The 144179-nt window shown below is 37.7% G+C and overlaps 8 protein-coding genes and 1 long non-coding RNA gene across 19 annotated transcripts in view; 7 read left to right on the plus strand and 2 right to left on the minus strand.

Annotated features, from left to right (window-relative positions):
* Nucleotides 1-3547: 3547 nt before the first annotated feature.
* polr2j (RNA polymerase II subunit J) lies at nt 3548-6011 on the plus strand. The gene is made up of 4 exons (XM_079607002.1): nt 3548-3667; nt 4299-4388; nt 4474-4648; nt 5309-6011. The coding sequence occupies exons 1-4, from the start codon at nt 3615-3617 to the stop codon at nt 5342-5344; spliced, it is 354 nt and encodes a 117-aa protein (XP_079463128.1). The 5' UTR covers nt 3548-3614; the 3' UTR covers nt 5345-6011.
* A 3-nt stretch (nt 6012-6014) lies between these two features.
* alkbh4 (alkB homolog 4, lysine demthylase) lies at nt 6015-13210 on the plus strand. Its single transcript, XM_079607001.1, has 3 exons — nt 6015-6269; nt 9682-9876; nt 11692-13210. The coding sequence occupies exons 1-3, from the start codon at nt 6141-6143 to the stop codon at nt 12208-12210; spliced, it is 843 nt and encodes a 280-aa protein (XP_079463127.1). The 5' UTR covers nt 6015-6140; the 3' UTR covers nt 12211-13210.
* Nucleotides 13211-13445: 235 nt separating this feature from the next.
* lrwd1 (leucine-rich repeats and WD repeat domain containing 1) lies at nt 13446-25553 on the plus strand. 4 transcript variants are annotated; one of them, XM_079606988.1, is made up of 16 exons: nt 13446-13556; nt 14177-14258; nt 15101-15335; nt 15436-15555; nt 16364-16510; nt 16639-16731; nt 18190-18672; nt 19639-19762; nt 19858-19964; nt 20877-21084; nt 22234-22306; nt 22423-22563; nt 22669-22772; nt 23554-23712; nt 23885-23994; nt 24394-25553. In XM_079606988.1, the coding sequence occupies exons 2-16, from the start codon at nt 14179-14181 to the stop codon at nt 24541-24543; spliced, it is 2334 nt and encodes a 777-aa protein (XP_079463114.1). In that variant the 5' UTR covers nt 13446-13556; nt 14177-14178; the 3' UTR covers nt 24544-25553. The 4 variants fall into 4 exon arrangements, with proteins under 4 accessions (XP_079463114.1, XP_079463113.1, XP_079463116.1 ...); XM_079606987.1 differs by having other exon boundaries at nt 13467-13556; nt 14123-14258; XM_079606990.1 differs by having other exon boundaries at nt 13552-13814.
* A 1825-nt stretch (nt 25554-27378) lies between these two features.
* bckdk (branched chain ketoacid dehydrogenase kinase) lies at nt 27379-51421 on the plus strand. The gene is made up of 11 exons (XM_079607841.1): nt 27379-27844; nt 29673-29741; nt 30050-30160; nt 34133-34180; nt 34970-35089; nt 35241-35339; nt 36801-36874; nt 39398-39526; nt 44522-44611; nt 47399-47554; nt 49969-51421. The coding sequence occupies exons 1-11, from the start codon at nt 27590-27592 to the stop codon at nt 50111-50113; spliced, it is 1296 nt and encodes a 431-aa protein (XP_079463967.1). The 5' UTR covers nt 27379-27589; the 3' UTR covers nt 50114-51421.
* A 1044-nt stretch (nt 51422-52465) lies between these two features.
* On the plus strand, nt 52466-59427 carry orai2 (ORAI calcium release-activated calcium modulator 2). Its single transcript, XM_079607347.1, has 4 exons — nt 52466-52684; nt 54288-54333; nt 54914-55149; nt 57037-59427. The coding sequence occupies exons 2-4, from the start codon at nt 54297-54299 to the stop codon at nt 57610-57612; spliced, it is 849 nt and encodes a 282-aa protein (XP_079463473.1). The 5' UTR covers nt 52466-52684; nt 54288-54296; the 3' UTR covers nt 57613-59427.
* A 3433-nt stretch (nt 59428-62860) lies between these two features.
* Nucleotides 62861-68119, plus strand: LOC306995622 (uncharacterized protein; the record flags this gene model as incomplete). The annotated part of the gene is made up of 13 exons (XM_079607378.1): nt 62861-62915; nt 63053-63157; nt 63910-64677; nt 64780-64874; nt 65125-65172; nt 65290-65668; nt 65887-66063; nt 66251-66376; nt 66497-66591; nt 66876-66923; nt 67041-67419; nt 67631-67807; nt 67985-68119. 13 exons carry the CDS (start codon nt 62861-62863, stop codon nt 68086-68088), a joined length of 2556 nt encoding a protein of 851 aa, XP_079463504.1. The 3' UTR covers nt 68089-68119.
* An 11833-nt stretch (nt 68120-79952) lies between these two features.
* Nucleotides 79953-101272, minus strand: LOC306996227 (peroxisome assembly protein 12-like). 4 transcript variants are annotated; one of them, XM_079608523.1, is made up of 6 exons: nt 101193-101272; nt 100944-101055; nt 98587-98694; nt 84040-84173; nt 82576-83111; nt 79953-80775 (listed from the first exon to the last, which is right to left on the minus strand). In XM_079608523.1, exons 3-6 carry the CDS (start codon nt 98639-98641, stop codon nt 80385-80387), a joined length of 1116 nt encoding a protein of 371 aa, XP_079464649.1. In that variant the 5' UTR covers nt 98642-98694; nt 100944-101055; nt 101193-101272; the 3' UTR covers nt 79953-80384. The 4 variants fall into 4 exon arrangements, with proteins under 4 accessions (XP_079464649.1, XP_079464650.1, XP_079464647.1 ...); XM_079608524.1 differs by lacking the exons at nt 98587-98694; nt 100944-101055; nt 101193-101272 and adding an exon at nt 84338-84412; XM_079608522.1 differs by lacking the exons at nt 79953-80775; nt 82576-83111; nt 84040-84173 and adding an exon at nt 85815-88043.
* Nucleotides 101273-101770: 498 nt separating this feature from the next.
* LOC306995086 lies at nt 101771-104868 on the minus strand. Of its 3 annotated transcripts, none has more exons than XR_013796798.1 (7): nt 104467-104868; nt 104289-104362; nt 104112-104184; nt 103879-103990; nt 103711-103758; nt 103107-103243; nt 101771-102252 (listed from the first exon to the last, which is right to left on the minus strand). It is a non-coding gene; the product is annotated as an uncharacterized lncRNA (long non-coding RNA). The 3 variants fall into 3 exon arrangements; XR_013796799.1 differs by having other exon boundaries at nt 101774-102252; nt 103134-103243; nt 103669-103758; XR_013796800.1 differs by having other exon boundaries at nt 101778-102252; nt 103134-103243; nt 104467-104866.
* A 12983-nt stretch (nt 104869-117851) lies between these two features.
* ap2b1 (adaptor related protein complex 2 subunit beta 1) overlaps nt 117852-144179 on the plus strand; it is a 56783-nt gene continuing 30455 nt past the window's right edge. Inside the window, exons 1-15 of one of the 3 annotated variants that reach the window (XM_079608529.1) lie at nt 117852-117993; nt 120042-120142; nt 120641-120695; nt 122502-122607; nt 122703-122838; nt 122919-123164; nt 131257-131447; nt 136466-136687; nt 136882-137002; nt 137994-138089; nt 138330-138445; nt 139005-139170; nt 139919-140017; nt 140749-141008; nt 142817-143009. In XM_079608529.1, the coding sequence (XP_079464655.1) occupies nt 120659-120695; nt 122502-122607; nt 122703-122838; nt 122919-123164; nt 131257-131447; nt 136466-136687; nt 136882-137002; nt 137994-138089; nt 138330-138445; nt 139005-139170; nt 139919-140017; nt 140749-141008; nt 142817-143009 (1989 nt within the window). In that variant the 5' untranslated portion in view covers nt 117852-117993; nt 120042-120142; nt 120641-120658. Of the gene's footprint in view, nt 117994-119935; nt 120143-120640; nt 120696-122501; nt 122608-122702; nt 122839-122918; nt 123165-131256; nt 131448-136465; nt 136688-136881; nt 137003-137993; nt 138090-138329; nt 138446-139004; nt 139171-139918; nt 140018-140748; nt 141009-142816; nt 143010-144179 lie in introns of those variants that run through there. The other 2 variants (XM_079608530.1, XM_079608528.1) reach the window with 2 other exon arrangements.

The following is a 144179-nucleotide window of genomic DNA, read 5'->3' on the forward strand; positions in this document are numbered from 1 at the left end:
TGCATTTTCATGAAGAATGACTAATAACATCGAAGAACTGTTTTAACTGAGGGCTATTTATTGTGCTTTAATGACATAAAAGTCTGTTACCTCGCTTCAAGGACACTTTCCGAATTGCCAAATCACTGTCTATTTTTTACTCACCACCAGGGGTGGACAAAGTACACAACTTCCTTACTTGAGTAAAAGTACATACTACTGGTCAAATATTACTCCGTTACAAGTAAAAGTTGTAAAGACAGATTTTTACTTAAGTAAAAGTACAGAAGTACTCATTTTTAAAAGTACTTAAGTATAAAAGTAAATGTCAATGCATTGTTTTATTATTGTTGCATGTAATAGCCAATTTACAGTATCTTATGCCTCTGAATCTCTGCCTGCCTGCCTACCCTCATATCAATATCACATTTATCTCTATAACACAGTTCCAGTGGGATTGAATATGTCAATTTCGGACCACTGATCTATATATAATGACATCTAATGTCATTATATAGATCAGTGTTTCGGACACACAAATGGCTTTTCCCAGTTTTTTGGCTTTTAGTATGAATATGTTAGCCTTGTTATCTATAAGCTAGTGTGCTCCAAAACAATGACAATATTCGCATTTAGAAGACCAAAACCAACGTTGAAAATTAAAATCATGTTGATGTCAGAATCCAATGTCAGATTGACGTTAATCTCCAACGTTGGACAGACGTTGTATTGTGGTGGAAAATCAGTTAACGTCAGAAACCAACATCAGTCGAGTTCTGACGTCAACCAGACTTTCATTTACAACCAAAATCATCCCTGACGTTACTAATCTCTACTCAAGGACCTTGACAGAAATGTAGTGGAGTAAAAAGTACGACATTTGTCTCTTAAATGTAGTGAAGTTAAAGTAAAAGTTTCCAGAAAAAATAATACTCAAGTAAAGTACAGATACTCAAAAAGTGTACTTAAGTACAGTACTCAAGTAAATGTACTTTGTTACTGTCCACCTCTGCTCACCACCATGGCGAAACAAGTTGTAAAATGTTTGAGTCATATGTTGAGATTAAGCTCAGTAGGTCATGAGGAACTAGAGTGCATTTCATGTCACGACTGAACAATAAGGTTTAGGCTTCACAGGTTCACACTTTCTCTATTATATATATGTTTATGTTATGATTCCTTATGTTCCCCTTGTCTTGTGTGGACTTTTGTCATGTCCTGTACCATGTTTTGTAGTCCCTTGTAGTTGTTATTGTTTATTATTAGGCTCCCCAGGTGTTTCTGATTAGCCACGCCCCCTTGGTATCTTGTTAGTCTCTGTATTTAAACCCTGTTTTGTTTCAGTGTTTGTGGATTCTTGACTTTGTAATGTTGTTTGTGCTGTTCCTCAATCATGTTCCCTAGTCTAAGTCTGTAGTTTTGAGTTTGTCTAATAAAGCTGCTGCACGTGTATTCTGCTTCCTCCTTTGATTCAACCCTGCGTCTTTACAGTTTAATTGAACAAGCATGAAAAACATGTAAACATTTTCCAATAAGGATCTGTAAAGCTTATTTGGATTTATTTTTACAAAATGATCTTTTAAATATCCTGAAAAAGGGGATATTTTTTTGCTTAGTTTATTTATTTTATGTGTACGGTAATATTTGTAATAGAGAAAGTGTGTAGGGACAAACGGGAAATATGTAAATCTGAATATATAAATTAAAATCAGAATATATATTTATAAGCCTGAATATATAAATGTGAATATAATCATAACTATATATTCAGACTTATAAACTAGATTTGCCTTTATATATTCTGACTTATATTTACATATTCAGATTTACATTTATATTCAGATTTACATTCAGACTTACATTTTTATATTCAGGCTTATAAACTATATATTCAGGTTTGCATTTACGTATTCAGGCTTACATTTGTATATTCAGACTTACATTTATTCAGACTTGCATCTATATATTCAGACTTACATCTATATATTCAGACTTATAAACAATATATTCAGACTTGCATTTATTCAGACTTAAAAACTATATATTCAGACTTGCATTTATATATTCAGACTTACATCTATATATTTAGACTTACATCTATATATTCAGACTTATAAACAATATATTCAGACTTGCATTTATTCAGACTTAAAAACTATATATTCAGACTTGCATCTATATATTCAGACTTACATTTATATATTCAGACTAGGGCTGTAAACGATTAATCGCGATTAATCGAATCCAAAATAAAAGTTTGTGTTTACATAATATATGTGTGTGTATTGTGTATAATTATTTTGTATATATAAACACACATGCATGTATTATTTATATATAATATAAAAATATATGCAGTATATAAATGCAAATATTTCTCAAATATATACATGCATGTGTGTGTATTTATATATATACAAAATAATTATAAACTTTTATTTTTGATTCGATTAATCGCGATTAATCATTTACAGCCCTAATTCAGACTTACATTTATATATTCAGGCTTATAAACTATATTCAGATTTGAATATATATATTTAGACTTATTACATTTATATATTCAGACTTGCATTTATATAGTCAGATTTACATTTATACATTTAGATTAACATTTATATTTAGATTTGTATATATATATATTCAAAGCTAGCCTATATGGCCTATTCAGTTATGTATTCGAGATTGACATATTGTCAGTTGGTTGCAGCAGAAATGAAACAGAATCTGTGCAGTCTTTATTTCAAAATAAACTCCAATATTCACAAAACAGAATCTTAAGAACAGGAACAAGGATCAGGAACAGAACAACCACATAAAACGACCTGGAACTGACACTTGAACCAAACACAGGGTTTCAATGACTAATCAAATAAACGAGACAGATGACAAACGAGATAATGAACAGGTGATAGGAATACACACACACACACACACACACACACACACACACACACACACACACACACACACACACACACACACACACACACGCACGCACGCACGCACACACACAACCACACACACACATATGGAAACATGAACGGAACACAGTAAAACTAGAACAGATAAAAACTAACTCTAAACGTGAACAAACACAAAACGCGATACATATAATTATGGTAGGCCTACTGGTACACATAAATAAATATCACTGCAGTAGGGTGTGAAAGATTTATTCATCCATTTAAAATTTGTTTGATTGTTGCACAACCTTGAAATTCAGCATATTGTTTTTAATTACAGGTATGTTAAACAAATTAAAAATATAAAAAGTAGGCTACGAAGAAATGTGCAAAGGAAGTAAAGAAATGCATAAAATTGAAAAAGAAAACATTTAGGTTTTATTTTCAAACCATTTCAACTTGTGATGAAAGAATCTTTAAAAAAAACAAATGTTTAAGAAATTTACTATAAAAAATAAGGTTGACATCTTTATTATTGTGTTTAAAAATAGCCTTTATTGAGTGTAAAAATACTTTTCATCAGTAATTAATCTACGGCTTATCAGTGCCCTCCAGCGGTCTTCACTCAACACTGCGCTCAAGATTGGTCGTGTGTGAAACTGGCGTAGTGCGCATGCGCAGTGCACTGTGCGTCCATTAGCAGGGCATCGCTGCTGGGTTTCAAGCAGGATGAACGCGCCACCAGCATTCGAGTCCTTTTTGCTATTCGAGGGAGAAAAAAAGTAAGTGCAGTGCAACGCAATCTTTACCATTAAGTGATACTATTGGATAGCTGCCTATAATGAAACAAACAGTCAGCTGGAATACAGGAGGTAACGTAAACGTTAAATTGCAAAGTGTTTAGCTTGTTGGCTAACTAGAGATAGTAAGTCCATCTGTAAAATAATAAATAACAATACAAAAAAAACTATATTGCGATTTTAAGTAGACTTGTTCCACTTTTGGGGTGCCATAAAAGGCAAATCTATATAAAATATAAACTGGAAAAAGGGTGTTCATTAATAAGATTCCTTGTGAAACCTTCTAAACGTAGTGACATTTTTATAAATAACCGCATTAACAAAAATTAAAATGTACATATTTTTTGTCCCTGAGCCATTTTCTGAACGACAGGTAGTTTATCTTATAAATGTGTGTATTTATGTACACGTATATGTGAAAGTTTTTGGAAACTCTTTAGAATACCATGGTACATGCATATGGTAATTACCCAGTAATATAGTATTTAGCAAAGTATCACAATTATTACCATAATTTTACCATGGTACCACCACAGTACTGTTTGTAAATGGGTAAGAGAAAGAACAAAATAGAAGCAATTGTCTAATATTCCTGCTCAACTTCCTTTTCCAGGATCACAATAGTCAAAGACACCAAGGTGCCGAATGCATGTCTGTTCACACTGAATAAAGAGGATCACACGCTGGGGAACATCATCCGCTCGTAAGTCTCTGATGGCCATACATATGAGTCATTACTGGGACTCTCTGCTGGTTTGTGTAATTAACCTGTGACATGTTTCCGTAAGGCAACTGCTGAAGGACCCTCAGGTGCTGTTTGCTGGGTATAAGGTTCCTCATCCTCTAGAACACAAGATCGTGATCCGCGTTCAGACGACACCAGACTACAGTCCCCAGGAAGCCTTCACTAATGCCATCACTGATCTGATCAGTGAGCTGTCCCTGCTGGAGGAGCGATTCAGGGTATGTGTCGTATACATAGTATAACAAATTGTTTCGAAGCAGCTTTAAAGCTTTAACAAACAATCAATAATAAGTTATCAAATATACGATACATTTTAATTCTTGTGGCAGTTCAGTTCCCCATGGACATATTATGTACTACTTATTATTATTATTACAAGAGCTGAGTCTGGAACTTTCAGTTGTATTTTTATCTGCTAATTTCTTATTGTATTACTGACTGCATACTTTTATACATTTTTAAATGTATACTAGTTAGTCTAGTTTATTAGTTAGTTCTTTAGGCTGCTGATTTTTGTTCAGAACGTTTTGCAAAAAGACAGAATTAATGTTTGATATCTTAATGTTTTGACTTTTAAAAAAATATATATATTAGAATCGAAACTGGGAATTGATAAGAATCGGAATTGATATAAGACCCCAGACTTCTAGTAGACCACAAAAAACAAAATCAAGACTTTGTAAAAGGGCTTTTTAAGTGTCCCAAACTAAGCAAGCCAAGGGTGACAGTGTCAGGGAACCTACACTCCATCAGGTGACTGAAATGGGGAGGAAAAAAAACATCCCTTGAGAATCCAGTTCTCCTCTGGACAGTGATGTGATTTGATTTCGCTGTGCTGCTTATCTGTCTTGTTTACAAAGTCATCTTTTTAATTTTAGGTTGCCATCAAAGACAAGCAAGAGGGAATAGAATGAAGAACCATCACACTCCACTGGATGACAACAACTTATTCTCAACTAACTGAATTGCTACAATACTCCCATTTATTTATTTTATTTGTTAAATTAGGGCTGTGAAACGATTCGTCACGATTAATCGCATGCAAAGTAAAAAGTTTGTGTTTACATAATGTGTGTGTGTACCGTGTATAGTTATTTTGTATATATAAATACACGCATGCATGCATATATTTAAGAATATAAGATATAAATATATATATATACAGTATATACATCCAAATATCTCTTAAATACATCATGCATGTGTGTGTATTTTTATATGATAAATAATTATACACAGTACACACACGTATATTATGTAAACACAAACTTTTGTTTTGGATGCGATTAATCGTTTCACAGCCCTAATTTACATATGACCGCTGAAAAGCTCTCAGGATAAATAATATGACATCTTTAACAGCCTCTAACTACATTGAGGTTAAGATCTTTGGAGTTCCTCTTCCAATGTTGTTTTTTCTAACAAAGCATGCTGGTATAATAAATCAAATCTTGAACTTTCTTTTTTAAATATTTTATTGGACATCAAGTTTATGTTCAAGGAAATAATGTCCTCTTCAGCGTCCGACTTAATTGTAATGAACTTTATTTTTTGTTATTAATAAATTGACTTTTTTAATTAAATGCATTGATTTGTGATTTATGTGAGTCTTAATATTGTCGCATTGTTTCATGGGTTTGTGATACATGTGGCTTTTCGAGATGGGAACTGATAGGCCTTCAGTTGTTTTTGAGGGGACACATTAAAGTGATGCACAAACGTTGCTCGATGGCTGACGGATATATTCCGAGTTTTAACTGTGGTTGTAAAGGAATAAGAACATGTCTGAGGTGTGAGGCACAGAAGTCTGAACAACATTTACTTCAGGAGAACGACCTGGTGAGTCAACAACATTACGTTCAAAAGCGATTGCCTTGACATCTGTATTTTGCGCACAAATGAGCGTAAGTTGCACTCACTCAGTCACAGTCAGCATTGAGTTGAACCTGGGGTCCGTTCTTCGTACGTCGCTAACTCACTTAGCTGGATTTGATTGTTGGTGATTTGGCATGATCTTGGATTGTTTGGTTCTTCGACGCTCATCCTGGACTTGCTGTCATAGCAACAGGTGCGCAATCTGAAACCTGCTCGCGAGCAGGCTTATTTCATGTTAACAGGATTAGATCCCGGCTTTATAAGCGGAGGTGATCCGGGAAGTCCTTTAGCGCGATAGCGTACTTTTGGAGATATATAGTTTTTCTCGTGACTCGTGACTGTCATTTGTATCATTAATTTGTTGGAACAACACATTTAATGTCGGAGTCGGGCTTTAACAACAGCACAAACTGTGTGCATTTCCTTGAGATTCTTTGCGAGTGATACGGTGAACTTGGAGAAAAGTGCTGCCTGTCGTGCCATTCACAAAGTTTACCTCGCGCTCAAGCTTTTTTTTAGGTTTTTTTTAAGGGTTTTTCCAGACCCAAGGTTGTAAAGCAGTTTTTTTTTTTTTTGCCAATGCAGGTACATTATATTTTTTAATGAAGATCATGCAATCATGACTTAGCCAATAAGTATGATTTACAGTAGCCTTTGTGTCAGGCTTCACTAACGTGATTGGTGCCAGAGACTGTACACACGTTCCCATCAAGGCCTCAATGAAGAGGATTTTGTGAACAGTGTAAATGTGCAGGTAAGTTACTATTACAGTTCTAAATATATCAGATAAGTAATATTATTATATCAAATAAAAAAAAAAGGAATGGAATCAAAAAGTATGCAGTTGACTGACTAAAACATCTTGGCGGTGTGTGACACTATACCATATCAGTCACATAGTCACATGTAGCACATTATTTGAACATGGAAACAGAAAATATAAATATCAAGCACACTGTATTACATAGGCTACACGTATTCTGAGCCTAACATAACTATTTTTTTTCATTATGTAGGTGATTACAATATGCAGTATTTTATGACCCCATTCCCTGGCCCACAACCCGGACAATGGAGCTCTAGTCAGGACAAGGGCACAGTTTTAAATTGACCATGGGCAACTAAAGGGAAAATGTCAGTGTCTGAAAAGTCTGAGGGTTGCACCTGACAGGGACTGTGACATTATTGTTACATGTGCCGTATTACACATCATTACACATCAGAAAGGAGAGGATCCCTGTGGTGGAGGTGCAGCCTGATGATGACCTCCACCAGTGCACTTGGACGGATCTAGCAGAGCGGCACGGGACAGAATTGTGGGACACCATTTTTAAAATTCACTAAATGTTTAATAAAAGACAAGACAAATATGCTTAGTTCCTTTTTTATTTCAATTATTCTTTGTAAAGAAAAGCCAGTGATCAAGCCATCTTTAGCCTGCAATAAGAAATATTATGCAGGTCAGCAATAGTACTCCGTGTGTTCTTTTAGAGAGATATTTTTACATTAGCCTACATGCAGTGTTCACTTTCATAAAGTAAAGCAATTCAGGCTTTAGACCAGCCATTTGGATACTAGGCCTACTTAATTTAATGCAGCAACAAATTATTTTACAGTGTACTAAGATAATTAAAAGCTCATTTACCAGTAATGAAGCTGTTGCTGCTACTGGTCCCTGCCGTGGGTCTAAGGAAGAGATGCCCCCCACAATAGGGTCAATTCACATTCAACCCAAGGGCCAGCCCTTCTGTCGGGGAATAAGTCTGTCGGCAGGACCACCACCTGTTTTTTATTAAACTTTTTATAGCCTTTTTCTTGGTTGCTGCACATGGACAACACATGCACATAATTTAACGGTGTATTTTTAAAAGAGACCAAGAACAGTATAAGTAGCTTAGTAAAGATTACCATTTTCACTTTTACTTGTTCCAATGTTCTAGTGGGTGGTGGCTCTGACATTACAATGAACAAAGTAATTAAATTAAAATACAAAAATGTATATAAGCTACTGTAACAAGTGATGGAAACATTTAACATGGTCCCCACTATTGCATTTAATTTGTTTGCTACTATTTGCCAGCCCCATCTCCTGGCTTTTACAGACTTTGATGTCTTCCCTGGCGTTTTCATTAAACATTAAAATGCCGCATAAACTTCGACTAGGCTACTAGCTTTTGCTCTGCTGCGGAGAAAAACTGTGCGTGCTCTTTGGCCACGGTGAGCAGCCAATAGCAGCGTTGCTGATCAATGTTTCTACTATCGATACATATCCCCTTTTAAACCAGCGCATGCACGCGCAATTATCTCAGATAACTCAATCCAGCTATACTAATCATAACCGGCAGGTGTGTTCGAAGAACCCAATTAGCCAGATCATGATTAGGCCGATTATATCATCTTGGATGTCTCGTTTGATCTCGGATGTTTTAAGCAACGTACGAAGAACGGACCCCTGGTCCTCAATTTAATAACAATATTGTTCTGCCTTGACTCAAAATTGTGCTACTAAGCTTTTCAAACTGTTTAAAGGTTTGAGTTCGGTAAGATTTTTGCTTTGTTTTGTTATTTTGAGCAAAAGTCTCTTATGCTTACCAAGCCTGAATTTGTTTGGATGAAAAATAAAGTAAAGCAATGATACTGCAAAATATTATGTACATTTAAATAAGTCGTCTCTATTTGAATATTTTAAAATGTAAAGCTGAATATTCAACCTTCTAATTTTGGTGCTCAAGAAACATTTATTATATATATGTTAAAAACAGTTGTGCTGTTTAATATTTTTGTCAACCACTTTTTCAAAACACTACAGGCTATAACACTGTTTTTTCATGCATCTTTCAATTTTTGGCTTTTCATTGTGTTTTTTAGACGAGTGGAAAGAAAACATCCAAAATACAAATTGTATTCCTAAAACCAAAATTCCCTCTTTAAAAACCTTTGACTCTAATGTCAACAAAATGAAACAATTGGCTTTGATCCTGGCTTTATTTCATGTTCAGATTTTATTTTATGCAAATTAGTTCATATTTAATTAGATAATGCTTTATTTGCATATTTTTAAACAACATTTCAGAAAACTTGTAATACAAAAAATGTTTGCAATTCTTAATGTAATCAATTAACTGGGGAAGTATGGTGATGTCTATTATTTTATTTTTTTTAAATTTTTTTACCTTATTCACTGAATAGAAAATTTGAAAGAACAGCATTTAATTAATATTTTGTAACATAAATGTCTTGACTGTCACTTTTGATCAATTAAATGCATCCTTGCTGAATAAAATAATTAATTTAACCGATTAGAAAAAAATCGTACTGCCCCAAAACTTTTGAACGGCACTATATATTTTTAAAATGTGTAAATATTCTATTGCAGATCCAATATGATTTCACCTATGATCCAGTGTCAAAGACAGCGGTCCGAGAGGAGGAGAGCGGCTCTCGACAGTCCTATGCGTTTCCTGGAATATTTCTGTGGGAGAATTTTGTGTCAGAAGATGAAGAGAGAGAGCTGATCGCCAGAATGGATCAAGACGTCTGGAGAGAATCTCAGTCAGGCCGACGGAAACAGGTGAATAAGGGAACAAAACTGAGACGGTGTACTAGAAATAAATTCCTTTCACTTTTTATTCATCGGCAGCACGATTAAAAACGTTTATGATTTCATTTTTAAAAATGCACAAATTTATAACAGAATATTTTATAATTTAATTTGTCATAACTGGTCACCATTTTTTGTCTAGTTCAGTTTACTGTAAAACAACAGTGCTGGTGTGTGACATTAATTTTAAAGAGGACCTATTATGCCCTTTCACAGAGTCTTGATTCTGTTTTTAGGGTCTACTAGAATAGGATTTCATGCTTGAATGTTCAAAAACACATTATTTTTCATATATTTTACATTGTTGCAGCACCTCTCTGTCAGTAACGCTCTATTCAGTCCCTGTCTATATGAAGCCCCTCCTTCTGAAAAGCACAATGTGCTCTGATTGGTCAGCTGGACCAGTGTGTTGTTATTGGTCAACCGCTGCAGAGCTTGTTTTGGAAACGTCCCTCCGGAGGGATTGTTTGTTAAACGTCCCATAACCATGAGTTTCTCCATTACTAGAGCAACTCAATCAGGCCTCGACCCCTTTTTTTTTTTGCATATTCCTTGGGCGGTAATTATTTACATGAGGAATATTGTGATGCGTTCGTTCCTTAAAGGGGTCATGACATGGGTTTTTTTATTTTATTATTATGTTCCCTTAGGTGCAATTATAGTATTACTATAGTTTTTTTACAAAAAACTTTTAAAATGTAGTGATTTATGACCTTTTCCCACCCTGTTTCTCATCCTCTGATTCAAACAGTCTGTTTTGGGGGTGTTTCCCCTTTAAGAGTTCAGTGTTAACACCCACTGTTATGATTGGCTAACGTCAGTGCCTATGCATCAATTATTAACGCCCCAGCCAGAACATTTGCGGATTCAGCGTATTTAAAAAGTAGTTTAAAGTTTTATTTACATTACTTACAGTTTGCGTCGTCGTTGTTGAGCCCAGAATAGTCGGCACAGACTTATCTTTGAGCAACAGTTTTCTGGCAAAGCCAGCATAATTTTGGGATTTGTTCTCAAAACAGTCATCCTTCAAATGTATAGAACAAACGCTTAAACTAACACTGCCGTGACTGAGACGTCCGCAAAAAATAAAGTGCATCCATTTTTCCCTGTCGACTGGATCTTTCGCAGCGTATTCAAAGATGTTGTTTGTCCACAGCCAGGAACAGCACATCTGCGTGGCATCGTAATTTCCCTGTACACAGCTGTCCGTCGACTGAACACTTGTGAGGCGCGCAGCGCGCGGGCGCGACAATGATACGAAATGAGCGTAGTTGCCTTGCGCTTTAAGCGTAGTTGTCTTGTGCTGGAGGCGGTCTATATGCAAACGCTGGTACGTCACTTCGTACCGTGATGTCACTTCTTACCATGGATCCAGAACGAGCTGTATTTAGAGCTTGATTAAATAAATGATTCGCTTATAATGGGGAGGAAGTCTTAAGCTATGAAACTTGCAGGACGTTTTAATGGTACAAAGACCTCTTATATACCAAAAGATCAAGGCAAATTTGGTTTCTCATGTCATGACCCCTTTAAAGAAAATTCAAGACTACAATGGAGGCGTTTCAGGGAGTAACAGTGACATTGATATAGAGATTAACTCCCTTTGCTTTGTAAATTTACAGTCCTTTTTCATGCTTGCACACTAATAAAAGTTGAAAATGTTGAATAGGGCCTCCTTAAAAGTACAGAAATTCTATGTAGTTTCTAAATTAATATTAGGTTATAAATGTTGTAAAGCCGTGCTATTGTAATAACTTCCAAATAACAGTATATTTATATCCAAAGGACTTTGGGCCAAAGGTGAACTTCAAGAAACGGCGTGTCCGTGTGGGAGACTTCACTGGCCTGCCTGCCATCAGTCGCCACCTGGTGGACAGGATGTCAAAGGCACCTCGGTTGGCCTCCTTCAAACCAGTAGAGCAGTGCAACCTAGACTATGATCCCGAGAGAGGCTCTGCTATTGACCCTCACCTGGATGACAGCTGGCTGTGGGGAGAGCACCTGGTCACCATTAACCTGCTCTCGGACACTGTCCTCACGATGAGTTTAGATGGAGGCTGGGGAGACGTGGAGCACGGGGAGGTGCGAGTGGCTGTGCGTTTACCACGCAGATCATTGGTTGTACTCTACGGAGAGGCACGTCACCGGTGGAAACATGCCATCCACAGAGAACACATTCGTGGGCGCAGAGTGTGCAGCACCTTCCGGGAACTGTCTGCTGAGTTTCTACAGGGAGGAGAGCAGGAGAAACTGGGCTCAGAGCTGTTAGATTTAGCACTGAGATTCCATGGTGCTCCTCTATAAGCTTAGATACGTGAATGTATCTTCAGTTTTCCTTACACACAACTGTAAAGTGATTATTTTTCATTCTTAATTTTAATAAAGGCATATACTTTTTACATTGTTTTTTTTTGGGGGTCAATGAATAATGGATATGAGCTGCAATAATTTCGGGGTGAATGAATAATGGATATGAGCTGCAATAATTTCTAACTAGCATTTTTTTTTTCTTTAAAAAAATATTCATTTAATGATTTTGATATCTTACAGACATCTTACAGACTGTAAAAATACAAAAGTTAGAAAACATAATCAATTGGGTCCATAGGGGAGGAGTTCCAGTGATTATTTACATTTTTTGGTGTTTATTAATTTGGTGAGTATTTATGCACTATACATCATCTAATCATGACAATCAATTATATCTGTCCTATAATAATATCTTATCTATACCTCATATCTATCAATTCCTTTTGCAAAGACGAAGAGAATAGGTGTAAGAAGGAGGGGAAGTTATTTTGATTTATGATTGTGAGGGCACATGAATTAAAAATGGATAAATAATTTATAATGAACAAATTCTAAATTTTGATTTTATTGTGACTTTAAATGTTTTAGCAAAGCTGCACTATTATTTGTAAGCCTTTTACATTAAATTGATGGCTTTTTTTTAGAAATATTTTTTATTTGGTTATTATATCAGTGGTTCTCAGCCTTTTTTACTCCAAGCCCCTCTGTCTGAGACAATATTTGAAGACCCTCCTATCTAAGCTGATATGTGCCTTTGGTACTACTATTGTAATAAATACAAATAACTCAAAAATATGATGCCAGTTTAATGTTGTACATCTTTACTTTTAGTTTTATCTTTACTATATTATTAATATATTACATTATATTTTTGATTTGGTTGTTATATCAGTGGCTCTCAACCTTTTTTACTCCAAGCCCCTCCGTTTGTATCTAAGCTGATAATTATGTGCATTTGGTACTACTATTGTAATAAATACAAATAACTCGTTGTACATCTTTTAGTTTTATCTTTACTATTACGATTATATTAACTTATTGTTGGAAGTTTGTCTACTGGTTGAGATTCACTGGTTTATATTTATGTTCTAAGTGTGCTTGAAATATGACTCTCTTCTTTTTTTCAGTTATAACTGCCTATGATAACTGCACGTTCAGGTTTTCTGACTACAATGCCACACTCAATATGGCGGAATGATAACTCCAAAACCAACTTGTACGTCACAGCTGGTCAAAGTTCATTTGTATTTTCCCGGGAAAATGATCTGACGTTTTAATCTACATGACCTCGTGTATATTTTATATTTAAATCAGATATCTGGCCCCGCTTGTACTGAGAGGTAAGCTGTGTAAATCGCTTTGAGCAACAATACAATTATTTTTACTCTAACGCATGTGAAACACAACGTTTATTTAACACAAATAAACTCAACCGCACAATAAACATGCACAAAAATGCAGTAAGGAGTTTAGCAGTCGATTGTCATTATCAGTTTACAAATACGCTATAACGGATATACAATATGCAGCATCGTATTTATGATTTCAAAGTTGCCTTTAGCATGATTTCACCAACAATATTGCTTTGTGTGTGATATGTGAGTTTAAACTTCACATTCAAAGTAATGCAAGTTTTGATTAATTTATATATTTTGACATTTCTTTTGGGAAGTATAATGACAATTTTCATTGTTTACTTAGCATTTTCCAGTATTCGCAGAATGTAAATGATGTTGCTCTCTAGTCTCTCTACAAAAGTTTCATTGCAATCTCCTGTGTTCAGAGCCCACATAGGGTGTGAATAGACCACTTGTCCTGTATCATTACATAACAATACAAGTTTCTGACACCTAAATGCCCAATAGCAAGATATTTACAAAGTGTCTGAAACCTGCAATCATTCCAGCCCACCTTTATAAGGTCTGATTAAACACAATACCCACACTTTCACTGTGTGCAGCCATGGAGAAGATAACAGAGAAGATACTGCTGGAGAAAAGCTCTCCAAAGGCAAACAAACTGGACCAGATCAAGACCCTCAAGTAAGAATTTGTGATTTCGAGGCACACTATGATGTGTTTTGGTCTGTCAGCCAAAAGTTATTTTTGAATAATAATTGCAATGTTTTTGTCTAATGCTCACCAAGGCTGCATTTATTTGAGCTAAAATATTGTAAAATGTATTCCTGTGATGACATTACTCCAGTCTTCAGTGTCACATGATCCTTCAGAAATCATTCTAATGTTGATTTGCTGCTCAATAAATATTATTATTATTATTATCAATGTTGAAAACCGTTTTTTTTGGAAACTGCAATATACTACCTTTTAAAAGTTTAGGGTAAATAAAATTATACTTTTATTCAGCAAGTGTGTGTTAAATTGATTCAAGTGACAGTAAAGCCATTTATAATGTTACAAAAGATTTTTATTTCAAATGCTGTTCTTTCTATTAATCAAAGAATCAGGAAAAAACATAGAGTTTCCACAAAAGTATTAAGCAGCAAAACAGTTTTCAACATTGATATCAATAAGAGCCATTATTAATAATTGAGCACAAATAATAATTGATAATAACTGAGCATATTATACTGAGTAATCATGCTGAAAATTCAACTTTGCCATCACAGGAATAAATTACATTTTAAATTATATTAAAATGGAAAACAGATATGTTAAAATGTAATAATATTAAAAAGTATTTTTTGTATCAAATAAATTCAGCCTTGGTGAGCAGAAAAGACTGAGCTATCAAAAAACATGAATAAATCTTAATTTGACTGCCAGTGTATTAAAATAATAAAGACAACTATTTGAATGTCCTTAGGATAAAACGTAATTTTCTGAAATATATGATCTGATATATGTGTGTATTCTCTGCTCAGTCTCTCACGCATGGGTCTGAAGAGCGAGGATCTGCCTGTGCCTCTGCTGTCTCAACTGTGTAGTCTAGAGGAGTTGGATTTGTCTGGGAACATGTTGCTGGAGATTCCCAAAGGCCTCTGTCTACCCCGCCTGAAGACCCTGAACTGCTCAAACAACGAAATGGAGGATGTGACATCACTGAAAGCCCTGAGAAACATCGAAGAACTTAGACTGGAGGACAACCTCTACCTCACAGTGAGAATCACACTTTCAACTCTCATATTTATTTGAAATCTGCGCATAATCAGTGGCGTTTGTTGACACCATCAATCTTGCTCTCTCTGAAAAATTTTAGGTCAATGATGAACACAAAGTGATCTTCCTGTTACCTCGACTGAGGATGTTAAATGGGAAGGATATCAGCTCTACGGCCCATCATATTCGCCATGGCAGCACTGAGATCCTCAGGAAGAGGGTGAGAACTGACTTTTACACGTATTCATATCATTTTCACCCATTGCCCTGTATACACCTGGTACTAAGATGCGTTTCGGTCGATTGGATCATATGTAGAAGAGGGAGACACATTCCCGTTTACACCTGGTGTTTTAATCCGTCTTTTTTGTCCACTTTTAACCACTTCTGTCCTGATTTCTTCAAGGGGAGGGTCTATGAGCGGTAAAATGTATACATTTTTCAGATCTTTCGATTTAATTGACAAAATACTGTAAGCTTGTGCAATTTACATATGAACGTGACCAGAGACGACAGAAACACATACAGAGAGGATCAGCTTTAGTTTCTGCTCTGACAGCCACAAGAGTGTGTGTTAGAAATCAGAAATGCTGAGAGAACATTGTGCTTGGTACGTTTTTCATCTTCAAACCAAACTTGGGTCTCCAGCCGACAGTTTAAATCCAGTCTGGCTCGCGCGCTTCCCATAAGCTTTACACATTAGATCAGTTGGCGGAGAGTAGACGGTCTTTTGTGGCTGTTTGAACACATTCGACAACATGAGCGTTAACACTACGAAAGCAATCCGGTCTAATGCATTTTCGACTACCTCTGGAAGTGGACGAGCTCAAAACATTTTAGACCTCGTTTTACGCCTGTATGTAGTGTTGTGATCCGATTGACCAAAACGCATCTTAATACCAGGTGTAAACCGGGCCTATGTGATATTTCTGTCTGGTTTTTGTCATTGTTAATTTCAGTTAGCGTGTATATTTTTAAAGATCCCATGAAACTGCTATATTATTTCTCTGTTTTTTGACCACCTTCAGGTGATTGGTTTGTGGGAACGAAGCTTCAGTCTCCCTGATCCCGTTACGGCACAGAGTCTGGCTGCTGTCGAGAAGAGTTTCGTCAATGCTGCCTACAGCCAAATCAAATACGGCCCCAGTTCCTTGAGTGATTACACAAAGTTTAGGGTCGGTACTCTTGTGTGTTTATTGCGTTCACTGGGTCCTCCTGACGCAGATGTTTTGCATTAATAGAGCATCTATATTGTTGTGTCTCTGTCGTTGCATTTTAACTCATTTTGTTTTTGCTTTTTAAGCTTGAAATGATTGCAAAGGAATATTTGAAGTCACTGACCTGCAGTGAAGAAGGAAGCGAAGTGCAAGACGTTACTCCAACAAAGGAGAACGAGGTAAATATTTTTTTTCCATTTAAAGCCAAATCAAAACAAAATATTAATGGTACAGTTTAATGAACCTTCTGACAAAATATAATCATACACACACGTTTCTTACCTCGTCACATTCAGTTTTGAATGACATCATTATTTAAATGATAGCATATTCAATATATTTTCAATTCAAAATGGTGAAATTACAATGAAAAAGAGGTGCATCACTGTATGTTACTGTGGGTCGTTAAACATATACATCGTATCACACACGCACTCTTTGACTGTAAAAACTAAAAGCGTCGCATTGGAATTCACACTCGACTTCAGTGAAAAGTAAGCGTCGCCTTCTTTGATCTGATTGGCCATCATTTTGATTTTGACTTTGACAAGCGCTGCTCAGGCAAGCCAGCCTAAAAATGTAACTTTTTAACTGTCTGTCATCCTAACAATAAACAGAGTAGTGCGTAATGGAGAGCAGCATTAAGAAATAGCATATATTAGGGGCCCAATCTGAGAAAAAAATTGCAATTTGGTGCAGTTGCTGATATTTATATGGCCAAAATATAAGATGTAATTCTGATAGCTTGTAATGTAGATCGATGAGATCTCTATAACAGACTACTGACTTAAAATGTATATAAATATAAGTTTACACTTTATATCTCACAATAATATGTCTTAAGACCCGTTCACACCATGAATGATAACTATGAAGACAACTAACAATAACAATATTAGCGTCCACACCAACGCACAATATCGTTCTGTTTATTCTAATCACATGCTACAGTTTTGTCGTCGGTCACTTTAAATGCTCAAGCTCTTTAAAGCAGGATGGATTTTGATTGGCTGTCAATGTTTTTATCGTTCATCAACTGGAAAAAAAATCGTGCCATTATAGTTGTGATGAACTATATTTTTATTGTGACCTTTATAGTAATTGCTCCTAGTGTGGACGGGCTTTTGGTAAGATAATATTTCTATGTATTCGTTTTATGATCAGAAAAACATGATGCAACACACAAATAAATGTTCCTCAAAAGTCTAATGTATCATATTTTATATTTGTATTAAATGATGTATGGATAATCAAGTATAACTAAGTTGCTTCAGTCCAGTAAATGTTCAGCTTGAATTATTTTTAACAACATAATTTGTTTTCTTTTGTTACTTTTATTAAAATCAGTAAAGACACGTGTGCCATCCCCTGTAGGGGGACTTTTTAAAATAAAGTAATTAAACTAAAAGGCCTTTTACTTGCTAATAAAGTATGAACTATCAATCAGACGACAGAAGGCATGTAGTAGATTGTGTACTAGTTTTTCAGCAAATTTTTATCATTTAGAGGCTTTAGAAATTTGCGTATTAAATATAATACTGTAGGCTTTATAGAGATAAAATGATTTTTCCCATTCCAGGTGATAATTGCATAGACGTTAAAGAACATAATATATTTCATTGTTTTACACAACACAGACTCCTACAGAGAGAAAGACTCGTGATCTCGGTGGTAAGAGTATCACAAGTCCTCAGAAGAGAACCCGAAACAACACCGAGGTGTCTGCAGAGGCCAGTCCACGAAAGTCGAGTCGCTTGGCGAGTGCTGCTCCGGTCGAGGCTAGTCCACGAAAATCCACTCGAGTGCTGAGCACTCCCCAGAAAACTGACCTTATATTGTCCAGCCCCAGAAAGCATCCCAGAATGACCAGCATGGACACTCCAGAGGGAAGCCCAAGGAAATCAAGCCGCCTGGAAAGTATTTCTCAGAAAGTTGTTAGCAAAACTGAAAGCCCCAGAAAAGCATCCAAGAAGCCAGACATCTCTACGCCCACGTCACGGCCGGCGAAACGTGAGAGTCCGATGAAACCGGCTAAAGATCAGACTACAGCTCAACAAAGCAAACAGACCACTGCCAACACTCCTCGGAAAACTAGCAGAGTCAAACTCCATGTTCCTCAGGTGGGTCAAATACATTGAGCTTATTTATTTTCTTTGTTTTTGGGATCTACTAGAATGGGTTTTTATACTTGAATGTTAAAAAAAAAAAACATTTTTGCAGCATCTCTCTTCCCAGTCTGCCAGTAACGCTGTTTAGTTAACAGGATAGTTAAAGGATACATTAACAATGACTTGAATATAAATCATCTATGATGAGAAATTAAAAACATGCTGAATGTTAGTGAAAAATATGCATAAAAAACAAATTTTTGTGTTTTTGGGGGCCGTAAAAAAAGTCAAGGTCTTCAGATTATAATGAAGAAAAAACACTTCATTAGAAGAATACAATTCTTGAAAACCTTTTTAAGTATATTTCAGCATTTATTACTTTAAGTTATTTGTTTTAAAACAAAAGCATTTTTTAAAAAATTTGGTTGAAATTGAAATGTATAACTTTTATGCCAAATTAAAGTCATGTGGTGTGACCAACATGCAGGAAATGCAGATAATTTGACCTTTTTTGTGACACGGTAAGGTTGGATTAGGTTGTAAAACATCACGTGTCCTAGCCCCCCATTTAATTATATTAATTTATACATAAATAAATAATTTCTGATATTTGTAAAATACCTTGAGAAATAGTTGAACATATTTATTCATGTTTTTGCGGTGCAATGAAAATTTGGCCTTACAGTTACTTTTTAATTAGACCACATGACATTTATAGAGTCATCAAATAAAAACATGAATTGTAAACTACATTTTTTCCTCGTTCTTTTATCTCAGACACTCCTATTTGTAGTTTTTGAACTTTAATCAGCTTTCTGACCATGGTTTTGGTTATTCCAGATTTGCATGTCTATCGCCACTGAATCACTCTTAAGTTGTGGTCTCCTGTTGTATTTGTATTCTGTTTAATGTTGATTGCTCATCACACAGTCATTAGCGCATCATTAATGTGCGTCTCTCTCTCTCCTGCCGTTCCAGGAGCCGGTGAGTCTGCAGCCGTTCCATGTCCTGCAGTGTCACAGTCGACAGGACAGTCCAGACGACTTCAGCACGCAGCTTTGGGCCTGTGCTTTTGAGCCCCCGCAGGAATGCAGTGGTGGTGGTGAGCGCTGACAAGTCATTCAATGAAATGATGAAATCAGTATGCTTGAATGTATCATTGATCTGATACGTCTGCCATTGCTTTTGATCTGTTAGATATCAGAGATGGGTCTCGGACAGTTGCCACATGTGGAGGGGAAACTTTGTGTGTGATTGACTGTGAGTCAGGACACGTGCTGAAGAAATACAAGGTTCCTGGTGAGGTGAGAGCAAAGAAGTTCTGTACAATACTGTCTCTTACCACCAGGTGGCTGTGGTGTTGGCCAATCAGTTTTCTGTATCACATACATGAGACATGGAATACACACTGGCTATTCAGACAATCATATCTCAGTTCTGCTGTCTGCATTATACAGTATGTACATGTGCACAGTATGCAAATATTCCATATGCATTGAATACCTGAGTTCAGTATTCAACAGAGCAGACTTTGAGAAATATTTTTTCCCACAATGCATTTCACTCAACTTGATGGTCCATTTGTAATGAATATACTAGAGATATTGTTTTCAGAACCAATACTGATTATTTGAACGTTTATTTAATATTTTACTTTTGTTTTGGGTTTTTCAATTTCATATCACAACCAAAAAAAACAGCATGTTTTTTTTTAATAACAAAAACAACAATAACAATAAAATGATCAACAGGCAAAATAAATCTAATGTTTTCAAGTTGATCAGCTTTACATAATTGTTATCAATCAGTTTAAACTACAGTTTACAGTTAGGCTAAGGAATAAAGACAACTACTTCACTGGAATACATTTTCCGGAAAGCAACAATCAAAGCAGTAAATATTAAATAAATGACATTTGAGTCTTAAGAATGGCTTGTTAACAGAATTATTAATATTATATAATATTTGTTGGTAAAACCAATTATCTGTCAATCTCTAGAACATACTGGAAGTTATTAAGCTATTCCTGAAATTTATGCTTACTGATCCCATATACTTTTTTTTAATACACAGTGTATATACAGTAATGTATTCCATTATGAACAGCCAGTGACAAATCCATTTCTATTTTCTTTGGTTTGATGTCCCAGAATCCACCTAGCCTGTCTGCATCCAATGCCTGTAAATTCAGTGTTGCATTCCCTGTTGTCTTGTAGGAGTTCTTCTCACTAGCATGGTCCACGGTGCTGATGACCAGGACAGGAGGCTCTACCCGACCCTGTAATATCCTGGCTGCTGGGGGAAAGAGGGGTCTTGTAAAGCTCATCCATCCCAGAGTCAACCTGGCGTTCGGAGAGTTTCGTGCCAGTCGTCGTGCCATTTCCATTATGCGCTTCAGTCCACGCAACGCTAACTTTCTCTTCAGTGAGTGAATCAAACAATTAATACATTAGGGGCTTTCACTAGAGGAACGTTTTCATAGTTCCTATAAGTATTGGCAGAAGACCTGTCACTGCAGGAACTAGGAACGATTTTAGTTATAGGAACGCCTTTTGGGGGAACTAAATTAGCTCCTACTTCAGATTAGGGTCTAACCAGCACTATAGGAACTACTAGTGACGTTGATTGGCCGACGCATGGCATATGAAAGACCAGCACCCGCCATTTAAAAAAACAAACCCATGTAAAAACATTAGACCATGGTGGGAGGAGCAAATGACAGACACAGTGCCTGTGGTCTCAGAGAGGCATTTATTAACACAAATAAAACAACAAGATCCCCTGATATGATTGTAAAGCGCTATATAAATTCATAATTCATTCATTCATTCATTCATTCATTCATTCATTCATTCAATAAAAATGTCCAAAAAGGAAGGAAGTGTCCAAGGGAAAAAAGTGCTTCCCTCTTCATTCTGGGATGTGAGGCTTCTGTAGCACTAGCAGCTCTGTTTCCCTGGGACCGCAGCGTTTGATGGGGTTCCTGTTCAGGGGTACGGGTCCATCCCCACTCCCCTCCTAGGCCTCCGAGGACACTAGCGTGCATATGCACGGGGAAAAGAGAGCGGTCTCTCGAGGAGAGGTGCACTCTGCAACAGCGGCGGTGACAAGGTTTCATTTACTTCAGGTGTGATTCATCACACGCCACCAGTCCTGGTTGTTACAGCGCCCCTTCTTTCTCTCTCACACCCAGTACAGTCGGGAACCTGGCGAAGGGTGGCAATTTAAGAGACGCCGAAGTCCAGGGACTTCACAACATATATGCTTCGGAGTTGTTGACATTATTGAATGCTGCGTAATTGTCGGCCGGCTTATGTCGCTTCAGAGTTCCTACTGGCGGTGCGAATGTAACCAGGAAAATGGCCACAGGGGAGCACATTGCCACCAATGGTCTCTACGATCAACTTAGGCTTACAATGCTTTTGGGAAACGCACCCCTGATGGCTAGTTCCTATAACTGAGTTTCTAACTACCTGGTGCAAAAGCCCCTAATGAGACTTATTGAATAGACTGGATAACAACTTATTTGAGCTATATAGACATAACTAAAAATCACTTTGTTTCTATTTACAGCTGGAACGTATGAAAATAAGATCTTTTTGTGGGACATTGGTGGACTGGATCGTGATTACAACTTTAAAATCAGGTTATTTATTATTTATTGTGCAGTAATTTGTGTGCTGCATTTATGTTCAAAAGCATTTAATTTTGAAACTCAAGCACACTTGTCCATAACTGTTGTATTTATTCTATTACCCACAGTAAGCTGCTGGTCCTGGAGACGTGCTCCACTCCTCTGCATGTCTCTCTGCTCCCCGCGTCTCCAGACACACACCTTCTCTCGGCCTGTGATGACGGGCTGTATGTGTTTGACATCCAGCTCAGTAAAAACACACAGAAGAGGTTTGAGTTTTCCATCAGTTCAGATATTATCATTCCTCTGCTGAGTAATCTGTGTGGCAAAGAAAAAAAGTTTCTTTATTGATATTTACTTTGCTTTTTTTCCAGAAATGAGGAGATGGAGGTTGTGTTTCCAATTTACAAGAAAAACGACAAGAAAAACACCTACCGGACTATTGACGGACTGAGCTTCCTCTCAGATGATATAGTGGGTGAGTAAATAATAAGAGAGGCACAGGACTAGTTGACCAAATAGTACATTTAATGTATAATGTATATTTTACATATAAAAGTGGATTATTTTTGATGAATTATTATTATTACTTTAATACTTATATATAATTATATATTTTAAATGTTTAATAATTGTTATTATTGATGTTGTTGTTGTTGTTGTTATTATTTTTATTCACTAAATATATAATTTTAAACATATTTGTACAAATAATTTCAAGGTCGTCTTTTTTTCTGAACATTTTGTACATTTACAATTGTGCCTTGTATAATGCTAGGCTTATTCTCTTTGAAAGTGACTCTTAAAGGGTTATTTCACCCAAAAAGTCATCAATTACAGACATTGTTCCAAACTTGTAAGACTTTCGTTCTTCTTCGAAACACAAATGAAGATATTTTTTGTGAAATCTGAAAGATTTCCGTCCCTCCATTGACAGTCACTTTGTCGCTTCAAAAAGTTCATAAAAAGATCGTAAAACTAATCGATATCAATCGAGCGGTTTAGTCCAATTTTTCTGAAGAGACACGATCACTTTATATGATGAACAGATTGAATTTAGGCTTTTATTAATGTAATTAATGACAATTCTTTACTTTTTGGGTGAACTAACCCTCTAAATCACTTGATTCATGTGGATTTTTTTTCATGATGTCTTTGTAAACATGTTCAATGTTCATTTTTGTGTGAACTATTCCTTTAAAACGTTTTGTGGCCTTTATATTGAAGGCAGTAATGATGGTTGTCATTTCTCCTCCTAGCGTCCAAGAGCCACATGCAGGGCTCTATCTACCTGTGGAGCTGGAGAGCTACACGGGCTTCCTGGAATGGCAGAAAGAAAGAGGTGGCAGCGGTTGTTCTGGCAGAGCTGCAGTGGTCCAGCACGGAGATCCCATACCTGTCTCTAGGCACCTGTCCAGGTATTCATGTTGTATGCATGAAATATCATATGGTCAAATATAAGTCAGTATAAATATGCAGAATCAGTCTGGGCAGTGCTCATTAATAATGTACCAATCACTGCTGAGATTTGTATGCATATATGCAGAAAATCTAAAGGCAAAACTGATGTGTGATTGTTTGTTCTTGTAGGTTATGGGTATGTTGTGTGTGGGGATGATCAAGGCAGACTATGGATGTATCATATCACAGACACCATGATGGAAAACTTCAAGAGTGGGAAAACGATTTCAGCCACTGAGGTAAGTTAACCATTGCCGGGGGCGATACGGTACGGATTTAATGATAATATTTTAGGGCTTGCACAAAAAAATGGTGAACTATAAATAATAACGTCCTAATGAACTGGTTTTATTCAAGTCAAAAATATTATTTAATATTGCTGAAATGCATTATTTTATACCAACAAAATAAATGATTATGGGTTAAATCAAGTAAACAATAGCCACCACTTTTTGGTGTTTTGTTTGTCAAGTTTTCTTTCAATAAAATCTCTCAAAATAATTTTGTTAGCTACAGTATAAACACACTAAATCCTTTAAGAAAGTGTCAACATGTCAACTCTAGAGGAGTGATTGTTGTTTATGGTTGTATACAGAGCTCCTGGATCTAATTTTCCTCTCTTGCTCGTGTTGTTTCAGGTGCTGGAGTGGCCGTCACCGGTTCGAGCCGGAATGGGTGCATTAAAGGGGCCTTCTATTAACAGCATTGCCATGGATCCTGATCTACATTACTTAGTTGCCCTTACTGACAAGAATATGGCTGTGGTTTGGAAGAGAGAGAATCACTGAAAAAAGAAGAGATGTTCAGTTGCTGGCAGTATTTCTCCTTATTGCTTTGCATTTCTGAACTCGACTTGAATTGAGATCATGATTGTTTTGAGGAGAGCAGGAGTTCAAAAGAAAATGAAGACTTCACCTGTTTTTAAGACTTATTGTCTCAAAGAGACAGAGAAAGACTAATTTAGCCATCGTGTAAATTGTTCCTTTTCCACTTTTACTAGTTTTAGTTGGATAGAAGGCAATTGTAATTGCAAACTCATCCATAATTGTTTCTTATTTTGGTCTTCAAAAAAAAATATTAAAGGGGACCTATAATGCCATTTTTCAAAGTCTTAATTTTGTTTTTGGGGTCTACTAGAATAGGTTTTCATTGTTGAAAAAAACAACAAAAAAACTCTTCCAAGTCTTTCTGAGCTGCACTTCTCAAAAGCAACATAAGCCTAGGAAGATCGTACAATCATTGGCACCAATGGTCTCTACGATCAACTTAGCTCACGATGCTTTTGAGAAGCGCAGCCCTGTTTAGTTCCTGTCTCTATGAAGCCCCTCCTTCCGAAAAGCACAGTGTGCTCTGATTGGTCAGCTGGACCAGTGTTTTGTGATTGGTCAACCACTTCGAGTGTGTTTCAGAAATGAAATGTAACCGCGAGTTTCAACACACCACTATGCAACTCAACTAGCCCTCACCCCCATTATTTTGATGTGTAATCACAATAGAAATATTGTGACGTGTTCGTTCCCGAAAGAAAACTCAAGACTACAATGGAGGCGTTTCAGGGAGTTCAGAAACGGCATGCACTGATATAGAGAATAACTCCCTTTGGAGTGACTTTGAGCTCTGTAACTTTGCAGACCTTTTTCATGCGCAAACAGCAACATTAAACACTAAAGGAAGATGAAAATGTAAAAAAGCATAATAGGACCACTTTCATTTCAGAGAAAATATTGTCTGAAAATAATGACGAAAGAAGACTTTATATTTTTGTTTTAATGAATAAACTGGTGTCATACACCATTTACTTATTTACACGACTCTCATTCATGCTTCACACTTCATGTTCATAGGACATGTTCACAATCTGACTAGTTGCTAAACTGATGCAGAGATACACACGTTGCTGAAGCAGATTAATTGGTCTGGAATGATGTATAACATAAAAGAGTCTGATTTCTGCCTCTACAGCTCTCAATTGGGCATGCTACATTTTCATATTTCACCGTAGATATACATTAGAAAAATGTGAGGTGCTGTTGAGTTTGGAAATGTGCCTCTGCCCTCTTAATACAATCATTACATACTGTAGCCTATCTGCCTGCTCAACCCATATGCTAAATGCTTTATTTCCAACTCACTTTACATCTTAAAATAGTCTAGACACTGAAAAAGATTTGTTGCATGTTTATGTAGAGGTCTGTCTTTTCAAGTGGATGAATATTTTGGTGGGGTTTCTCAGACGTTCTCTTCTCATTTACTCTCTCACTCTACTCAACTCATGCTAGAGCTCACCATCCCTTTTTTGGGTGGAGTATTTCTTTAACTGGTTTATTGAAATGTAAACAAAAGCATAATTAGACATTGGAATGAGATTAGTACGGTATTTATTTTTTTACTTTACTTATTCCCTAGTGATTCAACTCAGCCCTTAACATTATGTGAGGCAAATTGTTATACTGTTTTTTTTTTAAGAAGTGCTATTTCTAAGGTCCTGTGATTATAGAAGTTCAGTTTTGAATATTGATTTTACTTAGACCTATATTTCTTTCTTTTTTCTTCTTGCTTCAACTAAAAGTGATTCACCCCCCAAAAATGACTCACCATAATGTTTATGCTTTAGGATTTATTATATATTTTATTCATATGTTATGCTATGTCCTCTGTAGTGGACACCAGGACTCAGTTGTTTAAAAAATAAAATGACATGAAATTATATGTATAGGCTAAAACACGTATAGGTTTTTTTAATTTTTTTTTATCACCAATGTTTTTTTTTTTAAACCAAAGTTTGTATAAAGATGATTTTCAACTATGTTATGAAATATATAACGGAATTAATTTATACACCATTTTACTTTGTGCAATATGTGGGTAAAATGGCCATAAATTAATATTCCCATTCAATGCAATGTACCTATACACTGTATCTCATGTGCACATTAATGTGTTCTTGGAGCAACGTTTAATGAAAAAAAGTGTAATAATTGGAGTAATAATTAGCAACATTTTAATAATAATATCTAATATTTCATAGGAATATTTATGTATAATTTATTTCCGTATTCACTTGTTGTGTCTCCCAAAATGCCTGATAAACATTAAGTCCTGATATCCTCTACAGTGGACATGTATGAAATCAAATCAATGCCCTGTTCTGTTACAGAAAGTCATTTTTGATTTGAAACCCCAATGAAATACAATTTGAAAAGTAGTCCGATTTAAATTATAATTATTATAATTTTCCATAAGAGTGCTACATTTGATCATTAAATTAATGTCAGACATTTTTTAAGACCAAGGATAAGTTGGTGGTGAAACCTCCAAACATTTGGTATCTCTGAAAGCCATGAATGTGACACGGTGTCAGAGAAATGCACTGAAATATAATGTCCATTACAGTGGACAAAAGTATATTCCTGAGTCCCAGGAGGATAAAGTAGTCTTGCTTTATAAATGTTGGTTTCTTTTCAAAACAGAGTACACAATAAAATTCTGATTATATAATCCGCAAATGTGGTGAAGTCAAAGGAAGTGCGCGCTGCTGAGTTAGTCTGCCTCATTGTCCTTGTGCTGCGCAGTGACTCAGTGGCTTTCCGTTGCTACTGAGGTCGTGATGACCCAAAAGCCCCGCCTCCTCTGATCGCTGATTGGCTGATCACAAGTGTCTTCAGATAAACACCACAAGACGGCATTTTCACATCTTGTGATGTGATGGTGCTAGAGACATGCAGCCTTTGTGCACACATACACTAGCTTTTTGGATGGCGAGGTAGAAAGGTTTTAACATACAGACAAGGGATTGTTTTTTTGTTTTGTTATTTGGGTTATCAGAGTGTGAAAATGCGCGGACGCGTGACAGGCCAGGCCATGGAGCTGCTGGGCAGCGGCGGCTCCAGGATCAGCGTGACCAGGCTCTTTCTATCCCCGTCAGCCAAAGCCTCCGCTCCGCAGTCGACCGGAGTAACGTTACATGGCATCGACAAAAGATTTCGATCTACATCGTCCATGTCCAGTTACTCTGAGCTGGCTCGGGAGCGGTCCAAAACCGTTACGTCTTTTTATAACCAGTCTGCCATCGACGCATCTGCCGAGAAGGTCAGTCACCATTTCCCGGTGTTCTTGCATCAACTCTTGTCTCTTTAATCCCTCGATAATGGAGGTCGATACGCTGTCTCCATCCATGATTTGGATGGCCTAATGAACCCATTTTTGACGGTTACTCGTGATGTCATCACACTGACCGAAAGCCTCAACTAACGTTACTCTGCTTCTAGTTCTTTTAGACGTTATATAGCATCAAATGTCTAATTTCAGTGGTAAAATGGGTACGGTAATATTCACTATCACATCAGATTGCTGTAGTCATCCGGTGAAATTCCATTTAGCTATTTAGCTGCTAATAATCTCTATCACATAGCCTACACTGCTTCCAGTAACCACAAAAAAGGAATGCCATATCCCCAAAATAATTGATCTTAAGTTAATTTAAATAAATATAATTGTGTCAATCTTAACTTTCTGAAACATTTTTATAATTATCAGGTAGTGACAAGGTGATATTAGTGGATGTGTGAAGTCAGTTAACAATAACCAGAATGTGTTCCCCTATATTTCGTTTTTGGGCAAAATGGTGATTAATAATAACACTTTGTTCTGCAATGTTTAAACGTTTTACTTTACCCCTGTTGTCCAATAATATGCAAACTTAAACTGTGTCTTTGATTGCTGACAAACATCTTAGGTGTCAGCAGTAAAACAGCCATGAGGTCCACACACACTCACAGGTCTCACACACCAAGGGCAGTAGCTATGCATCAAAAATCCCACAACCATTTGACATGTACATTTTATTTGTTCGTACACTGGATTGCATGTTTAAAAACATGCGTCTGAATGTCCATCATGGTCTGAGTTGTGCTGGTTTGCACAGTATCCTTATGTAGCCTAACCTGTCCTACTTTGAGCATCTCACTGGGACAGAGTTGGTGACTCAACAAACCCCAATGAGATTAATGAGATAAAACTTGTTCATTTTCACAAGTTAATCAAGTTAAAGCCAATTGAATAGTTTACTCAGAAATGGAGATTCTGTCATCCTTTACTCACCCTTATGGAGCATTAAATGCATTAAACAACCATGTAGGAAGAGGAAAACTCGTCATGGCCATATTCCAGGATGACAACGTCAATATTCATCAGGCTCAAATTGATTGTTTGCATGAAGAATAATTTTCACACATGAATTGGCACCTCTGAGTCCAGACCTTAAATCCATTGAAAGTCATTGGGATGTGCTGGAGGAGACTTTACAGAGTGCTGGACTCTTGCATTGTCAATACAAGATTTCGACCAAAAAACAAATGCACATCTTGATGGAAATAAATGTTGTGATTTTATTTTCATCAAGAGGTGCATACATTTTTGGTCAAGATTTAGCCAACGAGTCCAACGAGCCCCGTTTACACGGATCCGTGAAAACTCTGTGGTATTCATGCCAGGCCAGTACTTGGCCTATAGACTGAACATGCCATACACATATGGCATCACCGTTTTCACAAACTCGCATTTTTGTTCTGTACATGGACACGATGATGGTATCATTTTCAAAAACGTGCACTTTAAAATCCGTTTTCAACAGCTTGCATTTTCAGGCCCCCAAAATACAGTTGTTGTCTAAATGAGTGGTCAAAACGCTCAAAGTTTTCAGTTCTTCGTCACAATATCCTATAAAACTAAATAGTTCCGGAGACTAAATTATACTTTTACAAAACGGGTCGAAGCCTTGAATCATAGACCGTTCAAATGAGTGAATTTCCTAGGAAAGACATCTAGTTATTCATTCAAGAGTCTCAGCACGTACATCATCAAGCACAAGTTATATTTAAAGTATATGCTATTTTTAACCGCAATGTTCTCTTCACAGCCTTCTGTCAGACTGACACCAGCCACAATGCTATATGTAGGGAAGTCTCCTGATGGACAACATATCCTGGTAATTTCACACTCCTGTCCACTGTCCTACATTTATCCCAACCCACATTGGTGCTGGTCTTCTAAAAAGTAGTTGTTTCTGCCATTTGTCAGCACACAAACTTGTATTTCATCATTATTGCATTGGAGATCACCAATCCTCTATATGTGTACTGTAGACTCCTAGATGATGCAGTGGTGGTACTATATAAATATCATAGGATAATATGCACATATTAATGTACTATTGTTTTAGTCCTGTTAATATCTTGTTAGTGTTGGAGAAAATGCTTCAGCTTTTCATTCTGTGTGTCATTTGATTCAATGCAGAGCAGTGCCAAGTATCTGCACAAAGAGCTGCCTGTCCGTATCGCACACCGCATTAAGGGCTTCCGCAGCCTGCCCTTCATTATCGGCTGCAACCCAACCATTCTCCAAGTGGTGAGTTCCCCTACGTCTCTGTAGCTTTTCTCTGTTATCATTCATTCTGTTGTGACGGCTAGGGTTACCGTCTCTCTTACTAGTTGGTTTGTTGGAGAAGCTCCACCCTTGATACTCTCAGAGGGGATATTAGGTGATGAGGACTGTGGAGCTGGGGTCGGTTAACTTTGGCACAATGTTAAGACCGAGAACTGAAGTGACCATGTTCGATTCAATGTCAGTGTTGATCAAAACCCCTAGTGTTCTGCAGTGACGTCTTGCTGTCTGCTTGTGTCCCTCAAACAGAGTCCTGGTATTGATTTGGGATGGATGGAAAGTGCTATATCGATACCTGCAGGGGGTTTATTTATATATATATTATATTTATATATATATTATCCCTCAGACCATGCAACTTTCCTTAGAAAAATCCACTTACCCTACCTTTCAAAAGTTTGATGTCTGCAAATTGATCAAAAGTGACAGTAAAGGCATTTATGATGTTGATAAATATTTCTGTTTTAAATAAATGCTGTTCTTTTGACAAATTTGAAGACTGAAAATAATTAGACGTCGGCTGATTGATCGGTTTTGCCGATTAATCGGCACCAATAACTATATTGCGAAGAAACATATTAACCATTCAGAAACGCATCTGATTACTGTTCTATTATTATCGTCACTGTAATACATATTTTGTTGTTTTGATTAGAGATAATCAAGTCTTCTAATAACAAGGCAAATAAAGTGAGAGTATACATATAATATATACATGTCTAATTTCAATGCTATGGCCGTTTGTGTTGATATTTAAAGATGGCCGTCTTTAATCATAACGTTTTGGATTTATATGAAGTTGTAACATTACAATAAAAGTCCATTTGTAAAATTAACTAAGATTAATAAAAGGATTAATTAGTTAATTTCAACATTTAGCTACTAATACATTTTAAAGTTGTAGCCTATCCCTTAACATTAGTTAATGCACTAGGAACTAACATGAATGATCAAGGTATAATTAATAAATTAATATATATTTAAAAAGTACTGTACATTTTCATAGTTCAGTACTGTTTTATTTATATATATATATATATATTTTTTTATTTTTTATTTTTATTTTTTATATATATTATATATAAAGTTCAGCACTATTTTATGTTTTATTTTATTTATTTTATGTTTGTCTTCATTCATTATCCATTTAAAAAACTATCGGTTATAGGCCAGCGTGGGCCAACCTAGTTATCATCATTGGTAAAATCCACTATCGGTGGATATTTTACCCAAAAATATGAAGAATATCGCATAAATAAATTATATATTAAAATATATTGAAACAGTTGATTGTAAATTGTAATATTTTACAATAATGACTGTTTTTAATCAAATAAATGCAGCCTTTGCAAAGATTTCTTTCAATAGCATTAAAAAAAAAATCGTACCGACCCCAAATGTTTTGAATGGTAGTGTATCTTTTAGCATTGTCACTAAATCATTTTATGTTGACTGGTATTTGATAACATGTTCTGAAACCATGTTATTTTTTATTCATGTCTTCATGTGCTGTGCTTCTGTGGTTCTGTTCTTCATGTTGACTGTAAACTGGGCTTACTGACTGAATGGTTAGACGCACGCTGTCATGTTTTGTTTATAGTACAAACTCCAAATAAAATCATGTTTTATTTGTGCAATGTATTATTCCAACATGCAACATTTGACTACAGCGGGGGCCACTACCACTAGTGAAAAGGCTTCTTTTTTTCCTTTTTCTAATTTAATTATGATATTATTTATTTGGTTTAATGACCAAAGGTTGAAACTTCATGGAAGTTTTTTTAAAATCCAGAATCATTCACCAGAATATTTTCAGGTTTAGATTTCAGTGTGGACTTTTGGAAACCACTATATGTTATGTTATGATGTCCTGGTCTGTGAGCTGTTCCTCTCTTCAATACAAAAACATAAATAACAAAAGGGACCATCACAGTCAATCCTCATTTTCAGGGTCTAGTTACAAACAAAACAAAAAGACAGTCGGCAAGTAAAAAGCCTAAAGTGGATACTTGTCCCTCCCCTTTCTCCTCCTTGTTTACTTCCTTCTGCGAGCCGTCCTCCTCCTGTGAACTTTTACCCACATCTGCCTAAAGAGTCTCGTCTACAGCTTGTTTTGTTTTCTTTGAGGGGAGATGAACTCAATTTTAATAATTCTGATTCTGCTTATCGATTCCTAATTTTAATTCAAAGAAGGAAAAAAAAAAAAGAAACCTTTAATATCATTCACATTTACTCTTAATTATTATTGCAAAGCATTTTCATTGTAGCTGAATACCACGAACAAAAATCAACAAGCTAAAGAACACTCACACAAGGAACTTTTTTCTATGGTTTAAAAATACAACTAGCCTTACTAATATAAATGTCAAGCATTATTAAATACAAGTAAACACTCAATTAAAAAGAGAACAAATAAACAAATTAGCAATTGCACAAATAAATACAACTGAACAAAGATATGATAAAGACAAACAAAGAAGGGATAAGGTGTTTTACGCTTTTCAGGTATTCCGGTATCAAATCCCCAATTTTTGTTTTTTAAATGGAACTGGTTCTCGATACCGAACCCTAGAACTCACCAGTTCAGTCCAGAGATGTGCAGAACAATTCAATCAGCAATCTTTAAACTTAAATACTGCAGTTTATTAATCAGTATTTTCCCTGTAGAAGTATTATTAACTCACTCTACCATTCAAAAGTTTGGGGTTAGTAATATATATATATATTACTAATATATATTACTAATATATATAAATAATCAATCAATCATTTTATTCAGCAGTTCATCAAAAGAAACTGTAAAGACAAGAATGATTTCTGAAGAATCATGTGACACTGAAGACTGGAGCAGTGTTATTTACTGTTATAGGTCTTATACATTTTTTGAATTGGTGTTTATTTAATATTTTGAATTAGTTTTTTTATAAACTAACATTTTTCATATAAACATTTGTTAGGTAAGCATAAAATACATTGTCAAAAACATTACAAAATCTTACCAAACCCAATCTTTTGAAAAGAAGTGGATGTAATTTTCTTATTATCAAATATATTTACCTCTATAGTTTTACTAGGAAACAGGAAAAAAATACTGATTTATAAATTATTATTTTATAGTCTATAATCGCGACATGCAAACCATTAAAAGTGAAAACTGGCTAAAAGTCAGTTTCCTTCTCCGTAGTGGTGTAACTATATCGTGTCACAATATATAGCAACCCAAAAATGCTACAATATGTATCATGGATGTATCGTAGTAGGACGTTTTCAGAGTTTTAGTGTCAGTAGTACTATATTAAACTACTAGGCTATATATATGTTGAATATGATGTATAATAATGCAATGGGGGAATATTTCTGGGTCCTGATAATGCCAAATGTCTTACTTTACCAGTAAAAGGTGGCCTACATTATTTTAAATGTATCTAATCAGTGAATGAGTGCAAGTATATTCGTCTGAAATAATTCTGTATTTTCAGATTCGGAATTTTTATTTTTATTCTGTCACCACTGTCCTGTGCATTGCACTAAGTCCAAGCCTATTCATTTACACCCAAATTGTAAAATAAAATTGAGTATTTTAATCAACAGTAAAAAAAAAAAAGTTAACTTTTTGGAGTATCGCAATAATATCGTATCGTGAGTTCAGTATTGTGACACGAGGGTATAGTTACACCCCTACTTCTCCGTTAAGATCATTCAGGACCTTTAGCACGTTTGTGTTTTCCAATCACTCCTGTCGTCTTATTGAAATTTGTTCCTCGAATCCACAGAAGAATGTAAGCCATGTGCTCATGGAGGGTTGGTGAGGGGCCAGGAATGGGGTTCAGGGAAGGATGAAGCACACAGGCCTCTGGGAACACCAGCTCCAGGAACCGCACCACAGCACATTTGTTACCCATATATTGTACTCATCCATTCTCTCTCTCTCCACAGCACGAGCTTTATATCAGGGCCTACCACATGCTGAGTGACTTCCCAGCTGTAAGTTCAAGTTGACCTGTACATATGAACTCATACACCGCTTGCACATTTCCATAATTAATTCTGTAACCTGAGAAGCCTGAGTTTAGTGTACTGATTCAGCCGTTGTAGAAGATTGTGTGTGTGTGTGTGTGTGTAGAGGTGTCGCCTCTCACCAGTGAAACATTAGTCTTCGTTGACTGACTCACCGACTATGTAAAATGCTGACTCATGAATGTCGAATGTTTCTTTATGGTCAAATTAAAAATCCCCATTTTGCACAATATCTGCTAACTGGAAAAATGAGGCAACTGAAGGGATTACTTTAGTTATTTTGGTGGCTTGTACATTATGAGTCAAAATTTTGGACACAACTATTCATTCTTTGTTACTATTGTCACTTTTTCCCCTTAGTTTAGAGTACCGATAATAGTAAAGTCATCCAAAATATGACATGACACAAATTAACACTACAGTTCAAAATTTTGTTGTCTTTTGGCATATTGACGGAGCTCTATATTTTCTGAAATTCACAATCCAAACCATCCATTTCAAAAACTGAATTAATTAAAAAAAATTATATTTTTTGTAAGTTCAAACTTTAGATTTAAAAAAAAGCATGAGAAACAAATTTATTAAAATGTGTCCAACCATTTTCCACTAGAGTGGATCAGTTTATTAGTTTGGTATGAAGCCACATAAGTGGAATGGGTTTATTTAGCTATAATGACTGTAAATTGTCTATTATATTTGAAAAAATACCATTTAATATTTTTTTGCTCACCTTTCCACCAATGTTTTTATCTTCAGATTAAAGACCTGGAGACTGAGGCTCGCTATAGCAAACTTGTAAAACTGCTTCTTGATGATCACAAAGATGTTGTCACCATGTTAGCTGAAGGATTCAGGGAATGTCGTAAACACATTTTGGTAAGATTTCCAAAACCCTAATGTTTTGTTCACCCTCAGCAGAAGAATATTACTGTAGCATCTTTCTGCCTGGTCCATATTATACATTAATATTGGTAATAATCAGTGAACCTGACCTAACTTTACTTCTTTATTTTTTTACATTGTTCAGGACGAGACTCTGGTTCGCAATTTCTTGGACACAACGTTGACGTCTCGTCTGGGCATTCGCATGTTGGCCACACACCACATTGCCCTGCATGAGGAGAATGTAAGTCTCTTGCTTACAATTATAGCACCTCATTTTCAGTTTCTTAAGTCAAGTCTAGTCACCTTTGTTTATATAGCGCTTACAGTGATAACAGGAAAATGGTGCATTTCGGCTGTTGTTCAGCTGAAGTCAGTTTCAGTTTCCGATTCAGTTCTGTTGTAAAGATAATCAATTAATAAATAAGTTAATTTCATCTAAAGCAGTTCTGCAAAATATGATGTCATCGTCCAGCTCAGTTCAGTTCTTATATAGCAGCGTAAGTGCAGTCAAATCCCGAACAAGGCCAGGAAGACTGTTCCAGAGTTTGGGTGCTAAATAAAAGGATCTACCGCCTGCAGTAGTGTTGTCACGATACCAAATTATGACTTCGATACGATACCAGACTAAAATACCTTGATACCGATACTGAATCGATACCATGGGAGAAAAAAACTAAAACAGTAAAAGTAATTGAAAAATATGACAGAACTTACAATTCATTGTTCTATAAATTAGTTTAAAAAAACTTAACTCTGTTTCTGCCCTGCTTTTTGACCATTCCTTTACTCTACGTATTCCGATAATTCGCCATGGATCTTAAAATCGTTTGCATTCAACAAATTCAAATGTGCTGTGAACAGTATATCTATATTAGGAAACTTTCCAGTTCTCTTTAAAATACCCATGAGCACATGGACAGGACATCGCAGCAGTAAGAGCAATGCAGTCTTCAACCGTTTGCCCAGTGACATAAGTGTCTCGTACAGGCTGCCAAGTGGGCCAACAATATTTTTGCATGACCCACATGCACAGACTAAATATACAAATGTAGCCTACACTCATCTGTGATCTTCTGTAGATTAATAGCTCAGCTCAGACATTTTTTCGTGAGCTGTTATGCTGCTGCGTTCACGCCATGTCGTAATTTTGAGATGACAACACGTGACATTTTACTCTGAGCTGTTCACTTCTTTGGACTCTGAATTATGTGTTTCTATGGCTATGCTGTCAACGGTAAAATCAATCTGCAGTTCTCATAAAATTCTGAGTTTACAAGTTGTAATTACGAGTTTAATGAGGATGTGATCTCGTAATTCCAACATGACACGAACACACCTTTAAGTTTGACTCAAAACAGCTATACGTTATAAATAAATAATACAACTGAAGCCGTTATAAAACAGTACTGTATTAATGATACAAGTTGTGATGTTGCTTTAATTCCTGTTTTTATGTCAGGCATAGTGTATGACATGCCATAAATTGTTAAATCGTCTAAATTGCTCCTATTATAAACAGAGCTGACTACAACAGATGTTTTTTTTTTTTTTTAATCACACTAGATATTTACACTATAAACAGCATCTCTTCCTGTGTTGTAGCACTGTTTATATATAGTCACCAAGCCCGATTATGGATGCTTACTATATGATTTTGTGTCTTGACTCTTGACAATTTTCTGTTTTCTCTAATCTATTTCAGGCTGACTTTGTTGGCATTATATGCCGCCGCCTGTCGCCTAAAAAGATCATCGAGAAGTGGGTTGACTTTGCTCGGTGAGTATGTCGTCCGCTCTTCTGTTTGCCATCCGCTTCTCATCCTGCCGTCTGTTTACATACGTGAGTGCTTAAGACTCGAGGACTATTTTAAGAGGTTATTGAAAAGCTTTTTGTTCTGTTATCAGTGCAGTCAGCTCCATTTACAGCAGCTTGTGTGTGTGTGTGCACGCTCTGTTTTCCCAAAAAAAGGGGCAAAGCACAGATCTCATTTGTGATTTACCAAGATGAGTGTTAAAGGTCACTGTCAAGCTACTGTCCAACATTTGCTGTGTGGGAGCAAAACCCGCATTTACTTATTCTACATGAGTTTAATGAGTCAACAGTCCAGGAGTGATTTGCAGTGCATCTAAAGACTTATTTTAACTACGGTTATACATTTATAGAGGCATCATTTCAAGCTATTATTCCAAAGTAGAAAATTAGAGTTAAACAATTTACCATATATTTTTTTTTATAGAAAACTCTGGTGCATGTAGATATTGTAAAACTGGGCCAGCAGAAATAATCCTTAATGTTAACATTTCAAGCCTTGACATTCAAAGTTTTCATAATAAAACTGAAACCAGAACTTGCGTTTTCATAATGTTGCTGCACATGTCCTGAGAATTGCTGTATGATGAAACAACTCAAACACTTTCTCACTGATGTCTTATGTGTTGTAAATTGTTGGGGTCATGTCCCACCCGTCCCGCGTGCAAATTACGCATATTTTCCTCCTATAAATCTCTGTTGAGAAGAATCACAATGCAGGCTGTGTACAGTATGTGGTCACAGGTTTCATGCTCGCGGCCTTGAGGAATGTGCAGTTGCTAAAGCTTCATGCGCCTGCGCCATCACCCTCATTTTACTTCACTGCTGTTTTCCAACCATTTGCTTCATCCTAACATACTCTCTCTCCTAATTAGTATTTGAAATTATAATTAGTGTACCCAAATGTTAGTATGTTGAAATAAGTATTACAAATATACCAGAATGGTCGTCTATTTCTGGTTTGAATCTGTGCACACTCTAACGGCTAATATTTCCCATTGCACATTAGACGAGGATTCGATTAGAACTCCATACACTAATAAAAAGTGTTACAAACCACTAGAAACATGGCAGATGTGTGATGTTTAAGTAGATAGGGTTTGACTCATGATTAATCATTTGGGCATTAACTTAAATGCAAACTTTAAAACTTTTAAATGCATTCATTATGCAATTTACATGAGGAGAGTCTCTGCATGAAAGATCCACTACTGGCAGTGGTGGATCTGGCAGTAGTGGCTGTACTCCTGCCAAACTCCTTTTCAGGGAGGATTGAACTGAAATAATTATCTACTTTCATTATCAATTTGTTGTTGTAGTCCTAACAAAAGCACTCTCCTGGTCCTATAAGAGTGAAGGTCAGGCTGCTCTGCTCTTGCTCATCTCATGATTAACTGATGCTGTCCTGTTCCTCTTCACACTGGGATGATCAAAGCGTTCCCTCCGACCAGACCGAGACCAGAAATTACTGGCTATAAATGAGACGCTCTCATTAATTAGTGTCATTATTATTTTTAAAATGGCTTTAAATGAAATGGCAGGCAATAATTGAGTATATCCACATCAGCACTTGCAGAACCTGTTGAGGCAGAGCCAGTAGCCTGTGCTTAGTTTTCTCTGTATGCTATTTTGTTTGATTTATTTGCAATATCATATGTTTAAAAACAACTGAATTCGTTTGATCGAAAAGCTTTTGATTGTGTGTGTGTTTTTTTTTTTTTAGGGAAATTATTTATTTACAAGACTGGCATTCTAATTGACATTTTATGTGTTGTTTGATTGAATGATAGTACAGAATTAATAAGTGTTAGATTGAGTCTCCAGGTCAGAAATATTAGATCTGACGCCGGATCCTGTCAGAAGATATCCGTATCTAAATCCTGTCAATAGCAAGTCTTGTCTGGTGACCTAAATCAGTGTTTGCCCAAAAAACTATTAAAGGGGTCCTATTTTTTACAAAGTCAGTCCAAAGGGAGTTATTCTCTATATCAATTTGCACGGTTTCTGAACTCTCTAAAACGCCTCCATTTTAGTCTTGAGTTTTCTTCAGGGAACGAATGGAACGTGTCACAATAATCCACATTTTAATAATTTCCATCCAAGGCATTCAAAATAAAAGGGGTAAGGCCTGGTTGAGTCGCATTAATGTTGAAACTCGCGGTTGCATTTAGGGGCGTGGCATTTCTGAAACGCACTCAAAGTGGTTGACCAATCACAACACACTGGTCCAGCCAACCAATCAGAGCACAATGCGTTTTTTCATAGAGACAGGAACTAAAAGCGTTACTGACAGACTAGGAAGAGAGGTGCTGCAATGTTTTTTTTTTTTTTTTTTTTTTTTTACATTCAGGCAAAGTCGAGACTTTGTAAATGGGGCATAATTGGTCCCCTTTAACAGTCATCCATCAGCCTAAGAGGTTGACTGAGATAGGAGATATGTCCAAACTTGACTGGTTGGGTTAAATGTCTCAATGCTTCTGTTTCCTGCAGACGGCTCTGTGAGCATCAGTATGGGAACTCCCCACGTGTTCGCATCAACGGCCATGTGGCGGCCCGCTTTCCCTTCATTCCACTGCCTCTGGACTACATCCTGCCTGAGCTGCTGAAGAACGCCATGAGGTAACATTCCTGTCACATATAGGTCAACGACGACACATGACACACCTCCTGTTTTACTATGCTATCTAATCCTGGTGTGACAGTCAGATTTGCTGTTGATGCAGTTGTATTATTTGGACTGTAGCAAGTGTTGTTGTCTTAGCAGCCACTAAGTTGTCATATAGACAACATTGAACCATTATTACTATAATGCTGGGAATTCTGTTGCTGCATTAACTATGACCCAATTAAATGTGTGAGCAGTTTTGCCTGTCCGTCAGTGCATGGAGTTGTATTGTGACCTTGTGTGAACACAATAGCCTTCGGTGACACGCCAGGAAAAACAAGTCATTTACATTTCAGGGATGTTATGCAGGAAGCCTGGATTTTGAAACTTTTCCTGGTTGTACTGGATTGTTGGGCGTTTGCTGTTCAATCTGGCACAGTTATGGCAAGCATGGCTCATTAAGCCCCAACTGTCTGACACACTTTCAAGTTAGAAATGATCAGAAATGAGAGAAGAAGAAAAAAGAGAAATCTAAGGCACTTAAGTGATACAAGTCTTTATCATACGAGCCTTATAATGTCTTCAAATATTTGTTAAAAATTTATTTCACAATATTGTGCCAGATATTATATAGAGATAAAACTAGCAAACAGCTATAAGGAATGCAAACAAAATAATGTGTGTATATATAATAATATAAAATCTGTTAAGATGACATTTAAGGATTATAAGAATGTTAAGGTTGTTTAAATGGTGTTGCATAATACATTTGTCTTTCTTTATTTCACCATGATTTATGTTGTTAAACTTATTTTGAAGTGACATGACTGTTAATTATTGATATACAGTAGTGGCCAAAATTGATGTCTGGAGGGGATATTTGTTTTTTATGACCCAGGAAGTTTGATTAAACCGTCTAAATATGAGGAAAATGTTTTCTGTTTATTTAGATGTTTTAAATGTGAAGGAAGAACAAAACACTAAACTTGGGATTTATCTCACAATTATTTGGCCAAAAAAAAAGGCAGCTACAGGTTTAATTTTAGTGTGCAAAAACAAAAAACTCTCAGGAAACAGCATACATTAACCAACACAACATAATCAGTTAATAATATTTAATTGGTTCTCTCTTGTATTTGCATGTCGTTCATTTCTTTGTATGACAGCTTGGCCAAAAATGACATAATTTGGCATGTTTCATTGCGTTATCACAAAACAAGTGACTCCAAGCAAAACCACACAATATGCTCACTAAATCTTTAACACATTTTTTATAATATTTGAATAAAGGCTGAAGATGTCAGTTTTCCTAGACTGGACATCACTTTTGGCCACTACTGTGTACATATAAATCTATAAAATTAAGGATTGTACTAGGATATTAATTCTAAAAAAGAATTGCATGAACAATGTAAAGGTTATTTGAAAGGTTTTGCATAATATGTTAATATATGGTGTTAAACTCATTTTGAAGCAGCTTGATTGGTAATTATTGATTTAGTCGGTTATTTTGCTAATACTATGCTTTCAGACCTTCTAAACTTATTTGAGCTGGCTTGGACAAGAATAATCTGCTGAATAATGAATAACTGGTGAAAGTATCCCATAGATACCATTACCACGTAACTGTGCCCTTGTAACCACTCAGGATACCCTAATAACATATAGCAACGCTTTAAAATCCAACCACAGCACCCTATCTTTGTGGCATTGAGGTCTGCATGTGCAAACAACACCTTGAAAGCTGAATTTCTGGTTATGGGACCTATCCTAACACACACACACACACACACACACACACACACACACACACACACACACACACACACACACACACACACACACACACACACCCATACCCTCTCAGTGGATATTTTGCAATCTTAGCAACGTTGTATAAGGTCACCCATCTGTTGTTACTGGTGTTGCTGACGCTGGCTGCCGGCCAAGTTCAATGTTACGATACTGGTTTTCTATGATGATCCAAAAACTCTTAAATTAAAGTCTCTCAAAATAATGCAGTCTGTTGAAACCAACCTGTGTGTTTTACCGTATATATATCTCCATACCTGCATGACAATCCATGCGGAGCCGTCTGGAGGTCTACAGTTATTTATTTATTTTTTATAATTACATTTTATAACAAATGAGGTAGAAACCTTAAATCCCAAACCGCCTCACGTTGTTGTCGTCACAGATGTCTAAAACAAGAACACCATGTCGTTGTTTACGGCAAAAAATAAGTCTGACTCGTTTCTCCACTTCTAAAATGAAAAACAATGTTTTCATTTAACTCTTACAAAAGAAGTCTAATACAGAGAAAATATTGCATTGGCCACAAGATTTAAATCTAGCATGAGACAAATGAGGAAAAAAAGGTTTATAAATCTTGTCTGTGCAAGCATGCGTGTAAAGCCTCTAAACTCTTGACTTGACTCTTGAATAGGATCAAGTGTGGAATGGACTGTTTGAATAGAATGAGAAATTCATTGCCTAATTCTGTAAGACTACCACAAAAATGGGGTATTTTACTTTTTTTTGTACGGAAGAATTAATATTATTCTTTAACAATAAATATGAGTAACTCTGCTTTTATCCCTTAGCCAAATGACCTCCATTACAGCGCAGAACTGTAAATTTGATTTGTGCTTCTTTGTACAAATTGAGAAACATTCTGATCTTGTTCTCATGGTTCGGGTCAGACTCCTCTTCACACAGTCATTAGAGAACGGCATGTTCCTGGCAGAAGGGCAAGTCACAGTTGCTTTACAACAGTACAGTTCTCACTACGGAGCGACCCGAGACACAGACAGTGATACTCATCACGTTCCTCATTCATTTGATTTCTGGGCTTCACTTTATTTAAAATGGGTAGGGACAGTGGCACCTGAACTTTTGATTGGTGAAAAAAAAAATTGTGACTTCAAAGCTTCACAAAAGTTTTGCTTTGAAAATTAATTGGGTTATATTCAATTCAATCATGACAACTCTCTAAATAGATTTAGCATGTTATTGAATATGGCAATGTTAATGTATTTGGACTCGGAGGACTTGATAACCAGTATGTAACTGGACCGAATAAAAATGCAGATTTAGGTGCCTCATTTTTCTGTGCCACTTCAATGCCTGAGCTGTCAATTAAAAAATATTTGCCCTCTGGTTCTCCGAAACAAGCATAACAAGCCGATGTAACGAGCATCATTACCGCACGTAATCGCTAGTTGACACTTTGACGGGTACGATCGTTCTCACCGGTGTGATCCGAACGTTCGGATCACGTGATCATCAACTGCTAAACTCAAATCTGCGCGTTGGTTTGGCGCTGAGCCAGAGACTGATGTGCTCAGCGCTGTCATATATCACAACTATTCAGTGTTTTCAACCACATAGTTTATTTTAGGTTTCAGACATTTAAATACACAAGTACTAGCAAAACAATACATTTATAGTTTGTAAAATACACACTGTCTATGGAAGCGGCAACAACAATCCTTTCAATTATAAATTGATGATGTGTTTAGGTACTTACATTATAGGTAACTATAAAATTTACTATAAAATAACTATAATAGTTCCTCTCACACTTCACCGGCCACTTTCACGTATTTCGGGAGAAGTGGATGAATTGACGTGTTGTAAATCTGACAGATACAATTCTCTCAGCTATAAACATGACGGCGTTCTTTCACAATGGGTTTCGCATCACGGCATTTAAGGTGATGCGTTCTTAAACAACGGTCACCTTGTGCAGGACTTGCAGTAAGTCAGGAGAGGTGACGTATCTTGCCAGAGAAGGCAAATGTGGTCTTATTTCTGCAAAACAATTGCTGAAATTTAAAGCTGGTTTGTTGCATACCAAGAATAGTCTACTTTGCTGATATTAGCACTGTAACTGTTATTTAATGTTAAATTATTATAGTTGGGTCAGGTGGCTTAGGTTTTATTGTGAATTTATGTAAATTTGTTGTGTTTTATATTTACTTGTATCTATTTAAGTGTACTTTAAAAAAAAAAAATATATATATATATATATATATATCGTTAAATTAAGAATTTATTATAATTTTTTCAATAGTTGTTCTTTAATCTCATTTACCATCTGTGTTTTTTTAAGTGTCGGTTTAGGCACCGGTACTGTTTTAAAAGTATCGATTTGGCACCGGTATGAAGCCCAAACGATACTCAACCCTTTTCAGGACTAGCCTACAGCAAACAATGAACCAGACTATTTAAAGCTGAAGTCGGCAAGATTTTTTTTGGATCATATTCACTGAAACCAACGCTATGCTCTGACAGAACAACATAAATCAGACGATTTTAGAAGAAAAACCCAGCGCTTCTACCTCAACCTAGAGCGTGTTATTTGTTTCGCAAAAATCCACCGCTCCCGGTTCTTCTGGTCCAATCACCGCAGGGCTGTGTGAGATCTGACTGTCAATCACAGTTCGTGCACACGCCACAGATCCCCCCTCCCCCTCGCGCACGTTACAATATCACATGCACACGCCTGAAGTTCGCAGGTGTGTTGGATTGTACGAAGCGTGATGGCGGAGAGAAAAAGGACGAGCTCGCGAACTCTATGGGAGGGTGCTCGGTAGTAGTGGGGGAGGGGCATGAGAGTTGTAAACATTCAAAATTTCCCCTCAATCTGCCAGACTTGCCGACTGCAGCTTTAAATGTTGAGCAAGCAACCTCAGATACTGATCTGGTCTGTAGTAGAGTATTACTTTGTCGTTTATTTATTCATCATCATCTCATTTCAATAGCACATTGAGTGGCTATAAATCCAAGTTGTCATTACTCAGTGATTGATTTGAGGATGCAATCATTCTTGTTAACCAATGAAAATGTCTGTCAATCTATATTTCAGTAGATGTACATAAGCAGCAGTTTCACAGTCAACTATTGTGGGATGAAAAAAGAGCTTTCATAGTTAATTGATTTGTTCTCGTGTTATAATCCGATGTTTAAATGAGATTACTCATGAAAGGTTTCTTTTTGATCCTCAGGGCCACCATGGAGAGTCACTTGGACACTCCTTACAATGTGCCTGATGTGGGGGTCACAATTGCCAACAATGACACTGACTTTGTCATAAGGTGAGTCTGTAAACCGATTCTAATGCCATTATGATATTGAACCACGTCACACAATCTGCACAATACATTAATGTATGAGGTTACATAAACATGCGTTTTGAATAACAAAAAAAACATGTTCCAAACTGACTGTTCACACTAAAACATACAATTTAAATTTTAAATTTGAATCTGATTTCAAAAGACCAACATTTTTTTATTAAAAAAAGCTTTTAAATTAGTTTTTTGGCCTATTCGGAGTTTAAAAGGAAAGAGATCTGAGTCAGGTGTGCCGAAACTATCTTGATTTGTTGGCTGTCAGAACGAAGCCTAATACATGAACACTGTTTTGAACTCAGAAGAATGGAATTAACACTTTTTCCTGGAAATACTGAATAATTTGTAGTAGGGCTGTCAATCTTCCTCTATAATACTATTCGAATTCCATTCCTTATTTTATTTAATATTCGAATAATATTCGAATATTAAATGCTCAAATTCATCCTATTATTAATATTTGCGACATTACACAGGCTTATGGATCGTCAATGCCACTATAGCATTTGGTTGTTGTTACACGTTCTGTCCACAAGAGGGACAGCTAACATTACAATAAACATTTAGAAACGGGTGATCGCGTTTTTTTATTAACAATAAAACAGCGGAACAAAATGAATGACTTTAATTTGGCAACTTGAATGGACATTTTTCCACTGATCAGTTGTCTGATGTTGTGTCAGAGTTTCACAACTCTGTCAGTGATTGTTGCGCGGCTAGGACAGCAGACAGCTGGTAAGCCCCGTGATGAAGAGAAGAAAATAACCCATTCTTGCCTGTTTTAGCAGCGGTTCCTTGGACAGATCGCCTACAGCTTGTCATGGTGTAGCGTTGTCAGATGTGCCCTAATGGTGCGTTCACACCGGACGCGAATAGCGCGTCAGGCGCGAATGGACACAAAAGTGGTCAAGTGTATATAACTAGACGCGGCAGGCGCGAATTTGACGCGCTATTCGCGTCCGGTGTGAACGCACAGTAAGGTTGCAAGTTGAGGAGTGATATTTCATTCAGACTTTATTTGTGATTTAATTTTCCCATTTATGATTTTAAATCCAAACACCTTCCACACATCGCTTCTCAAATTGTCAGAGTGGTGATCTCCGTTTCCATGGAGACATTGCTCGCCGCCATTATTGACCGTATTGTAATGAAGATGCAGCTTGGATATCGCGCACAATTGTGTTACGATTCAATTTTTTAATTGTTTATCAGACGAAACAAAAGCATTTCATTTTCACATGCCTGTGTAAGCCAAGTTGGCGAGAAAGGCAAGATATCATATAATAAAATAAAAAAATAATAATAAAAAAAGCAATATTCGAATAGTAACTTCAGCATTCGAATAGTATTGATTTTTTTAATATTCGAATTATATTCGAATTTCGGAATTCGTTCCAACAGCCCTAATTTGTAGAGACATTAGCATCCATAGTGAAGCCTTTAGTTATCAAATATTTGCACAGAGACCTCATAATGTGGAGTGCTGCCTTTATAACCATGTCCATTATCCCGTTGTGCACACTCAGCAGTGCGCTTAAAACCTGTCGACACTGAGCAAATTTACCCATGGACAATGTTTATTTTACCATAAACTATTTGTCTTATTGAAAGCATGAACCTCAATGCTTTGCACTGACTGTGGTTCAGTGGCTTTTAATGGACGTCTGAAATGAGGAAGCAAAGTCCTCTCTGTTTTTGGTCCAATGTAAATCCATGCACCATTTGATGTGTACACAGTTTGGAAAGTTAAAGGCTTATGAAACATGATCATTTACCTTATGCCGGGTTCAGACTACATGATGTCTGCCAGATTTTGCCAAAAGGGATCGTTCAGGAATGAGGAAAGGACAAAACACTGAAACTGACACAATTATTTGACAAAAAATGGCAAATCGCTACAGGTTTTATTTTACTATGCAAAAAAAAAAATGCGTAGAAAAACAAAAAGCTCTCAGTATAAAGCATACATTGACTACAGCATAATCCGTTATTAATATTTCGTTGGTTCTCTCTTGTTTTTGCAAGTTCATAATTTCTTATAGTAATATTTAGTAATATTTGAATAAAGGGTGAAGATGTCGGTTTTCCTATAATAATTATTTTTTCCTGTAATAATCTGTCTCAAGTGTAACTTTTTTTGCTAACTTTGCTTCAAAAAATATAGTTGGAGCGCTCTGTCATGAATCAGTCGACCCGAGTAAGAGTCCCGATTCGATTACCAATCCTGATTTTTTTTTTCTTTTTTTTTCTCTCTTTCACTTCGCTTCCTGGCAATAAAGGTTAAAATGGTAAAAAATAAATAAGTAATTACTATTGCAGTAAACCTATTTTGTGCAGCTTATTTATTACAACTAAATTGGCTATTAATATTATTAATAATAGAATAAGTCCCCTTCATTTTGTATCATTAGTCCACAAATCTTAGGTAAACCCCAAACAAGTATAATGATGGGGCACAAAATTTCACCTTTCATTTAACCAAATGGAAACGACTAAAACCGCTCGCTCACAGATCATTTCAAGCTCGTTTTGATTCAGAAAGTGTTGATGTTCATTGGGTGAGTTGTTAACTCTTTAATTAGTCCACTCACCTCTACTAGTTTGACTCCTGATGGCGGATTTTCAGACTGGTTATACAATATTTTTCATACAAATTGTTTGAGGAACCATTTTTGCAAATTATGTAAATGCATTACACAAGCAAATGTATATGGAAAAATAAAGCAAAGTAATGTTGAACTGATTTTGTAGGATCTCCGACCGTGGTGGTGGCATTCCTCACAGCATTCTGGATAAGGTGATGGATTACCACTTCAGCACAGCTGAACAGAGCACACAGGATCCTCGCATGAGCAACCTTTTCGACAGCATAACCAACAGCGGCCCCCAGTCCGGACCCATGCATGGGTAAGAGCAGATGGATCTGAATCTGTACCAAAATAACAACTTTAAAATGTTGGTGCTTTGGTTGATTTTACGTGAATTATTGACGTGCTGTTTGGTTTCATGTTTCTCTTTTGCATCTACCACATGGTTTTCACCTCTTCGCATGTAAATATTTACATCTTGTCAACATGCGGCAACTGACTTTGTAAGATTCTTTGCATTCTTGGGCATGCGTATTATGTGTTCAGTCTATAGGGACGTAGTGTTTCTTTACAGTGACATTGTAAACAACTACTGGCCTAGCAGCAGAATACAGAGTTTTTAGTCGTTTTCGTGGAACAATGTGAACTGGGATCGTTTTGACCACATTGTTGTCTGTACATGAAAAAATGCAAAGGGAATTTTTTTTTTTTTTTTTTTACTACATCGTGAACTAATTGTGCTTTTCGACTGCATGGTGCGGCTCGGTTTGCTTTTCCATTGCAGTTTAGTACGGCTTCAAAGTGGGTGGGATTATAGACTGATCGTTATAGTTACTGAGCCGTACCATGCAGTGGAAAAGTGCCATGAATAAACTTTCAGGTACAGTAGGTTTCTTTAATGTGAGAAATACTCTTCTTGAGGAGTCTTGTTGTTTGATTATTGTTACAAGATGACAACAAGTGGTGTTTCTGTGTTCAGGTGGTACAGCGGACACGTGGTACATGTCGGAGCTCTCAAATTTTGAGTTTGCAAGTTGTAATTTACAAGTTCTACAAAGACGTGAATGGAATCTCGAAATTAATTTAATTCCAACATGGTGTGAACCACCGATACTGACACATCTGGTTTTCGCCCAACTGTTCACACTCGCCTAAGTCATAACTGACTGTGTTTATACTCCACACAATGGGCATTTTGATTATAATTGACCGTTCGTAAAGACCCGTCCCCCTTTAGTTACTGTTGCTATGTCCGACAAGCTACGCCGCTCTCACGCCACACCATGTTCTCACGCAGTGAAAAACACATCGCGGAGCAGAGAGGACACTGACAACACACTGACAGACAGGACAGACCAGGTTACTTTTGGGTTACTTTTGATATGAAACAGTCTCACCTTTCAAATTTGGTCAGAAATGTAAACAATAAATATTACAATATTTATAAAAATTTATAAATATAAAAAACAATAAATATAAAAATTTGTGGCTCTTTAATGTGTCTGACAGATCGCTGTAGAGCATCAGTTAAAGCTGCTCGTGAACCGATCATCTCTTCCTAGTTAATTTATAGCATCTGTTACGTGCCTCCCCGTTCTAGGGGTCAGGGAGGCAGTAACAAGGAAATTACAAAAAAATTGACAACCAAGAACTCTCCTCTCCTGTCCCAACACTCCACAAAGATCTCACAGATTTTTGAAACACTCAAAAATGCCTTTATTTGGATTTAATCCAAAGTACAAAAAAAGGGGAAAGCATCAATAGGCTTCAGGAGGGGACAAGGCCAAACCAATAAACAAAGTTCTGACTTTAGGGGGAATACTTTCTTAACCTTTCAAAAATAAGATTCAAAATAAACAACAAATGTCTTACTCTCTCTCTAGCCAAAAACATGGACATGAACAGAAATGTTATCCACCTCCCTACTGCTTCCCAAATAAAATGAATCAAAATAGGTTAAAAATGGTTTAAACTCAAGGCTCTTTTAGCAAAGTCAAAAGAAATTAGGTCAACTTCAGTCCAAGTCTGCTTAGGTCAACAACAAACAACCAACAATAAGATGTACAATTCATCTTAGCACACACGCTAAGGTCTGGGGCAGGAGAAGGCAGTCTGGAGTCAAAAAGGGCCTCTCCAAACCTTTATCCACAAGCTTTCCTAGTCAGGAGCCAATCAGTGCAAACCAGGAGATGATGGTAATTAGTGTCAGCTGGTCTCCATTTTCACCCAGGAGAGAGAAAGAGAGAGAGCACAACAACAAAAAACCACCAAAACATTGCACACTTAATAATTACGCCCTGGGACGTAACGCATCAAATAAACATGCATGAACATAAGAAGGAATGTTGTTTTAACCGCGGAAAGGCGTCAGTACACTCCGTTTTTCAAGTTCAGATCCTCCCATGTTTATCTACTAACTCTCCTGACTGCTTTGTCGGACAAAATGGCGAATGGCAAAGTACGATTCGTCAGATCACCTGTCAATCAAGCTCCCTGCGAAGGGTCAATTGTGTGTGTATTTGTCCATTTAAGCGCAATAAGCCGTAAAAGAGAACTGATTTCGGGATCACATGCTGTCTGAGAGAGACGGCTTTCTGTGCTCGCCCTTCGGGTGTGTCAGTCAGCACATCTTGTTGAGGACGACTTATTGCGACTCATGCACATTTGATAAACGAGTATGTGCGGTGATGACCCGAAGAACATCTCAATAATGCCGCTTGTTTTCTCCTCCAGGTTTGGCTTTGGCCTGCCCACATCCCGAGCGTACGCCGAATACTTAGGAGGTTCTTTGGCCATCCAGTCGATGCAGGGAATCGGCACAGACGTCTACCTGCGCCTCCGGCACATTGATGGCAAAGGAGAAAGCTTCAGAGTTTGATGTCATGGTCTATTCATAGAGCTTGTGGTTAGTCACCATGTTGAAGATATTAAGGGTTGAACCAAAACCAGGACCTTCAACAGTTAGCCTTTCGCTTGTATTACCCGTCCTTATTCACTGCATCACATTTTGGATCACGTTTTCAGCAGATTATGGGTGTCATGCTCAGGATTCACATTGCATTTTGTTTGTGTCGTTCACTGTGATTTAACCAAAAAAAAAAAAAAAAAAAGTCAAAACTTTCAGCCTTAAGATTGCTAAGCGATTTCATGATTAAAATCCAGCATGTTACTGTCCAACGTGGGACGAGTCCCTACAATTCAGACTCTTGCAGAAGATGCTCTCCAGACAGCCATATCCTGGTTTCCCTCAGAAACACGAGTGAATTGTTCGAACTCTTTAAAGATGCAGTGTTCACTCCAGCGGTGAATGCCGGAGCTCAGAAAGGCTGTTAGTAATCTTCTATGAACTCTGACTAGAGGTCAACTGCCTTACGAAAAAGACTCTAATGTTGTTAGTCTTTCTTCACTCCAGTCGGATGTTCAGTTTTGACATTTTATATTAACCACATGAGCTTAAGAGTTTGTTGTAGATTTCATGCTTGAAATGGTTTGCAAAAAAAGTCTCTTGAGGTTAGCGTAGCGCAAAATATATAGGTTTTTGTTTTTGTCTTGTCATTCTCTCCAGCAAACAGTGTTTTTTTTAGAGATGTTCATATTTGAATCGATGTTTTTACACATGTGGTCTCTTGATGGGTTTTGTTAAGTTCATGTTCTAAAAGGATGCCAACATGTTTGAGACTGAGATTTTTTTTTTTACCAGAATGGATTCGAAATTTTCCCCAAATTGAAATGCTAATCTAACGGCTCAGTAAAAGTAACCCGTAGCATATTTTGTCTTGTAATGTTGTGCCTGTGTTTTTTTTTTTTCTGTCCTTTTGAAATGACTTGCAAGAAAAGGAGCCTGTGTGTATTCAGCTTATCTGTTCTCAAGTGCAAGATTTGTGGCCCATGTTTGCCCCCTACTGGTGGAATTTGAGAAGTATTAATTTTGACTTTATAAACATGGACATACTGATGATGATTTAGTGTAATGAATAATGTACAGTAGGTTTTGGGTGATTAAGAATGAAAATAACATGCACATATTAACATATTCCTATGTTTATATATAAAAGGCCAAATTGTGGCATGATGCACCCAGAATGATCATTTTATTGACTTTTTTTTTCTTTTGATGTTGAGTGTGCGTTACATAGATGCCAAATACGCATAGTTTTTGGGCATTATAAAATTATGGATGAGAACATTTGTGTCTTTTTCCTTTTCTCTGTTCTTTGTTGGTTTTTTATAATATATATACACTGATTTTAAAAAAAAACAGTATTGTGAATTGATATAAACTGATTTCATCAGTTTACCCAAAGTTTATTTTACCGAAAAAGTAAAATATTAGTAGTTAAAAAGAAATAAAATAAAATGTATTAATGTATAGTGGTGGCTTCAACAGCACTTTAATATAAGGTGATGTAGTAATACGTTATATTAATCATAGTAAATTATGCATAATCACAAGTAACAACCAATAGCCTATTTTTCTTTCTAATTACTTATAATAATTTTACTATTTAAAATCTAACTGTATTGTCAGCTAGAGATTTTTATTTATTTATTTTTTGATGGGTATCGTATCACTAAAATAGGTGGTCCTCGGAAAACACCTACCTAAGCACAAGGCTCTGTGAACAGCACAAGGAGTAGTAAGGGGGCTGGCCCATGTACTAAACTGGCCAATCAGAGAACGCTTTCTGCCTGTCACTCATCGGGGTGTTTGGCGTCTTTGGGGAAAAAATACCGCCTTTGCCGATAAACCACGGCTCAGGAGAGAGAGAGAGAGAGAGTTTGAAAATGGCAGAAGTTAGCAAAATGCATTCAATTAAACAAAAACGTATTTTTATTTATTGTGACGTAAAAACAAAACTTCCATCTGGGATAGGGATAGAACCTATGGATAGAACAGGCACACCCTCATCACGTGATATACAACTTAGTAGAGATCACGTGACTTAAGTCTGAATCTTGTCCGCGAACCGGTTCTTTTGATTTTTCGTTTCAAAGAACCGGTTCAAGCAACTGATTCAGTATTGGCATGGCATCCCATTCTTGTCATAACGTTTCCATACAATATTGTGTGTTGATAAAACTCATACAGTAAAGTAATAAACATATTTCCAGTAGATTTTATTTTTAATATTTCTGCTATTCGGCTCATTGTGAGTCATATTATTATTATGTCTATATGGCGGAGACGATTCTCAGTTCAATGAATTGCTGACTCAAGAACCGCTCAGACTGATTCAATTCGTGAATGAAGCATTCAGGTCGTTTCGTTTCGTGAACCCATTTTGTTCAACCGAAGATCCGACTCAAAATAACGATTCGTCCAGTAATCGGACATCGCTTGAACGGAAAAGCATGTCCAGCTAGAGCTGTCAACGTCCATTTCTCTTCGGTATCCACTTTCAATCGGCCCTTATGTGGATGTGAACACAAAAAGTGACTGGCAGCAAATGTGAGTTGGATGTGAGCGTATTGATGACTTCAGTACAGCTGTGCAGGTTTGATCTGTGATGCTTTCTCATTGTGTGCTTCAGTGGTCAGGAAAGGAAGTTGTGTGTGGTGAGAAACACATATGTGGCCTGGCGTTCATTGTACATAGCTCCCGGTTTGCAAAATATCCTCTGGTAGCCGCTAATGTTAAGAAGACTAACTCATATTTTTGTCCCAAGCGGATGCTTATGACGTGGCGCTCATTTAAATAACCAACACAACGCAGCTACTTTCATCTTTACAAAATAACCACATGCTTTTTTACAATATCGAGGTATGTGGAAAGCATTTTTTGTGGCTCCACTGTATGATCTGACATGAGCAACAGATCCTTACAAAATATTATGGAAATACGCTATATTTGCAAATGTCCAAAAAGCTGTTTAAATGTGTCTGCTTCCTGTGTTAAATTAGTTTGCATATCTAAAAGGGATATCTCATCCCAAAATGAAAATTTTGTCATATACTCGCCCTCGTGTTGTTCCAAAACTGTATGAGTTACTTTTACTCAAAAGAAGATATTTTAAAAACTGTTGTTAACCAGGCAGTTGATGGCACCCGTTGACTTCCATAGTATTTTTTATTATTATTCCTACTATGGAAGTCAATGGGTGCCATCAACTGTCTGGTTACCAACAAACTACAAAATATCTTATTTTGTGTTCAACAGAAGAAAGAAACTCATCCAGGTTTGTAACAACATGATAGTGAATAAGTAATGACAACATTTTCATTTTTTCTGTGAACTATCCCAATATTCTTTTTATTCTCTGATGGTGCTTTTATCTTGGTGTTATAGTTTTAATGATACTTGTATTGATACAAATCATTCACCGTATAACTAGGTGGCTTAGTAGTGATTCGGCTTAATTTTTAATGCAAAGGATTCAGAAGCTAATAAGTAACCAATAATCACTTTAAATGAAGCGCAAACCTCTATGTTCAGATGGTTAACCATTTTTAAAATGACATGTATAACATGTTGTGGTTCCCTAGTATTGTTTCCGCTCCATTAGCTACAGCCCTAGACTTGTATGGAGTGAATCAGGAAGGATAACTTTATGATATAGATGAACTGTAACAGCTTGCAGTGCAATAGTGTGAGTTGGTCTGGTGTGGATGCCAGTGAGGATTATGGGGAAAACATAGTTCTGGATTAGCCTATCATGTGAGCTGTCAGGGAATGAAAAAGATATCAGATCTACATACAAAGTAGGAGTTGGTGTCCTCTGGTAGTACAGTTTACAGATAAAACCGTTTTAAGAAATCTTGTATGCATGTTTTTTTTTTAGATTAGATATTAAGTCTGTGTAATGTTATAAAGAAGGTATTATTTTAAATTTTTGAAGGTATTAAAAATAAGTTACATTTCTCTTGTTTATATAATGATTTGAAGGGCGCTGTGAATACTACAGCACCATATTTCAGAGTTCAAGACAAATACAGTCCAGTTTTTCCTTCAGGGACAAAGATTTTCAGTTTCGGTTTTTACTTAACATTTACTAATTCTTATTGTTTTATTCTGTAACATTTTTTTTTTTTTTTTTTTTTTTTTTTTTTACTAGAGACGTGCAATGAAAACCAGTCCTAAAGCAGGGCAAGGTCAATCAGGTATGTTTCAGATTTATAAAATATTTTTTGCCATCTGATCATTATATCACACAGATATCTGAATGAATACCATATTTATATCCCATTGTATTTATAAGGTTCTTCAAAAAAATACCATCATGATGCATATCCTGAAAAATTAACAAAAATCATGACATTTCTATTGTATCATGTCCGGAAACATATATCTGGTTTTGTTACTTATTGAGTGGTCGTTTAAATCTTGTAGTCTACTTTTTCAATAGACTTCCTTTCTTGTATCTTTTTTTTTCAATGCAGAAGTAAGCTATTTTCTGTGGATGTGTGAGACTTACAATTCATAAGCCGCTATAAGTAAATAACTAGAAGAAAAAATAAATTGCAGTTAACAGTAAAAATGTTTGCACGACAAACCAGTGTTTTTATGTTTATGCAAATAAGTTTAATGACGACTAATGCCAGTGTGTAATATCAATCAGAATAAGAGATTGTTTTTGTTTTTGCTGAAATAACTGGAAGCATCTGGCACCGGAAGCCTCACACATTCACGTTACGAATGGCCACACACGCTCTGAAATTGTGATTAAACGATTATTCACAGCTAATATGAGCAGTGAGCTCAATGTGCCAATGGGCTCCCCCGCTCCCGGTGGCTCAGACCGGCTGCAGGATGGTGGTGGGATGGACTACAGGGACTGGGTTCGCCGCAGTTATCTGGAGCTGGTCACCTCTAACCATCACTCGGTCCAGGCTCTCTCGTGGAGAAAGCTCTACCTCAGCAGGGCGAAGCTCAAGGCCTCCAGCCGAACCTCAGCCCTGCTGTCTGGCTTTGCCATGGTCAGTATATTACACTGTGTGGTCCTTCAAATGTGTCTCTGCGGTCGAAAGCTTAGGCAGCTGACTTGTTACCTCACTGCCCGATCAGGAAAAAGGTACCTCACAAATCTGATTTGGGACAGACTTCTGAGGCAGCGTAACGGCAGCAAAATAGAGCGAGCTTTGGGGATAACTAAGCGAATATTTAATTACCATGATAGTAAGTTCTCACTAGAAATAACATCAAAATGGAAAAAGTTGGTTGATTTCTAGCTTACGGACGCAGCCTATGAGTCTTGTTTACTCACTATGGATTGTAAAGCTTGGATTTCTTAGAAACATTAGATGGTTTGGAGATAAGATTGTCTGAAACATTGTCCTGTGAAACTTTGAACCACTTTCGGCCAAAATAGATCATAACAGTGACCACCCACATGACCGGAAGTTTTTTTCACATTCATTTTCTCCATAGGGATTTCTCAAACATTCTTCAGTAAAGAGTTATGAAAGAAACTAACTCTGAGATGAATCGCACCATTATACACTTTGATTTGAAGCAAGCTAAAGTGTATGAAAAGACAAGACTGTAGCTAGTTCAATTATTATGAACTGTTTTTATTTTAAGGAGGACAAAACAGAATCATTATATGTGATTTTTTTTTTTAATATATATATATATATATATATATATATATATATATATATATATATATATATATATATATTGACGTAGATATAAAACAAATATTCAGACACACAAAGAAAGTGTAATCTGATTAACTTGACTGCATTGTTTGCAATGATTCATGGGAGTGGGCAGTATTTGTTGAGCTACCGTAGTTACAACATCTTCTCTAATAGAAGTGCAACAGTCGGCTTCTGGAGGTAATAACTCCATTCATTTTATATTTCCATAGGAAAATAATTTTTTAACGATAACTTATACACCTTTAAAGACAACCTTACAGTGAGCTACAAAGTTGTTAATCGATTGTATTTGTGTCTGTTGAAGACGTCAGCCTGCATTATTTCAACTTGTGAAAAACTACATTACTGGTAATGCTGATTAATTAAAATACTTCAATATGTGCATATTTTGCAATAAACCTTAAATATATTGTTTTTATATACATAATCAACATTTTTAAATGAATAGTTTTATATCTATCCATCGCTTTTAATTCGGTTGTGGTGTTCACAATGCTTCATGGAATTGTAGTTCTTTTCCTCACTAAAGCCGTTAAGTTCACAGTCTTGTACATTTTTATATTTTTGATTTTTAAATACTTTTTTGCTCCAAATCAAAGTTTGTAATGTTGTAATTCACCACATAGTGAGTTGACTTGGTTCATGCATGGCTTTAAACGCTTTAATAAAGACTTTTTTAAAATCCCTATGGGAGAAATGATTGGAAAAAAATACTTCTGGAACTGTTGCACTCTATTTGTGGATTTTTTTCATCGGGATTATGGGTAGTGTAGGTTTTTTTTGTTGGGAATTCAGCAAATAAACATTTTTTTTAATATATATATATATAAGAATTTAAAATGACAGACTTGCATTAATGTTTTTGGAAGAAGTCTCTTCTGCTCACCAAGGCTGCATTTATTTGATCAAAAACACAGTAAAAACAGTAATATTGTAAAACTGTTTTCTGTTTGTATATATTTAAAAATGTACTTTATTCCTTTGATGCAAAGCTGAATTTTCAGCATCATTACTCCAGTCTTCAGTGTCACATGATCCTTCAGAAATCAATCTAATATGCATTTGTATATTTTTTATCATTAAACAAAATCTAATGTGATTTTTACGTTTGATGTCTAAGTTTATATCAGATAAAAGCTGCTTTCAATTCAGTTCTCGTTTATGACAACCACTATAATGTCTTAATGTTGTCATGACCAGGTGGCCATGGTGGAGGTTCAGCTGGAGATGCAGTACAACTACCCACGTTTCCTGCTCATTGCCTTCAGCGTCTGCACCACAGTGCTGGTGGCCGTCCACCTGTTCGCCCTCCTCATCAGCACCTGCATCCTACCCAACGTGGAAGCCGTCAGCAACATCCACAATCTCAACTCCGTCTCCGAGTCTCCCCACGAGAGGATGCACCACTACATCGAGCTGGCCTGGGGCTTTTCCACCGCTCTAGGGATCATTCTGTTCCTGGCAGAGGTGGTGCTCCTCTGCTGGATTAAGTTCTTGCCGGTAGACTCTGGGACGCAGTCGGCGGCAATCCAGGCGGTCCTTAAGCAGCAGAACTGCAGCTCTCCTGCGCCTCAGCCCGGCTACAGCGGCTGGCAGGCGGCCTTGGCCTCCACCATCATCATGGTGCCGGTTGGATTGATCTTTGTGGTGTTCACCATTCACTTCTACCGTTCGCTAGTGCGACACAAAACAGAGCGGCACCATCAGGAGATCGAGGAACTGCACAAAATCAAGGTGCAGCTGGACGGCCACGAGCGAGGCTTGCAATCGGTGTGAGATCTAGGGATGCTTTTCGCTCCATTGCTAGACTCTTTAAGCTTTCAAGCACATCAAAACTCCTCGAGTCTTTCAGGCTTATTTTATTCTTAGAGGAAATGCCGTTTTGCCTGGTGAAAGGATGACTCGTGTAGAAACTGGGGAAGATTGACAGAAAAAGACGCACGTTTACAAGATTTCAAACAGAAGGGCTATTTATTTATATTTCTTTAAGCTTAAGGTCACTTTAAGTGCCATTTTCTCTTTCTATGCCTCTAAATACACTAAGTGAATATCGCAGAGTGGCTTTCTTTAATAGCATTTGCCTACTTCTCTTCCTTTTGCCGTGCCATCCTGGATCGATAGTGTGCCACAGATAGGGAGACCAAATGATTTGGTCTTGGATCCATTTTTGATCATAGCTGCCAGAGTCACTGCCAGAGTATCTTTGACTAAAATATCCAGCGTTTTCAGTGTACGTGCCTGTTTGAGCTTCAGTTTAAAGTGATTGTCCAGCCAAAAATGAACATTCGGTCATTATTTACTCACCGTCAGGTCGATCTAACCCGGTTTGACTTCTTCTTCAGAACACAAAAGAAGATATTTTGAAGTGTTTCAATGTTTTTGTCCATACAGTAAAAGTCAATGGGGTCCAAAACAACATTGGATCACTGTATGGACCAAAAAACCCACAAAGATGCTGTTTTAGCCGAGGAAAGAAAGTCATACAGGTTGGGAACCACATGAGGGTGAGTAAATGATGACTGAATGTTCATGCCTTTAAAAGTGAAGCACCACATAGTTTTATCTATGTTTAATAGTGGATGTGTAATACTGTAATTTTCCAGCCTGCAGAATTGCCATGGCAATAAATGATTAGTTTTAAAGCTGTTACAGAAGTATCGCTCATATTAGACCCACCGTATATGTAGTGCAGTATTTTTAGCTTGGGTGTGAAATCTAGACGCTTTAGCCATGCACAGTGCGCGCTTGTATTTCATTGAAACGTTTGCATGTGTAATGTAATGCACTGTCACTTGTCAAGCACAAAGATGGAGTTATTATCCATATTTCACACGAGTCCAACTGAATGTTATTCCTGTGAGCTACTCGAAGTTTACGCTGTCGATGACTATAATCGCACTCAAAGATGATTTGCTCCAAGAAATTACTTTTAATGGGGACAGTTAGTTATAACGTCACAGGCCGAGCTGAAACCGTTTAATGTGAACCTGTCGTCAGGCTCAAAATAATGTCTGATATTCATGTAACGAGTCAATTTGAGGAAAACATTCCAGGGGGAAAAGAAGTTGGACCAATTTCTGCCTGCCTTAAATAACTAAACTGTCAAAGGTGCACTTGTGGTGTAGTCCATGGAAATGATGTGTCTGGTTTGTTTGCAGTATGCAGACTGATTTCAACTGCTAGTTCTTTCAGAATGCAGAGTTATAGTTTGCAGCTTTGTTTTATGCCTGAAGCATTAATTTAATTTAATAGTATATTCATGAATCGACTCTGTAATTAGGCATAGTGAAGCGCTACTCTTGTCACAGTTGCTCAAACAAGGGAACTTGACCAAAATTGTTTGAAGGGGCTTTTAAAAAAGCACTTTGCTTTGGTGTGTGTGTGTAAAAATATCATTTTTGATACTTTTGTTGCATTGTGTGCCACACTATCAGTAGAGAAACTCAAGTGAATATCTAGTGTGAAACGTATTTTGCGTCCAGAACATGTAGCCGAATATTATCGAAACGTTATGTTGAGCATGTCCTTTCACACTCTGTCTGTACTTGTATGTTAATTTATGTCAAATAAACAGCCTATTTTGTTTACTTCAAAACCTTGTCATTTCTATGTCCAATGGAAATTAGCAGGAAATTAGGCATGCCTCTGAGATCTATTCAAGAAAAAAACCTGCTGTTTTTCCTTGTGACTGTTTTTATTATTTTGTTATAAGGAATGACTGAATCAGCAGACAAAGGGTGAATGTGAAAATGTCTGAGTCATGTCACTAAAATCTTAATTTCAGAACTAGAATAAAAAACAATAGGTGCTTCCCAATTCGTGCAGTATTCTAGGCTGTTTTGTAGTATTTAGTGCGAGTGGCGTGTTCACACGGAAAAGTGCACTTTAAATACCTGGATGACAAACTCAATTAACTGAAAAAACTAAGCCTGCCTCCGAATTGAGTTGGTACTTATTTTGAATAATTACTTCACGGACGCTAAAAAATATATATTTTGTGAGTACTGTGAATTCGGACATACTTCTTGTCACGTACTAATACTGTTTTTCGGCTTCTATATAGTAGGGAACTGAAAGTATGTGATTTCGGATGCAGCCGATGTGTGAAATGTTGGACACTTCATGCACTCAACTGTCGCAGTTTTAGTTACGTAGCGGACTCTGATGTTGAGTGACCGAATAACCTTACATTCATACACAGCACGGTTGTGTACATAGTGCATAAGTGTGTAATTTGGGACGAAACTAATATCTTATTAAAATTGCATCATTATAGTATTGTAATTGTTCTGCCTTCTAGTTAAAAACATCATTACAGTGATTATTTATTTTTTACCCTAGTTAAGTGGGAAATTACACTATTACAGTAAGAAAAATGGAAATTATAATAATTTGGCGTGATTGGGAAATGTCCTAATTGACACTAATGCACTTAATTGTGCTTAAATGTCAACAATGCAAACTAAAAAAAGGCACAAAAATTTATTACTTTTCTTTTTCGTGTAAAATATAATGGCTGTTATTTTGAGTTTGTGCTGAAATATGGCGCGGGCATGTTTGTGTGAGATTCATTTGTAGTGCTGCATTAGACTAATCCTGGTCATTAGTATCTGTCTTTCACTAACCGCGAGTGAATGGTCAGGTTTCACGGCTGTGACTGGCAGGCGCACATGAACCAAGGCTGCAGTCGATGTAACACGCTGGCTGAGGGAAACATTTCAAATGAGATTAAAGCATGGGTCTAGTTATAATGCATACGTCTAATATAGCCAACCTCTGCACACACATTTAAAAGAACATACATCAGCAACAACAACAAAAATATTAATATCCAAAATAAGGATATTGTAATAATTAGGGATTGTATTATTTCCAATAGCAACAGATTTAATATCTGTATTTGGAATAGAATGTTTCTGCATTACAAAGTATGTATAGGCCTACTGTGCATTTTTTATAGCATTGTTCTACATGCACATAGAACACCCAGGTAACATCGCCTACTTTAAGCAAATGTTTCCCACAGTGCAATGTTATCAGCTTCTTGGCATGACAAATGCACTGGAAGTAATATTTACCAAATAATCTTTTTTGACTAATTTAATTGGAGTGTCAATTTTTTATATAATGCACTGTACACCAGAAGTGTTTCGTAACTTAATTCTTGGCTATTGCGAGATATAAGCTTATTAGGTAGTATTTTTGATTAAGATGGAAAACATTTCAAGATTAATCTATCCTGCATTCACAATAGCTATTTCAAATAGAGCCATAAAAAAGTCAATTAACTTTGGTTACATCTGGAGAAAGAAAACCCATTACATTAGAAGAGTAGAGATGACAAAAGATTGTAAAGACGGAGGGTTACGAGCCATTGATTTTGATTCTGTAAATGGGACCCTGAAAATGAATTGGTTGAAATCCTTTTTAAACCACAATAATTTTTGATTTCATATTCCCAGAGAATTGTTTAAGAAATTAGGAGGAATATAATTTTTACTAAATTGTGATTTCACCGTTCAACGCCAATTAAATTTTCCCAATTTCATCAACAGGTCTTGTTGTACTCCTGGAAGATTTTATATAATCATAACTTTAAACCACACAATACACCATTATGGAATAATTATGGTTAGAAACAAATCACTGTATGACAAGCACTGGATGGAGAAAGGTATTTGGTCAGTGTCCCATTTAATTGATAGTAATAGTGGAATTATATCTCATGAAAATGTTTGTGTTAAATATAATCTCATTTGCAATTGAGCCAAATTTGAAGCTATACTAAAGCCATCCCTAATTCTGTTGTATGTTTAATTAAGGAAATTATCTCTTATTGTCTCTATGCTGCCACATCTTCCACTTTCAGTTGAAGGCCGTGATTTTAAAGGAAGCCAACTTTCAAACAAAACAGATTCAACAACATTTCTTACCCTATAATAGCTTATAGAAACTTAATTTCTCAAAAGATACATTTTATTATCTTTGTACATCACATTGGGCAACTGTAGTTGCAATGAATTGTGCTATATAAATACAAAGAAGAAAGAAAGTATAAGTAGTAGGCCTACAGTATAAATAATTATCATCTCACACATTGTTGATCTGTATTCAGACTTTTTTTTCCGCAACAGGACGTTTTCTATGCTATAATGTGTTTCTATAATAAAAACATATAGGCTACTATATCATCTTATACATTTCAAGAAATATGGAAGCAAAATTACCAAACATAAAAAAATTATAACTTTTCAGTCATGTTATCGTTGCAAGCACATTTTATTTATTATAATTTTTTTATATAATTTATTTTTATTATATAGTTAGCATCAAGCAAACAATATAGTTCTTATCCACAGTGATTCAATATTCTTAAACGAAAAGATTGAAAAAATGATTGCACAACCACCATAGGTGTCGATATATTTTTACCAAGTATGTAAATCGGCATTAACAAAAGAAGAAGAAAGTAGAAAGGCGCGCTTTTTCTCAACGACCGTTTCCATGGTGACTCGTCGATTCGTGGAGATTGTCTTGTGAGTTAACCGTGAACATCTAGGTTGGCTGATGTTTCCGGACGAGTATTTATAACCAGGATACTTCGAGCAGAGAATGTCTGCTTCGAGTAAGCAAGGTTTGTTTTAATCAACCAACAGTTCAGTGTATTTGACGGCAAGATAACCTTGCTTTCTTCATCGGCTGCGCAAATGCCGGTTTGAATGTTCGTTGTGATCGTATAGCTATTAACTCACTTGTCAAATGTTAGACACAACTGAATCGTTGTATAGTATTAAGCAAAATCGCGTATTTGTTTGAATCGAGATCGGGATCTTTTAATGAATAATCGTGCTGCTTCACACAATATGTGTCTCAGTCTCTTTTCAGGCTAGACATCATTATTAAAAAGAGTTTACATTAAATCAGATTAAATCTGGGTAATTTCAGATAGGCTACGTAAACGCAGTTTTAAACGTAAACATCCATTCCAAATCGCCTACCCAGAAGCCCCGCCCACAGAGTGACGATGACCAGTGACGCTGAGCCTGCATTGGAATGCATGAACGTGACGTCACAATCGCGTATTGTTAAATTAAAGCACAATTTTGCAGATTCTCTTCATTACTTTTTGCTGACCGTTTTCTATTGGCATTTCTCGCAGCGTAGTTAGTTAGCATTTGAAAAATGGGTGCAAAATTTTCTTGTGTTAAATGTGTAGATGTCTCTGACAGTGTGGACAATTTACACAAAAAAGAGAAAGGCAAGAGGAAGGCAAAAACCGGCAAGAGGAAGGCAAAAACCAGTAAGACCAGCTCAAGTCAAGGTAAGAAAGATGACCAGACATGTCAATGTTATTGGTATATGTAGAATATTTAAAGTTCTGTTTTTAAAGTTTAACAAATAATAATAATGCTCAGCTCAACCATTAATTGAGAACCTTTACCGGTAATAGAAAATTTAGTAACATGATACATTTGGTATATAATGGACACTACTACACACACCTTTGAAGACAGATGCGTAAATGCCTTTAAACAGACATTACAAATTACAATGTATTACCTCAGATAAAGTTTGTATACTGTCTTTACAAGTCATAACAAGGTGAAATTTCTCAAGAGTAATACTAATTATTAATTATGCTGCTTGACGTTTGCCCAGTAGGCCAAATTAATTGTCTGAAAATGAAGATGTTGTGCTAATCAGATGGCAAATTAATTAATTCTACATTTTAGCATTCATGGTTACCTAAAGGGTTACCAAGCAACATCTGGATGGCCCAATTAATATTCACACACACAACTGAATGAAACTTAATGTAGGGGTCTTGGTGTATGTTTTGAAGTTTGAACTATTTTTAATTTGACACTTAAACTGAGAACAGAACATTCCCACAACTGAGAAAGCCGAATGCAGGAATTAGACCTGTGTGAATGCCAAAAAACTCGCTTCATAATCTACAGCAAGCTTAGTTGCAGCAATATTAGTGTCTAGTAATGTGTACGGTTATGCAATCTTTTATTAATAGTATTTCTCTAAAAAACATCTTTTGGTTTATATAATTTCCCTCTTTAGATCAGACTCCTCAGCATGTCACCACCAGTACCAGTAAGGCTGAAGTCCTCAGCATTACAGAGGAACCTGGTCATGCTGAAGTCGATGACGAGTGGAGTGATGACGCCTTCCAGGACTTAGTCGGAGATTCGTCAGAATGGGGTGCCGACGTCCTCAACTCGTTGAGCTGTGTCTTCCCTGACTTTAATGTCAATACCCTCCAAACTCCAGTCTGTGTTGCGACTGACTTGAGTGTTGACGTCCTCCAAGCTACAGTCTGTGCCACATCCGACTATAGAGTTCCAGTCCGAGATGTGGCCGACTATAGAGCCAATGTCCCTCGAGTTCCAGTCCGAGATGTGGCAGACTGCTGTGTGGACGTCCCCCAAATCCCAGTCAGTACTACATCAGTTTCAGGCTTGGATGTGGCTGACTGTTTTGTTGATGTCCCTCAAGTTCCAGTCTGTGCCATATCAGACTGTAGAGATGATGTCCCTCAAGTTCCAGTCTGTGCAATATCAGACTGTAGAGATGATGTCCCTCAAGTTCCAGTCTGTGCCATATCAGACTGTAGAGATGATGTCCCTCAAGTTCCAGTCTGTGCAATATCAGACTGTAGAGATGATGTCCCTCAAGTTACAGTCTGTGCAATATCAGACTGTAGAGATTATGTCCCTCAAGTTACAGTCTGTGCCACGTCAGACTGTAGAGTCAACATCCCCCATGTCGGACCGACAGGGGACACTGTATCACCTCAGTTGAAGCAACTGGAGGATTATGAGATTATTAGTAAGTTGACTGTCATGACTCCAACATAACACAATACAGACAAACTTTTGATATTATATCTGTCTTTACTCATGTCAACTCCTTCTACTTTTCTTTTAACAGATGTCGGTTCATGCAGCTATGAACTTGTCAGAAAGCTCAGTGAAGGAGACTTTGGAAAAGTTTATGTCGGGATTCGCGTGAGAGATGGCCTTGAGGTATCACTTATTTTACTTAAAATATCTTCTTCTTCTTTTTAAATTGCCCTGTTTTACACTTGTCTCACTCTCCTCCATGTATCTTATGTTCACTACTTGTCAATTGTTAGACATGCTCTTCAAGTTTAGAGTTTAAATTCATGAAACTGAACATGTCTGTTCAAGGATAATGACTGAAATTATATGAACTCTGCACACATATTGTAAATAATTCTAACACAAATAATATCTTTTTTTAATTGTTGATCAGGTGTTGCTGAAATTCGCTGACAACGTGGATGTAGAATGGATCAACATTGTAAGTACTCAGTTTCTTTCAGTAAATTTTTCAATAGAAAAACTGGTATTGTCAGTAGTTTAGTAGTGGTCTACATCTTTTCTCCATGTAAGATCATAATAATTGTCTTTCTTCTAGGAGGGTAATCCTAAACCCGTTCCAAAGGAGATCGGTCTGCTAATTCTTGCCAACAAAGGCAAGAGGGTTCCCCAGATCATCCAGCTTCTGGACTGGGTCGAAGAGCCGGAACGATTCATTATGGTTCTAGAGCTGCCTACACCCTGTGAGAACTTGATTGAATTTCTAGGCCGCCACAAAGGCACCATCGAAGAGGACATAGCATCAGTTATCATGCAGCAGGCAACACTCGCAGCTCAAACATGCTGCCGACGTGGAGTGCTGCACCGCGACATAAAGCTGGAAAACCTGCTGATCAACCCGTACACCCTGGATGTCAAATTGATTGACTTTGGGTGCAGCGAAATCCTGACCAATGCGGGATACACGTCCTTTGCTGGTATGTATTATTCCTCAGAGCTGTAATGTGGGTCTCAAACTTTGATGACGGGTCAGAAGCCATTCGACTTGAATGAGTCTGGCTCTTACAAAGCATCATTTAATGGGATCCACCATTGTGAATCAATAGAATCAAATAATTTCTTGCATGCTAATGAATACTTCAAAATGTTGCTTTTATTACAAACTTACAAATCTGACAAAATCTCTTTCTTCCAGGCACCAAACCGTACTGCCCCCCTGAGTATGATTTAAACGGCGAGTATCACGGGGAACCAGCGACAGTTTGGTCACTCGGGATACTCTTGTTTGCACTGCTGTGTGGGCAATATCCAGAGTCAGAAGACTTGGACAAGCTCAATGATAACATCTGGACCAAAGATGGCTTGTCACAAGGTGAGATCTTCATTTCAGCAAAGGACACTTGTATTTATAAATCATACAAAATAGAACAAAGTAATACAAATGGTTGTGTGGGTAATGCAGTAATATTTATAAAATACTTTCAGCTTAGACTCTTAATCAAAGAGAGTGAGTGTGAAGTTTAAGATAATAATAGGACTTCTCTTCTCTTTCTTCACAGAATGCTGCGAATTACTTTGTTCTCTCCTGCAAAGAAAACCAGAGAAGCGTCTTGAATTGGACAATGTCTGTCTCCACAACTGGTTTAAGTATTTTAATTGTCAGCCTGAGGATAAAAAGATCATTGGTAAGTTTACTGTCATAACTCCGACATAACAAAAGACAAACACATGTTTGATACAATATCTGCCTTTACTCAGGCACAAAGCAGTTTTCATGTCAACTCTTCTTATTTTTCTTTTAACAGAGGTCGGTTTCTGCAGCTATGAAATCGGCCGGAAGCTCGGTGGAGGAGGCTCTGGAAGCGTTTATGCAGGCATTCGCTTGGAAGATGGCCTTGAGGTATTACTTATTTTCCTTACATTGTTTGTCTATCAAAATGTTCTTGCCCTATCTTATACTCGAATCAATCTCTTCTTTTCTAGCATTCTCAGTGTATCTTATGTTCACTACTTAGAGCACTTGACCTCTCAGACCTCTTTAAATTGTTAGACATGCTCTACATGATTAGAATTTAAATTCATGAAACTAAACATGTCTGTTTAAGTTTGATGACTGAAATGTGAACTCAGCACCCACATTGTAACTAATTCTAACACAAATCCATCTTTTGTTTTGTTGATCAGGTGGCGCTGAAATTCGCTGACAACGTGGGTATAGATTGGATCGACATTGTAAGTACTCAGTTTCTCTCAGTCTATTTTTCAATAGACAAACTGGTATTGTCAGTAGTTTAGTAGTGGTCTACTTCCTTTCTCCATGTAAGATTATAATAATTGTCTTTCTTCTAGGAGGGTAATCCTGAACCCGTTCCACAGGAGATCGGTCTGTTAATTCTTGCCAACAAAGGCAAGAGGGTTCCCCAGATCATCCAGCTTCTGGACTGGGACGAAGAGCCAGAACGATACATTATGGTTCTAGAGCTGCCTACACCCTGTGAGAGTTTGATTGAATTTCTAGGCCGCCACAAAGGCACCATCGAAGAGGACGTAGCATTGGGTATCATGCAGCAGGCAACAGTTGCAGCTCAAACATGCTGTCGACGTGGAGTAATGCACCGCGACATAAAGCTGAAAAACCTGCTGATCGACCCGTACACCCTGGATGTCAAATTGATTGACTTTGGATGCGGCAAAATCCTGACCAATGCGGGATACACGTCCTTTGCTGGTATGTATTATTCCTCAGAGCTGTAATGTGGGTCTCAAACTTTGATGACGGGTCAGAAGCCATTCGACTTGAATGAGTCAGGGTCTTACAAAGCATCATGTAATGGGATCCACCATTTTGAATCAATAGCATCAAATAATTTCTTGCATGCTAATGAATACTTGCTGCTTTAATACAAACTTACAAATCTGACAAAATCTCTTTCTTCCAGGCACAAAACCGTACTGCCCCCCTGAGTATGATTTAAACGGTGAGTATCACGGGGAACCAGCGACAGTTTGGTCACTCGGGATACTCTTGTTTGCACTGCTGTGTGGGCAATATCCAGAGTCAGAAGACTTGGACAAGCTCAATGATAACATCTGGACCAAAGATGGCTTGTCACAAGGTAAGATCTTATTTTCAGCAAAGGACTCTTGCAATTCTAAATAGAACAAAGTAATACAAATGGTTGTGTGGGTAATGCAGTAATATTTATAAAATACTTTCAGCTTAGACTCTTAATCAAATAGAGTGAGTGTGAAGTTTAAGGTAATAATAGGACTTCTCTTCTCTTTCTTCACAGAATGCTGCAAATTACTTTGCTCTCTCCTGCAAAGAAACCCAGAGAAGCGTCTTAAATTGGACATTGTCTGTCTCCACAACTGGTTTAAGTTCGATATTTATTAATTTAATTAAGCAAAAATCAGCACCCAATGACTGGACGGGCCCCCCCAGCTCCAGAACTCCCTGTCCCCACACACCAATTCACACCCTGCATTGATGTGCGGGTACGCTCCAGGCAGACCCGAGCTATACATGCCCAAGAACACCCTCTGGAAAAAAGATGGCTTCTCACAAGATCAGATCTTCATTTCCACAAAGATTACTTGTAATTATATATCATACAAAACAGAACAAACAAAGGACCTAGGTTGAGACATCCTTTCCTGTGATGTACTTGGATGTGGCAGAAGTTGAACTGCTGCAACCTAAGAGTCCACCGGGTCAATCGAGAGGAGGTTTTGGGACTATTGAAGGCCCATGTTAGAGCAGCATGGTCGCTGTAGATATCAAACTTGCCTCCCTTCAAGGCAATGCCTCCATTTTTGCCACCGCCGTTTGATGGTATGAAGGCTCGCTTGGCATTCTGGGGTCCAGTCCCATTTTACTTCCTTCTTTCTCAGCTGATTTAAAGGAGCAGTGATGTCGGTAAAATGGGGAATGAATCTGTGGTTCCACCCTGCTAATCCCAAAAAGCATTAGAGGGCTTTATGGTCTTTGGGAGGAGGATACTGGGCATCGGCCCAGTTTTGTTGAGACAATGTGACCAAGGAACTTTAACTGACGTTTAAAGAAATGACACTTCTTCATGTTAAGGGTAAGAGATGCCTGGTTGAGTCTCTGCAGTATAGTGTTCAGATGTTGTAAGTTTCATCTAATGATCGTGAATAGATGATAATATCTTCTATGTATACAAATCAGAATTTGCCTCTCAATTCTGCCAGGACCATCTCCATAAGCCTCTGGAAGGTGGCTGCTGCATTCCTGAGCCCATACGGCATGGAACGGAATTGGAATAGCCCCTGGTTGGTGATGATTGCAGTTTTCTCTTTACTCCCTTCCTCCATATCCACCTGCCAGTATCCTGACTGCAAATCCAATGTGCTTAACCAGGTGGCACCATCCATGGATTCCAGGATGTCATGAATGAGCTTCAGGTATGGTCTTGCTGTTAAGCCTCCTGTTAGTCCACGCAGAACCTACAGGAACCGTCAGCCCTGGATTTAATCAGCATTTCATCAGGTAGAAAGATCTTATGTTGTTCTACAGGTGTTTTACCCAGGACATTGGAAAGGATACAAGGCCAGGTAGCCATCAGCTTCTGTAACTTATTTTGATTGTCGAAATCCCAGCCTGGGTCAGTGAGTGTTAGTTCCCAGGTTTGAGGTAAGGTGTAAGGTAGTATATATAACCTCTCTCCATTTTCAGGCCATATCTGCTTGCTGCTTTCAGACACTGAGGCTTTCCCAGGCCAGCTGGGAGACATAGTCCCTCCAGCGTGTCCTAGGTCTTCCCCGGGGTCTCCTCCCGGTGGGACGCGCCCGGAACACCTTCCCGGGAAGGCGTCCAGGAGGCATCCGGAACAGATGCCCGAGCCACCTCAGCTGACCCCTCTCGATGTGGAGGAGCAGCGGCTCTACTCTGAAGTCCTCCCGAGTGACCGAGCTTCTCACCCTATCTCTAAGGGATCGCCTAGCCACCCTGTGGAGAAAGCTCATTTCGGCCGTCTGTATCCGGGATCTTGTCCTTTCTTGTTCCGGGATCTTGTCCACAGGTGAGAGTAGGAATGTAGATTGACCGGTAAATCGACCATGACAGACCGGTACATCGACCGCATTACTGCAGAAGCTGCACCGATCCGTCTGTCAATCTCCCGTTCCATCCTTCCCTCACTCGTGAACAAGACCCCAAGATACTTGAACTCCTCCACTTGAGGCAGAAACTCTCCACCAACCTGAAGTGGGCAAGCCACGCTTTTCCGACTGAGGACCATGGCCTCTGATTTGGAGGCGCTGATTCTCATCCCAGCCGCTTCACACTCGGCTGCAAACCGTCCCAGTGCATGCTGAAGGTCCTGGTCTGAAGGGGCCAGCACGACAACATCATCCGCATAGAGCAGAGACGAAATCGTGTGGTCCCCAAACCCGACACCCTCCGGCCCCTGGCTGCGCCTAAAAATTCTGTCCATAAAAATGATGAACAGAACCGGCGACAAAGGGCAGCCCTGCCGGAGTCCAACATGCACCGGGAACAAGTCTGACTTACTGTCGGCAATGTTGAGGTCAACACCTGCCCACCTCCACTGTAAACAGCATTGGTGGGGCACTGCTTCCCTCTCCTGAGGCGCCGGACGGTTTGCCAGAATCTCTTCGAGGCCAGCCGGTAGTCCTTCTCCACGGCCTGACCGAACTCCTCCCAGGCCCGAGTTTTCAGGCTCCACAACCATCCGGGCTGCACTCCGCTTGGCCTGCCGGTACCCATCAGCTACCTCAGGAGTCCCACAAGCCAACCAGGCCCGATAGGACTCCTTCTTCAGCTTGATGGCATCCCTTACTTCCGGTGTCCACCACCGGGTTCGGGGATTGCCACCTCGACAGGCACCGGACACCTTACGGCCACAGCTCCGAGGCGCCGCGTCGACAATGGAGGTGGAGAACATGGTCCACTCGGACTCAATATCTCCAGCCTCCCTCGGGATCCGGTCGAAGCTCCGCCGGAGGCGGGAGTTGAAGATCTCTCTGACAGGAGTAGAGCTGAAACAACTAATCGATTATTAAAATAGTTGTCAACTAATTTAGTCATCGATTAGTTGCTAAATAACTTTTATTTGCCGTAAGCGTCTCATTTCGTGCATATTTTAAATCTGCGGTGACCAAAGTGTGACAGTAATGAGCCACCGGAGGTTTTACTCAGCCAGTACAGCAGGAGAAGTAGCGGATAGTCAATAGCTGGCCTCGTTTTATGTCACGTGCTTCCCGTGCAGCATTCAGCGAGATGGCGGAGGCAGGTGCTTACGAGCTTACTCTCAGTGGAGTAAGCTCGAGAAAGAAAAAAGCGGAAGATAAAACTAATCGAACGAAGTCATCCGAAAGTGTGGGAGCACTCTACTTTGAGCCTTCAAAAAACAGGAGTAACCTGTAAACTCTGCACTACTGAACTGGCCTTCTCTCTATAGACGCGCGCGCGTTCACTATTACTGCAGAGATAACGAATTAGCATTGTCATCGTCATCTTTGCAGCCAACACATGAGTTTGTGCGCGAGTTTGTGTGTGTGTGTTTACGCGTCTCATTGAGTATCTGCGCGAGTTTGTGTGTGTGCTCGCGTCTCATTGAGTATGTGCGTCGAGAGTTTGTGCGCGCGCGCGCCTCTCATACATAGACTGTAAAAAAATATGGACGTAGTGTCCGTGACGTCACCAGTAGGTTTCTGAAGAGCATTTTTGAAGCCTAAAGTGGGCGGAGCCGGCCATCGCCATCTTGGCCTCGCGTCACCGCTCGTCACTCCCGGATAACAGAATACGGGCAAAGAGGCGGAGCTGAGGAGCCTGGCTCTCTGAAACCACGCCCACCTAGCGCGACGTTGTGGTGTTAGCGCAGGCTTGGGAGCTAATGCTATATGCACAGTACCAAGTCTGCGACTGCACAGGGCCTCGCGCTAAAGTGACAGTTGATGATTAAAATCAGAATGCCAATTAAAAGCTCCTATTTTTGCCCTTCGAAATATTATAATAATTAAAAGACATAGCTACAAGTGAGACTGTGTATCGTGATTCTGTACAGCTATTCTGCTAGTTGATAATTTATTATTTTTAGAGAGCTTTATTATTCAGTCCATTTAAAATTCTGATTTTGGCCGCATCTCAATTCTCAAATGGGTCAAAACATAGATATATTACCTATGAAGTATTCAAGTAAATGCGCAAAAAAAATCCGCGCTCATTCAAGGATGTGCATTTATTGCATGGACGGAGAAACACAGACACCTGCAGGATTTCATCTGTACATAAGCATGTTATAATCTGTTCCAGAGCAACGATATCGCAGAACGAATGTAGCCTTTATATCTATCATGACGTTTTTAAATCTGAAAACTCCAAAAAGCAACGAAATTGTCAGACATCCATAGTGCATGTTCACAGAGGAAAACAACTGGAATACAGCGCTGGTTCTTTTTTTATTTATAAAAAAATTCACCCCCCTCACAGTTATGAAGGGCAAAATTAGCTGTATAGACCAAAGCCACATAGAGAACCAGGCTGTAAACATGTTTTTTTCTGCTGTAAAGCTCCTCCCAAAGTTCCTCCCAATCACGCTCCTCCAGGTGTCACTGTCGCTGCCCACATGGGCGTTGAAGTCCCCCAATAGAATGACAGATCCCCAGTCAGAGCACTTTCCAGCACCCCTCCCAGAGACCCCAAGAAGGCCCGGTACTCTACACTACCTATCCCCGACCCGTAGGCGCAGGGAAACGACCCTCTCGTTCACCGGGGTAAACTCCAACACATGGCGGCTGAGCTGGGGGGCTAAGCAAACCCACATCAGCCCGCCGCCTCTCACCATGGGCAACTCCAGAGTGGTGGGTGAAGAGTCCATCCTCTCCCCAGATAACATAGCTCCTATAGGGTCATTCGGGTACTCAAACCCCTCCACCACGTTAAGGTGGCAGTTCAAGGAGGTTCTCAGAAATCTAGTCTTGGAAAAATATGTGGCTGGTAACTACATTCAAACGAAGACAGGCCAGTGAACACTACTGGTAACGAGTTATGTTCATACTCAACACATGTGAGATGCTGACTCCAAGAGGATGGATTCGAAGAAATTTTATGACACACGAAGACATGTGTTAGATATGTTTTAATAAATATGCCACAAAATCATATTATTACAGCCACATTTCAATTTTTATATTTCAGAGTAGAAACATACTTCTATAATTAAAAAGTTAATATAGAACTGCCTTATGTGCAATTTAAATGTTTAAATTAATTATACAATATTTTCACTTAAGTGTTGATTATTAAATAAATGTGATTATTAAACTTGTTGTTCTAGCTTTTTGGCTCAATAAAAACGTTAATTTTGGTGTTTTTGTAAAACAAAAACAAAAAACAGTTACATACTATATATAACGCATTACTTAAAAAAAAAAAAGTAAATAGTTCCACTGCAAAGATGCCATGTCAAGTATTCCAGAACAATCAACTCAATAAAACCTACAGTGTTTAACAAAATCAAAACTGTGTTCCTGACTCTATCTCCATATCCAATGCCTGGTGTGTTTGCTCTGAATTAGATCTCAATTTCTTTGTCTTCTGGAGTGTGGATTCAGACTCATGACGCCTCTTACTGCAGCTGGTGGCCTTCTGCACATACAGAGATCATAAATTCCTTGGGAAATATCAATAAAGGCAATAAACCAAAAAAAAAAAAAATGATCGAAAATGGGTTTTACCGATAGAAAGTTACTGCTTAAAAAAACAGCAACATTTTGCTTCCATTGATGAGGCTGCATTGGAATAGACCCAAAAGACCTGTAATCCTGTATATTGGGGAAAACACACACAAGGGTTTGTTGGATTTCAACAGAACTGGCTTAATAGAGGGAAAAAAGGGGTTCTTGCATTAACAGCCATCCACAGCCACATTTGTAGACTTGTCAGCTTGTAGAAAAAGGGTGCGTCTCAATCAGCTCCCTAGTTCAGTAATCAGGGAGTCATCCATTTTAAGGGCTGTCTCAATCCCAAAATTCTTCTTGTGCACTGAAACGTTCACTCCCTAAAAAATCCCACAATGCACCGTGAAAACTAGGGAGCATAAATGCTCACTATTTTGCCTTAGAGGTTTTTTTTAAATTACTGTATTATATTTCGGCATAAACATACATTGCTAGACAGGTAATGAACATAATTTATCTAGGATCATCAATATACTGATTCACGATCTAGGGAGCTGATTGAGACGCGTAGAGAATGTCAGTGGTAGATGTTACATCGTCTTCGTTTTGTTTGTAGCTAAAGTTTCACCAGACCAAATTGTATCATGATGTGGAAACACAAGCATTTCTTTGTTTTTTCATGTGAGTATTACATCTCTTATTGAAGCCAGGAAAGTCAACCAGCTTGGAGACATCATAAGATGTCTTTTGGCTGGGGTGATTTTCATCTTCATCATTTGATCCTTGCAAAGAAAAGTCAATGAGTCAATGGCAGAATAGTTGAATTTAAAATACACTATCCTTCCTTAATCACGCTTATGAAAGGTGAAGGTCTTGCAGAAAACCCTTAGTAATAACTTACAATTATGGGGTTTCTTAACCTAAGGGATTTATTGCTAATTCAGGCCATAATAAAATACCAAACTCAGTCTTACCATCATAGAGAATCAGGCCTGAGTTTTCCACGGCACGTTTATAAAAGCTACTTAAATGCCTTGAATGAATGCCTAATCCTGGCTTAATCTAAACTCTATCTGTGAAACCAGGCCTTATATTACCAAATTAAAATATTTGGGGAAAGAAATGTTGGTGGAAAGACAAAGCATGTGTTATGTTATTAGTACTGGAGTCAATTGTATGTACAGGTCTATAATTTTACATGCAATATTTTTAATATTCACAAAATTAGGAAATATATTAAATTTTACTAATATAAAGCAGCTACATAATTATCATATTTGTGATTCAGTTAAAAGTAGTCAGGTAAAGTTGGTAAGACAAACTTAAATGTTGGCTAACATTAAAAATATGTGTTTCAAAAATGAACAAAAGTTTTATGGGTAAAACTAACTCTTGAATGCAATAAATGCAAATCTGCAGAAGGTACGCTGATTCTTTTGTTTTTAAAATGCTGTAAATGCAGGTATTGGACTCATATTTTTTACTTTTTCTCAAATATTTATAAAATGGAAATTCAGCCCGATCTTTTGTTGGCCAATTTGTGGGTTAATGCCTTTCTATCTCTTCAGGTGCGGTTCTAGCAAAAACAGTGATTTTTGATACTCTTTCCAAGGGCTACCCCCTAATATTCAACGAAACGTAAGTTGACGAGAAGTGGGTTAAAGGGTGGTATAATGCCCTTTTAGTTTTACCTAAAAAATACCCCACAGATATTTTTATATAGCATGTTAAAATTGTTAAAATCCCTTTAAATGCAAATGAGCTGCTTCTCGCGGCACAGGGGGCGGTGCTACAAGAGCTTGCACTCACACATGCACTTAAATTTTCTAAAACTTGTAGCCTTTTATATTCAAACTGGATTCAGACAATGATGAAGAGACTCAAGAAGAAGTGACAACATAGAATGCAACAGGACATTTCTGAAAGGTTAGTTGATGAATTTATGTAGCTTATGTGTAGTTCTTCTAGTCATTGATTAGCATATTCTGTAAATAAATCGTGTTCAGGGGGCGGGGTTTATGTAAATTTAGGGTTGGCGATGTCACTAACCCTGGAGGAATGTCGTGTAGTCATGTAATTTATTTTTATTATAACCACAGAAATGCTTTCTATCTAGCCCCATTAGAGGTACTTGGCCAGCCACTAATCATCAGCCAGTTTGCAGATGATACTACCATTTTCATGAAGCAGCTAACAGAGGTCCCCAAAATATTACAAATAATTCACACCTTCTCCAAAGCCTCTGGTTTAAAATTTAATTTGAACAAGTGTGAATTAATGACAATTCATTAATGTCACTTAACTGAGGCTTATAACATCCCTATAAAATCCAAAGTAAAATACAACGATTAATCGCATCCAAAATAAAAGTTTGTGTTTACACAATATATGTGTGTATTGTGTATAATTATTTTGTATATATAAATACACACACACATGCATGTATATATTTGAGAAATATTTGCTTTTATATACTGCATATATATTTTTATATAATTTATATTATATATAAATATAACTATTTTATATATAAATAAAAAAATCGTAAATATATACATGCATGTGTGTGTATTTATATATACAAAATAATTATACTCTATACACACACATATATTATGTAAACACAAACTTTTATTTTAGATGCGATTAATCGCGATTAATCGTTCACAGCCCTGTTAGGAATGCTTATTTCCAAAGATTCTGTTGAAAATGAATATATGAATGTGTGGAAAGTATTAGATAAATGTCAAATTCAGAACCATTTTTGGTTCCTCAAAGAACCTTTTAGGCAACAGCTCTCAGTTTTTCTCTTATAGTGTAAAGAACATTTTAAATATCTAAAGAACCCGTTTCTTATGCATTGCACACATTGCCAACCTATAGGAAACTCTCCTAAGCCTCCTGACATGGTCTGTCAGGAGGCTACAAAACTTGACATTTGATTAATTTTAATAAGGGCTGAAGTGTTGGAAAAACACTCATAAGCTCTCATATCTAGTTTTATTGTGGCTGGTTTTGATTAGTCACAAGCGTCTTAACCAAATGAATTAGCAGCCAATTGCTTGAGAACAATCTGATTCAACCTCTTCTGAACTCAGTGACATTAATTAGTTCTCTAAATGTATAGTGATCCCTTGCGCCTGATTGGAAATTCAAGTGAAGCTGTCTTATGCCACAGGCTAATGATGATGAAGTGAGAACAGGTGTGCAGTAAAGGCCCTAAAGCCACTAGACAAACTATAAAGATTGAAAGGCAAAAACAGTTACCTCGTTGCTTACTCAGTCAATGACTTGACAAACAGCGGGTTTTGCATGAAGATGCTGCTGTAGGAAACCAGTTTCTGACAGACTTCCACCTTCTTTAAAGCTTTAGAACAAATTCAAATGTGCAGTGCCAACCAGGCAAGTAGCATATTTGACTAATTTCCATAAAGAAACAAGCGGGTGTTTACGCGTTTATGTTATTAAAAATGCGAGACGCACGTCAGTGGAACGACAAAAAGCATAGGCTACAATAACGCGTTTTTTGTAATAAGTTGAACTCTTAACTTGAGTGCCGCGTTATTAGAAAAACGTGTCATCCGCGAGACGCTTCAGAAGAGACACAAGGCGCGAGCTCAAGTCCGTGTTTTTCAGGTTAGTTTCAGACTTTGGTATACGTTGGTTTAATGGCAATTGATTTGATGAATTGTTGAAAAAGATCGTGTTGAAAAAGGTCGTGTAGCGAAGATCCTGCAGCGATGATGAGTGAAAGAAATGTCTGACTTGGTATTGCTGCCCTTTGGCATCATTGACTAAGATCTGATTGAGTTTAATCTTCTCTCTGAGCTGTCCTCATGTTGTAGGTCGTTCTTGGGGTGAGTTTGAGTAGAGACCCAGTTTGCATTACAAAGGTTGGAACCAATAAAACGAGAACCTCTTTCTGTCTTAACTGGTAGCACAAGCTCTGTAATGAGGAAAATGCAGTGGTCTTTAAGGAAGTCTGGGAAAATCCCTTGTCCCTATTTTTAGACCTGGAATGTCAATCTAGCAGTTCTTTAAAAGCTCTGGTTTAATCACTTATGGAAACGGCACAAAGCACTTGTCCCGCACTCTTTAATGGGGTTCTAGGCTCTTTTTTTTTTCTTTTTTTTTCTTTTTTAAAGAATTCTTAATGCCAAAAATGTTATTTAAGGAGAAATGTCTTAAATGATTGTTTAGTACTTTCATGTTTAATGTGTTGGACAGGCTTGGACTTTTTCTGGTTTTCAAATTCTTTTGCATTGTGGAAGAAATTTAATGTTCTATATGTTTTGATTTTCTTATATTCATAGAATCTTAGAAATATGATGGTAATTTAGATTTAAGGTAATAAAATGCACAATGATTGCATGTGGAGTCCCATGATTCTCTAATACATTTATAGAACAAAGAACTGTTATTAACCCTTTATAAATGCACATGTGTATGACCTTGTATACGTCACTTGACAAAGCAATGTGTGCCTAAATGAATGACCGAAACAGAGGGCCTCCACTCAGGGGTAGCATATAATAAAGTCTAGGAACTATAAAGGATGTCTGTCTCTTATTGTCACACTCTGCAGCCACTCTGAATGACTGTATGATTGCTGACCTTTCCTTGCAAGGGGATAAATAATCTTTAAAGGCATTTGAAAAATTATAAAACAATTGATCATTGTAGTGCTTCATTGAATATGCCTTTGGTTACGAGTGAACTCTTGCACTTGGGATGTTCAAAACAGATTACACTATTAAAATACAGTATTCATGCCTTGAAGTTTGATTTAGCAAACTAAAGTGTTGTTTTCATAGAACAGTTTTTGTGTGTGTGTTCTACTGAACTATTTTTCCATTGCTTTCCTATGTAAACATTCACTAGATGGATGCTTGAACAAAAGGGTCTTGAGACTTTTTTCCCGTTCCTGTGTTTCTCAGTTCGTAAACGAGATACAGGGCAGTAGAGATTAAGAAAAAAATGTAAGGTCTAGAAACATATTGAAAGTTGAACTTGAATTAAAGGTAGGGTAGGTCAGAATTGTCTAAAAAAAACTTTTATTCAAATTTGTTTAAACTGTCTTTATATACCAATGCATAATTAAAATGTAAGTACTCTGATAAAAAGAGTATACAAATCGAGTGACTCTAGACCGTTTAATCTTCATTAAACACAGCTCATTAATTCCATTCACTCCCACCTAAAAACGGGTGCGCGACTGCGCGCACGTGGGCAGAGCCAGTAATAACGGCGGTAGTCATGGCGACGGAGAGTGACAGTCGCGCAAGCCAATCCTGTGATTCGTCCCGAATGGAAATAATGAGCTGTGTTTAATGAAGATTAAACGGTCTAGAGTCACTCGATTTTTATACTCTTTTTATCAGAGTACTTACATTTTAATTATGCATTGATATATATAGAAAGTTTAATCAAATTTGGTAAAAAGTTTTTATATAAATCCTACCTACCCTACCTTTAACCATGCAAAGCTACTTCAGCTTTTAAAAACTGTTTAGATGATGGCAACTTTGTTTACATGGAAAAACAATGGAATAATAGTGCAGTGGAATGCAAAACCATGAGTGTGAAAAGCCCCCCCTTTTTTTAAATCATTTGTTTGATTTTTCAAAATGGTTTCCCTCTCTTGTTATTCAGCCAGTTAAGACTTTAGGCTATATAAAATGTTTAGTTCGGGGTCCCTTGGCATGCTTGTTGGTTATTCTGTGTTTTAGTCCGCTGTAAATGACTGTGACTGGAGGCATTACATATTTGCTGTCACTAAGCTGAAACAGATGGCAGACACTATACATTTCAGCATAAGCTCTTGCATTACTTGTTGCTATATATGAAATGCTCTAAAATGAATGAAGCCATTTAATTTGAATGGAATTCTGTGAAAATAGCATCAAATGATCTGAATTAATTTGATCAGTTATCATCAGTATCAGATACTGTTTTGTGCTCTTCTAAAACTGTCTGGGTTCAGTAAACAAATGGTTTAATATATTAAAAAAAATTGAAAAATACACTTGAATAAAGTCAGCATGAAATGAAAATTCAGTTTTCATTGACTTATTGTGACTACTAAATTTATCTGTGTACGTTTCATTTTTAAAAATGGTTCTTAACCTCGTAACATTTAATAAAAATCATAACTGAACCATCCAGTAAAAACAACGCATCTCTGGTGAACTATTCAGGACTTCTCTAATCATTTAAGGTATATTTACACGATAACAATGCACTAAAAACGTTTTTCCTTTGTTTTTCATATATAGACGACAACGTTGTCAAAATTATCCCCCTTCACACCGATCTGCGAAACCGATTTAAACGCTGAATTATTCTTGCCAGGCCAGTAGTTGGCGGTCACTTTGTAAAGCATCACTACACGCCTATAGACTGAACACGTAATATGCATGCACCATTTTTACAAATTCATGTTTTTGTAGTTTACATGTAATGCAAAACAGTAAAAAAGCACTTTGAAACACGTTTTCAAAAGTTTGTGTTTTCAGGCCCTCAAATGCTGCGTTTGTTGTGTAAACGGCCAAAACGCATAAAGTTTTCCATTTTTAGTTGAAAACGGTGTTGAGTAAATGGCCCAAAAGTCTGCTTAAATCCCACCCTGCTAGCTCATGTTTGTTCATCAGCTTCCACTTGAGTGCAATGCCCACATCTCACAAACCAACCAATGCATTGAACCAAATCTCCTACATAATTTTTTTCTTTTCCTATACATCAATTATGTGTACACCACAATACGGAAGAAAAGATCTATTACTACTTCCTTTGCACTGCGACAGTAAATAAGAGTCAGCAGGGATTATATCTGTACAAATTTAATATTTACACATTTCAGAAATTATTAGTCCATAATAACCACATCATAAAAATGAATTTGACATTTTAGTCTTCCCTGGGATAACAATTAGCAAAACGTTCACTTTAACAATGTGCAATAATTATGTACAATCGGACAGATTAGCATTAAGGCATCTTGAAAAACATGAACCGTATTCGAGCAGTCTATCCGTCGGGTGAGTATATTTTAATGAGGTGCTGCAGTCCTGAAGGGTAGCCGGTGAGGGGACACCTCTGGTTGGCTTTGACATACACATATATACACTTGTAACAAAACACATAGCCTGAAGTGGCGAGGGCAGTGTCATTGGTGCGCACTTTCCTGCAGAGCGGGCAGACTTTGATGTGTGTGAGTGACGTCTCCTGGCTGTGAAGGTGGAGAGGTGGCGGAGGGGTCGGAAGGGAGGTCAAGGACTTAACGGTGCTCTGGTTCTCGGATGAATACCACCACTCCAGGAACTGCAGGAAAAACACTCCCATCGAAAGGCTGGTTGAAAGAGACACAGCCACACCGCCAACTGCTGTAGAGGCCAGACGCTGGCATTTCTCAACAAAGCTGAAAATCAACATACTTTTGTTATGATTTTAGCATCTTTATATTTGAGTAAACCTCGAAAAAATAATGTCACAATGTAATAAGGAAAATCTTGCTGATTCTTTCATCTTTATGGAATTTTTTGCTAGGGCTGGGTAAAAAAAAAAATTTTATTTCTTAAATTGAGATATTAGTTGATATCTCAATTTTAATCTGTTTATTTTTATGAACCAGTTTTGATTATTAAATCCCATTAATTGATATTTTTTTTAGTCTATGCTGTTCTCAGTTGATTAATTAAATGAACAGAAACATTGTAGCGTGCCTCCCATCCAATAAATCGCAATAAGCTTTGTTACTTTTGATATAAAACAAAGTCTCAGATTTCAAATTATATACATATTATCATGAAATTCAAACAATAAATACCGCTTCGGCGCTCTTTAACGTGTAGTGACATCACTGTAGCGCCTCAGTTTAAGCAGCACAAACTGACGGCACATGATCCGCTTTACTAGTTACAGCACGAAATAAACAACTGAACATCAGAAGGTATGTTGAAAGATACAGTACAACTTACTGAAATTAATACATAAATACACCATAATACATATTCAATACTTTTTTTTTTTACTGCTCTCAATATTCAATATACATTTTGAATAAAACTGTTTTTAGGACAGCCACCTTTTAAAAACAAAGTGGAGTATAAACGTAATTATAAAGTTAGTATTATAAATTTATAATTATAAAAATGTCATTGTGTGTTATAATTGTGGTTGTTATAAAAGTGGTTGTATATACAAAAACTCTCCCCGCCATTAAATAAACGGCGTTCCGTGCTTTCACTATTATACAGTAGGGGGCGCTATGATGCATCTTCTGAAAAAGTACAGAATCTCCAAAAATACAGGCGAAAAAGAAATAGAAACGAGCAATAGCATATGTACACAGATGCATGTGTAAAATAGCGCAATCCTCAATATTAAACAGCATATAAATCAAAACTCCCTAATGTTACTGAATGAAATGTCGGGTGTTGATGGTCTATTTTTGATCATCGTTCTGAATCCGATATGGATTGTAGTCTTTGACAAAAACATTTTTGGACAAAATTTTGCTTTCATTTAGTGAAAATTACCCACATTCAAATGTTGATAAAGTATGCATTAAGCTAGAATAAAACTTTTTATTTTTATTAAAGCCGAGGCTCTGTTCTTTCTTTTGATATATAGCATGTTCAGATACTAGAAAATATTCTGGTGGCCATAACATTTTTGTGAAAAAGATAAAAAAATTGGCGGTGTGGTAAGAGTTAATTTTAACCTTTAATATTTTAGGAATGTAGCTACCAACTGATTTCCTGGTTTATTTATAGCATTAGTTAAGAGATTTTTTTTCCTTGAGAAAAATTGCCATGTAATGTGCCTTATACAGGTGAAACTCAAAAAATTAGAATTCAAATTAGAGTTCATTTATTTCAGTAATTCACCTAAAAAAGGTGAAACTAATACATTATATAGATTCATTGACTCAAAGTGCAAAGTGAGATATTTCAAGCCTTTATTTGTTATAACTTTGATGATTATGCCTGACAGCTTATGAAAACCTTCTCACAATATTCTAATTTTGAATTTGGGGTTTTCATAATATATTAGTTTCACCTTTTAAGTTGAATTACTGAAATAAATTAACTTTTGCACAATATTAAACATTTTTCGAGTTTCACCTGTATATATCCAAATTAATCTATATCGAATTGTGAAATTTGTGTCAATATTACCCAGCCAAAATAGAAAAATAAGCACATAATAAACTCACCTTTGGCTGGGGCTCAGTGCCGGGCCTGATGGCTTGAGATCCAGGCTGTGGATGTCATTAGCCGTGAGATATGAGAGTTTAACTCCTGCCAGCCACAGAAGCGGAGAATGTGTCCGTGTTTTGCCAAAAACATACAAAAGCTGTTGGCAAAAGACCCAGCCATCCCAGGCCATGCACACAAAGGGGTACGCAGCTAAAAAAGCCCTGTACAACTTCTGCATGAAGGACTGCGGCAAGCGGATGGAGAAATCGTCTTCGTCTCTCTGTCGAGCCAGGACTTTGTCCAGTTTGGTGTGCAGGTAAGGAAGGAGGGCCAGGAGGAGCAAGGAGCGCCAGTGCTGCCTGCGCAGGAGCCCTAGATGGGCAGCACGTGTCCCGTCTGCTCCTACACGCTTCAGGCCGTAGAAGTTCTCTGAGAATGAGGCGCTGGTGCGGGAAAGGAAATGATGCTGCAATAACATATCCAGGATAGCATAAATCTCATCAAACCTCCTCCATAGAAATCCATAGCGAGCAGGGTTGGATGTAGCAAGGATCTGTGGACAATGGCAGGGTTTTTACATCAGGAGCATTCAATGCCAGCACAGTTAATAATACTGTAAAGTACAGTTTTATACTTTTTTTAAATATATGTAACACATTAAAAGTATTCTTGCAACACTTAGTTAATCAAAAAGGACTATTTTTTTTAACATTTATAGAAAAACTGTAAAAACCTTAATAAATACAATAAATGAAAATACATTTTAGATTTAAATAAATGAGTAAATAAATAATAAATATAATCGTACAGAACTATAATGAGTAGAAACTAGATATTTTCTAAAACATATTTATAATTTTTCCCAGTATAAATTGAGTCTTTATACAAGAAATTATACGCCTATAGATGCATGATATCATGGGTCTGTGGCATCTAAAAGATCGAAAACCCCTGACCTGTGCCAAATTTCACAAAATAAAATGGTTATTTTGTGTTTTAAAATTCAGTTTTGTCTAAAATGCTTCAGGCAGTCCAATCAGACAATGAACAGTTTATAATGCATCTAGTTCATTCTTCACACTGGAAATGAAAGGTCAAGTTGAACGCACTGCATTGTGGGATACAGGTTACAAGCACAGAGTTCTTTATGTTGCAAATCATGGGAAATATAGGTCTTGATATTCAAATGGACTGAATTAAGTCCCAGAACATATAATACTACACTAAAGGTATATATTATACATGTATACAGTACAGAGTATACATATTATATACTGATAGTATTCAATTTAGCCCAAGTTCTTAATGTAAACAACTTGAAAATATGTCGGGTGTTTGAGCACGAGGTAAGGATAAATGTTTAGATGCAACTTCAGATTGACCTAATGCTTTACACCCATCATTCATCATAATGTCAGGTACCAATGTTTGTAAAACGGGTTGCAAATGCAGTACAAGGTGTTTTAAATTCGTAAGCATACCTTGACAGCATGCAGTAATGCAGGTTTGACAGCACCCATCAAAGAGTCCTGCGCTAAAACCTCGAACACAGACGGCCTGTCTTCTTCAGCGGGAGCCGCTGTGGTCAAATGCGCCCCTCGCTCTGCCATCTCACCTGGATGTGAACTTTGACAGGTAAGGCAACAATAATGTGTTCATAAAAAGTGTATTATTTGTCGTTTTAGTAATATTACATCACACAAGACTATTTGGGAAGAAAAATACAGTGCAGAAAAACAATGCACGAATCAACTGTCAATGTGTTTTCCTGTTACTGACTGTCGGTATTCTTCTGCGTGCTCACTGGAGGCTTCTAAGCCAACAAAACAGGTTCATACTGCCATCTACTGTGATGGAGTGAGAGGAGGATGAGGTTTAAAAATGATATTCTATGAAACATTCTGTTCTTTTGGCCACTGGACTCTCAATCTATCAAGAAAACTACTTTAAAAAATGAAATAACGTCAGATCGTAATGTCAAACTTCAAAAACAATGCTTGAAACAATTTCTTTAGTTAACGTGAACTAACAAGGAACTGCACTTCTATAGCATTTATTAATCTTTGTTAATGTTAATTTAAACATTTACTTATACATTATTAAAATCAAATGTATTTGTTAACATTAGTAACATGAACAAACAATGAACAGCTGTATTTCTATGAACTAACATTAAAAAAGATGAATAAATACTGTAACAAATGTATTGCTCATGGTTAGTTGATGTTAGTTAACTAATGTTAACAAATTAATCCTTATTGTAAAGTGTTACCGGAAATATGGGCTCTTTGTAAACCCTAATTTATGTTCATATTTATTTTGGTCCATTAACTCAAAAACAAAGCCATAGGATAAAACAAAAAAGAAATACATAAAAAAATCTGCTAGTTTATACTAAAAAATATTGTTCTTGCAACGTTAACCAGAGAAATAATACTATATATATACACTATAATAAATTATTATAATATTTATAATATTTTCCATTACAAATATTTATGTAATATGCAATAATATATAAAGGCTATATATGATTTATATGTTATTATTATTATAAATAATACACCGCACAACTTGCAGAACTTTAAGGTAGGGTATAATTTTCGGAGAGGCTACCACAGCTTTCCATCTCTTCCAAATGACAGTAGTGGTGTGAAGGCAGCATAAGCTGGTTGTTTTTGGTTCAGGATGGCGGCTGCTTTTTCTGTTGTGGTGCTCGGTGACTGACGGCTGTCTAAATCTGCGTAGCATAAAACGCGCTGATGACGTGTGAGATGTATGAAAATACATATACGTTGACAGGCAGGACACCGTATTATTACATGAGGTCTGAATACAAGGATTGGCAAAACATTTTAAGGTCCCATGCCTTCCACAGACGAGATATATACATATAAATATATTTAGACCACTTAACTTCGAGATTGATTACTATCAGGATGTGAAGAGACTTTCAGCCAGTATAACAAACAATATTTCTGGAACAAATCTCCATGCCTTTAAATGATCTGTTGGTGCAACAGAACTCGTTCAGACGTTTTGTGGAGTCCATGCCTTGACACATCAAGAGTTGTTTAGGCAGAACGAGGGGGACCTACATAATACCGGACCGGTATTAGACATGAAGTTTTCATTTTGTTGCTGATCAGTGTATATGAAGGACTTTAGGCTCTTCAGAGATAGAAGTTGGTGGGCATCTGCTGCACATTGAATAAAATCCCATTCAAATTATTTATTTTCATGTAGAATAAGCAAGCAATTAAATGGACAATAAAAGTCGGATAAAAAGATTCATGAGTTTAATCAATGATTACTTGAAGCAAAAGCTACAATTACATAAAAATTTATTCTTTACAGTATATCTAGCATCTGAATATTCAATGTCACAAGTAATAGAATAGCTAGATGTTTTAAGGCAAGCACAATAAAAACAATCAAGTTAAAAATAAATGTCAGATACATGTTTCTAAAAGCTTCAGCTTCCTGACCTATACATGCAAGAACATTTTGTAAATATTTAAATATGATTAAACATAGTGGAATGATAAAATGTCATAAGAAATTATAAAGAAAGATGATACTTAAGAATAAAACTTCTTAGATATTGTTCTTCTGGAAGGAACTGCTGGGCATGAAGATAAACTTTGTTCACTGTGGCAACATTAGATTACATTTCTTTGCCCTCTCATTTGTTGTGGCTCGCTAGGACAGATTTATATGGAAAAGTTTACCGTGGTTCGTTACTTTATTTTGTATGCCTGCGTAGAGACGATCATTCACTGATGATCTGGCTTCTCTCTAGTGTGGATCATCTCATGCTTTTCCATGCTTCCTAATCGAGAGAATTTCTTGCCACAGTGTGAACATTTGAAAGGTTTCTTTCCACTGTGTGTTAACTGGTGCTGAGCATGTTCAGAAATTGTATAAAACATCTTCCCACACTCAAAACACGTATACGGCTTTATAGAGTTGTGTCTTTTCAGGTGCATATTTAAAACAGCCAGGTACCCAAAACTTTTTCCACACTCAAAACACGAATGACGTTTCTCCTTAGCATGAATTTTCTGGTGGTTCCTCAGGACTGATTCCAAACCAAAACGTTTATCGCAGTGATCACAGTGAAATGGCCTGTCTACAGAATGAGTATGCATATGTAATTTTAGAGTGCTTGCATGTGCGAAACTCTTCCAGCATTGATCACATGTGTGCGGCTTCTCTCCGGTGTGGATTTTCATGTGTGTCTTAAGGTTACTTAATTGTGCATAACTCTTCCCGCACTGATCACATGCGTGCGGCTTCTCTCCGGTGTGGATTCTCATGTGGTTCTTTAGGTTTGATGTGCTAATAAAACCCTTCCCACATTGATCACATGTGTGTGGCTTCTCTCCAGTGTGGTTTGTCATGTGTCTTTTTAGACTTTGTAGGACAGCAAAACTCTTGCCACATTGGTCACATGTGTGCGGCTTCTCTCCAGTGTGAATTAGCATGTGGCTCCTAATTTCTTGCTTTAGTACGAAACTCATCCCACATTGATCACATGTGTGCGGCTTCTCTCCGGTGTGGATTAGCATGTGTCTCTGAAGGTGGTCTTTTCGTGTGTAACTCTTTTCACATTGATCACATGCGTGTGGCTTATATCCAGTGTGGGTTCTCACATGTTGCTCAAGTTCTCTTTTGCGTGCGAAACTCGTCCCACATTGACCACATGTGTGCGGCTTCTCTCTATTGTGGATTCTCATGTGTAACTTAAGGGTTGATTTTAATGAGAAAGTCTTTCGACACTGATCACATGCGTGCGGCTTCTCTCCGGTGTGAATCACCATGTGTATCTTGAGTTGGTCTTTTCGTGCGAAACTCGTCCCGCACAGATCACATGTGTGCGGCTTCTCTCCAGTGTGGATTTTCATGTGTCCCTGAAGGTGTACTTTTTGTGTGAAACTCGTCCCACACTGATCACATGTGTGTGGCTTCTCTCCAGTGTGGATTCTCATGTGTATCCTAAGGTGTGTTTTTTTTGTGAAACTCGTCCCGCACAGATCACATGTGTGTGGCTTCTCTCCAGTGGGGATTCGCATGTGGTCCTTCAGGGATAATGTACTAATAAAACTCTTCCCACATTCATCACATGTGTGCGGCTTCTCTCCAGTGTGGATTCTCTTGTGTTTTTTAACGTATTCTTTGCTTGCGAAACTCTTCCCACATTCATCACATGCGTGTGGCTTCCCTCCAGTGTGGATTTGCATGTGTTGCTCAAGGTTTCTTTTGCAGGTAAACCTCTTCCCACATTGGTGACAGGCAGAAAACTTTTCTGCAGTGTGTTTCTTTATGTGCCTCCTAAGAGCTTTTTTTGGTTTCTGCTTCTCTCCATTATGGACTCCCATGTGAATCTTAAGGTATGTTTTACATGTGAAACTTTTTTTACAATGAGAGCAGTTGAGAGATTTTTTGGCTTTCGTTTTTTCTTTCTTGTTCACGTCCATCAGATCTAAAAAACAATATACAAGCAAAAATCAAAACATAAACAAATACAAATTGAACACAAAAGTTTAGATCTTTATTTTAAAGGGATATTTCACCCAAAACTGAAAATTAGGTCATTAATTACTCACCCTTATGTCGTTTCAAACCTCGAACACTTTCGTTCATCTTCGGAACACAAATAAAGATCTTTTGATGAAATCTTAGAGCTTTCAGTCCCTCCATTGACAGCTACGCAACTACCACTTTGACGCTTTAAAAAGTTCATAAATACTGCATTTTCCAGACTATAAGTCGCATCAATCAAAAAATGCGTCATGAAGAGGAAAAAAACATATATAAGTCGCACTGGACTAGAAGTCAAATTTATTTAGAAATTTGTTTCACAAAATCCAAGACCAAGAACAGCCATTTAATCTGGAAAGGCAAGTTATTCAACTACAGAATAGCACACAGAACAACAGGCTGAATAGGTGTCTGGCATGTTAACGTAACGCATTAACAGATATTCAGCTACACAATAGCATAAAGAACATATACCTGGGAGGCTAATTAGGCTAAATTAACATTAGCCAGCGAGTCCAACAAGTTACCGGTAAGCAAGTTCACCAAGCACCCGCGATTTCATTCCACAACACTGAATCCATTGAATTCTTCCACTGTGTCGCTTCTGAACAACTCCGCCAACTAGAGCGCCCTCTCGCAGCTGTTATGGAAATTTTACATTTAGATGTGTTTCTTTTACTTTTAGATGGGTACAACTTTTATTAACGATGAAGATTCATTTTTACTCATAAGCATTTAAAAGAATATAATCAAAAGCACATTATTAAAGATATAAAATCAAGCTTTTTTAGAAATGCATAAGGTTAGAACAAGCTTGAAGGAACAAAATGTTCACTGTGTCATGTGAAGACTATGTGTGAAAAATATGTGCGCAGCTTTGATCGAACTAAAGATAGACAAGATGTGTGAAAGAGAGCAGCAGCAAAGAACAGGAAACTTTTGCAGACATGACGTTGCTCAGACCAGTTAGAATTTGGGTTGGACATGAGCTAATGAGCTAAGACATCTCCATTTAAGGTAACAAAGGATTTTTACACAGGGTGTGTTAGGGTATATAACCTTGGCGAAAGGGACTAGCCTTCGCCTTCTCATGTCAGATGCTCGCTGCGTGAGAATGCCATGGGCCTTCTCATACTTAGACACTGTCTGTATGTTGAACGCTTATTTCATGCATAAAATAAAATACTTTGTTTAATCTCTTGAGAATCGACTTTGTCTCCTTCATCCAGGTTTTAATATTGAGTAATTTTCCATAGCAAATGGCGACGAGGATGCGATTGCAAAACCGATGATCGTCGTGAGGGGAACAGTTGACTGGCCATCCCGAGAGAACACTCTACGGCTCAATATCCTCAAGCTTGAGGAAAGAGAATTGTTCAACTCCTCACGACGACCTAGGTGGACGCAATTAAAGAACTCACAGACAGTGAGACTCACAAGACGGTGAGAGAAAATTTAAATTATTCACATGGTGGATAAGAAAATTATTTGCGTATTGAATATTTTTTCTAAAAGGGTCAGAGTTTTGGAATAAGCGTTTCCAAACAGGGTTTGAGAATAAGCCTAAAAGTAAGTTCTCAAATGCCATGTGTTAATTCTTCTCTAAAAGGGCCAGAGTTTTGAGAATAGGTCTGATAGAAAATTTCTCAAACACCAGACAAGGTGCTCGTTCGAAATAAGCTGATAGTAAGGTTCGGACATTAGAGGAGGCACTTGTTTGGGAAAGACCTGCATCGACGGAGGCAGGCAATTTTGAAAGTCCTAGATTGACGAATTTAGGCAGGTCGTGGTGGCCACGCTGAGAGGAGAATTAACACAGTAAATATAGTGCGTGGTGACCACGCGGGGGAAAATATTTAAATACGCAAATATAAATACTGTTGATTAAGAAGAAGGAAAGAGGAAAATTTATAGGTAAATATAAAGTAATAAAATAATTAATAAAAATACGCAAATATGGATTAATAAAATTAATTAATATAGGGAAATTGAACAAACAAAATTGTCTAAGTAAAAATGTGTAACGAAAATTCAAAAAAGAAGGATGGAGAACAGGTTGATTTCTCGAAGGGTTCATAAAAAATAATGGACAAAGCAATAGGAATTTGGTATCATGAATATGTGCCGTATTTAAAAGAGCAATATGGGTTCAATGGGGGTTTAAGCGTGTCACATTTGACAAAAACAAAAGCAAAATTGGTCTACTCACGTTGTCAAGAGGAAAGACAAGACACATAGAGAAACGCATTATGCAATCTTAAAAATGACATATCTTTGAAAAATGACGTCTGACATTGTTTCTTCTTCTCCCTATTATGGCATTGTTTTTTTTGTTTGTTTTTGTTTTGTGAGAATAAGATAGGAGGACAGGATGTATCCGGCTCATCTTCCACCTCCTCGCAATCCTAACCAGATTCCAGCAGCCGCAGAAGGACGGGGTCACGCAGTTCCTAACGCACCACACAAAGAACCATACCACCGCTCTGCAGCCCTCCAGAAAATGAAAGTAAAGACTTTGTTCTTGGATGGATTGGACAGTGACATTTCAAAAGCAATTCAAAAGAGCTGTGTCGGATGGCAACTGGCCTCCACAGTAGAAATGAGACAACACGCAAGACATCATGAAAGTGCAGCGAAAAATCAACGCAGCCAAGCAAGACAAAGACCTCATGTTGGCCCTGGTGACAATGCAAGGTGTGTATATGGGCAACAACAACTCCAACCATCACCAAATGAACCAGAGAGGCAATGGCAGAGGAAGAGGCAGAGGACGTGGTCGTGGAAAAGGACGAAACTGTCAACCATTTCAAAAACAACGCAAAGAGCCCTATGATCCAGACAAATGTTTCAAATGTGGACTTAAAGGACATTGGTATAATGATTGCCCACACGGCAAAGGCAGGAATCAGGCGGATTGAAAGGAGGAGGAGGGGGTGAGCGACGGGGTTCCTGTCTCTCCAGCAGATGAGTATAATTTACCTTTATTTTCTGATTATGCTCTATGCAATGAAGACTTGCTTGCTAGGGTTTTCTATAAGACTCATATTTCTTTACCCTTGATAGAAATGACTGTTAATGACGTATCTTTACTATTTCTGCTTGACACGGGAGCTTCCAATTTGGTAATTAAAGCGACAAAGTTTGAAAAACCAGTTCCACTATCTGGGAAGACGACTTCTTCCAGAAGTGCAACTGGTCATGTGGTCATAGAACAATATTCGAAAACACTTGAGTGTTCAATTGAAGGGGAAAAATAAAATAATAATGTGCATTGTTTTTTAATTACTAAGTTATGCCCAGTGAATTTAATGCGAAGGGATTTACTTTGTAAGTAGGGTGTTTTTGTTTACTGTGGTGATCAGGGCTTATCAGCTGACATGAGAATGACGCATGAAACTGAAAGCACAGAGGATTTTTCTCTGTTTGTATATGAATGGCAAATTTCTGACACATGTCTGACCACAAAGCGGCTCATGACAGAGTGTTGCCATCTTCTGAATCTATGAGAGACTCAGATTTACATTGCACTTCTCATGTAAGCACTGATCATGATGATGAATATGCGCAGCAATGATTTAATGTTGACATAGAAATTGTGACGACTGACTATGTGTATTGGACTGACCAATGGTGTGTTTTGAATGTGAAATTGACTGACAAACAGACAGTGTTTTATGACATGGAAAATGCACAAGCCTCATATCGCTGGCCAAACCAGTGAAGGCTGAATGGCGTGACGCGGGTCCTTCATGGCCAGGTGCCATGAACTGACCGACTGGGTCATAATAGATCAAAAAAAAAGAATGATCTGCCAAAATGAAGGTACCAAAAATAGCCATGTCATAAGACACAGAAGTTTGAGAGCAGTCACAGTGTTGGATGAGGAAGTGAAACTGAACAGACTAAGTTTAACACAACTCCCTGTCATAACAGACGGGTTGGAGAGAGTTTCCAAAATGTTTATGGGCTACTGATAAAAAATTATGTAGGTCTGATTGCAGATTGTGAGCCGATTCAAATAAAGACCAAATCCGACTATAGACCAAAAATAAAATGCAGTATCCACTAAAAAGGAAGTGGCAGTTTGTAAGTGCCAGGCTCATACTTCAGGTAGTGATGACGTTTCTAAGGAAAACAGGGTGTCAGAGTTTAGCAGCGAAGGCTGTAGCTCGACTTCCTGTTCAGATAACCATAGCAATACAGCTGAATGAGGAACTAGGTGACAGAAGCGATGAAACAACACGCTTCTGCCTATGATAAAGAGAAATGGAAGAAGGCAGGCCGTGAATATAAAAATGGACAATGGGGCCCCAGAAACAAATGGAGATGTTTACTATTATGCAAAATAACTGATTTACCAAAGTTTTTTCCACAGTGGCAGCAGATTTTTGCAGCAGATGTTTGATTTGTGGTATTAACAATGTGGGCAGGGGTCAGGCAATGAGACAGGGGGGCATCCCAGGCCGCAGAGACCATTCTCAAATGTAATGCTCGATTATATTGAATTATCACAATCTGACAAAAAGAAATACTGCGTAGTGGCAGTCGACATGTTTTCAGAATGGGTAGAAGCCATGCCAACAACAAAGGCAGATTAAAAAAGGAATGGCAAAACTATTCCTACAAGAAATTATCCCACCATGGGAATTTCAAATCCTGAAAAATTATTAAGTGGCAATGGTTCACATTTTGTAAACAGTGCAATTTCAGCAGTTGAAGCATTCCTGGGTACATCCGGAAGCGGGAGGAGCTAACTTACATGAGAATGAGAAAGAGGGGACGCGCACAGCTCTCACCATTTGAGATTCTGTTTGCTCGCCCACCTCAGATGGACTGGGAGGCACGAAATCCTCGAACATTGCCTGACACCACTATTTGTGAGCATGACATGTTGCAATATTGTGTTGAGCTGGATAAGGTGTTCTGTAATATCTCAAAACAGGTCCAGGCAGCAGTTGCAGAGCCAGCTGAGACGGCCCTGCACAGCTTCCGAGGAGAGTTCGTGTTGATAAAGGATCTGAGACGAAAGCATTGGAAGGCGAAAAGGTGACAGGGACCATTCCAGGTTTTGCTGACAACTCAAAATGCGGTGAAAGTCGAGAAGCATCAGCTCATGCGGCTAGCTGCAACGGAAGAAGAATCCCACTCAAAGCTAACGAGTGCCAAACAGAGATCAGACTAACCAGAGACGTGTCATACCGTAGGTTACGAACTTGAAAACCACTGTCACTGGAGAGCAGACGAATCAATAGTAAGAGACGATTGTGCAATTTCAGGAGTGGTCAGAACTGTATCAAGGACTTTGTGGAACTTTAACGGCGTGGGCATTGAAATAACCTGTCTGATCATATCAACTAGACCTGCCCTGAGACCAAAAATACATCGAGAAACGGGACTGATATCGTCCAAACAAGAACATTTTCTCGCCTGACAAGGTTGTAATGTGTGGCAATAGGTCACTAAATCTTATCCTCTTAATTAGTGTGGCTGTAAGCCTAGCACGAGATGATAGCATATAGAGGTGAAAATGACAAAGGGAAAATGGGGTAAGACCATGTATTTTTGTAAGGATCCATGTCAAGGGCAATATGTGTACGGAGGTAATCAGGATGCTATCAGAGAGGGTCTATTGACCAAGGCGGGGTATGTCTCACTTCAGGGTGATTAAATTAGAATATTAGAGTGATGCCAGAGTTTTTGGAATTAGAAGAAATCACTGAAAATTTAGGAGAATTAATAGGGTTAATTCCATGTACTATGTAGAAATTACTGAATGTGAAAATTCTATAGAAATCAAATAATCTCCAAAGAAAGTCAAAAGTCAGAACCCATCAGAACACAGTACTAGAGACTTTGACAATGTATGGGCAGTGAAACCACAATTAGGCGACGTATGTTTATGTAAATTAGGGACCCAACAAGGGGCAATAATGGCTGGTACAGCACACTGTAAAACCACGATAATCATGAATAATAACAAATGTATAACATCTAATGGTACAAATATCACATGTCCAGGTGACGACGATGACCTCGGAGAGACAACAGCTTGAACAGTATGTGCACACCCTTCCTAAGAAATGGATGGGGTGCTGTTATCCAGGACTTTTAGATGTAGGAGGTTTATTTGAAAATATGCAAAATGTTAGGAACCTCTTGTTGTTTTAATTTGACTGACGTCTTTCAAAAAGTATCAGACATAATAGAACACATGAAAATGGCCATAGCCACTCCAGATGAAATGTAATTTTCACTAGATAATTGGTTCTTGGGCCTGCAGGGGTGGACGAAATTGTTAATAAGTACATTTATGCCAATCGGATGTTTGATTTTGATTTTTCTTTTAATGATTCCATGTTTAATGAATTGTATTTCTAGAATCACTGCTAAGGCAGTGACTGCCACAATGGTGAGAATGAGTCCAGGGGAATACACAACAGTGATAAGTAGAGCACCAGAGGACGAAGTTAATGTTAGTGGCTGATGATGATGAGGATTATGAGAACAAGAGCGAACATGAGTTTGACTAGGAAATTAAGTAACCATGGAAAAATTTACCTGTTGTGAATTACTATGATTATGGAAGAGTAAATGTAAAAATGTGTGTATGTTCTTTGAATGAACATATGGGGGATTGTTATGGAAATTTTACATTTAGATGTGTTTCTTTTACTTTTAGATGGGTACAACTTTTATTAACGATGAAGATTCATTTTTACTCATAAGCATTTAAAAGAATATAATCAAAAGCACATTATTAAAGATATAAAATCAAGCTTTTTTAGAAATGCATAAGGTTAGAACAAGCTTGAAGGAACAAAATGTTCACTGTGTCATGTGAAGACTATGTGTGAAAAATATGTGCGCAGCTTTGATCGAACTAAAGATAGACAAGATGTGTGAAAGAGAGCAGCAGCAAAGAACAGGAAACTTTTGCAGACATGACGTTGCTCAGACCAGTTAGAATTTGGGTTGGACATGAGCTAATGAGCTAAGACATCTCCATTTAAGGTAACAAAGGATTTTTACACAGGGTGTGTTAGGGTATATAACCTTGGCGAAAGGGACTAGCCTTCGCCTTCTCATGTCAGATGCTCTCTGCGTGAGAATGCCATGGGCCTTCTCATACTTAGACACTGTCTGTATGTTGAACGCTTATTTCATGCATGAAATAAAATACTTTGTTTAATCTCTTGAGAATCGACTTTGTCTCCTTCATCCAGGTTTTAATATTGAGTAATTTTCCATAACACAGCTGTAGACGGTAATGTTTGCTCTTGGTTCATCTCAGTCAGTATGAATAAATTTTGATATATAAGTCGCACCTGACTATAAGTCGCAGGGCCAGCCAAACTATGAAAAAAAGTGTGACTTATATTCCGGAAAATACGGTAGATCGTAAAACTTATCCATATAAATTGAGTGGTTTAGCCAAGTTTTCTGAAGAGACACGATCACTTTATATGATGAACAGATTGAATGTAGGCTTTTGTTCACATATAAACATTGATATGTGAACATAAACAGAAGCTCAACCGAACCTGCTTGACATGGGAGAACAAACCTCATTGGTTCTTGCAAAAGCTCAAATGTGCCGTGTAACACGAGAATGAACCTCATTGGTTCTCACAGGTCAAGTGAACATACTTGAGCTTCTGTTTACTACAACTGATGTGTGAGTTGATGATGAATGTTTATATGTGAATAAAAGCTTGAATGAAATCGATTCATCATATAACAGATCATATAACCCAAGAGATGACTCCAACTCCTGCGAGGACTTCAGATGAAACAAACTCTGAATCAACATGCCCCTATGCTACATTTTCGAATAATTGTGTTAACAACATGTATACTTCAAATGAGCTCATGTTTCTGCCTTAAATTAATACATTGTTAACTAACTGTGATTTGTATATGCAATCTATTACTTGGACACATGGTCACCTCTGATAACAGATCACTCTAAATTGTAATGTATTGACATATAGTTTCAAAGCAGCTTTACAGAAAATGCATGTATAAAGCGCTATACAAAAAATGTGAATTGAATTTAAATTGAATATAAAGCTATCATGTCTCTTCAGAAAATTTGGACTAAATCACTCAATTTATTTGGATTAGTTTTACGATCTCTTTATGAACTTTTTGAAGCGTAAAGTGGTAGTTGCGTAGCTTTCAATTGAGGGACAGAAAGCTCTCAGATTACATTCAAATATCTTCATTTGTGTTCAGAAAATGAATAAAAGTTTTACAGGTCTTGAACGACATGAGGGTGAGTAAATAATTTTTATTTTTGGGAGAACTATCCCTTTAAAAGTTTGTCATGTTAACAATATCAAATCTGGCTGGTTTGTTATGCAAAAACTGCTGTGCAAGATGAGCATTTTTGAATGAGCATGATTTGCATAATAATGCATTATGATTTGCATTATCAAACAGTTGATGGTAGCCATTAACTTATATATAATGGAAAGTCAATGGGCCATCAACAGTCTGGTTACCAACATTCTTCAAAATATCTTCTTTTGTGTTCAACAGAAGAAAGAAACTCATACAGGGTTGGAACATATGGAGCCCCTAAAGGGACATGGTGGTAGAAAAATTTGGAATGGGAGAAAAAAATAATATTTTGCATTCTATCGGAAATATGCGTGTACCCTCGCAAAGCCTGTTGTGAACTTGGAAAAACACTTCCTGGTAACTGTCCCACTGGCAGTGTTCCAGACAGCTCTGTATATTAACAAGGAGCGGTTTATAGTTTGAACTTGGACTCAAATATAAAGAAATGTGGTCAGTGCTTAACTTCTCACTTGTCTCTCAGCCGCCAGCTCATATAGAGACCAATGTAAGGATGGATTCCTACAAAGACTGAATTCAAGAATTCGAACCTGCAATAAAACAAATAAAACTCAATAATCTGAAGAAGGACAGAGAACACACCACAACTGGCCCAATCTCATCTCTTCCCTCCCATGCTGAGTTCCCGACGACTCCTCACACGATCTCCTTCCCTCAGGACTCATTCAGTCATTCAAATCTCACAAATCTACTGTCTCCAGCTGTTTTATGCGAGGTCAAAATAAATACTTCTGGTGCGAATGGTAAAGGGGTTTCAATACCTGTTCTTCTGATGCGGGAGATGCCCCAATTTGATAACCATCTGTCTTTATCCCCCAAAATCAGACGTGACCACTTGGGGCACGAGAAAAGGTCCAACGAAAGCTGAATAAATATTTGGGTGCTAATGTTTATTGTTCAGGGACTTGGCAAACCACTCAAGGAAGCATCTGTAAACAACATCCAACACTGTTGCTGTGTGTCTCTATTGCCAGGTGTGCTGACTCTTTGAAACTATTTTGATATTGCATTTTGAATTGTGTCTCTATTATATGCTGATCAGTTGTGTATGTATTCTTCTTAATTCTTTTAATTTGATGTTTAATCCTGCCTGGCAAAAATAAATGTTAACCTTGATTTAATCATCATTTCTAGTAGATTAACGTGTAGTCTGGTGTTTCCTCAAATCTCTGTACAGGATAGATCAAACCAAAGGCACTTAGGGTAAAATAGTTGGCACTGCACCCGCTGACTATTACAGAACTGGCTAGTTTGTGTCCGTGAGCTCACATTCGCGACGTGCAGTCTCAAAGCGATACCAGGTCCTTAATGAACGAATAATTGAAATGATGGGATACCCAGAATAATCTATGGTCTAAATTAAATCACAACTAATCTGAGGATCAGCTGGTAAATTAGAAGATTTGTACATACAAGGAGTCACTTAAATTTGGAGTCAGATTCAATAATTCTTTAAAATTTGAATGAATAAAATTCAAGTGATTTTTTCCAGAAGCATCAGGTAAAAGTACCTTCAGTCACGACTCTGGATTACGGTTTTGGGCCAGTGGGAGGAGCGTTCAACAATGTATATATTATAAAGCTCGTTTTGAGGAAAATTGGGTTGTAGCTAGTTGTCTACGTTTCTATGATTGGAAATATGTGTCATTTGTGTATTCACAACGTTTAGCTCACAAGTTATGGATCCAGGAAGTTCGAATCTTGTGAAAATATTGCCAACTTTTACTTTATTAAACTCCTTGAACTAAGCACTGACCGCATTTCTTTATATTTGAGCTCAAGTTCAAAATAAAACCCTATGAACCGCTAAATTGTTTATGTACAGAGCTGTTTGAAACACTGCTAGTGCAGGAAGTATTTGTCTGAGCTCACAACAGGTTTTGCGAGAGAAATATTTTTTTCTCCCGTCCCATTTTTTCCCCACCACCACGTCCCTTTAGGGGCTCCGTAGGAACAAGCTGAGGGTCAGTAAATGATCACAATTTTTTGGAGTGAACTATCCCCCCTCAGATTTACTATGCCCCTCGTGCTACTGATTTTCTGACTAACGTTAGTTAGCCGCTTGGGCTAGCATCACAATAGTCTTCAGCATCATTAATGAGGAGTCAAGAACAGACACCAACCTCTTTCTTCTTCAGTATCATGATGTTTCGTTGTACTGGGTTTTGGATCACTCATTTTCTCACTTTCCTCTCCTTCCAAGTGTGAATTAAGATCACTGTGGGGTAGTTCTGCCAAAAACAAAAAGAGTTTAATTTACATTTACATTTAGTCATTTAGCAGACGCTTTTATCCAAAGCGACTTACAACTGAGGACTACAGCAAGCGAGTCATCGTGAAGAGGCAAAAATAACGCAAGAAGTGCTCAAAATACAAAGTTCAGGCATTGCTCAGAGTAGCATAAGCCAAACAAGGGAGGATTAAAGGACAAGTTCGGTATTTTACACTTAAAGCCCTGTTTAAAGATCGTATCTGATGAAATTGAACGGTTAAGATTAAAATTTGGACACATGCTGCTGTCGCGAGAATTTTAGGTTTATTTCGCTTTTGTGGACCTATTTTGCCAAACGCGTCACACCCGTGATTCTTCCGTTGAGAGCTCCAGCCCAGAAGAAGAAGCGGCGGAGTAATACCGTACCTCACACAGCACATTCAATACAAGTCAATGGAGTTGGACAAAAACTACGATAAAAACCTGTTGGAATGCATCTTTTTCAGCGATTTTTTGGGGATCATATCAGTGAACACCCTTGACCACTCGGTTAGTTTCAAGTCTTTGTAAACGAAAGTTTAATGTGTTTTTAGGAATGAATCTTCCAGTGCACATAGACTGCCATTGTGGGGGTGGGGTGGGGGTCGGGGCAAATAAACTTAAAATTCTCGGGACAGCAGCATGTGTCCAAAGTTTAATCTTAACCGTTCTATTTCATCAGATAATCAGCGATTTTCAGATGAAAGCCTAATTTACATAATCCATGAACCGATAGGTCACTGTGATTTTGCCAAGTAAGACATGTTCCTGGATCAACATGTTTTGTTGATCTTGGAATAACATTCCTGTCCCAAAATTTAGTCCTTACCCCTACCCCTAAATCTAACCCTACCCATAACTTTTCCCTAAAATCAGAGGGAAATAGGTGAATGATGTTGAAGCACTAAGCCTAAACTTGACAAACTGTAAACTTGACTCTCAAATCTGATTGGTTGATCTGAAAGTTGTTCCAGGATCAACAAAGATGTTGATGTTGATCCAGGAACATATGGTACTTGGTGAAATCACGTTCACCGAATTATCAGTTTAGGATTTGTTATTAATTGCCGTTTTCATTTTTATTCAGAGCCAGAAATGTCAACATCAGACCCATCATCATCATCATCATCATCATCACCATCAACACCAGTAGAAACACAGGACAGTTTATGGGAACTTTTTGGTACTCATATCCATCAAACCCAGATGATACACAATGCTACAGCTGATGCCACAGTGGAAGTGAAAAAATACATCAACGATGCGTATTTGCCCAGAACTCATGATCCACTAACTTACTGGAAAGAGAGAGCAGTAATCTTTCCTCATTTGTATGTCCTAGCTAAAAAATATATTTGCATGCCAGCCACAAGTGTCCCTTGTGAGAGGATTTTTTCAAAGGCTGGAGAAATTATCTGTAAAAAAGTAGGCTAAGTCCTTCACAGCTGAGAAAATAATATTTTTTAATACAAATCTCTAAAAAAATAGGCTTGATTTATTTTATTAATATTCATTTTGCAGGACCAAAATAACAGCTTACAATATAAAGCTTCACATATTAGAAAAATACAATAATAAAACATTTTTTTTTTTTATGGCAGATCAACAACACCTGCAAGTGACCACTAGATGTCACCGTTGAGACGGGTGTCGGATTGATTCGAAACAATGGCCAATTTGGTTCAACTGTTTCATTGCTTCACGAAGCCTCGATCTGCCCACCACTACTTAAAAGTTGTCAAGAAGCTGTCCTGGGGTGCGTTTCCCGTACATATAGCTCACTGCGGCGGTGTGAACGCACAGTAAGTAACTACCATAGTACGATGCATCGTTAATGGAGGTACTATCTGCAATTGAAAACGGAGCGGAGCGAAACGCGAGCCGAGGCGAGTCGAGCTGGTACTGGTAATGGAAAAGCCCCAAATTCGCCAATAGTTGGCTAACGATGCTTTCGGGAAACGCACCCCTGCTCGGGTGCTCACATCTGATACAAACATTTCCCTCAAGAAACGTAAAACCATGGAGCGTTTTTCTTGTTTTCATCAAAACATTTAAACCTAATAGGCTAAATTAAGCAATAGGTTAACTTATCACACGTGACGTGAGCAAGAATATTTTCACAGGACCAAAATATTTTTTCGTGATCAGCACGATTGCAAATGTGACATTGATTATAATATACACAACAGTTCAATAAACTGGAAGTGAGTAGGCTATTAAGCGACTTACCTTTTAGACAGGATATTGTCCGTTTTTTCTCTATTTCGCCAGCGAAAATAGTTACATGTAAATTCACTGCTGAGTCTTTGCGCGTGTCTGAGGAACACGAGCTGTTTTCGCTCTGGAATAAATCGGGGTTTTGAATGTTTCAGTAAATGCTTCTCAAACGGAAACTATTGGACCAGTCTTGTTGAGGCTTTTTAGACGGGTCCATTCAATTACGCCCCCCTCTGAACCCGAACCATGAAAATCCCATACCTGAACCTTCACGGTGTTTTTGCACAGTTGTGCAGATCCAACTCATCCCACCTTCCATATACCTACACCTACCCATTTCCACCCCCTGATCCCTAAATCCACCCTAAACCTACCAATCTCCACCCCTTAGATCTGGATCCAACTCCGCCCCCTGGATCTCGTGTAGTGAGGTGCCACTGCAGTTGTGCACAGCAAAAACACCAGTGTACATTTAACTCAATTTGAGTCCCATTTAACACTCCTGAAATGTATATATGACTCCCTCCATTTTGGAGTTAAAATAACACTTTTGAAAGTGTGAAATATATACATTACTCGTGGAGTACATTTGAACACTTACAGTGTTTAAAAATAACACTTTTGAAAGTGTGAAATATATACATTACTCGTGGAGTACATTTGAACACTTACAGTGTTCAAATGTACTCCACGAGTAATGTATATATTTCACACTTTCAAAAGTGTTATTTTAACTCCAAAATGGAGGGAGTCATATATACATTTCAGGAGTGTTAAATGGGACTCAAATTGAGTATAAAAGCAAATAATTTAACCTAACATTGAATGCACATCAAAACAATCCAGAAAGTTAAATTGTAACCTTAGTCTGGGAACATAGTAGAATTCATTTCATTGTAAGGTTAAAAAAAGGCAAAATGCAAACAGTTGTTTTAACAAACTAGTTTTTTTATTAACGAACAAGCCCCTTTACATCATAGGTTAACTTTTAAAATAAATGATGAAGGCACAATAAAGGCATTTCTGTCATCATAATTATGTGAAAGCTGCTCATCAAATTGTCTGTATCTCTGTAATATTTCAAGTCCTGTACATGTCAGTGAATGCAAGTCCTGTGAAGTTGAGTACCTTCGACTTTGCAACAGTACAGCAGTACTTGAGTCAACACAACATTCAGCGGATGAACAACAGTTGCAGGATATGAGTGGATCAGTTGTGTCCAGTTGCTAACAGTAAAGTTCAGTGCATATATAGTTGTTTCACAGAGCAGGAAAGGCCGTGCAGATCCAACTTTATCAAAATATCCTGGAGTGCTGGTTCCCTACACAACACAAAACCAGACCAATTACAATTAATACTTTGTGTTTTTTATAAATACAAGTTTATGGTGGAAAAAGTTAAATCATCTTAGACTTTTGTGACTCAAACAATAAACTATTTTGGTTAGATTAAGACTTGAATTTACTTTTTTTCCAAGTAAATAAAAGACTTAATTCAACAACAAAAAAAAGTAAATTCTGTCAAATTATTCACCCTCATGTTGTTTCAAACCAGTAAGAGTTTTGCTCATCTTCGGAACAATTAATGAAGATATTTTTTATAAAATCTAAGAGATTTCTGTCCCTTCATCAACAGCCTTTTCAACTATAAATTCCAAAGCCACAGAAAGGTATAAAAGAAATCATAAGTAATCCATGTGACTCAAGTTTAACCTCAATTTTTTTTATTACGAAGCAACAAGAGTGCTTTGTTTGCACGAAAAACAAACAAAAAACTCAACTTTATTTACAAATTATTAATCTTCAATGCACGCTTAACATCTGCTCTCACGTCAACAACATGCACGAGTTGTAATGTTCTCATGAACGCATGTTGGAAATTAATATTTTATAAATTAAGTGGTAAATGTTTTATTGCTGCAAACACAGCACTTGCATAGTCAAATTGATATTAAACCACTGGAGTCACATGGAGTACTTTAATGATATACCTTTATACCTTTCTGGGGCTTGAAAGTGGTAGTTGCGTGGACTGTCAATGGAGGGACAGGAAGCTTTCAGATTTCATTGAAAATATCTTCATTTGTATTGTGAAGATGAAAGAAAGTCTTACATGTTTGGAACGAGATGAGGGTAAGTAATTAATGACATAATTTCAATTTTTGGGTGAACTAACCCTTTAGGAATAAATTAAGACACGCACATTACGAAATCTCACTAAATGGTCAGCTGCCGGAAGAATCTTTGTTCCCTTCTGGTGGCTTTGTGATGTTGGGGGCAGGTGATGGGCAGGGATTTCCCAATCAGTTGAGTCTAAAATTAAAAAGCAAGAAAACATCTACCTGTCAAATCATGAAAACAATTGGTTTGAAAATTCATTTTAAGTAAAAAGAAAAGAAAAAAAGAATTAAGAAATCCAAAATTTCCACAAGTTAAAAAATAAATACGACCTCACGTTATGTCAATCACGCTTGCACACTGCCTTCGAAAATTTCATCCGTCATAAAAAAAAATCTAAACGGGTTTGATTTTCTGCGTTTTTCGCATCCGTAACAAGCAGTTTGAATGGTGCTTTGACAATTTTTCTTTGACGAAAAAACACATACGAAAATTTCAGACTCAGTGTGCAATGGCCTTTACTTTTGTAAAGTAATTTGACAAATTCAAAATGAGTGTCATGAAACACAAAAAAATCTAGTTACACCAAATGGCAACAAAAAAATTATTATTTTTTTTACCTTTATGCACATGATTCTCTCATATGTTGTGTTAAATCTTACCTTCACTAGGTACACACCAAGCCTGGTAGGTGCATCATAGAAATGCTCCTAGCAAACACAAATAGCTAAATCAATACATTTAAACATGAAAGCTTATCCAAACATCAACCTAAATTTAATCTGACAAATACATTTTGCATAAATATTGAATCTGAAAGAATTACTTACCCATTTAAAAAAACGTGTTCCTCTAAATAAGGAAATAAAGTGGCAGTTTCCCGTGCGTTGTTGGTCCGAAGTTTGTGGAGTTGAGGTTCTGTTTTCAGTTAAGATAGGTGTGCTGGCAAACGAGAGTAAAAGATAGTTTGAGGATAAATACATTATGATATTTGCACATCACAAATATTGTCATAAAAAATATCATTATGAAATACGTATTGTAAATGAGTTAAAACACTTACTTTGTGTTTTCACTGTTAAATGCAAACTCCGTGTCTGCACTGCGTCACGAGTCAAAGATGTAACGGGCCTAGTCTGTGAGAAAGGTTTAGGCGCGCACATCATATAAATATCGTTATAAAACAATATAATGCCATGAAATAACGTTACATGTTTTAAATTTAGTTAAAAACACTTACTTTCGGAGTTTTCCCTGTTAACGTTACAAGCAATCCTCGTCGTCGTCAGCTCCGTATTGAGACAAAGATGTCGCCTTTGAGAAAAGTTTCGGCTCGGTTAAGCGCGCAGAGCATTTAAATATCGCTATAAATCAATATGTTATAAAAATACATATTGTAGATTAGACAAAACACGTACTTTCGTCGTTTCCCTGTGTAAAAGCAACCTCATCCTGGTCTGCTCCTCATCGCGCGTCGACGAAAATGCCTTTCTGAGAGCGGTTTAGCCGTGCACAGCACATAAATATTGTTATAAAACAATATGATGTAATAAAATGATATAAAATGCATATATAAACACTTAATATGATATTATATCTGCGTTGTCCCTCCTTATATGCCTTGCGGCGCGAGTCAAAGAAAATGGCGTCTTTGAAAAAAGTTTCAGTTCGTTTCGTCGCGCCCGGCGCGTAAATGTCCCGGATGTAACTAATTACACTCTCTCGGTGTTATAGATTTAACTCTACATATTTTCACCAGCCAGAGGGTGCAGTTTACACTAGCAGTGTTAATTCAACACCAGAAAATTAACTCTTTACTCTAGGAGTCCTTAACACCAGGATTTCAACACTGGAGATTTTGCTGGGTATCAAAACTGAATAAACCACTGAGCTTTAATTTCAAAGATATAGAATCTATGTAAGCAATGTTGGAATGAAAATGTTTGTTTTTGTTGCTGAAAATAATTAATTATTTAAACAATAATAAATGTGCCTGAGACACAGAAATACAGTGGACCACAGCCACGAGTCCAAAGAAATTCTGTTACAAATTTAGAAAAATATAACAAAAATTTAGGTTTCTGAATTTTTTTTCTTCTTTTCTTCGGAGAGACATATCCAAAAACTGCCATGGAGTTCCAAAACACCACTTTGTAACATAATGATCAAGAGCTATAAAGATATGCATGTTCCTCATATACTTCAACATTCTTTTGTCCATTTTTAAAATAACTACACACTATTGCATTTTGTTAAATGTGTTTTAAAATGCGTTAAATAAATGGCATCAAACCGTGAATACAAGTTTCAGTGATATAATTAGCTAAATCACACAAAACCTAATTATTAACAAAAACCTTTTACTGTCTCCAAAAAAGCATTATTTTGATCTCCATACATATACAGATACTCTGATGGCCAGTCAGAGACAGCAATCAGTCTCAAAAACATTATTTTACATATGGCCTAGATGTGGCATGGCTGAACAGATATGGGCCAAAAATGATTGCAAAGATGTAAATAATAAGCAGTATGACAAATATATAAGAAAGATGCAAATCAAATAAACAATGCTTTACATTTTTCATACTTTCATGTTCCCACAAGTTAGTGTTTTAGTATGACAAAACCAAGTAAACTAAAAAACCTGTCCCTTCACTGATATGCTTATGATTTAATCTGCACTTGACTATTAATATCTGAAATTATGCCTTATATTACTATTAACCCTGCTTCCTTTTTTACAACAGATTTTGTTTTTCTTACAGATTTATTCAATCATGTGTAAGATTCTGAGGAGCCATGTGCTGATGAGCTGGTTTCTGATGATGACCAATCTGATGATGGGAATTTAGTGAGTGATGCTTTGGTTGCTTCACTTGCAGGCTGGGCTGTACATTTTGGGATCTCTCTTTGTCTGCCCTTTTGACCATATAGGGTGCATCTCCCATTCCTTCCTACATGTCCTACCAGAGAAAGTAATATATTAGACCACTGTTACACCACAATAAAGAATGCGTATCATTCCGTCCCACGGGCAGCTTTGGGGCTCTCTGATCACTGTTTGGTTCATCTTATACCGACCTACAGGCAGAAACTGAAATCAGCAACTAAGGACTGTAAAAAGATGGACTAATGAAGCAGAGCATGATCTACTGGCCTGCTTCGATTGCACTGATTGGGCTGTTTTTGAAGCTGCTACCTCCGATCTGGATGAGCTTACAGAAACTGTAACATCATATATCAGTTTCTGTGAGGATACATGCATTCCTACCAGGACACTCTTATCATTCACTAATGATAAACCATGGTTTACTGGGAAACTCAAACAGCTTCGTCATGCCAAAGAGGATGCTTACAGAAGTGGGGATAAAATCTTGTATAACCAGGCCAGAAACAGACTGACGAAGGAGATCAGAGTTGCTAAAAGAAGCTACTCTGAAAAGCTGAAAAACCAGTTTTCAGCCAACGACCCGGCATCAGTCTGGAGAGGCCTGAGAAACATCACAAACTACAAGACACCATCCCCCCGATCTGTGGACAATCAACAACTTGCTGATGATTTAAACTCATTCTATTGCAGGTTTGAAAAGCCCAGCCTCACACCTCTCACCCGCTCTGATCTGCACTTCACACATTCACCATCACCTCCTGCACCCCCCTCTCCTGCCATCCAACCTGAGCTTAAGGTCTGTGTGGAGGACGTGAGCCGAGTCTTAAAAAAACACAAGACTAGGAAAGCTTCAGGCCCAGACGGCATCTCATCTGCTTGTTTAAAAGCCTGCGCTGACCAACTGGCCCCAAGTCTTCACGCAGATCTTCAACAGATCATTGGAGCAGTGTGAAGTTCCCTGCTGCTTCAAACGCTCTACTATCATTCCCGTCCCCAAAAAATCCAAAATCAATGGACTTAATGACTACAGACCTGTCGCTCTCACGTCTGTGGTCATGAAGTCGTTTGAAAGACTGGTGTTGGCCTACCTGAAGGACATCACTGGACCCCTGCTGGATCCCTTTCAGTTTGCTTACAGAGCAAACAGGTCTGTGGATGATGCAGTCAACATGGGACTGCATTATATCCTGCAACATCTCGACAGACCTGGGACTTATGGACGGATCTTATTTGTGGACTTCAGCTCGGCCTTCAATACCATCATGCCTGATCTTCTCACAGCCAAACTGACCCAGCTCTCCATGCCATCCTCAATCTGTCAGTGGATCTCCAGCTTCCTGACGGACAGGCAGCAGCAAGTGAGACTGGGGAAACTCACATCCAGGACCCTCACCATCAGCACTGGCGCCCCCCAAGGGTGCGTTCTCTCCCCACTGCTCTTCTCCCTGTACACTAATGACTGCACTTCTGTAGACCCCTCTGTCAAGCTCCTGAAATTTGCAGACGACACCACTGACATCGGTCTCATCCAAAACGGTGATGAGTCTGCTTACAGACTGGAGGTTGAACAGCTGGCTGTCTGGTGCAGTTATAACAACCTGGAGCTCAACACGCTCAAAACAGTGGAGATGATCGTGGACTTCAGGAGAAACCCCCCTGCACTCCCCCCTCTCACCATCATGAACAGCACTGTGGAAGCAGTGGAGTCATTCAGGTTGCACTACCATCTCTCAGGACCTGAAGTGGGACAATCACATTGACTCTGTTTTGGGCAATATTCTTCAAGACTGTAATCGGACTGTTCTGTGGTAGCTCTAAACCAAAATCTTTGAACGAATATTTGAAAGATCTTGTAAGTGAATTGAAAACACTGAGCTGTGGGTTAGATCTGTTGTACATATATGTGATGCACCTGCTAGGGCTTTTATCAAAGCCATCAAGAGTTACACTGGCCACTCTGCCTGTGGTAAATGTAGTCACACTGGCCTGCATCTCAAACACAGAATGACCTTTCCTGAAATTAATGCCCCACTTAGGACATAACTCTCTTTCCGGCAGATGATAGATGAAGACCATCATGTTGCCAACATGGTTGGTGGTTTTTCTCATGACTACATGCATCTTGTTTGTCTTGGGATGATGTGGAGACTTTTAGATCTTTGGCTGAGTTCAGGGCCACTCCGTGTTCGTTTATCTTCCTGGCTGAGTTAAGTCATTTCAGATTCTCTTGTAGGGTTGAGCTTTTACATACCTTCTGATTTTTTCCCTAGCCATCTGGGTGTGTCAAAATGATATTTTGATGGCTGGTAGACCTTTTGAGCTTCCTAGCCAGCTGCAACATATCCTGCCCTGCACTTGACCTCGTGAATAAGGGGATGTATTTTTTTATGTTTGAACACAGTTATAAAGTCAAAGAAGGGTTATATAGATATATCTCTCTCTGTGTGTGTGCCCCTCCCACCCTCCCTCCACATTCCTGAGCGCATTGGACAGTGGAAGTGAGGAGAATATATATCATATATTTCACAAAAAAAATCACCTTACATTTGAGAGTTGAACAAGTAGCTCCACATAGATGTCCATACATTTAAAGTTTTAATACAAAAGATCCTGAGTGTTTCCTGAAGTGTTTCTCTCTCACACCAGCCTCTGAGTCAGAGGGGGAGTGTGTGTGTGTGTGTGTGTGTGTGTGTGGGTGTGAGAGAGAGAGGGTGATGTCTCCATTGAATATTTTTAAACAGGTGTTTAAAAATGATCAATGGTGACCTATACCATCGACCTCGTACAAAAGGCCTGTATTGTGTCTGTGTGTGTGTGTGTGTGTGTGTGTGTGTGTGTGTGTGTCACATGATGCCCCTCCCACCCTCCCTCCGCATTCCTGAGCACATTGGACAGTGGAAGTGAGGAGAATATAATATATTTCACACTGACTAAAGTTGAAAAACATTCTGTTCTTTAAAAGTATATACAGGCTTATAAAATAAATATCTTACAAAAAAATCTACTGAACCAATTATTTTAGTTTTAGATAAACAAAAATCACCTTACATTTGAGAGTTGAACAAGTAGCTCCACACAGATGTCCATACATTTAAAGTTTTAATACAAAAGATCCTGAGTGTTTACTGAAGTGTTTCTCTCTCACAGCAGCCTCTGAGTCAGAGGGAGAGTGTGTGTGTGTGTGCGTACGTGTATGTGCGCGGGTGTTCAGCGATCAGAATGAGACATTGCAAATATTTTGTTAGTGCTAAATGCAAAGTATAAGTATAAAAAGTTTAAATTAGATCTTTTAAAAATAAAAAGATTGTTTAAATTAAATTTAATTAACTAATAAAAACAAATATTCTACATCGATGGTCTATGGAAAAACTTGACCTTAAAGTATATTTTTTATTTATCAGGTTGCATGTAAAGAACTTTGAAATTTGGGGGTCTCACAAGTCATCTCACACATTGTGTGAAATGTTCAACAATTCCTTAAATAGTATCTGTGAGAAAATAACCACATGCCTATCTTTAGAGAGAGAGCAACAATGAAGACATTTAGAATCTGTGATGCCTCAGACCAATCCCCATTGATAAGCTGCTTTTAAGGTCCTTCCGATCACCAGCACATCTTCAGAGAAATACGATACTTGACAATAATGTTAGCTTCAGGATAAAGGGTGACAGAGCAGATGAGCCTCTGTGCATCATGTAATGTTAGTCTGCTAACACCTTTCCAGAGCCAAAGTTTTGTTCGTACTAAATTTATTTCAAAGCATAATCGTAAAAGATTAAATATGATCTTTTAAAATGAAAAGATTGTTCAAATTAAATCTTTAAAGTTTTAATACATTCATATAATCTATTTATCTTTTAGAAGATTACTGTAATGATTTTGTTTAACAGTGACCTAAAGTAAACATTTTATTAATATAACCATAGCCATAATGATTTTTGTACTGCAACAGCATATTATATCCCATACACCTAAACACGACCATCACAGAAAACAGAATTTTGACATTTTCAAAAATAAATAAAAATAAATCAATCATTTAATATAATTTCTAAGCTGTTTTGCACTGTTTTGCACCAAGTGTTAGGAGGTTGATGGAGAACCCAAACACAGACGACATGAAGACACTTAAGGTTTATTACGACACAAAACAGAAAACAAAACCCACGAGGGGGCAAAACAGACAGAACAATGGAGACTAACTGGACTATGACTGATAACTACAAGAAACCAAACAATAAATACAGGCAATAGCGCAACAGCTCTTGACAAGATACTCACTGACAAAGGTTTGACATGGATTAACAATGAGCCGACACAGGACAGCAAACACAAGGGGATTAAATAGGGAGACTAATGATAACATAACAGGTGACACAGGTAAAGCAATAATGACAAAACGAGGATAACAAGGAGGGCAGGGCTAGAAGACGAGACAACACAAGCACATGGCCCAACAAGGCCATGTGTTTGCACATAAAACATGGGTCTGTCATGATCCTGCCTCAAGACTTAAAGAAAGACAAGGACTAGATGGCAGAATCATGACACTAAGTTGATTCCATAAATTAACTAATCTCTATTTTTAAATTAAATGAATATAAATAAAGTATATAACTCAATGAATAATAACAAATATGTTACTAAAATGTATTCAAACAATTTAAACAGTTTTAGCTAAATGAATATATAAATAAAAAATGATATATAAATATAAAAACACTTTACATTTTCATAGAGCTGAAGAAGTAGTTATTTATGCAATGATAAAAAACAATCCAAAAAGCAAATAGTTTAAGTTGTGATAAACAAAACCCTCCCGGATCCTTCAGTGATAAACTACAGGGTGAAATGCTTCACACCCTCACAGAGACGAGAGGAGATACAGGTGTAAGGTTGGAAATAATCCAAGATTATTTCAAAGGAACAGACATTTTCAGCACACCAGTGCTGATAGTGATTTAGGCCTGTAGGCCAAAGCTTTTGGACAATGGGGGAAATTGTGATGGTCTGATTGGTTAGTTTGCTTTGAATATCTCACACCTAGGTGTTAGTCACATGGCCGGGGGAAATGACAAATCAAGATTGTAACTGTTCTTCTCTCTCTTTTGTGGGGATGCTGAGCTGGTCTTGAGACAGAGGCTCTCTGCCTTTCTCTTTCTTTCTTTCTCTCTCTCTCTCTCTCTCTCTCTCTCTCTCTCTCTCTCTCTCTCTCTCTCTCTCTCTCTCTCTCTCTTCTCTCTCTCTCTCTCTCTCTGGTAACATTTTACATTTGTGCTGGGTACAAATGGTTTAAATTCTCATTACATCCATGTTGTAACTATTTTAAGTGTAAAGTAAACATAACCTTATTGCACATTGAACCTTTTAATTCATGGAGTCAGATTAAAACGAGATAATTGCATATGAGAACATGTGTCTTATTTAACCAAATGACCAGACGCTGGAAAGATTTTTTTTTTTTGGAAAGAACACGCGCGTCCTTCACCGGCTGATCGGAAACCGTTAGTTCTTTATTCTTCTTCTTTGTTACGTTTAATGGCGGGTGGCAATCAGCATTATGGTGCATTACAGCCACCTACTATGTTGGAGCGTGGGCCAGAGCTTTCCTTCCCTTGAATAAAAAAAAAAATAATAATAATAGTAATAATTCTAATAATATTACCTGACCCTAAATTCTATTTATCAATCCAGTTTCTCTCAAATAACAGAATAACTTCCCTACTTCAATATCAAAAACATTTTTTAAACTTAATTCTTCCTGTTCCAACTTTCTGCTTTCCTCCCTTAATACCTCCCGCTCTCGAGAAAATTTTTGACAGTGAAGAATTACATGCTCGACTGACTCCTCTATTGGGCAATGTTCACTCACTCCTGAGGGGTGTTTATTTATTAAGTGCAAAGTTTTATTAAGCCTAGTATGTCCTACCCTTAGCCTTGTCAAGATATTCTCCTCTTTATTGTTTCTTCTGGTTATCCTTCCTGTACCCACATCTTGCTGTAATATATAGAGATGTCGCCCTGTGTTTCCTGTATCCCAACTGTTCTGCCACTTCTTAATGATGTTTCGTTTAATTATTCCTTTGGCTTCAGACTTACTGAGTGGAACGCACAATACCTCCTCCTGCATCAGAACCTGTTTTGCTAATGCATCCACATCTTCATTTCCCTTAATCCCTCTGTGTGCTGGAATCCACATAAATGTTACCTGCACATTCATATTTTTAATTCTGTACAATGTTTCATAGATCTCATTTACTATATCTTGCCTGCTGTTAGATGTAAATGACTGCAGTGACATTAATGCAGAGCATGAGTCTGTACATAAAATAACCTTTTTAACTTGTAATTCTTCTGCCTTCTGTAATGCTATTACTATTGCCAACATCTCTACTGTATAGACTGATAGATGATCTGAAGTTCTTCTTTTACCAGAAACATGCAATGTAGGAAAACTAAAACCAAAACCTGCTTTCCCTGTATTAGGATCCTTGGATCCATCTGTATTTATTTGAACATATGTTTGATATAGTGTTTGTAATCTATCTTCCACCAGTACTGCCATATTTCCAAATCCTTTTTGACCCTGCATTTTTTCCAGGAAATATAAATCTACTGACACTGGAGGAAACAACCAAGGTGGTGTCACTGATATTGGCACTGTCGGGATATATCCTCCTTGATTTAATGTCATGTCTTCAGCTATTTCCTCACATCTCCATGCAAAGCATCCCCGTTTAGCTCTTTCACTCTCCCAACATGGGAGAAGTATCTTAGTTGTAGGATGTCGATCCCCAGAATGCCCTTGTAAATTTATCCAGTAGTGCATCATTAATTGCTTACGTCTAATGTGCAACAGCATTTCCCCCATCTCAACCTGAAGAGCAGCCACAGGAGTTGTTTTCACAGCCCCACAGCATATTCTTACCGCTTGAGCTTGCACCACATCCAACTTCTTTAATGATGTTTTAGCTGCCGATCCATAAGCAATGCTCCCATAATCTAATACTGATCTTATCAATGCTATATACACATTTTTACTAGCAGCCCTACTTGCCCCCCATTCTGACCCTGTTATGCATCTCATCACATTTAGTATCTTTTTACACTTGGTTTATCCTTCTAATATGTTCATTCCATGTTAGCTTATCATCAAACCACATATCCAAAAACCTAAAAACTTTTACTTGCTCTATATCTATATCCATACATCTTTACCTGAGCCTCAACCCCTCTCTTTCTAGTGAAAATTACAGTCTTGGTCTTCCCAATTGCAAACTTAAATCCCCATGCAATTGACCATCTCTGCACCACATTAATTGCCTCTTGTATTTTACCTTTAATATGATTAATGTTCCTTCCCCTTTTCCATAAGGCTCCATCATCAGCAAACAGTGACTGTCCGATATCCCCCTGCACTTGTGAAAAAACGTCATTAATCATTATGGAAAAGAGTATGGGGCTAATAACACTGCCCTGAGGAGTACCATTCTCTACCATGTACCTTCTTGAAACAGCTGTCCCAATTCTTACTTGTATACTTCTGTTATCCAAAAATCCCTTAATCCAATTATATGCCCTACCTGCTATTCCTATCATTTTTAATTGTATCATTACTCCCTCCTTCCAAACCATATCGTAGGCTTTTTCTACATCAAAGAACACTGCCATTACAGATTCTTTATTAACTTGAGCTTTCCTTATCTCGGTTTCCAAACACATAACGGAATCCATCGTTCCTCTACCCCTCCTAAATCCACTCTGATGAGGTGATAAATATCCTCTTTTTTTCCATATAAAAGGATATGCTATTCTTGTCATTGTCCTTCCTCTCTTGCCCTCCCCCGTTAAGTTATCAGAACTATGAATAAGAGTAAATGCCTTCGCTATCATCTCTGCCTTCTCCTGATCAGACACTGCTGCTTCCTCCCCCATCTTCAATATTGGATATACTTCCATTCCCTTCTAATTCCTCGCATACTCTTAATCATGGTTCACACATCTCCAACAGGTGTTGCTCCACCAATTTTGTTACAGAAAGTCTGCCAGCTTTGCTTTTTTGCTTTTCGTATAATTTTCCTAATCTTTGCTTGTGTTTCTTTATATTTAATCAAATTATGAAAATGATGGGTTCTTCTAAATACTCTAGGTGCTTTATTCCTTTCTTTCACTATTTTCCCACATTCATCTGTCCACCAGGGAACTCCCTTTCTTTTCATTTTCCCTTTGCTTTTAGGGATCGATTCTTTGGCAACTTGTAGTATTGTTGTTCTAATACTTTTATCAATCTCTTCTATTTCCTCACTTAGATCTATTTTATCCATTTCTATCTCACACATATTTAAATCGTTCCCATTTTGCACTACTAAATATCCACTTCCCCACTAATTCCCTTTGATCCTTATTTGTTTCCAATAAAACACTACACCATACTGGAAAATGATCACTGCCTACCGATGAATCTTCAGATAGATCTCACTCACATATTCCCGCTCAATTCCTAGAAACTAAAGTTAAATCTAATGCTGAGATGTTCCCTGTATGCACATCTATTCTAGTCCCTCTCCCATCATTTTAAACAAACCATGTTTCTCTCTTCTAGCAATTATTCTATAACCTCACCATTTGCATCTGTTCTTATTCCTCCCCATAAAGTACTATGTGCATTAAAGTCACCACACACTACCACCTTGTTACCATCCAACCCTACTATTTGTGTTATCTGCCCCAACTCTAATTTCCTACAAGGATTATAATCATTTATAATTACACACTCTCCCTCATTCGTCCATATCGCTACACTAACATATTCTTGTTCATTCCCCCCTACACTCACTTCTCTAAATGAATATGGTCTCAACCAAGTTTCCTGTACACAAATAATGTCTGGTTTATTGGGAAGATCATCAATATACTTTTTAAATTCCTGTCCATTGGCCATCAAGCTCCTAGCATTCCATTGTATCAAGAGGACCATTATTAATAGGCTACTATCCAGTCCCTACTTGCACCTGGCTTGCTTGACTGCTTAGCTCATTCCTCTCCTCCTCCCATGTCAACTCCCTAATATCTCTAGGTGATGAACTGCTGCTTTTACAATGATTTGTATTCTCTCCGTTTTAGATTTAACCTCCATAGTTGCATTTATCACCCCTGCTATGAAAGTGACTAACTTCTTTAGATCAACCATTACTATCCCCTCCTTTGCCTGGTCTGGTACTTTTGTATTTTGTGTTTCAACTCTGTTTCTTTCATCACTCTTACTAACCATTTTCACTGCTTCTGCAGAATAAATTCTTATTTTGAATTTTAGCTCGTTGTACTTCCATTTCCCTTCTCATCACCTCACATCCACCGTAAGCCACACTATGACTACCCCCACAATTACAACACTTTGGTTGCTCGTGATTACATTGACCATACTCATGATCTTCTCCACATCTTGCACACCTTCTTCTGCCTTCACATGTTATTGCTGTGTGTCCATACCTTTGACAGTTATAACCCCTGGTTTTGGAACATACTCTCTTACAGGGGCGTAGAATTTAGTAGGGACGCTAGGGACGTGTCCCTACCAATATCCAGTGACACTGATATATCCCTAGCAATAATTTCGATCAAAACTATATAATGATGTCCCCGTCCCCACCAATTTCAAAATCAAACCTATGCCACTGCTCTCTTACACTATAACTCATAAAACCTAGTGTTACATTCTTTGGGAGCATTTCCTCCTCAAACTCCAGAAGCACAAGCTCACTGTCCTTCCTTATTCCCTCCCGAGTTATCTGCATCCTTCGAGCACCTTTTAGATATCCTCCTTTAATATTTGCTTAAATTTCCTCTATTATAACCCCGACTGGTACCCCTATCACTCCCTTACTCCACGTTTCCTTTTTCAATTTGACTTGTACTTATTACTTTAAACCTCCCAATTTCTTTAATCCTTCCAGCCCGCTCTCTCTGTTCTTCATTTTTACATATGATCATTAGATTACCATCCCTCAACATCTTGGCTACTACTATATCCCCGATCTGGTTTCTCAATACAGTTGTTAATTTCACCGGACTTATTGACGAAACTCCCCTCTCCTCACCAAATCTCAATATGATTTTAAACTCTAGTCCTTCCGTACCTTTATCTTTTATTACTTTCCCATAATCCTCATTACTCCTCACCCTCTTTGTACTGATCCCCGCAAAAGTATCTCCTCTTTTGTCCCTCTTTTTCCCACCTTCTTGACTTATATCCATACCTCCCTCACTATCACCCATATCAGTGTCCCTCCACTCTGACTCATTCTCAACATAGTTGTGCCTACCCGCTGCCTACTTCATCTTCTCCTTTTTAAGTTGACCTTTTTCCAAACTCCCACTTCCAGACGCTCCTTTCTCCAAGGATCATCCGTCAGTTCTTGTTTAAACGTTTGAACCATTCGACCGAGCTCGCTAAGTTCCAGTGTAGTTTCACTTCCGACTCCGTCCGTACTAGGAGGCTAGATCGGATAGCCAACCTGCTAACCAACGACTCTCAGTTGTTCCCCAGGAGCCCACAGCAGAGCGTCTTCAGGTCACCACGGTAACCCGTGATGTCCAAACCGGAAGTTGGGCCGAATAGCCGGCTTTTACACAGGCCAGATGAGCCTCTGGGCCAATGTCACAGCATATGTAGTTAGTCTGCTTTCCAGAGTTTTATTCATACTAAATTAATTTAAAAGCATAATCTTAAAAGTTTAAATTAGATCTTTTAAAATTAAAAGATTGCTTAAATCAAATCTTTAAAGTTTTATTAAAATCATATCTTCTATTTATCTTCTTACAAGACTTCTGTATGTATCTGTATGATATATATAAGGTATTATTTTTTACTAAACAGCGTCTGTTCAAAATAAAATAAAAAATGTTTTAAAGCAAAAACTGTGCTTTGGCGTCTTAGATCTTATTTATAACTTAAAAATAAAAATTCTGTTATCACTTACTCACTCTCAAGTTGTTCCAAACCTGTAGGGCCTATGAATTTCTTTCTTCTGCTGAACACAAAGGAAGATATTTTGAAGAATGTCAGAAACTAAACAGTTGATGGACACCATTGACTTTTTCCTACTATGGAAGTGAATGTTCATCAACTGTTTTAGTTACTGATATTCTTCATCTTCTTTTGTGTTCAGCATAATTGAAGCCTAATAGCCTATGACCCGTCTAGAGGGGTCAATATGATGAACAATATGAATTGTTCATTCTCACAGCCTGCATGTCATTCCTTATACACAAGACAAAACGTATAGAGCAATTAGAAACAATGAAACGTGACAAAATGCGATTGTGAACATTTTCTTATTAGTGAACCAGATTCATGCCCAAAGCATATTTACAATCCAATCAAACTTATGATGTTCTCTTATAAACGTGTTCAAATTACGAAATTAAACAAAAAATAAGCAAAAAAAGGACTTGAAAAGGATTTGGGTTAAAGGAGAACTCCGGTCAATTTTAACATTGAGCTCAATTTTTAGTAAATTTGGAGTGCTGTCAATACAGAGAACAACGACAAAAATCGGTGCTGCCTACACCGTGTTATCCTCTTTTTAAAATTTGCACCCTATTGACTTCAATGGGGCAAGTTTTAAACCTGCTTTTATCCTCTTAACATCCTTGATGTGTCATTCATTACAAGTGCCCAGCCATGTTGAGGGATTCCTTCAGAGTGAACACGGTGAATCTTACTGCATTAGATGTGAAAGATATTAATAAAAATTATGTTAATTCTACAAGCGCACATACCTGTATTTACTTCCTGTTTTCGGTGGAAGTCCACAGTAGTCGATTGTCGATTTCACGTACGTGATCATAGGTAACTAAGATGATTATTATTATTATTATTATTTTTTTTTTTACAAATATCCATCAGAGCTGATATTCTCAAAACACCACACAGCACTGTCTTCGGCTGACAGTCTGAGTCTCCACTGTTGCTTAGTTACCTATGATCACGCGCGTGAACTCGACAATCGACTACTGTGGACTTCGATCGAAAACAGGAAGTAAATACAGGTATGTGCGCTTGTAGAATTAACATAATTTTTATTAATATCTTTCACATCTAATCAATACGGTGCAAATTTTAAAAAGAGGATAACACAGTGTAGGCAACACCGATTTTTGTCGTTGTTCTCTGTATTGACAGCACTCCAAATTTACTAAAAATTGAGCTCAATGTTAAAATTGACCGGAGTTCTCCTTTAATGTAAGTTAGATCCAAATATTTTGGAATCAAGCTGATTGGTTTCCACGCAATGTGAGACAAATAACATTTGATGTGATATTATATCATGCAGAATGTAAACTGATGTAATATTAAGCTCGCCGGGCTTGTATAAAATCCATGGTGCATAATACTACTAGTATCAACCACATACTGTAAAAAAAAAAAAAAAAAGGTATCTCAAACATAGATTTCAACCTTTGTATACTATTACCAGAGCCCGTCTACGGAGAGCCTGTTCACTCCCTATTAAGTCCTATTGTACCGAATTTTGGTTGTAGTTCCACCAGAGTTCCACTGGGGGCGATCACCCCCGAGTGCAAAATGAATGGGAGTCTATGGGGCTAGACGGCTAAATTTGTCCCTTTCAGCCAATTGCCGTTGAGAAATCTCAGATTTGATTGTAGGTTTGGCAAGTTCAACATGGGTTATAGGTCGAAAATTGAATGAACGAGTACTTATGTCCTTTCGATTTCTTACAGGTTGAGTTGTTGTTGCCCATAACACGCTAGCATTCTGCTAATGAACGCTGATTGGTCAGTGAAGGACTGGTTACGACCAGAGATACCGCTTGATGGCATCATGGCATCCGAAGCGGGAACAGAATGTATTCTAGCAGAAACTCTTCTAGCACGTGTGTTTACCTGTGTCGGCTGTGCTGGCGATGCCTCGAGAGAAAATAAAGTGCAGAGCGCGAAAGCACCACAGTGACTGAAGGATTGCCGTAAAGCAGTATCTCTGGTCGTACGATGTGTATGACGTCATTGACATTTTGAAAGACTTTTTAAAGCAAATAAGTGACTCTAAAAAATCTAACACCCAGCAATGTGCAATTTCTTTGCATCTCCTTTCGAATACAACATTCAAATTACTAGACAAAAAATTATATCTTGAGAAAAGTGGATTTTGAGGGGTATAGCTCCATAGACCTCCATTCATTCTGCACTCGTCCCGTGAGCGCCCTCATATGGAATCAGAGTGGAACTGCAACCAGTCAGAAGCCGGAAGTGTAGCGAGAGTGAACCTTCTCCCCTTATTAGACATTCTCTGCTATTACTGTTTATGATCTCAACCATAGACAGTATATAAACTGGACACAGCGACCCCATAGGTTTCAACGGAGAGCAGTGAAGTCAATTAGAAGCACTTACTTCCTGATCGCAAGGCGAACTGCGCAGGCTCAAACTGAGCTTGACGACGTAGATGTGACGTGAGCAACCTGTAGGTCTTCTAGTAGCTGTGCCGAGAGAAATCTGAATCATTCCCTTCCGAATCTCGCAGAGACGGAGAGCGTGGGTATTTGCTGTCCATGAGCTAGTAACGGGAGCAACTTTATCACTCTCTATGGGCTTCTCCCTTGACTTTATGCCTCCACGTCCTCCCGATTGCTTGCGAGCTTCTCTGCCTGTCCATACGGTAATTTTTCGACTTGTGCGACAGTCGCGCGGGTATGACGCAATCGTTAGCCTGTTTTTACAAAAACTGCTTCTACGGGGCCATAACGTAAGATACAAGGTAATGGAGCCTTTTATACATGTTCGTGTTTCTTTAGAAATAAACAATGGACAAACGGTGTCTTTAAACGCCTCAGATGTAAAGTTATTCGCTGTCAAAGTGACGCCAAAATGAATGGGAGTCAATGGAATGCTAACAGCAGGTGGGGGTCCGCTAGCCAATGGCGGCGCCCAGGTCGGCTTCAATATCTTTCGGAACACTGCCCCCCTGATCTCAACAGAGATGGTTGGTGTAACGTCTGTGTGGCTCCGATCTCACACATGCTTCTTGTTTATTGGTTCCTCTCTTCATTTTGTTTTTCCGGGTGCGCTCCATCTTCCAGCGTCCGACCAAGCTGTGGCAGAAACCGCATCTTCCATCTCCCCGCCGGGAAGAGCTCCAAAAATAACCAAATATTAATCGCTTCGATTCTTACATCCCTTTGTGCGTATATAATTTTTGTGTTTTCATCAATTGTTTGCATTGTAATTAAGACAGGACAGATACCTGTATTTGAGTCGATAAAATCCTGCTTCCAGGGTTTTCACTAGCTTAGCATAGCTGGATCATTTTGGGTCACGCCCAATTAATAAACTTAACAATCATTAGAGTTGTGAGGTGCAGCTGCAAATATTATATCTGACATATATGTTTTATTATGTAACGTCTTGTTACTGTGGTTATGTTACTGTGCTGTTGTCTGTTCGTGTAGCAAATGGTCTACATAACTGTTCCTGATGATTTCCTGTGAAAAATGGGAATTGCAGACATGTTTCAAATTTGTATCGGTTTTCTAATTTCATGACCGTTAATGAAAATGTCCAGTTGACAATCAAATATATTTTGAGATTATATTATTGTTGATTTAATGCATTGTTAAAAGGTTTATCTGTCAATTTTCTTTATATTTAACGTTACTTTAATTTATTCCCTTGTCTTCAGATCTGAGAAGCTGTCAGAATGACTGACTCCAAGTATTTTACCACCAACAAAAAAGGCAAGTGAATTTAAAATCTGCTTAAATATGTTAATTTCAGCTATGGGCTGGTCTTATGATTTAAAATGAAATTATTTTAAACCCCCAAACAATTTGATATATTTATACATGTTTTTAAGATTTAAGATTGTGAGACATGATATAGTCTAGTAGTGGTGTAATTTTGTAGTATGCAACTATGCATAAGGACCGGATTCAAATCCTAAAATATATATATATATATATCTTTTTTTTTTTTTACTATGAACCAAGCAAAATTGAAACTGAACTCGACTGCCAGTGATTGCCCTCAATGCCCTGCATTTTCATGTATAGAAAACAGCAGAACTGACTTTTTGATGATCATTTATTTTCGTGGGAAAACCCCCAAAATAATGATGTATAATAAAACTTTACTTAAACTATTACTGTAATAATTCCTGTGTACTTTTAAATTATGAAGCAAGAACATACCTTATTAATGCCTACTTTTGCTGCTCCAGAACATTACAAATATTAGAAGGCCTGGATAAAATCAGTCCTCCACGTATTCTGTAGTTTATAGAAACAAATTAATTTGGACACGTCAAGGCTAAACTACACTTTATCTTTGTGTTTGAGCATTTTGTGAATCAGAGGTTGTTCTCTGTAATCTCTGTAATCAATTTAATTGATATATAGGCTAAATACAAAATGCTAATACTGTTACAATTTAATAATTTGTCAAACTTTGGACAGATTTCCCGGCTCACAAAAACTCCTTGGTCAAAATTACAGTCCTTGGCTAAATTACACATTTTGGCTTCAAAAGGCGACGACTTTGGGGCACTTTTTATTTTGTACCTACAATAATCATGGAACTTAATTATTAAATGTTAAAAATATTAGTATAATTTTTATTTTATTTTTTTGGTAGTTGTATTTAAAATATTTGGCCATTTGGCTCAAAAATATGAAGAGGCTCATGCTCCCTCGGTTTGAATGAGCACGACGCCTCTGTGAATGTGCACTCGTTTCTGTCAAAGACCTACAGTACGAGAAGAGGACACGCACAGTTCCTTGATCTTTCCAGTTTGCACACAGGCACTCACGTACAAGCAGCATTGATACAGATTTGAATGTGGATACCATATGGGAACAATGTGAAATGTATGATACCGAATGTGATCTAGAATGTTTCTAGATCATATTTTATTGAATGTATATGAAGTAGTGTGTTTTCAGGTGATTTTAGGGGTATTAAGTAACAATGTAAAATAATTTTGATAAACAGAAAATATATTTGATTTGTACGTATCAAGAACAATCTAGTGATTCATTTAAATTGGTTAATTCATTTAAAAGGGATAATGTTGCTATTTTAAAAACATTAATCAAATTGTTTTGAGTTCATTCTGATTAAATATAGTGTAACGTAATAGTGCCATTTTAAAGGTTCCTAAATTGGTTTTGGAGGTCTCCTAAAATAGGTTTACATGCATTCAAGGTAAAAAAAAAAAAACACTTTAATTTTCTCATAATATATATTGCAGCATCTGTTATTTTCTCACAGTGTCTGAAATGTTTCGATCAAGGATTCGGTCTCTCTGAAGCCCTTCTTTTTGAAAGCCTACTCTGCTCTTATTGGTCGGATGGGCCAGTCTGTTCTGTTGTGATTGCTCTACATCGTGTGTTAGAAATAAAACGGCCATTACCATATCTGAATTTTAGCTTCGGAAGCATAATCTGTGAACTTAAATGCTTCTGTTGTGTTCTATAGAAATTGTATCAGTATCAGCCTTTGAAAACCTCAGATAAGACCACTAATCATGTTACTCTCTGTTTCAGGTGAAATCTTTGAGCTGAAGGCTGAGCTAAACAATGAGAAGAAGGAGAAGAGGAAAGAGGCGGTGAAGAAAGTCATTGCAGCCATGACAGTGGGCAAGGATGTCAGGTGCTTCGACTCGTTTATCACCATTGCACAATCAAAGATGGACTCTCACTTCCCACATTATGAATTCAGCTAATATCTTTTCACTGCTTCTTTAGTTCCTTGTTTCCAGATGTGGTAAACTGCATGCAGACCGATAACCTGGAGCTGAAGAAACTGGTTTACCTGTACCTTATGAACTATGCCAAGAGTCAACCTGACATGGCCATCATGGCCGTTAACAGCTTTGTAAAGGTAAGACTTTTGGATCAATCTGATCAGATATCAGTGTTTGTGTAATTCTGATTGTCTGAAGTCGTTCTTTCCCTTTTCAGGACTGCGAGGATCCAAACCCACTGATCCGAGCTCTGGCTGTGCGTACAATGGGCTGTATTCGTGTGGATAAGATCACTGAGTACTTGTGCGAGCCTCTGCGAAAGTGTCTGAAGGATGAGGACCCCTATGTGAGGAAGACCGCAGCAGTGTGTGTGGCCAAACTTCATGACATCAACGCCCAGATGGTGGAGGACCAGGGCTTCCTGGATTCTCTCAGGGACCTGATCGCTGACTCCAACCCCATGGTTAGACACTTTTGATCTAAATTCACCGAATGCATGGAGGGCGTGCGATATTTACTAGAAATTATATCTCAATATTTTCTTGGATTTAATCGGTAATGATAATTAGATGATATTTTGCGTTGTGTGTTGGTACCTTTGGCAGGTTTAGGACTGCCGTGAAAAGCTGATATTCTTCATATTCTCTGTGGTGGTCAGTTCACAGCAGTGACAGAAATGATCTTTTCCAATAAGTTTAAATAGATTTACTTTTATAAAGCCATTTTTAACCTATTTAAATGTATGCATCATCGTTTGTGTCAAATTCTTACATTTAATCAATAAATTCAGTTAGAATAATAAGACACAGTAGGGCTGCTACCAATAAAATTAAATCAGTATCAACCTAATTCATCTTTACACAGTGGAAACACAAAAACTGCCTCTGAAGTGGCATATAGAAGTATTTACACAGACTGTTTAACGCAGCTCAGTGGGACATGGATGCATTTAAACTTCAGTAACAAATTCATAAATGTTTTAAAAACGTTGAATATTGATCTTTCGAACGTATTTAAAAGACACTTTAAATGTGAAATTAAAACTGCCAATAGGTAGCAGAAAGTCACTGTTAATGAGCGAGTCATTGAGTTTCAACCATTTCATTCAAACGGTCGATTCATTCAGGTACAAAGCATTTGTCTGTCTTAATGAGTGAGTCATTGAATCATTAATTTAAACGATTCGTTCATTCTTTCCTGTGGCTTTGTTTGGAACTATTTTCGATGGCAAAATAGAGCAAAAACAGGCAATATTGTGTCTAAAATGTAAGTCACTTAAAGGAATAGTTCACTTAAAAATTCTGTCATCATGTACTCTCCTCAAGTTGTTTCAAACCTGCATGAATTTATTTCTGCTGAACACAAAAGTAATCTTTTGAAGAATGTTACTAAACAGTTGATGTACCCCATTTAGCTCCATAGTATTTTTTTTTCCTACTATGGAAGTCAATGGGATCCATCAACTGTCTGGTGTTGTGGAAAATTACTCAATATTAAAACCTGGATGAAGGAGACAAAGTCGATTCTCAAGAGATTAAACAAAGTATTTTATTTCATGCATGAAATAAGCGTTCAACATACAGACAGTGTCTAAGTATGAGAAGGCCCATGGCATTCTCACGCAGAGAGCATCTGACATGAGAAGGCGAAGGCTAGTCCCTTTCGCCAAGGTTATATACCCTAACACACCCTGTGTAAAAATCCTTTGTTACCTTAAATGGAGATGTCTTAGCTCATTATCTCATGTCCAACCCAAATTCTAACTGGTCTGAGCAACATCATGTCTGCAAAAGTTTCCTGTTGTTAGCTGCTGCTCTTTTTCACACATCTTGTCTATCTTTAGTTCGATCAAAGCTGCGCACATATTTTTCACACATAGTCTTCACATGACATAGTGAACATTTTGTTCCTTCAAGCTTGTTCTAACTTACAGATATAAAACTTAGTTTTATATCTTTAATAATGTGCTTTTGATTATATTCTTTTAAATGCTTATGAGTAAAAATGAAAGTTCAACGTTAATACAAGTTGTACCCATACAAAAGCAAAAGAAACACATCTAAATGTAAAATTTCCATAACAATCCCCCATATGTTCATTCAAAGAACATACACACAATTTTACATTTACTCTTCCATAATCATAGTAATTCACAACAGGTAAATTTTTCCATGGTTACTTAATTTCCTAGTCAAACTCATGTTCGCTCTTGTTCTCATAATCCTCATCATCATCAGCCACTAACACCTTAACTTCGTCCTCTGGTGCTCTACTTATCACTGTTGTGTATTCCCCTGGACTCATTCTCATACTCATCATTGTTACAGTCACTGCCTTAGCCGTGATTCTAGAAATACAATTCATTAAACATGGAATCATCAAAAGAAAAATCAAAATCAAACATCCGATTGGCATAATGGTACTTATTAACAATTTCGTCCACCCCTGCAGGCCCAAGAACCAATTATCTAGTGAAGATGACATTTCATCTGGAGTGGCTACGACCATTTTCATGTGTTCTATTATGTCTGATACTTTTTGAAAGACGTCAGTCAAATTAAAACAACAAGAGGTTCTTAACATTTTGCATATTTTCAAATAAACCTCCTACATCTAAAAGTCCTGGATAACAGCACCCCATCCATTTCTTAGGAAGGGTGTGCACATACTGTTCAAGCTGTTGTCTCTCCGAGGTCATCGTCGTCACCTGGACATGTGATATTTGTACCATTAGATGTTATACATTTGTTATTATTCATGATTATCGTGGTTTTACAGTGTGCTGTACCAGCCATTATTGCCCCTTGTTGGGTCCCTAATTTACATAAACATACGTCGCCTAATTGCGGTTTCACTGCCCATACCCTGTCAAAGTCTCTAGTACTGTGTTCTGATGGGTTCTGGCATTTGACTTTCTTTGGAGATATTGATTTGATTTCTATAGAATTTTCACATTCAGTAATTTCTACATAGTACATGGAATTAACCCTATTAATTCTCCTAAATTTTCAGTGATTTCTTCTAATTCCAAAAACTCTGGCATCACTCTAATATTCTAATTTAATCACCCTGAAGTGAGACATACCCCGCCTTGGTCAATAGACCCTCTCTGATAGCATCCTGATTACCTCCGTACACATATTGCCCTTGACATGGATCCTTACAAAAATACATGGTCTTACCCCATTTTCCCTTTGTCATTTTCACCTCTATATGCTATCATCTCGTGCTAGGCTTACAGCCACACCAATTAAGAGGATAAGATTTAGTGACCTATTGCCACACATTACAACCTTGTCAGGCGAGAAAATGTTCTTGTTTGAACGATATCAGTCCCGTTTCTCGATGTATTTTTGGTCTCAGGGCAGGTCTAGTTGATATGATCAGACAGGTTATTTCAATGCCCACGCCGTTAAAGTTCCACAAAGTCCTTGATACAGTTCTGACCACTCCTGAAATTGCACAATCGTCTCTTACTATTGATTCGTCTGCTCTCCAGTGACGGTGGTTTTCAAATTGGTAACCTACGGGATGACACGTCTCTGGTTAGTCTGATCTCTGTTTGGCACTCGTTAGCTTTGAGTGGGATTTCTTCTTCCGTTGCAGCTACCGCATGAGCTAATGCTTCTCGACTTTCACCGCATTTTGAGTTGTCAGCAAAACCTGGAATGGTCCCTGTCACCTTTTCGCCTTCCAATGCTTTCGTCTCAGATCCTTTATCAACACGAACTCTCCTCGGAAGCTGTGCAGGGCCGTCTCAGCTGGCTCTGGAACTGCTGCCTGGACCTGTTTTGAGATATCACAGAACACCTTATCCAGCTCAACACAATATTGCAACATGTCATGCTCACAAATAGTGGTGTCAGGCAATGTTCGAGGATTTCGTGCCTCCCAGTCCATCTGAGGTGGGCGAGCAAACAGAATCTCAAATGGTGAGAGCTGTGCGCGTCCCCTCTTTCTCATTCTCATGTAAGTTAGCTCCTCCCGCTTCCGGATGTACCCAGGAATGCTTCAACTGCTGAAATTGCACTGTTTACAAAATGTGAACCATTGCCACTTAATAATTTTTCAGGATTTGAAATTCCCATGGTGGGACAATTTCTTGTAGGAATAGTTTTGCCATTCCTTTTTTAATCTGCCTTTGTTGTTGGCATGGCTTCTACCCATTCTGAAAACATGTCGACTGCCACTATGCAGTATCTCTTTTTGTCAGATTTTGATAATTCAATATAATCGAGCATTACATTTGAGAATGGTCTCTGCGGCCTGGGATGCCCCTCTGTCTCATTGCCTGACCCCTCCCCACATTGTTAATACCACAAATCAAACATCTGCTGCAAAAATCTGCTGCCACTGTGGAAAAAAACTTTGGTAAATCAGTTATTTTGCATAATAGTAAACATCTCCATTTGTTTCTGGGGCCCCATTGTCCATTTTTATATTCACGGCCTGCCTTCTTCCATTTCTCTTTATCATAGGCAGAAGCGTTGTTGTTGTTGCATCGCTTCTGTCACCTAGTTCCTCATTCAGCTGTATTGCTATGGTTATCTGAACAGGAAGTCGAGCTACAGCCTTCGCTGCTAAACTCTGACACCCTGTTTTCCTTAGAAACGTCATCACTACCCGAAGTATGAGCCTGGCACTTACAAACTGCCACTTCCTTTTTAGTGGATACTGCATTTTATTTTGCCTATAGTCGGATTTGGTCTTTATTTGAATCGGCTCACAATCTGCAATCAGACCTACATAATTTTTTATCAGTAGCCCATAAACATTTTGGAAACTCTCTCCAACCCGTCTGTTATGACAGGGAGTTGTGTTAAACTTAGTCTGTTCAGTTTCACTTCCTCATCCAACACTGTGACTGCTCCCAAACTTCTGTGTTTCATGACATGGCTATTTGGTGCCTTCACTTTGGCAGATCATTCTTTTTTGATCTATTATGACCCAGTCGGTCAGTTCATGGCACCTGGCCATGAAGGGACCCGCGTCACGCCATTCAGCCTTCACTGGTTTGGCCAGCGATATGAGGCTTGTGCATTTTCCATGTCATAAAACACTGTCTGTTTGTCAGTCAATTTCACATTCAAAACACACCATTGGTCAGTCCAATACACATAGTCAGTCGTCACAATTTCTATGTCAACATTAAATCATTGCTGCGCATATTCATCATCATGATCAGTGCTTACATGAGAAGTGCAATGTAAATCTGAGTCTCTCATAGATTCAGAAGATGGCAACACTCTGTCATGAGCCGCTTTGTGGTCAGACATGTGTCAGAAATTTGCCATTCATATACAAACAGAGAAAAATCCTCTGTGCTTTCAGTTTCATGCGTCATTCTCATGTCAGCTGATAAGCCCTGATCACCACAGTAAACAAAAACACCCTACTTACAAAGTAAATCCCTTCGCATTAAATTCACTGGGCATAACTTAGTAATTAAAAAACAATGCACATTATTATTTTATTTTTCCCCTTCAATTAAACACTCAAGTGTTTTCGAATATTGTTCTATGACCACATGACCAGTTGCACTTCTGGAAGAAGTCGTCTTCCCAGATAGTGGAACTGTTTTTTCAAACTTTGTCGCTTTAATTACCAAATTGGAAGCTCCCGTGTCAAGCAGAAATAGTAAAGATACGTCATTAACAGTCATTTCTATCAAGGGTAAAGAAAAATTAGCCTTATAGAAAAACCCTAGCAAGCAAGTCTTCATTGCATAGAGCAGAATCAGAAAATAAAGGTAAATTATACTCATCTGCTGGAGAGACAGGAACCCCCGTCGCTCACCCCCTCCTCCTCCTTTCAATCCGCCTGATTCCTGCCTTTGCCGTGTGGGCAATCATTATACCAATGTCCTTTAAGTCCATATTTGAAACATTTGTCTGGATCATAGGGCTCTTGGCGTTGTTGTTGACAGTTTGGTCCTTTTCCACGACCACGTCCTCTGCCTCTTCCTCTGCCATTGCCTCTCTGGTTCTGTTGGTGATGGGTGGAGTCGTTGTTGCCCATATACACACCTTGCATTGTTACCAGGGCCAACATGAGGTCTTTGTCTTGCTTGGCTGCGTTGATTTTTCGCTGCACTTTCATGATGTCTTCATGATGTTTTGCGTGTCGTCTCATTTCTGCTGTGGAGGCCATTGCCATCCGACACAGCTCTTTTGAATTGCTTTTGAAATGTCACTGTCCAATCCATCCAAGAACAAAGTCTTTACCTTCATTTTCTGGAGGGCTGCAGAGCGGTGGTGGTTGTTCGTGTGGTGCGTTAGGCGACCACGACCACGTCCTTCTGCGGCTGCTGGAATCTGGTTAGGATTGCGAGGAGGTGGAAGATGAGCCGGATGAGTCCTGTCCTCCTCTCTTATTCTCACAAAACAAAAACAAACAAAAAAACAATGCCATTATAGGGAGAAGAAGAAACAATGTCAGACGTCATTTTTCAAAGATACGTCATTTTTAAGATTGCATAATGCGTTTCTCTATGTGTCTTGTCTTTCCTCTTGACAACGTGAGTAGACCAATTTTGCTTTTGTTTTTGTCAAATGTGACACGCTTAAACCCCCATTGAACCCATATTGCTCTTTTAAATACGGCACATATTCATGATACCAAATTCCTATTGCTTTGTCCATTATTTTGTCCATTATTTTGTATGAACCCTTCGAGAAATCAACCTGTTCTCCATCCTTCTTTTTTGAATTTCCGTTACCCATTTTTACTTAGACAATTTTGTTTGTTCAATTTCCCTATATTAATTAATTTTATTAATCCATATTTGCGTATTTTTATTTATTATTTTATTACTTTATATTTACCTATAAATTTTCCTCTTTCCTTCTTCTTAATCAACAGTATTTATATTTGCGTATTTAAATATTTTCCCCCGCGTGGTCACCACGCACTATATTTACTGTGTTAATTCTCCTCTCAGCGTGGCCACCACGACATGCCTAAATTCGTCAATCTAGGACTTTCAAAATTGCCTGTCTCCGTCGATGCAGGTCTTTCCCAAACAAGTGCCTCCTCTAATGTCCGAAACTTCGAACGAGCACCTTGTCTGGTGTTTGAGAAATTTTCTATCAGACCTATTCTCAAAACTCTGGCCCTTTTAGAGAAGAATTAACACATGGCATTTGAGAACTTACTTTTAGGCTTATTCTCAAACCCTGTTTGGAAACGCTTATTCCAAAACTCTGACCCTTTTAGAAAAAATATTCAATACGCAAATAATTTTCTTATCCACCATGTGAATAATTTAAATTTTCTCTCACCGTCTTGTGAGTCTCACTGTCTGTGAGTTCTTTAATTGCGTCCACCTAGGTCGTCGTGAGGAGTTGAACAATTCTCTTTCCTCAAGCTTGAGGATATTGAGCCGTAGAGTGTTCTCTCGGGATGGCCAGTCAACTGTTCCCCTCACGACGATCATCGGTTTTGCAATCGCATCCTCGTCGCCATTTGTTGTGGAAAATTACTCAATATTAAAACCTGGATGAAGGAGACAAAGTCGATTCTCAAGAGATTAAACAAAGTATTTTATTTCATGCATGAAATAAGCGTTCAACATACAGACAGTGTCTAAGTATGAGAAGGCCCATGGCATTCTCACGCAGAGAGCATCTGACATGAGAAGGCGAAGGCTAGTCCCTTTCGCCAAGGTTATATACCCTAACACACCCTGTGTAAAAATCCTTTGTTACCTTAAATGGAGATGTCTTAGCTCATTATCTCATGTCCAACCCAAATTCTAACTGGTCTGAGCAACATCATGTCTGCAAAAGTTTCCTGTTGTTAGCTGCTGCTCTTTTTCACACATCTTGTCTATCTTTAGTTCGATCAAAGCTGCGCACATATTTTTCACACATAGTCTTCACATGACATAGTGAACATTTTGTTCCTTCAAGCTTGTTCTAACTTACAGATATAAAACTTAGTTTTATATCTTTAATAATGTGCTTTTGATTATATTCTTTTAAATGCTTATGAGTAAAAATGAAAGTTCAACGTTAATACAAGTTGTACCCATACAAAAGCAAAAGAAACACATCTAAATGTAAAATTTCCATAACACTGGTTACCGACATTCTTCAAAATATCTTCTTTTGTGTTCAGCAGAAGAAAGACATTTATACAGGTTTGAAACAACTTGAGAGTAAATGATGACAGAATTTAAATTTTAAGTGAACTATTCAAGGTTCTTTATTCTTTTAATATTAACTTCTTGTTTATTGTTCTTGTTTATTATTTGTTGTATAAAATCAAAATACTATTTGTAATCGGCAATCTCCATGTGATAATGATTAACTATATTAAATAATATAAATATATAAGACATACAGAGGTATTTTTGCCCCCTTATCTTGAATATTGGGTGCATCTAAATGCATTATAGACTAAATCACGCAGTGAAAGCGTGCTCCCTAAACTACACTACATCCCGTAGTGTATGCGTGAACTCTTTAGGTGTGTTTTTGTAAAATGAGGAACATACTCGATAATGTCAGATTGCATACACATTCACAGTACACTAATATCTGAATTTCTCACAGGTTGTGGCAAATGCAGTGGCTGCTCTGTCTGAGATCAGCGAGTCTCACCCCAACAGCAACCTCCTGGACCTTAATCCCCAGAACATCAACAAGCTCCTGACGGCCCTCAACGAGTGCACTGAGTGGGGCCAGATCTTCATCCTGGACTGCCTCTCCAACTACAACCCCAAAGACGAGCGTGAGGCCCAGAGGTGAGGCAATAATGATCCTCATATGTTTATTTATCTCTACAGGTGTATGAGATTAAGGAGTGTGAATTAAGTTTCCAAAAAAAAATGAAGATTTGCTTGTTTTGCTTGTTTGTAGGGCTGCAAAATGTGGTTATATAGCCAATCAATTTGACTATAAGATAATAATAGTTGTTATTACTAAAATAAAAACAAAATACAAAATTACTAATGTAATACTTCACAGTAAAATAAAAATGTATATTTAAGAAAAATATTAATAATAATTAGGGGTGGGCGATATACCGGTAGACACGATTAACTGGTACAAATTTGTCAACCGGTAGAGATTTTGGACTATCGTCTCTATCCCGGTTACGCTCATGTGACGTTGCTGTGCTGCGCGGTCACGAAACTTAATGTTTGCATGTGTTTTTAATAGGGCCGGGACTCGGTTAAAAAAATTAATCTAATTAATTAGAGGCTTTGTAATTAATTAATCGAAATTAATCGCATTTTAATCGCATATAAATATTTGACCTGAGAACAGTGAGAAGTAATTTTTTTCACATGGATTTTTTGTATACCATTGAATAATGTCTGAATACATAAGCTTAAGCAACAAAATATTGTTTATTTTTGTTTAACCAAGTCCAGCAGACCAGTGCTATTTTTGCCATTAAGTGTAACGTTAGCAATAGCCGTTCCGAATTCCTTGTTGCACAGCTTGCACACAACCATGCTCTTATAGGTTGTAAATAGTTTTTTCTTTGACACTGGTGGCTCATTCGATTTTGTTGTGTTATCCTCCTCGTCCGTCTCTCCCCCAATTTCACACAATAGATGTAAATAGAACGTTTTTAAAGCTAGCTAGCAACTGCTCACGCTGTTTAGTCCTGGACGTGTGTTGATGCGCGCGCGACCGACCGACAGCGCAGGCAGTTGCTAGGCGATAAGTTGAGTTTACGGACACAGGATTGGATGTAACGTTACACAACCATGAAGAAAACAAAGTAACAGTAGACGGAAACGGTTTAATTTGGTGCTCCAGTATAATCGGTCCGCCTAAACTCATCCAGTGAGAAACGTTCCGCGGTGCAAAAATAAGTGCGATTAAAATGCGTTAAAAATGTTTAACGCGTTATTTTTTGTGTAATTAATTAATCTTAATTAACGCGTTAAAGTCCCGGCCCTAGTTTTTAAGCACTGCGGTTTAAAAACAGCTGATTTTAAACCGTTGAACTTGAAGCGCAATTAGCAGCGAAAGACAACTCAATTCAGTATATGGGCACGCTCTCTGAGAGACGGTTTCTCAAGCCCCGTTCACACCGCCAGCGATTTTGTCGCTGTGTGTCGCTAGTCTCTGTACTGTGAAGTCGCTTGTGGGCGTTGGTAGTGCTGTCGCTCTAATGTTATTGGTTGACTGGACGTCTGGCCATATCTATACTAAATACCATCACAAGTGATAACTAACTTTATATTATTTTAATTTGACTAGAAATTATAGGCTCAAAAGAAACAGTATGCTGTTGGGAGAGTGTTTTTATATTCCCATAGCAGTATTCAGTGGATTAAATCATTTACTAGATTAACGATCGTTCAAGCAACAAATTAAACTCACTCATACGGTCATAAATGACTAAAACGTCATTCGTATTTGACAAATAATACAGTTTCTTGTCTCTAGTAGTCAACACAATGCAGGGGAAACTGTAAAGTGAACTGCAGCAGTGCTAAACTTGCATCAAAAACTTACAACACTCGAACTATAAATGAATTAAACTCACTGAGACTGTCGACAGTTTATTTTCCATGCATCATTTTATTATATCCATGAATGTGGTTAGTCAAATCATATAAAACAGTGAAATCGCCCTCGAACTCTGTCTTGCCTGCACTCCGAGACGGTGACGTAACGTGAGCTCCACTGAAAGTCTTCTTTCCTATTGGTTGTCGATCGCGAAAATCGCTTCTCATTTGCATAAAGTTGAAATTTCTGAACTTTTGTCGCTTGTCTCCTGTCGCTTGACACGCCCACATTCTGTCGCCAACGGTCACTGTCGCTCGTGTCGCCGGAAGTCGCCAGCGCTCCATTGAAATGAATGGGATCTTGTCGCTTTGTCGCTGCGTGCCGCTGGCGGTGTGAACGGGGCTTCAGCGCTGTCTGAGAGACGCGCGACATGAAGCCGCTGCTCATACAGCGCGTGAGAACTGAACTCAGTGCTTATTGCAGCCTATTTGGGCTTGAACGGTCAAAGTGACATGTATTTGCAGGTAAACAGAGTAATTTATGTCTTAAGTGAACGTAAACAGTTGAATAAATGATAAAAATAATAATAAATAAGGAAAAAATTATATAGTGCCCAGTGCTTAGTGAGAATGCCCAGGTAAACAAATATGTTTAGACTTGATTTTCCCCCAGTTTAGAAGTGAATGTGGCAACCAAGCTTTGTTTTAAAGGTCTGGAGCAGTTCATTTCATTACAGCCAAGTTTTCTTCCTCTCCTTTTACTATGAATTAGCTTTTTTTTTTTTTTACCTGCAGTTGATTAGAGGCTGTAAAAAACCTGTGCTGTCTGCTCTGACAGGTTAAGTTCAGGGGCCTCATTTATAAAACTGTGCGTAGGATCCTTACTAAAAGTGTACGTGCGCCTGAAAGCCGAAAATGGCGTACGCAAAAAAATATTCAGACTTATAAAACCGTGCGTACGCCAGAACCTGCGCAGGATTCACTTTATAAATCACACTCCGCGGAAGATTGTGCGCACATGCGTCTCCTCCCCGAAATAACCATATATGGAGCTTACAACGCCTAGTTTTACTATGCATATCCTCATCTGCATATCATTTACATATGATTATTCATCCACGTGATAACTTGTTTAACGGTAGGCCTACACGACATTAGGAAAATATGAAATACGGATGTGCCGTCACATTACATTAATTAAAATCATTTAGTAGCCTATCCTTGCCTTGTTTTTGAATAAATAAATCAAATAGTGTAAAATACATTTCAGAGAAAGTTTTTCTCAATCTTTTCCACTGACCAAATAGTATTTATAATTGATTTATATTTTTAATGGAAACAGATAGACCTTGTTGTGCATTAAATTTGCACAATCTGCTATTATCATGATAAGCCATTATCTCTGTAGTTAAAACATTAAAACACAACATGCTAAAGGAAAAGTGTTCAAAAGCATTGCATCCACGACAAATATGTATAGGCTATTTATTGAATAGGCCTATATATACATTTCTTTTTTTTTTCTTTTTTTTTTCTTTAGTAAATTTCATGTAGTTTAAGTGTTTAACTCCATTAATGAGATTAATCTAAATGTTTATATCAGAAGTAAAACATAGTTTAAATCATTATTTTATTTAAACTGTTATGGTTAACATGCACAGTATTTATGATTAGGACTCATAATGAAGATTTACTTCATCTGCCGTTAGATATGCGTCAGTTTCACTAAACGGCCCAACGCGCTCGCTGGCGCGAACATTTAAGGTATGCATATTTGCTTCAAGTGATAGGCTTGGTGAGTGAAATTATTTTTGTATTATCTTTCTGCATATGTCTAATTTTCTTTAGATTTTCTGTCTAAAAGTGACCAAAAAGACACCATCGGTGTCGCCAAACTGCTCCATCTCCAAAACGTTCGTACGCATGGGTCAGAGTTTGCGTGCAGGTGCGCACATTTTCCCGTCAAGTTTGTTTTTATAAATCACAACTTATGCGTCGGAAGTGGCGTACGCCTCTTTCAGGGCCTGTTTTGTGCGTACGCAACGGTTATAAATGAGGCCCCAGGCCTTTTCTCCCTGGTAAATGTCAACAACTGATTGTTGTAATTGGATTGTCAGTTGAAGAAGATTCATTATATACACCAGGAATATGATAACACTTATTTATTTTTAGTTTGAGGATAAACAGCAATCAAATTAATTAGTACTGCTTTAGAGTGAGCTGCATGTTACTATTGATTTCATTTCCTCAATTTTAAGAGGAGATGTGACGTTTTATTCTCATGGTATTCATTTTCCTTTTCAGACTGTTATTAAGAGAGAAACAGATTTGTTGGGGGATAAACCTCTGAGAGGAAATAGTGACTTGCCTTTTCTATTTAGGTCTAACACTTCTTTGATTCCATTCATAGAATTCATATGTAATTTAAATAGCAGCATGCATAACACTAGTGCAATACAAGCCATACAAAGTTCTTATGAAATAAGAATTGCTGCATAGATTTCACAAGATTTTAATAGGAAGATTAAAAAGGAAAAATTCAAATCAAGTTCTTTCCAGATTTGTTTTTTTTTTAATGCTGAGTTTGATTTAGGGGGCGTTTTACATGACACCGTTGTCAACTAAAAATGGAAAATCTTTAATCTCTTTTGGCCATTCATTTACTCAGAAATGGAGTTTTGGGGGCCTGAAAACGCAAACTTTCAAAAACTGGTTTCAGAATGCACGTTTTTGAAAATGATACTGTTATCATCTCCATGTCAACTACAAAAAAATGTGAATTTATGAAAACAGTGACATCATGCGCATGTGTATTTTCTTGTTCACTCTATAGGCGCGTAGTGTTTCTTTACAAAGTAACATCACCAACTACTGGCCTAGAATGCATAATACAGCGGTTTTAGTCGTTTTCGCGAATCCGTGTGAACGGGGATTGTAACACGCAAGAGAAAAACTTTTCAGTTTTTAGTAGTCAGTATGGCTCAAATTGCTTTGTGAAATGTTCAATTGTTATATTACCAGTGGAGGAATAAAATATACTATGTGATTTCTGATCATGTCAAATGAAAGTAAATAAAGAAGGACTCAGGACAGAACCTTGATGGACTCAACAACACTTTATATTACTTTTTGCTGTGTGTTGCCCACTAAGAAAAACATACTGTTACAGGGCAGATTTAAATTGTTTATGGCAAATTTTATAATCAACCTCTCCCAAATACAAAATTGAAAAACCAGGATTAATACAGATGAAAACACTCTTAAGCATAACTCCCTCTTCCTGTCTCTTTTAGTATCTGTGAGCGTGTGACTCCACGTCTCTCTCATGCTAACTCGGCTGTGGTGCTGTCGGCGGTGAAGGTACTGATGAAGTTTCTGGAGCTCCTGCCCAAAGACTCGGATTACTACAACACTCTTCTGAAGAAGCTCTCTCCTCCCCTTGTCACGCTGTTGTCTGGGGAACCAGAGGTCCAATATGTGGCCCTGAGGAACATTAACCTTATTGTGCAGAAACGGTTAGACTGCTGTTCTTATTTTTCAATCCTTTTTGTTTTCTGTGGAACTAGTTAGAGAGTTTTTAATGTGCTAATGACTCTGCCGTAGATGACTAAATGCAGTCACTAGATGGCAGTATTGTCCATTTGTCTGTTTGCTTGGCAATTCTGAATGTTTTGACTGAGAATAAGACGGTGATCTCTCTACCTTGCAGGCCTGAGATCTTGAAGCAAGAGATCAAAGTGTTCTTTGTCAAGTACAATGACCCCATCTACGTCAAGCTGGAGAAACTGGACATTATGATCCGCCTGGCCTCTCATGCCAACATTGCCCAGGTATTTCAAAAGCTGTTTGACTCTTAGCTTTTCAAGTCATTATGTTTTACATGCATAATGTTTCTAAGAGCAGGATATTCAACAAGAAAACAGTGTAGTAGCACATCAATATTATCCGTTATAGTCAGAGACACAACTTGTAGTCCGTGCTTGTTCTCATTAGTAGGCAGAGCTTATCCAGGGCTTTAAAAGTTCAAATAATAGAGATTATTCTGCAACTCTAATTAAAGCTGAATTAATTGCATCATTATTATCACCATCACATATGTAAATGTAGAGATCACACTCTCTTTCATAGATCCACACGATCCTAAATTTCCTGTGATGCTAGCAAGAAAAAAAATTAGCTAGAACATTGGTAGCATTCCCCTGAGATTTGGATTTTATTAACAGGAAAATGTATCAGCACTTTTCTTCAAATGAATGTTATATAACACTGTAATATTAATTAATGTGCAAATGGGCTGCTTTTTTATTTAGTCCTTTATGTACGAGTAAAAAAGACCTAAATATGTACACTTTTTATTTGGCGCTTTAATTTCTTAATTGATTGTGCACAGTTTGTTTTGCAAAGATAACAAATTAACTTTCAATAGAGCTGCATCGTCGATTTGTCCCTCTAATTACATATCGCTTTGAAGTGTGTTAAAAGTAACATGGTGTCTTACACTTTCTATTTGGTGACTGTTTGTCACTGTGTTTAACTAAAACATCACACTGATTACACTGCATCTGACGACAAATTGCTTCGTTGCATTCTGTTATAATACATCTTTGTTATATATTTAATTTACTTGTATCACAACATTTTGCTTTTTCCTCCGTCAATGTCTGTTTGTTAGACATTAATATTAGACTCTTTTCACAATTATTCCCCTGAGCTTATAACCTTGTGAGTTACGATTCCCCTTTCTTTCACTTGTGTAGGTCATTCAGCCTTTCACAGTCTGTTTCTATAGAAATCCTCTAAAACTGATGTTGATTTCTGTAGGTACTGGCTGAACTGAAGGAGTATGCCACTGAGGTGGATGTAGACTTTGTTCGGAAAGCCGTTCGAGCCATCGGCCGTTGTGCCATCAAAGTGGAGGTAAGTCTTGCCTCATTATTCACCCTACATTTGTATGTATTTATTATTTAGTCTCTGTAGAAATGTTTGACAAATCTCTGCTATTGGGTGTGTTTTTTGATTACTTAACATCAAGCATAAGAAACCTTTATTGATTTTTTTTCTTTGTTGCATATTGTGTTCAAAGAGCTGTAGTGCCTTGATGATGAGTTTTCTCATTTACAGCTGTGACTGAGTTTTCTCTTATATCTGTGTGTACAGCAATCAGCTGAGCGTTGTGTTAGCACCCTGCTGGACCTCATCCAGACCAAAGTCAATTATGTTGTGCAAGAGGCCATTGTGGTCATCAGGGACATCTTCCGCAAATACCCCAACAAGTCAGTTCATAACTCTCATCTGAACTATTTTTATTGATACTTTTCAGTACTGAATGAAATCACAGTTTTTCTTGTTCCCTCCACTACTTTGATTTTATTTTTTCCATGAGCTTGTCACAATGCATTCTGGGATTGTCTTATCTGTAAAGAATACATGCCTTAGAATTAGACTAAAATAAGGTATCTCAGCATTATTAAGATAACATAAAGCCCCTTTCACACAGAGATTCCAGAAAATACACGGATAATGTCGTTTGATTTTGGTTCATTCACACTGCCAGTGATTTTCCGGGATCTGTGAGTGCGTTCACACACATCCCGGTAAGATCCCGTAAAGACACTTGACATCAGGATGAGATTTCGCAATTTCCCGGGATCAACGCGCTGTGTGAAAGGGGCTATAACATAAGAAGCCCACGTGTGATCCTTAAAATGCTGTGTACACAACTGGGTTTTGGAACAGTATATATCAGTTTGTCTTAAAAAAAATAGGCCCATGTAGAATGAAAGAGCGTGTGATTAATCGCAATGCTGAATCACCTCTCTGTTATCTGCACAGATATGAAAGCATAATTGCCACTCTGTGTGAAAACCTGGACTCTCTGGATGAGCCCGACGCTCGAGCAGCCATGATCTGGATTGTGGGCGAATATGCCGAGCGTATCGACAATGCTGATGAGCTCCTGGAGAGTTTCCTTGAGGGCTTCCATGATGAAAGCACTCAGGTTTGATATTGTTATTGTTTTAGATTGGATGAATTCCAGAAAGCAGGTTATGTGCACACCCAGGTTCACTCCGAGTAAGTGTATAACCAACTTTCGGTTCCTGAGGTGACTTAAAGGGTAAGTAGCCATAACAACTTACTCTCTGAACATTAGCTGCTCCCGTGCAGGTTATATGGTTAGTTTACTTCAGAGGTATTCAGCGCATATACGTGCCCTATTGATTAGGCTCAAGTGGGTGTGACAGATTGCACAAAATATTATGTTATATACAGTATATAGAGTATATTAGAGCTGGACGATTAATCATTAAAATATCACGATCTCGATTCAAACAACCAGGGGTCAGCGAAGTGTGAACACTGAACAGCGCGTATTTTGTCGCTGCCCATGTTAATGAATGAGAGGATCGGCCGTCACGCTTCCATTCTGATGTGAATCGCTCTCATTCATTGATATGTGCAGCTACATAACACGTGCTGCCCATGCTCCGTTGATGCTTGCCATGTGAAACATACTCCGGTTTGGCTGAACTCGTGTAAGCTAGGTTTGGGTTAATCAACTGAGAGTTCAGGGTATATGTGACGGTAAGTTAGCCTTGCTTTCTGGAATACCTCCCAGGTCAATTTGTTTGTGTTTTTTGTTGTGTGCTTTGATTTGCTTAGTTTCGTTTTTTTTTTTTGTTGTTATAGTAAATAGTTTCTTTAAAAGAAGGGACTTATTAAGGTATCCACTGCATTGTTGTTTTCAGGTCCAGTTGACTCTCCTGACAGCCATAGTGAAGCTGTTCCTGAAGAAGCCTTCAGAGACTCAAGAGCTGGTTCAGCAAGTGCTCAGTCTGGCCACTCAGGTGAGATGTGCTTGAGCATTACAAACCATAGTGTTACTCTACAATTAAGTGTGCTTCGATCAGGACTTGGGGCCAATTTCCAATCACTTGGAAGCAGTATTGACCGATATGATCACCGATACAGATCAACGAAATAAATAACACTATTTTTAACAACAATATATTTTAAGTATAAAACAATTAAAGGAACACTCCACTTTTTAACTCTAGGGGAGTTGGAAAATGAGCCTAATTCCAAAAAAAAATTGAGTGTTCCTTTAAGAAATGAGAAAGTATCTTGAATTAAAAACTCTTTATTTATTTCTCAAGCAACATGTGCAACATATTCCATTCCCTCTCTTAGAGTTGGTTAAGGACAGTTTAGAGATTAACAAATACAGCATTCCTGTGAAATAAATAATACAAATGAATACAGAACAGAAAGTGATCTAATGTAAAACAACACTGCATAGTTTTGACTATATCAATTAAATATTGATTAATCCTAGTAAATCTACTAAAGAACAATGAATGATGGCAGCAGGAATATCAGGCTGCTGTCACTTTAAGACTGAATGCACAGATTTAATATTCTGATACACATGCAATTTGTTTCCTAACTATTTATTCAAACATTAGCATTACACATCATCACACATTTCACATAGTAGTGTCGCATCTCAGGAGCTCAGCGTCTGGCTGTCAATGTTACATTTCCTCTCCTTCCAACCTGGTCTCGTTCTCTATCTCAGGACTCTGATAACCCTGACTTGCGTGATCGTGGCTACATCTACTGGCGTCTGCTGTCCACCGACCCCGTGACCGCTAAAGAGGTCGTGCTGTCTGAGAAGCCTCTGATCTCAGAGGAGACGGACCTGATTGAGCCCACCCTGTTGGACGAGCTCATCTGCCACATCGGCTCGCTGGCCTCCGTCTACCACAAACCCCCCACTGCCTTTGTGGAAGGAAGCCACGGCATCCACCGTAAACATCTGCCCATCCAGCACGGCAGGTACTAAGACAGCTAAATCAAGATCTAAAATTTCATTGGCTGTGTAGAAATTGCTCTTTTGTGAGTGTGAGCTCTGTAATATGGTTTAAAAAGACTTTGGGCCAGATTTAATGACAGATTGCACCAGCGCAAACCCTCTTTTGGCTTTAAACAACTACTGGTGAGATTTACTAAAGACATGCAGTGAAATTGTAATAATGTAAGGCGCGGACACTTTTATTTATTTATTTTTTAATATATAATTGCTGGATTTATTGCATATGCACTCCTACAGAGTTTCCCTTTCAGATGCAAAATTTATGGGAGGAGTATTTAAATCATTCAATGTGATTTACTATCGTTTGAGGTAGTCAGTTTACTGTTTTTTGCACCATTATTTAACGCCTAGTCTTGCGTAGCCAGACCTTCAGAATGATGGCAGAAGGTCTAGTCTCTGTCACAGTTTTCATTGGCCAAGCGCCGCCCAATCACTGTTAGTTTTGTTCTGGGTCATGTTTAAGGGCATGAAAACGTAAAGTCTGTGTCCCTATTGTACACAGACTGTTGTTCATCTTAAATGATTCATTCAAGATTTAAGTTTACTGCAACAGTGGTGCCACGAACTTCACATGCTTTTGTAAATCCAGCGTTTTGCTGATCCTGATAAGCGCTCATTGTCACAGTTGTAAACACGACGGATTCCTTCTTCCATGAGTGGGTTCCATGAGGTGGACCGTTAAAGAACTCGACACAAGTCTCGCTAAAATCCAGATGACCGCTTCGAAACTCCTTAAAGGGATAGTTCACTTTAAAATGAAAATTCTGTCATCATATACTCACCCTCAAGTTGTTTCAAACCTGTGTGAATTTCTTTCTTCTGTTGAACACAAAGGAAGATATTTTGAAGAATGTCGGTAACCAAACAGTTAATCGGTCCCATTGACTTCCATAGTAGGAAAAAAAAAATACTATGGGAGTCAATGGGACCAGTTAACTGTTTGGTTACCGACATTCTTCAAAATATCTTCTTTTGTGTTCAGCAGAAGAAAGAAATTCATACAGGTTTGAAACAACTTGAGGGTGAATATATGATGACAGAATTTCTGTCCCTATCCCTTTAAGCGTTGCCCATTTTATGCACTTTATGCATCAGACTTTCAGCCAATGGAAGGCTGAGACTATTTACCGCCTAAAAAAAGCATGTCTTAACCCATTTAGTGCTTGACATGGTTGGGATAGTTGCTGCTGGAGGAGGAACCGCAAAGAACTGAGAGTGCGTGGTAGAAGTGGAGAGTATTTTCACCACTCCTTTATTTGGATGTGTTCATTTATTTGGAATGCCAGAGGAAGATGCTATCTAAACTTATCATTTGCCAAGATACCTTTTGCTGGTTTGCAGTGCACTGCTCTTGGTAGATTGCGTTGGTCATAATGTAAATGAGCTGCTGCGTCTGTGTTCTTTAATGTGTGCATTGTCAGTAGATCACCTGCAGAACTTTCCACTCCCATCTGTGCTTTTATGGGATTGCGGTCCCTCCTTTTTTTTTCCTGTTTAGTAAATATGGCCCTTAATCTAATAATCACAACTCAAAATCACAAAGTCATGGTAAGTCTTTGGCCAAAAGGTCTGGCATCCCTGTTATTTGTTTTTCTCTGAATCAGTCTCAGTCCAGTAATACAATGGGGTACTCATCGTAAGTAGTGCCACACAGAACCTACGTTGTCCTCTCCATCAAACAATGAAAAAAGGGCTTGTCGGTCCCATCCTTTTGTTCACTTAGTTTCACTTAGTGTTACACATCTCAGTGTGTGTCATCATTCTTTTGCAGTATCGACACCGGGGAGAGTCCAGTCAGTACTGGCCAAGCTGCTTCCATCGATCAACCCCAAGTTATTCCATCTCAGGGTGACCTCTTGGGAGACCTGCTTAATCTGGACCTCGGTCCCCCCGTCAACGTGCCCCAGGTGTCTTCCATGCAGATGGGCGCTGTGGATCTCCTTGGAGGTGGTCTTGACAGTTTGGTGCGTGTTTTTGGATTATAATTATATGTTTTGATTTTATGATCTTAATGTCCACTGACCCTTACAAAAATGTCATACAATACATAAATATATAAACTGTTTTTCGAGCATCGCTATATTTTTCTCACTATATTTCGAGCATACTTTGCAATTATTTCCCAAAATGTAATTTTGTGTGGAAATATTACAATGCAGTTTGTGTGCAAGTCCGGAATAGAGATTGGCCAAAACAAAACTAAAAACCTGCTGGTTCTATTTGTGGCTGGTCGACTGGTGCATCTTTAGTTTTAAGTAGCCTATTAGTCATTCATTTTATTTTATGCAATTCCATTTCTAATGGGTTTTGTAATTACATTCCTGTAAGTGAGTGAGCTCAAATTTGCAATCGTCTCCTCCGAGATGCCCATGCAGCTGTCGCACTTGTCAGAATGACTAGGGTTTTCATTGAAGTTGACTAGTTCTCTGGTGGTGTGTGTTCAGCCTGGTGCAGGTGTGGTTGAGGGGGTTCAGGGCACTCTGCTCAGTGTGATATTATTGCGGCAGTATATTTCACATTTGAGCAATAACCACACTCGTTACCATGGCCACCACATCTCACAAGCTTCTGCCTGATCACAGTGAACAGCAAAGTGAAGAATCGCTGGGTGAAACAGCAGCGAGGTCAGCTCTTTTTAACTGGAAGGGGATTGTTATTGCGAATGTGATTCCAATCAAACGCTCATCTTTTATTAACACAATGCCGAGTACTGCTTGCAAATCCAAACATGAAATATAATGTGGGAAACTGAAGGCTGATCACGTCTATTTATGCAGTTTTAAGTGTACATATAATGGAAAGCAAGCTATGTTGGCATACAGTCGTGCACTAGTGAAAATGCATCCATTTTGAATTTGTTTTAAATTTCAGTTCAGTTTTTATCATTACAAATAATGAACTAAAAGAATGTATTTTTGTCCCAATGTATTGAGAAGATCAAAAAAGTATCTTGGGGTGTGTTCACACTTATAGTTCGGTTCTTTTGGTTTGAACCAAAAGTCCAGGTCTGTAATATAAAGTGCTACCAACATTTTAGTCCTGGTTCACTTAGCATTCACACTGCAAACAACAGCAAACTTAAAGATGCTAAATAAAAAAAAACTGCTTTCATCACGTATGTTTTGTGACAGATC

The sequence above is a fragment of the Phoxinus phoxinus genome (assembly GCF_949152265.1).
Source record: "Phoxinus phoxinus genome assembly, chromosome: 3".
Lineage (NCBI taxonomy): Eukaryota > Metazoa > Chordata > Actinopteri > Cypriniformes > Leuciscidae > Phoxinus > Phoxinus phoxinus.

Coding starts and splice junctions, on each gene's coding strand:
- lrwd1 (XM_079606988.1), top strand. CDS start 14,179: ATGGAGAAGATAACAGAGAAGATACTGCTGGAGAAAAGCTCTCCAAAG. Junction 16,511..16,638: donor GTGATTACACAAAGTTTAGG/GTCGGTACTCTT, acceptor TTGCTTTTTAAG/CTTGAAATGATTGCAAAGGA. Junction 19,763..19,857: donor GCAGGAATGCAGTGGTGGTG/GTGAGCGCTGAC, acceptor TTGATCTGTTAG/ATATCAGAGATGGGTCTCGG.
- alkbh4 (XM_079607001.1), top strand. CDS start 6,141: ATGCACAAACGTTGCTCGATGGCTGACGGATATATTCCGAGTTTTAAC. Junction 6,270..9,681: donor TACTTCAGGAGAACGACCTG/GTGAGTCAACAA, acceptor ATTCTATTGCAG/ATCCAATATGATTTCACCTA. Junction 9,877..11,691: donor AGTCAGGCCGACGGAAACAG/GTGAATAAGGGA, acceptor TTATATCCAAAG/GACTTTGGGCCAAAGGTGAA.
- orai2 (XM_079607347.1), top strand. CDS start 54,297: ATGAAAACCAGTCCTAAAGCAGGGCAAGGTCAATCAG. Junction 54,334..54,913: donor AGCAGGGCAAGGTCAATCAG/GTATGTTTCAGA, acceptor GATTATTCACAG/CTAATATGAGCAGTGAGCTC. Junction 55,150..57,036: donor TGCTGTCTGGCTTTGCCATG/GTCAGTATATTA, acceptor TGTCATGACCAG/GTGGCCATGGTGGAGGTTCA.
- LOC306996227 (XM_079608521.1), bottom strand. CDS start 98,641: ATGAGTGATCCAAAACCCAGTACAACGAAACATCATGATACTGAAGAA. Junction 88,044..98,586: donor TGATACTGAAGAAGAAAGAG/GTTGGTGTCTGT, acceptor ATTGTTTTTTAG/ATCTGATGGACGTGAACAAG.
- polr2j (XM_079607002.1), top strand. CDS start 3,615: ATGAACGCGCCACCAGCATTCGAGTCCTTTTTGCTATTCGAGGGAGAA. Junction 3,668..4,298: donor CTATTCGAGGGAGAAAAAAA/GTAAGTGCAGTG, acceptor TTCCTTTTCCAG/GATCACAATAGTCAAAGACA. Junction 4,389..4,473: donor CTGGGGAACATCATCCGCTC/GTAAGTCTCTGA, acceptor TGTTTCCGTAAG/GCAACTGCTGAAGGACCCTC.
- bckdk (XM_079607841.1), top strand. CDS start 27,590: ATGCGCGGACGCGTGACAGGCCAGGCCATGGAGCTGCTGGGCAGCGGC. Junction 36,875..39,397: donor AAGTGGGTTGACTTTGCTCG/GTGAGTATGTCG, acceptor TGTTTCCTGCAG/ACGGCTCTGTGAGCATCAGT. Junction 39,527..44,521: donor CTGCTGAAGAACGCCATGAG/GTAACATTCCTG, acceptor TTTGATCCTCAG/GGCCACCATGGAGAGTCACT.